The sequence below is a fragment of the Cavia porcellus genome, unplaced genomic scaffold (assembly GCF_034190915.1).
Source record: "Cavia porcellus strain 051 isolate PalLab524CR breed Dunkin Hartley unplaced genomic scaffold, mCavPor4.1 scaffold_13, whole genome shotgun sequence".
NCBI lineage: Eukaryota > Metazoa > Chordata > Mammalia > Rodentia > Caviidae > Cavia > Cavia porcellus.
In genome coordinates, this window is record NW_026947496.1 from 12,143,293 (window position 1) to 12,287,471 (window position 144,179).

General features: G+C 44.2%; 1 protein-coding gene and 1 long non-coding RNA gene across 4 annotated transcripts; one reads left to right on the plus strand and one right to left on the minus strand.

Moving 5' to 3' along the window:
• Positions 1-33,033: 33,033 nt before the first annotated feature.
• Positions 33,034-46,606, minus strand: LOC134478488 (uncharacterized). The gene is made up of 3 exons (XR_010051122.1): positions 42,826-46,606; positions 41,888-41,978; positions 33,034-33,823 (listed from the first exon to the last, which is right to left on the minus strand). It is a non-coding gene; the product is annotated as an uncharacterized LOC134478488 (long non-coding RNA).
• On the plus strand, positions 46,596-101,362 carry Ly86 (lymphocyte antigen 86). Of its 3 annotated transcripts, XM_003468826.5 has the most exons (5): positions 46,601-46,801; positions 70,640-70,726; positions 71,363-71,491; positions 97,869-97,921; positions 100,978-101,362. In XM_003468826.5, the coding sequence occupies exons 1-5, from the start codon at positions 46,666-46,668 to the stop codon at positions 101,059-101,061; spliced, it is 489 nt and encodes a 162-aa protein (XP_003468874.2). In that variant the 5' UTR covers positions 46,601-46,665; the 3' UTR covers positions 101,062-101,362. The 3 variants fall into 3 exon arrangements, with proteins under 3 accessions (XP_063115897.1, XP_013006791.1, XP_003468874.2); XM_063259827.1 differs by lacking the exons at positions 97,869-97,921; positions 100,978-101,362 and adding an exon at positions 73,101-73,444 and having other exon boundaries at positions 46,596-46,801; XM_013151337.3 differs by lacking the exons at positions 97,869-97,921; positions 100,978-101,362 and adding an exon at positions 72,624-72,895 and having other exon boundaries at positions 46,599-46,801.
• Positions 101,363-144,179: the final 42,817 nt, after the last annotated feature.

The window sequence follows — 144,179 nt, forward strand, 5'->3', positions numbered from 1 at the left end:
TAAGGAGGTAGAACAATTTGAAACTCGCTCAACTGGACTCTCTGAAATGGTAACAGCAGGAGTAACAAAGCAGAAAAATCAGGCTCTAGCATAAAATAAGGTCAGAAATAATCTTTCAGATTACTACAGAGATGATGACCATAGTGAAAGACGGTTAATGACTCTAGAATAGATACAGATTTAAAAATAGGAATTAGGAAATAGGAAAATGATGGAAACCATGAATTCCTAACATCGGAGAGAAATGGAATTCATGAAACAGATTCAAACAGATATACAGGAGATTAAAAATTCTACGGAAAGCACATGTAGCAGAATTAACCAATGTGAGGTCAAAATATCAGATATAGAAGAAAGGATTCTGTATAGTGATTAAGAAAAGAAAGAATTCTTGCAAAATAGCAGGGGGTTATGAAAAATCGATCCAACAGCTGCTGTATGGTGCAAAGAAGAATAACATAAGGTCAAGTAGAGTCAATAAAGAAATAGGAGATCACACAAACAACATAAAAAACCTGTTCTCAGAACTCACGGTGAAAAACTTCCCAAGCATACAAAAAGAATCTTAATTCAGATAAATGAGGCATATAGAAATTCAACTAACTATAATTTTTAAAAAATCTACATCAGGGCATATAATAGCCAGGATTCCAGAAGTTCAATATAAGAACAGAATATTAAAAGCTGTTAAAGAAAAAGAAACACATCACCTAAAAAGGAAAGTTCATCAGAATCACAGCAGATTTGTCAACACAAGCCCTCAAGTCAAGGAGAGTTTGGAGTGAGGCATTTCCAGTCCTAAAAGAAAGCAACCTCCAACTCAGATTAATGTGTCCTGCAAAACTATCTTTTAAAATTGATGGAGAAATAAGATACTTCTGTGACAAAGAACACTTGAAGATACAGAAGACAGGATTTAGGTTAGTGATTGTTGTAGTCAGGGGTTGTACACAGAGAACAATTAGGAGTAGGACATGGAGTTTATAATATTATTTTATAATGGTCACCGGGAGTCAATACAGGAAAATGCAGGAAATCTATCCACAACACCAAAGACATAGATTATTTAGTCAAGAGCCTAAATCCCACAGCAACGTCTCACATGAGTCCAGGTAAAAACCCAGAGCTCAGGACAACGCCTCCCACGAGTCCACCTGGAAATCCAGAGCCCACAAGAAGGACTCACGCCAGTCTCTTTTACTATCTGTGCCAGGAAGACCCAAGTCTATGCCAGCAGGATGAAGGAGCTGTATTAGTGGGATGAGAGTTCTACGCTGGAGCCGAGAAGTCACACTCACAACAAAGACCAGGGCTATCCTGAAAGGCACCACAGCCATCCTCGGTGACACAGAGGCCCTGAGCTCCTCTGACAACAAGCATAGTTGGGTACATGCCAGGAAGCAGCATGACGAGTTCATCCTGGAGACCAAGCAGCTCATGTCTTCCCCTCCGGAGCCAGGAACTAACAGCTCAAACAGCAACTCATGGGAGAACCCACAACGCCTCAATGTATAGCTTCTTCTCCAGTCTGTATTTATGCTGGCAACTTTCCTCAGGTGGAGCATCTTCGCCCAATGCCATGCTGATGTAATCCAGCTGGCATTAAGTTGACCACCAGTTCTTAATCCATAACAGTGATCATTAAAAGATTTCTTTAAACTAGTAAGGGACAATGAAGAATCAATCCAACAGCTACTAGATGATGCTAAGAATAAAATAAAATTGATCAGAGTCAATAAAGAAGTAGGAGATAGAGCAAACAACATTTAAAACAAAAACCTCTTCACGGAAGGAATGGCAAAAACCTTCCCAAACAGGGAAAAAGAGTTTGACATAAAACTAAATGAGGCATTACATACATATATATATATATATATATATATATATATATATATGCTATAAAGAAGGATAAACTTAAGACTTTCTAGCTAAATGAATGCAGGTTGATACTATACTCTTCTTCCCCACCCCCCTGCTGGGGATTGAACTCATGACCACGCACTTACCAAGCGGGCACTTCTGCTGCTGAGCTAAATCCCTGGCCAAACCATGCTCTTATGTGAAATAAACAGACACCCGTGTTTAAATTCCACATTATTTCTCTGATGTGAGAAACTGAAACTGTCAATAAGGGCCAAAATGTGTACCAGATATTGGGAAATGATAAGAAAATGTTCAAATGGGAAGGGGAACAGGGAGGGAAGAGGGGAAAAGAAGGAAGGGACAAGAAAAAAAGGAGAATAGAAAGAAAAAATGGAAACAAAGCTTTTGTAAATGAGGAGGGGAAAGGGGGTTGAAGGGAGGGGGAAGAATAGGGGGAAAGGAGCGGCAAGTACAGGTACAAACGCCCTAGGATTGTTACCATTATGCATATCTAAAATGTACCAATAAAATAAATAAAGATAGTGTTCAGAAATAAGCAAAAACATTTGCAGATGAGAATATGTGTGCCACGGTGGTCCATGGATGTGTTTGTGTGCCAGAGAGATACAAAGATTTTTTATGGTCTCCTCACAAAGATGAGGAGCATGTCACTGTAAGTTGTTTTGAGACGAAGGGAATATTGGCTCAGGGTCCAACCACAGGACGGGAATTTGATTCTTTATTGCAGGCAGCGTACACATCAGGCCAGTGTCCTTGTACATCAGCTGCCTCTCCTTGAGACTCACGCAGTAAGCTGCTCTTTGGGAATCCTTGGCAAAAGTTACGGGCATACGGGCATGAGAGCCCTTCAGACAGTGTTGGCAATAGATGTCATTGTAGTTACGTGTTTATAGCGCCCTCCTTCATAGCCACCAGGCTTTTATTGTTAGGATTTGACACAAGTGAAGCCATTTTTATTCTAACAACTTGCACAAGTATTATGCAAAGAGCTGGTAGGGTTCTTGGAACTGCTCCAAACGATACCAGTTTAATTTACAGAGAGCTGGGGGAGTCATTCTGACCTTTTCATTCCTTTGACAAGACCAGCACTAAGATTTGTGAACAGGCTGGTGCCCTGCCAAAAACATAAGCAGCTTCCTCAAGGAGCCTACCATTCTTCCAGGCAGACTCTGATTGTGACAGTCAGTGGTCAGTGCGGACCAAGTCATGGTCCCCCACATGCTGGTTCATGTCTGCACCAAATAAATCCAGATACAGAAGTGGTGCTTTCCTTCATTTCAGTATAATCTGGTCCCAAAGCCACTTTTGATCACCTTTCTGCTGTGGGTTGTTCACTGGTTTCACCAACACAAATAAAACTTCTGACAACTTTCCTCTGCTTCTCCTCTCTCTCCGCTTGATCCCTAAATCTTATTTCCAGTACAATATTTAGCTCTTTTGCTTATTTTTTCCTGCTAACATCATGTAACTTGTTATGTTACTTTCTAAAAAAGCTGGTAACAAGTACACTAATGCTCCTATCAGGAAGGTTTTTTCAGGCCAGTTCCATTGGAAACATGGAATCTTAGAAGTCATTTGGTCCAATGCCTTTTTATTAATAGCTGAAAAATAACTATCATGGAGAGAGATGAAATGACTACTCCAGCGTCTGTGACATTAGCAGTGGCAGAGCTCCTATGAAAATCCATTCTCTCTACTGCATGGTGTTTCTGTTACTCAATGCAAATGTCTGGACAAGTACTAACCAAAAGACAAAGCATTCATTTTGTTCACTTTTTATTATATTCTAGGAGAGTAACACTATTGAACAGCCAGTCCTAAGAACTTTTTGTTATGAAATATTTTTCAGTACAGAAATTTTCCAGCCTGAGTTAATGCTTTGCTTGACAGATAATGCCCCCTCCTATACTTTCTTTTCGTCTTTTTGAGACAGGGTCTCACTATACAGTTCAGGCTTGCCTTGAGCTCATTCAGTAGCCCAGACTGATCTCAAATGCAACAATTCTTCTGCCTCAGCCTCACCAGTGATGGAATTACAGGCAGGCATCACCACACCCAGCTAAGATAAACCCTCTGTATCATGGTTCCTCATGACCTTCCCTCACTTGTGACTATAAAGAACATCTATTAGTAATTCTCTAAATTTGCATATCTATATTCTTGACCTCAGTTTTACCACTGTGCATCTAAATGCTTTCTTGACTAAGTCTACTAGTTGAATAATAGGTAAAGCAGAATCCTTCAATTCTTATTAGCCTTTCCTTAAATAATTTCTTCCTTGAGTTTCCCATTTCAGTAAAGAGCATCAGAGTTGCCCTCTCATCACCTTTGCCTCGTTCAGCTGTACCTGTGCTCATCTGATCAGCTCCATTCCGAGATGCACCCAGAACCCTGGCCCTTCTTTCTCTTCCATAGTGACCTTGCTCCAAGCTCCATGATCTTATAGCCGGAATGCTCTAAAGTCTTCTTCCTAGCTCACCTCCTTTCTTCCCCATAAAGTTTACTATCTGCAAAGTGGTCAAAGTAATTTTTAAATACAAAATTCCATAACATTCTTTTATGTAAAACCCCCCAAGTCTAAAACTCTCAGGTATGACCCCCAACTTCCTATCCTGAGTCCATGGGAGTCTGCCAGCCTGGTCCTCCTTCTCTGTAATTACATACACATCCTCATGCTATTTGTGTTTTATTCTGTGTCTTCTTTAGGAAATTCTTCCTGTTACTAGACCATCAGGACATTCTTTGAATTTCTAAATGTCCATAATACATCTGAAATTGATTTTAGTTCATAGTGTGAAAAAGGAATCCAACTTTGTTTTGTTCCAGGTAATAGTCAGTTATCTCCCCAACACTGATGAATAGTCCATGCTTCTCTTTCTAGGAAAATTATAACTCCACGAATGAGATCTATTTCTGTTTCTCAATTGTATTCCATTGGTCTATTTTTCTGTGCATTTGAACGAATGCTGCATTATAATTATTAGTTATATCAAATTAGAATATATCGGAATTCATTTCCGATAAAGCAGACCTGTTACCTCTCCTTTCTTTCTACTGAAATGTATTGGTCATTTTTGGATCTTTGCTTTTTTATAATTTCCTCCATAATTTTTGTTTGACTTATTACTGAGTTGTGTTTTTATTTCTGTTGCAAACAGAATCATTTTAATATATTTTTGAAATGTTCATGGTCGTCTTTTTAACATTAATTCTATATCTACCTACTTTATTAAATATTTATAAATGCCCTATAATTTATGGTTTTATTTGTTTTTTTGTACAAACCTATATTATCTACAAATAATAATTTAATTTCTTTTCAGTTATTCTCTCTTCTTTTCCCTCAGTTTCTCCTCTCTTCTTCCTGAGCAACCTAGCAAATGTTGAATGTCCAGAACAATGTTGAAGTAATTATAGCATGCAACACTGGCTAGAATACAATTTTAAAGGGGGAGCTTCTAATGTTTCTCCACTACATATGTTAATTTTTGAAAGTTTTTGATACATATACTTTGCCTATCTAATCATTTGTAGTTTCCTAGCAATGCTAACTATGAATAGGTATTTAACATTCTCAAATGTTTTATCTGCATTACATTAGTAATGCTTTTCTCATCCAGTCTGATAAGGGACAAATTACAAAACCTAGTCTTTATCACTGAGCCAATTTTTATATCCCAGTACAACCTAAGTTAGTCACATTCTTCATCTATTACTGGACTGGCTTGAACTCACCAATGTTTGAACCAAGGCACTGCACTAAAGTCTGTAAGTGAACTCCTCCTTTGTCAAGAGGAGGAATACTGTAATTATCTCTTCCTGTAAAGACTGATGCAATCCATCCACAAAATCACCCAGTTCTGGTGTTCCTTATGGGAATATAAGAAGCTTCTAATTTTACCTTTTGATAATGGCTATGGGACTGTATTTTTCTTAATCTAGTATTGGCTTATTAGACCTTCCTAGAACTCTACATTTTCTAATCATTGGCATATAATTTTTTGTAGAATTGTTTTCAACTTTATATATAAAGATATCCTTTTATTAATTTTAAATTTTTTACTTGTAACACTTCTCACCTTAGTAGAGTAAGTTCACTGGAGATGTGTTTACATTCTAATGTTTTTCAAAGAAGCAACTTTTGACATTGTAAATTTTTGTTCTGGTATATTTTTGTTCATCATTTCATTCATTTCTCCTCTCTCCCTTATTTTTATTTTTTTTTTCATTCTTGCCATTTCCTTGGGCTTATTCTGTCATTCCACTATTGTTGTTTTGTTGTTTTCTTCCTGATAGAAGTTGGCTCTTTCATTCAGTAATTCTCAACCTTTCTTTCTTTCCCCATACAGTCATTTAGATTTTCCTCAAATTGACTTCTTTGCATCATCCTCAGACTTTGGTACTTAATATTTCCATAATAACTCCACAGTATGTTTTTGATATCATTTGCTGAAACTTTCCTAGACTTGCTGGATAAAGGACCACTTGTGTACAGTCCCAGTGCTTCACAGACTCTTAAGAACAGGATGCATTCCCCAGTTATTACAGTTTTGCGATACAGGGCCCAAAATACCTTCTTTCGGTCAATTTGTTCCCAATTTTCAAATATTCTCTACATTTTTAGTATATTGCTGCTGAAGTGAACACATTCTCTATCTTTTTTTTATGTCTCTTTAAATCAATCTAACATGAGAGATACAATTTAATGTAGAATTTATCTATTTCTCCTTAGCCCTTTGTGGATTTTTGCTTTTTGTATTTTGTATTTATTTTACTAAGTACATATAAATTTATAATTTCTATGCACTATCAATTATGTGGTACAGTAAGTCTTTTAAAATCACATTAATTAGCCAGACTTGAGCCTTTCCCCATGAATCAGTGCCATTCACAGACTACAGGCAGAGAGAACAAGGCCACACCAGCACGCAAGCCTCCTCCAGGAACCAGCACCATGTGCGGGCCACTGCTGAACTGGGGACAGCCAGACCTCAGGCCCTTCTGGTGCATGGGCTGGCAAACAAGAAATACCAATCCCCACCCCCTACCCCATAAGCGACAGGCTGATCTGGAGAAGCACAGGCTGTGATGATACCTATGGAGGAGAAATGCAATTGGATGCCTGTGGTGTTTGGTGTTTCGCTAGCATTGCAGTTCTAGGGCCAGTGGTCTGATCAGAGGTTCAGAGGATAGCGGTACCCAGCGTGACATGTAGGGGGGATCTCCTTCTGAGGGTTATAGACATTGTTGGTTCCCTATTGTCTTGTTTTGAAGTCGTATATCATTTTCACTGTTTTGTTGGGTTGAATTTTATTCTCTTTGGTTTTGTTTGATTATGTTAAATCCGATGGCAGAAACAGCTGTTTCAAAGATAGCAAGAAATATTATGGTGGCAATTCTGGATTTACTATTGGTTTAAAGTCCTTTAATGCATGCATGTTTTACTTTTCTTGTTTCTATTTTATCCCATTTTGTTTGATTCGTACTATGTCTAAAGGTATCTGCAGCTACTTTTTCTTTTTGAGACAGGGTCTCTATGCAGTCAGGCTGGACTCGGGCTCACTTTTATAGGCCAGGCTGGTCTTGAACTTGCAAACAGTTCTCCTGCCTCAGCCTCCCAAGTACTGGGATTATAGGCGTGAGCCACCACACCCGGCTCTGGCAGCAATTTTGAAGACAACAAAAGGCATTATGGTAACTATTGTTAATTTCATGTTTTGAAGTCCTGTATCACTTACACTGGTCTGTTTTGATTGGTTTTATTCTGTTTTATTATCCTTGGTTTTAGCCTCTTTAAAATAAAAACAAAAAATAAAAGGTAAAATAAAATAAAATCACATGGTTACCCTCTGTATCTTTAACAAATTATTTCATCTCATTTGATATAAACGTAGGGTTTGTTTGGGGGTTGATTTGTTTTGTTTTCTTGATTTATCTTTTTACTTTTAACCTTCCTATGTCTTCATTCATAAGTTGTTATTTCAAATAACCGAACTTTTTGAATCCAGTCTGATTAAGCTCTACTTTTCAGTTGACGAGTCCTTTTGTATTTATTGTGATCTGAAATGATTGAATTTATTCCAACCATTTAAAAAATATTACCTTGTACTTTCTTATATTTTCCAGTGGTGCACATTATCCATCCTTCTTTTCTTCCTGACATGCCTTTGGATTCAGCTTTGTATTTAATTTTGCAGTCAAATTCCCCCCTCTGTAATTTGAATATTATGAGCTCTTGTTCTTCTGTTAGGATTTGCTCTTAAAATTGTACCACACAAATTGTCTTGTTTTCTTTTGATAGTTCAAGCTGGCTGTAGCGATCCTCCTGCCCTAGCCTTCCAGTTGCTGGGGTTACAGGTGTGTACACCACTATACCCAGCAGTACCATGCAAATTTTAATGTCAAAAGTGAAACAAATCTTTACCCTCCTCCTGACAAATACAAAGCTCTTTGATGTTAATCACCTGCCTTCCAGCCCACTTACTTTGGTTATCTTTTATCTTGGGTTCATCTGTTGTTTTTTTTTTAAACACAAGTGAGACAGTTGCTCATTAGACTGCTGATTATTTGCATTCTTCTGGGATCTGTTTCCTTCTCTCTAAGGTAAATCCTTCAGAATTTCATTTAGCACGAGTCTCTTAAAGGTCTGAAAATGGCATTGTTTTGCCCATTTCTTGAGGCTAGAAGCCCAGGTAACTACTTATTTGTACCATTTCTAAGTTTCTTCTATGTTTTTCTCTCTCCTAACTTCTACTATGGCTGGCAAAAATTCTGACAGTCATCATTCTTAACTTCTTTTGTAAAAGTTCTATGTTTTCTTTATGACTTCTTTTAAGATCACCACTTTGTCTATTATACTGCAGTGATCAATAAAATACTATAATAGCATATGTTTTATTTATCCTGTCTGTTTCTATTTTAGCTGTGAAAAAATAGCTTTTATATCTCTAGAAAATTTTCAATGCTGTTTCTTCAAATATTCCTCCCTGGCCCATCTTCTGCATCCTCTCATTCAGTTCTGATTGGACACATTAGACCTGTTCATTTCATCTCCTGTGTCTACACTTCCTGTGCTCGTCTCTGTGCTGTGTGTGGGTAATGTCTCCAGACTTCCCTTTATTTCATGAATTCTCTTTCAATTTGTACATAATGTGCTGTGAAAAATGGCCATTAAGCTTTAATTTCCACTGTCAGATAGACAGATTTACCTCCAGAAGCTCTATTTGCTTATTTTCAAACCTGTCTGGTCACTGTCAGTAAGTTTCCTGGTTCTCACTCATTTTGATGGTTCCTTTTTTATTTCTTTAAAAATTTCCTATTTTGGATCCTGTGTCTAAGAAACGTAGTATCTAAAGTCATTGACGGTCTAAATCTATTTACTTCTGCTGATCCTCCAGTTATGGCTTGCCATTTTGAATGCTTTCAGTTTTTATTTAGACTTTATATGCAGTTGAATTTAAAGTACAGGATTCAGAGGGGCTTACAGAGCCGTCTTCCCTCCAGGGTGATGAATGTTTGTTTCTGCAAGGTGCCTGGAGGCCCTTCAGCAAACACATGTAGTGACACCTCAGCTCACTCCCAGGTCCTACTGTCACTTCAGGTTGCAAACACAATCACAGTTCAGAAACTAAAATACCCAGTTCCTGGCAACAGTCAACGCGTTCTGATATAATATCCAGTCTCTCTTCTAGCCACCTGCAAAGGGAAACCCAGGTTTTGTTTCCTTCTCTGTTTCCCTCTTCCTCAAAGCGTTTTCTTCCCATCACAGCTTTGCAGCTGTGGTCTTTGCTCCTCCAGGATGAGGACACGGGAGAGGAGATGAGGAACAATGTTGCACAGCAGCAGGGCAGGGCAGCTCACAGTAGTCCTTGCTTTCTAGCATGGACACTTTCAGGGGTACTTCAGAGATCCTCCTGTTGGATTTTTAAACCAAAGCTCATGAGACATGAGTGCCGTGTTTTTCTTTAACATAAAGATGACTTCTATTTTTAAAAAGAGTAGCTTCAATTTAATAGCCAAATTGAAAGGATGGTACAGATATCGTTTTGGGAGGGGGTACCAGGAATTGAACTCACAATCTTGCAGACATAACTTTTAGCTCAAGAAGTGGGTGGGCTCCACAAGCACAGATCACTCCTCCATATCAACCTCCCCACCAGGGTGGTGCCTTTGTTACAACTGGGGACCTACACTGAGACACCACTGTCACCCAGAGTCCATAGCTTATATTAGACTTTACTCCGTGCTATGAATTCTGCAGGTTGTGACAAGCTTATAATGACATTTGTCCACTACTGTAGTGTCAAACAGCAGCATTTGACTGCCCTAAAAATTCTCTGTGTCTTGCCAAATTATGTTTCTTTTTCCTCTAACCCCTGGCAAGCTCTGATCTCTTTATGGTCTCCAGGGTTTCATCTTTTCTAGAGAGTCGTCTACCTGGAATCAGGCAGTATGCCTGAAGAACCCCTTGCAGAGAGACTTCTTTCACTCAGTAATGTGCATTTCAGTTTCCTCCATGCCTTTTTGTGGCTTGAGAGTTGATTTTTTAGCACTGGATAATATTCCATTTTTTGAATGCATCATAGTTTATTCTGCATTCACATCCTGAAAGCCATCTTCGTTTGCTTCTAAGTTTTGGCAATTAAGGATAAAAGTGTTATTAATATCCACATGCCTGTGGGTGTGTATGTGTGTGTGTGTGTGTGTGTGTGTGTGTGTGTGTGTGTGTGTGTGCATGTGTATGTGTGCATGTGCAAGATCTGACCTTCTGGTATCCACCAAAGTGTTAGACTGCTGGTTCATGTGGTAAGACTATGCGTAGTTTTGTGCAAAACTGTCTTACAAAGCATTCTTTCCAACTGAACTTTTACCCACCTGAGCTAGCTTTGATCTCAGGCAGGTTCCCTTGTAGGCTGTCAGACTTAGAAGGCTCAGGCCATGTCTGCTTCCCATATGGACCACATCTGGCCCTAAAGGAGCATCATACTACCCTCCTGGGACCGCTCCTTCCTTGACAGAGCAGTGACTGCCTTTGTTGTATTTGCCAGCCTCCAACCCTCAGATCACTTGCTTGGAAACTGTGTTTTGTGTACAGAGCTCTGTGTAGCACTGGAACATGCTGGCTTCCTCCAAAACAGCTGTACGCACTTGTAGGGTACTGAATGGCAGCCCAAGTGCCCCCGGCAAGAATCAAGGCAGATACATAACGAAGTGTACCCACTATCCTGGAGCCAGTGTGGCCCGTGGTGTGAAGCTGGCTCTCCCACATTTCCCCTTATTCCTGTGGCTTGGTCTTCAGGGCTTCAACTGACAGTGAGATGTTTACTGCTCCTCCTGGGCAGCCTGGACTGCAAGTTACATCTACCCAGAATTATGAGCATGCCAAGCTCTTGGCTGAGCTTTTAAGCCTCTTAGCAGCTGCTTTTGTTTGGTTTCTTGGCATCTCACTCTACATGCACAGCTTAGCGATCAGGAAATGGTTTGCAGAGAAATTGCACGCAGACTCAATTTCCTTGGGTTCCCTTTTCTCTGTGTTCATGGTCCATCAAGCCCTGGCAACCTTGTATCCTGAGCTCCAATTTTTTTGACTGTGGCAAGCAAAGAGCTGTCGCTTGCTGTTTGGATTCCACACCCCATGACAGTACATGAGTCAGCAAACGATCCTGGGGGACAGGAGAGCCGTAAAGGACTCACTTCAGTGCATTTCTCTCCTTCCCTGAATCTTGGCCCTTCCAATCCAGCAACCTTGATTTCTCTTAGATGTTCTCAGGCTACCGTTTCATACTTTATTTCACTAGGTCTTCAGGATTCTCTGGCACAGGATTATTCTGATACAAACTCCTCCTTCACAGCCAGAAATGGACATCCTCCTCCATTTTCCCCCAAGAATTATTCCAGGTGGCACATTTTCTTATTTAGTGAAAGTATCTTTCTGCTGCCTTTAAATGTGAAAGCAAAATTGATGTAGAACAAAAATTCTTGGTTCACGAATACCTTTTCTTAAAAATTCTGGAGATGTGCCAAATTATTTTCTCACTACAGAAGAAAACACTAATGTGGGCCTTGGAACAGGTAGAAAATTCATTTAATGACTGTTCTCAGGGAGAATGCGAACAGCTGCCGAGCAACATCTGCATAGGAATTCTGAGAAGGTGGCACACCAAAGGGGCTTCAGGCCCTGGAACCCTGGTCCACCAAGGGAATCAGGATGTGGGAAAGTTGGGGGGGGGGAATACAGGAGGAGCACGTTTGGGGTGCAACTGAGTCCTTACCTCTCACTGATTTTTTCAGGCCCAGTGCTGGCATGGCAGGTGAACGGTGAGGGGGAGAAAGCGTTCTCAAAGTCTTCTATCGGTTTAACTGTTTTCAATCCCAATACTCGGGTATAGTCTCAAGGAAATGAAACAGGCACAGGGAGAAGAAAAAGTAAGGAAACACACCAAAAGTATTACAAGGATTTTAGAATATTTCTTTATTTTCCAGTTTTACAAAGGTGCATACTGCCTTTTATAATGAAAAGTCTTATCTCAGTGTGCAATATTTAACATAACACTATAGATGCCTGTATATATTGTAAACATACAGCAATGTAGAAAAATTCTACATGGCAATGCACAGGTGACCGCTGCCTGGAGGACAGCCAGACCCTGGCCTTTCCCCTGAGTCAGCGCCATCGGTGGACTACAGGGGAGGTGAACAAGAACTCTACAAGAAGCAAGCCCCTCTGTGAACCAGTGCCATGTGCCTGCTGCCACCAGAGCAGGGAAAGCTAGACCCCAGCCCCTTCACACACACACACACACACACACACACACACACACACACACACGCGCGCACCCGTAAGCAACTGGCTGATCCTGAGAAACACAGGCTGCTGTCACGCTACTGAGGTGAGGTGCAATGTGATGCTTGCGTTGTTTCACTGGCTTTTCAGGTCTAGGGCCCATGGTCTGACCATCTACTCAGAGGATGCACAGTGTGGCATCTATGGGGTCTCTTTCTGAAGGTGGTAGCCATTGTTAAGTCCCTATTATCTTGTTTTGACGTACTGTAGCATCTTCATTCTTTTGCTGGGTTGGGTTTTGTTCTGTTTGATTTTGTTATAGCCGATGGCATGGGCAGCTATTTCAAAGGTAACAAGGTATATCATGGTAGCCACTTCGGATTTACCATTGTCTTGTTTTGAAGTTCTTTATTGAGTTCATTGTTTTGTCTTTATTGGTTCTATTCTGTTCTGTTTTGCTTGGTTTTTATTATATCTGAAGGTATCTGCAGCTATTTTGTACACAACAAGAGGAATTATATGCTAACCATTGTTGATTTCATATTGTTTTGAAGTGCTGTGTCGCTTACATTGGTTTGTTTTGATTGGCTTTGTTCTGTTTTATTTTGCTTCTTTTTATTTGCTTTCAAAGAAGAAGAGGACGAGGAAGAAGAAGAAAATTCTATATTGCAAAAGACAGGGCCGATTTAAGAAAACGTCAGTCTCTGACACGTAGCAGGTCCACACTCTTCTGACATGTGCGACCCTTGGAGCCCAGAGCTCGCCCCTCCCCCAGTTCAAAGTTCCCAGCCCTCTCTGGGTTTGTTCCTGGCTCCCACCCACCCCACCCCCCATGCACAGCCCACTGCTGGTTCCACCGCCAGCCGGCTCCTTGCTAGGATTCAACACCTCCTCTGGTTTCCGAGTCCTAGGTCCCCGCCCCTTCAGCCCCTATGGGGAGGAACAATTACTCTCCTGGACTATTTCTCCAGGCCCAGGTCAGGCAGGCTCTCCGCAAACGCAATTAAACTGGACAGGCGCCTTTCCTCACTTGGCCTTTCTCCCCTCGCCCCATTCCTGGTGATCAAATAGGAGGCCAAAAGACGCCCAAACAGTGTCCTGGGGGGGAGAAACGCAAGTCCCCTCCCCGTCCCTAATTAGCGTGGCGGGGGGAGAGGCCGCCCCTGCACAGCCTGGTCCTTGATGGCTCAGCCTCCCCCGAAACTGCCTTCAGCTCCACAGCCCAGGGAACCAGATGAAAAATTCATCGGCCTCCTCCTGTGCGCTGCCCAGCTGAGCGCAGAGAGGCGACCTCGGAGGCAAAGCGAGCGCACGCGGGGGCGGAGCTGCGGCCGGGTCCTGGGCGCATTGGGTCAGGCCCACTGAGCCTAGAATGGGACCCCAGGAGGCCCAAGGTGCGGGGCCCCAAGATGCAAAGGCCAGGGCTCAGGTCTTGGGTGCTCGCCCCTGGGAGCTGGGGGCTGCTCAGCTGCTGTGACTCCCAGGCATCGCCCCCAGCCTCCACCGGCCCAGGGGCGCACGCACCACCCCACAAGTGCAGGGTTTGGCCTGGCTCTCATCCTCATCTGCCACCCCTCAGCATAATCTTTGGGCACACACTCTGGGTTCTCAGAGTCCTCCGGAGTCTAGCTGGCCTGCATCAGCGGACTGGGCCTCCCACCTAGAACCCGTCTCCGCGCCACCACCTCTCAGCCACCTTGCAAACCAAGCGCAAAGGCCCTCCCTCCCGCGGCGGGGGTGGCCGCAGCCAGCAGGTGCCGCAGCCCCGGAGCTGGGGTGGCGAGGGAGGGTGGCAGGGCCAAAGTTGGGGAAATGCAAGCGAATCGCAGGTTTCTGGAGGCCTCTCCAGCCCCAGCCATCTGGGCGGTGCGCAGACAGACGCTGCGTAGGCCCCGGAGCCGCCACCTCCGCGCGCCGCATCCAGCCGCTTGCTGCGGCCGCGGGGAGCTCCGCGTCGGGGCTGCGGGGGGGGGACGGCTGGCCGGGCGCGCGCACCCAGTTTCTCCGCGTTTTGAAGTCGTTTTCTTGAAATCAAACTTTAAATAACCACCGTGACTTGCCCACGGGCCACGCAGTACGGTGAGATGCTATTTTCTGGCCTCATTTGGGATGTGCAGCATTTTTCTGCTGTTTTGCTTTTGAATCTGAAGTGGTGATTAGGGAAGTTTTGAGATTCAGGTCAGGCTTTCCCGGGACCTCCAGACGGGAATGGGCTCGAGCCTGGCCCAACAGTGCCATCTGGTGGTGGCTTCCCTCCAGAGCGCGCTAGTGCGGGGAGACAGCCGAATGATGTAATGGTCGACATTTTTTCCTTGCAGACAGGGTTCTACAGCAGGCCAGGCGTTGGGTATTTTATACCTCAGGGGTTTTGGTAGGTGAGTTGCCAGGCAAGGGGTTCCTTCGTGGGACCAGTGGTTTACATCGTAAAAGAAATTTCCCTCTTTGCAATCTTCTAAAGTTACTGTTTGTGAAGTCACAGGACGTGTTGCAAATCACTCCAACATTTGTTTCCCCAGCCTGAGAGGGCTGGTTAGCTGACTGCCCCCAGGCCGCCAACCTGAGGCTTGAAGGCCTACCGCCAGGCTTTGACTGCCAAATGTCTTTGCATTTCTTTGTTCTTCTGCATCCCTGTGAGCTGTTGTGTGCCCTTGGGACTGAAGAACAGATCACATGAGAAACTTTAGGGACACTGATTCTCAAGACAGGCGCTCTCCTTTCCCCAGACTTCTTCATGTTGCTTCCTGTGCAGAGCTGCAGCTGGCCTCCTGGGCACCTTCTGCCCCCTTAGCTGTCTCTCTTCTCTGCCCCTTTCCCTACCCCTGACCTGTACCCTGCAGCAGGAGTCCCTTTGGTGTGGCAGCCCACCCCGGCTAGGGTTAACTGGACAAGGTCGTCAGACTCCACTGATGGGGCAGGCTGCTTGTTTCGGCTCTTGGCTTTCAGGTGAGCAGTGCTTTGAGCATTTGTTGATTCCTGCATTGCAGATATTCCAAATGCTTCCTTCTCATCTTTAGCTCTTGTCCTTACAGTACCTTGCAATTTGAGGAACGAATTCTCCTGTTTTGCAGAGGTGAGGTTCATCTCACTTGAACTTCTTCAGTGTTGCCTCCTAAAATGTTAATTTCATTTCTTATCTCTTCATTTTCTCTTTCTTGGAGGGAAGTCCTTTGTCTTTTCCAAACCAAATGCATTTTACCACTAACATAAAATACTGAGACCTCATAGCTTACAGCCGAGGTGTCCCCCAGAAGTCTTACCAGTGGCAGTGGGGCTTGTCAGAAGATCACTGGGGCATTACTTGGAAGGCTGTGTCCTCATCCTGGGCTCCTCAAACTCTCTCGGCTTCCCGGACACCACAGAGTGAGGAGCTGTCTTCCACTATGCACTTTTACAGGCTGTTTCCACTGTGGGTCCAGCTGACCATGGACTAAACCCACTGAAACTATGGGCCAAAATAAACCTCCCCATGTCTAGTGTAGGATATTTTATTTAAGCAATAGGAATGAGTATCTCATACAGAAAATTGGGGTAGGGTTGGGGTCATTGCTGAGCTTGTACCTTTCCATGTGGCTCAGAAACCTTTGGAAATGGTTTGCAAGAGATTAGAAAGGTCTGGAGACATGGGCTGGAGAAGTTCTAGAATGTTGTGAGCAGTATTTCATGCGTGATACTGGTCAGAGCTCAGAAGAACAGAATGCTGACATAAATATTCAAGAGGTTTCAGTTATAAAAACTTACTGGCAGTTGGACTAGAGGCCATCCGTGTCACAGTCTGACAGATAATTTGTCTACATTTTGCCCATACCTTGACCCTTTGTGGGAGTCTGAGGTTAACAGCAGTGGGCTAATTAATCTGGTAGAGGAAACCTCAAGCCAGCCCATTATTTAGGCTCTGGCATGGTTACTGCTGGTTGCTCTTAGCAAGATCTACAGTGAAAATGAGGAGTCAGTTGCTGCTGAGTGATTTGAAAAGTTTGCAGTTTCCCCAGAAAGGAAGCACCTGCACAGTCATGACAAAGAACAGCATGGTTGCTGAAAAGATTAACATTAAAAAGAAGTCAAGTATTTTATACACGGACATGAAAAAGGTGGCTTGACAGCATTTTAGAAGTCAGCAAGACTCCATCTATTGCTGTATCAAGGATACAAAATAGAATATCTTTCATTTGAGAAGAGAGTCCCTGGGATACCAGCGAATTCAGGCCTATAAAGGAAGTGTATCCCTGAATTTAGCTATCCATGTATTCCAGGTCACTCCAGCCATGACCCAAGATGGCTCAAACCAGCAGCAAACCTTGGCATCACTCATGTGGTGTTTGTTTTTCAGACACGCACAATGCAAGAGTTATGGAGTCAGATGTGAGGGTGATCTGGCTGTGACATCTGTCACCCCATTGATCACCAAGGTTGATTCAGCTGATCTGGCTGGCTAGGTGAGTGTTTCCTTCCTCCTGCAATGCTCCACATGTGTCCCACCCAAAGCTGTGTGCTCAAAGAAGATGACCACCCCTGATAGGGGACCATTCTTCTGTCGAGGGTGTACAAGTAGCTGCACTGCCCTGCTAGAACCTCTAAACAAGCTCTCCAGTTATGAGGTCATAGCGGTTTCTGCCCAGATTTCTGAACAAGGCCTGGGAGATGAGGCAAAAATGTGTCACAAAGCCACAGTTCCTGCCAGGAGCCCATGAGAAGAGAGCACATGAGGCTGTGAGGATGAAGCCAGAGGTACAGTTAGAGACCCCAGGAAGACAGTGAAGCCAAGAATATGGACCGTCTGCTAACAGAAGCCACAGGTCATAAGTGAAGGCTCTGCAAGAGAGGAGCGGGGCTTCTCCCAGGCCTTCTGCAACTCAGGTTTCAGCACAACTTGCCTGCTGGGCGTGGTCTTGCTTTGATCTGATTTCTGTCTGTTCCCTTATTCTTCCCTTTTGGATTCTTCCCTGTCTGTCTGAGTGTTAACTTTCCTTATTTTTATAGAGTCTCCCAGCTAAGAGTTTGCCTTGAGTCTCAGAGGAGACTTTAAACTTGAAATTTTTAGCAAGTCTGGCAATGTTCAGACTTTGGCCACCCTTAGAGATGGACTAAATGCAGTTTCCATGAAGATACACAAATGAGCCTCTTGGTGGCGAGGGTAGAACGTTAGGGTTTAGACCTAAAATGTCCTTCCAAACTTTCACATTTGGAAGTGCGGCCTGGTTGAAACGCTGGGTGACTGAGGGCCTGGCTGCGAAGAATGCAGTCTTGTTCCAGCTGCTGTGACCCTCCACTGTGCCGGCCACTGGCGGTGAGCAGCTTCTTTGCCATCTGTGAGCTAAGACCTTTCTTTCAGTTAAAAACTGAAACTAAACGTTTCGATAGGAAAGTTTTATCTCAGCAGCAGGAAAGTAACTAACACGAGTCCTCACAAAACAGGGGAAATTTGCAAAAGAGAAAATGCAAAAGCAAGAGAAAACCTCAAGAACATACCACTATATTCTCAAAAGCACCGGGGGAAAAATATTTCCTACATTAAAAATAAGCAAAATAGTATTGGGCTGGAGATTTAGCTCAGTGGCATAAGTGCCTGCCTTGTAAGCGTGCAGTCGTGAATTTAATCCTTGGTACCAAAAAGAAAAGAAAAGTAATATTCAGGTGATGGGAAAAGCCTGGGCACTTTTTAAAAATGATAGCAACAAGAAAAGATTCAAAGAAAACAATTAGAATAAAAATTTAGAGGAGCATCCTGGAAAGGCAAAACGATCATTTTAAAGAAAGGAAGAACTGCAAGATCCACCTAAGAGCTAAAATCAACAACATAATTTGAGGAGCTTAGTGCAAAACGGCAATCTGGGGTCATTTGTTTCATCTTTAAGCATCCCAGGGGTTGAATGAAAAGCACTGAACCAAATGACAGGTGGATGGCCCCAGCTTCTTCTTGGTCTCTCATTCATTAGGAGGTCAGGAATTTCAGCAGCCCATACCAAGAGGAATCCTCCTTATCAGAGTTTAAAACCACCAGGTCACCACCTTGTAGACTATCTATTTTAAGGTTATCTAATTTGTTACTGACCCAGAGACCAACGTAATCTCTTCTGTGCTTGATTTCTTGCTTTTTGATTATCAGGTTTCAGAACAGCAGGCGGGGCTTGCAGTGTCTCTCAGTTTTCACAGACAGAAACATTCTAGGTCTTGGTATGAGTTAGATTGGCATTACCAAGTTGTTATATGAACTGAAATTGCGAAAGGGCAAAGGTGGCGTTTCCAGGAGTCCCAGTCTGCAGGAAGCTACCACCGCCCACTATAGGAGCTAGCAAGCATGGGAGCCACTCCTGCCCTGACTGCAGTTCCATGCCACAGCCCCAAGAGTTTGCAGTCATGTGCAGGCCATTCCAGGCAGGAACTGTAGCTGCTCTTTGTCAGAATGGGAACTGCTGGCCCAGCTGCGGAGGAACCTTCATGAATGGGACTAGTATCCCTATAACACAGACCCCAAGAGCTCCTGCCAGCTCCTGCCAAGAGCCTCACTAGAAGTCAGGTGCTCTGGCAGTCTTCTAGTCTCCGGAACTTGGAGAAAGAAGTTCCTGTTGCTCCAAGCACCTGGTTCGTGGTAATTTGCCATAGCAGCTCAAACAGACTAAGACACCCACATAACGATCACACTAGAGCAAGTCGGCTCAGCAGCCTAGTGCGGCAGAGTGGCAGGAACCTATTATGTTCCTCAGGATCAAGGCTTAAATGCTTCAGATTATGACTTTATGATGTTAGATTAACAAAACAATTTCCATAAATACACAGGCTAAAATTATATTATGAATAAAAAATGGGAGCAGAAGTAGGGTGGGTGACAATTGCCAGCCACTCAGAACCACAGCATGGAGGCTGCAGGCCACTGAGAAGTCTTTCACCAGCCACCAGTTGTACATAAAAAGGGGAGAAATACCGCAGGGAGCTCAGGTCTGGGCAGACTCAGAATACTACCAGAGCCTTTGCCCAAACCCCAGGAGACTGTGAAGTGCTGGGTGCACACTGCAGACACTTGAGGACACGTCCCAGCTAAAGGGGAAAGGGTACATCGGGAGCCATCCAAGCTTCTGGTCAACTAAAGGCACCCATACATTCTGCGCCACTGTGGGGGCACAAAAAGACATTTACAAATAACCAATAAGTGACTCACTGCCCCACACAGAATCTACTGCACAGACTGCTCCCCACTCTGATTTTAGACGCCCCGCCTCCCTTGCGTGTTCCAACCTGTCCTACGCACCATCCAGACTGTCGTGTCTTTGCCAATAGAGCCTCTGTTTTGTTCTGGGTGGCAATGTGCACAGCTAGCTAGTCCTTCTAGCTAGTGGCAGAGGGAGTGGCAGCTACGGAACAGATTCTGGGAGAATGCAGAGATCTCCGGGCGATGCTGCAAGGGAGGCTTTCTACAAGGAGCAGCCTCCAGAGGTGCATGTCTTTGTCCTTTGTCCTTTGTCCTCTGACCCCTCTGCCAAGATAGAGTGACTGACCATCTGGTGAATAGAATACAAGGCTTAACACCTTTAGGACCAAAACTATGTACCCAGAAATCATGTGCAGAAAGACAGGAGGAGAGCAGTCTCATTAGGGCATCATGAAGCCACTTAGCTATCTGGATTACCTGCTTCAAGATGCCAGGTTTTAAGAGAAAAATAGGTTAATCCCCCATGCTGGGCTTCTGTCCCTGTCGGCCAGTGCAGCTCCTCACTGGACTACTGCCTCTAAACCTTCATAGAAGCAGTTTTCCATCCTGGCAGCTCTACCCCTTCTCGGCTTAATAATCCCTTTCTATTCCACTACTGAGCGTGCCTCCTCCCTGCCTGGCCATGCCCTCGTCCCACTCTGCTGTGTTTCTACCCTCATGCATCTCTAGTCAACTTTGCTTCTGTGCATGATGCGTATTCCCAGCTACCTTGTAAGAGTTTGGCGGCAGAAACCACAGCTGACATTTCCATTTTAGATTTCCACAGAATCCTTCCACTTGGTAAGATGTGGTACCCACTGGGTACTCCCCTTTGAAAATGTCCTTCTAGAACATTTGAGCACTAAAGTTCATGAACTATTGGATCTCACCTTCCAACACGGAGTACACTAATTGTGATTCATCCAACATAATAACACCAAACTCTAGCCCCCACACATAGCACCAGATGAGCCAGCTACTCCCAGAGCTGTTGGAAGATACCACCTCTGGGGGCTTCCTTTATGGGAGCACTTCTCACCCTTCTTCAGGAGACTGCAAGTGACTCACGGGCTCCCTTCTATCCACCACCTCTCTGACTTCCTGTGGCCAAAACAGCATCTTGGGATGACAGTCCTCAAACGCACCAAAATAAATTGAGGCTGGTGAAGCCTCCCCAGCAGTATTTAGATGATTTTCTGGAACAGTTTTCTGGACGAGAATCCTTTACTTGCGCTTTTGACCAAGGTAGGTACCTCACTGCACCCCGCCTCCCACTCCCAGATGTTTTGAGGTGTGGGTGTTTCCACTGCTGGTAAACTCTGCTCTAGTCCAACCAATGCGGCACTTAAGAGCTTCCATTCATGCCCTCAGATGTTGCTCTCCGAGGCTGCTCACCGTAGCTCAGCTTGGTGCATGCCGACTTCCTGTCCAGCTGCACAGTCCACAGACTGAGTTTCCAACTGCAGCCCGACTAGAGGAAATTATTTCAATACCCCAGGCTCTGTATGCCCAGCGAGACAGCTGTTCCATAAGCACTCAAAACTCAGGTGCTGTGAACACATTCTGACAGTGAGAGTCTCCCTTTGGTGGACCCCATTAGCCCACCGCACTACACCAAAACTCATGCTGGACCTGTATGGGAAAGATTTCTAAGTCGTTCCCTGCCTAATTTTCCCAATAGGTTGCTCATATTCCAAGAGCCTTGCTAGAGGCTGCAGACCAGAGAGACGGCCTCTAGGGGGCTCTCTGCCAACAGCTGTAGGAGCCCGAGCCGAAGCCCGAGGGGTGGGGGTGGGGGTGGGGCCTTAGGGGTGGGGGGGCTCAGTCCCCGGAATTTTCTACTCTGTTCCACGCAACCAACTTGGTATTCTCTCCTACAAAGATCTAGAAAACAAAAATAATTGTTCTTTCATTTTCTTTGGGAAAGGAAAAGAATTTAACATCAGCCAGCAACATCCCAAAGGCCTGGGGCTGAGCAGCTGCAAAGCCCTCGCTGGCAACCCTTCCCAAGAAAGCCACCAGGACGGCTTTCTGGTCTCCCAAAGGCCGGGTGCAGGCGCTCTGCCATGGAAGTAGCAGATGTCCTGACAGAGCTATCCAAACAACAGTCCAGTGGGCCAGGGGCTCTTCTAGAATTAAAAATTTTACTGAAATTATCATAGGCTCCCATGCAATTATAAGTGATTATGTTACTAATAAATAATATCTTTACTATTAATTATTCAGAGATTCCAAGGGTACTTTACCTAGTTTCCCCCATGCAATAATTTCCAAAACTACAGCACATCATAACTAATATGCAATCACGCTTCCTGCTTACACTTGTCCATTCTCACCCGTACCTGTGTGTGAGCACACATGGTGTGTAGTACTGAGATTGTGTTTAAATTCATGCATCCATCACCAGAGTCAAGGCGCTGAACATTTCAAACACCACAGAGTCCTCCCTCATGCTCTTCTGTAAGCACACGCACCTCCCTCCCAAAGCCCCACCCGCCTCTGGTAACTCCTATTCTGCCCTCCACTTCTAAAATTTTGTTCTTTTTCATTTGTTTATTTTTTTGAGACAGAGTCTCTCTATGCACTTCAGGCTGGCCTTGGGCTTACTTTGTAGCCCAGGCTGTGCTCGAACTTGCAAGGAACCTCCTGCCTCAGCCTCCTGAGTGCTAGAATTACAGGAGTGCGCCATCACACCTGGCTTAAAATTTGTTTTTTTAAAAAAAATCTTGTATATGTAGAATGGTGCAGGGCATTGCTTTTTTTTTTAACTTGGCATACTTTGGGGAGTTACTGGAAGCTCTGATTGGGTCACCAGTTCCCTTCTTTAGGTAGCTGAGTACTAATCCACCATCTTTGTACAGGTCGGTAGGGTGAGCCATTCTCCAGTTGAGGTACCACTGGGTCAGTTGGAGACTCCACTATTAAACAAAAGCGCTATGCACACTCCTGTAGTATTTCAGCCCCGGTGATATTGAGCATCTACATGTGCGACTTTCCAACCACAGATTCTCCTGAGTGCAATGGTTCTTCATGTCTTATGCCCAGTTTTTAACAGGATTACATTTTGACTACTGAGTGTTGAAAGTTCTTCATGTAGCACGCTAACTCTTCTTCAGACACGAGGCTTGCAAATATTTTCTCCCAAGAGTGGGAGCTTCTCTTTTCATCTTCACGTGAGCTTCACAGCACAGAAGTTTTAATCCGGGAGAGGCCTGAAATACCAACTTTTCTTTGTGTAGTTTGTGTTTATGGTAACAATTGCAACAAAAAAATTATTTGCCTAGTTCTAAATCCCAAAGTTTTTATTAAACCTTCTTTCAAAACATGTTAGAGGTATATGGTTGCCTTGAAGTCCACCATCAGTTTGCACCTAACTTTTGCCTAAAACTTGCTGCATAGATCAAAGGTTTTTGTTTCTGCTTTTGCTTTGATGTCTGGTCTCTCCTGCATGATTGCAGGGCTGTCTGCCCTCACTGTCTTGCTATTGTGCTTTTGCAGAAGACACTGGGCAGATTTTCAGATCTGTGCAGATTCTTCATTCTGTTCCATTAATCTACATGCTCTGCACCCCATCGCGATATAGAAGCGCTCCGTTTCAGTAAATAACATCTATGTGTGTCCCAGCAATACCGCCGCCTTAATTACACAGCGGTATAAATAGACTGTCAGACAGACTGGTTCTCTTCATTCTTCTCTGTCGAGACTGCGTGGTCTATTGTAGGGCCTGCACCTTACTATGCAAATTTTAGAATAAACATGTTTATTTCTACCAAAAAATTACTTTGTTGATTTCAGTAAGAATTTCATTAAGATGATAGATCCATCTGGGTAGAAAGAACATGTCTGGCTGCCTCCAAATTTTTTTTATCTTTGTTTGCAAAAGCTTAAAATATGTCTTGATGTAAATTTGTTTGAGGTTTTCTCCTCTTCCTGGACTGCTTATTTTGTGTCTGTTGCTAAATTTAGAAAGCGTTCAGTCATTATTTCTTGAAATTCTTTCTGCTCTACTTTATTTTCTTCTTCTTATGCTGAATAATAATAATGTTGATTCTTTTCTTCTTGTCCTTCAGATTCTTGAGACTTTGTTCCCTCCAGTTCCCCGCTTCTCTCCTCTGGGAGGGAAGATCACCTCCCTGTCTCCTGATTATCGATAGGGCTCCTCCTGGCTGGCGGGGCACCTGCTGTGGCGAGCAGGGGGACTCCCATCCTATCTCAGGAAGACACAGGCTGTCTCCTGGTGCTGGGCTGAGGCGGGACAGTGTGGCATCTGTGTGGCCTTTCTGTGTTGGGTGGGAACCTAAAACACTCTCGCCTATGTGTTTCCTCCTGTCCTGGGATTTCATACAAATCCACCTTCTTCCTTGCAGCGAAATCATGGAGCTGTCTCATGTTGATTCCTTGCTGGGTTTCACCGAGAAGAAGAAGGGGGAAATGGGTCTATGTCACACTGCCTGGATAAGACGTGTCCGAGGTATTCTTTGGGAACATGATGACCTTGGAGAGAAGACAGGCAGACCTCCTAGAGACAGGAAAGCTTGGGCCTCTCATGGGTGGGGACCCAGCCAGTCCTCGTTCCCTCCTCAGAACCCCACCAAGGGCTTGGGTGGGGCCACCAGAGACTATGCTGAGGGCCTGTGGCGGCCATAAAGATTCACTTCATATGTGGTACAGTGCCCACCCTCAAAAGAAACATAAATGGGCAGAGACAGGAATAGAAGCAGCTCAATAGCCACAAAGTCCAGAGACTACAGCTTACTGGGATGGATTTGTGGGAAACTGTGGAGAAAGTTTTACTTGAATAAGGAAGAAAAGCACTGTATACAGTCACTATTTACAGACAGGAGACTGAGACTCAAGACCAGTTACACCCCGAGCAACAGAGCTGGGCTTTGGAGCCAGGTCTTCCTGCTCCCAGACACCCACACTTTGCCAGCTGCATCTCTTCTGCCCATGAATGGCCCCAACTCCTGTTTTTGAGGTCGGGGTGGGCATACTTTCTGGAAGAGGAGCTAAATTGGCCTTGGTTCGCACTACCAGGACTCACCTTTTTGTTCAGATTAGTGTTGCATTGAATTATCTGGGCAAAAAAAGAAAAACAAGGCAAGGTGTTGGCTGAAGACTCCAGGTACAAGAAAAGCCTAAACATACCTGAAGAGGCTGGGGGTGAGGAGACCTCCTGAGCCCCCCAACCCGCCCATCGCAGCCTCCCTTGTGGGGGTCACTAGAGGCAGGAGCTCCTCCTTCCTACCCCCCAGCCAGCCCACATCTCCCTCAGTGCAAGCAAGCAAATGTAAGCGATGAAGGCTTCTTGGGTACTGGGTGGAGGAGATCTCCAGGAAGACCTGAAGAGATTAGTGTGGGAGAAGGAGAAGTCTGAGTCTACCCTTGTCATTCAAAACAAGTAAAGCCTGGAACCCACAGAGACAAATTCTCCTCTGATCTTATTTCCACTGAGCCCAAATTGAGACATTTATTAAAACTGAATTTAATTCTTTTTAAACCTCTTCATCCCAGAGGGGAAAATCATGTGTAGCTGATATACCCTCTAATAATGGCTATTATTAAAATGGGAAAGTCCCTGCAACTTGGAACCCACAGGCCTGAACTGTGGCTACTCTTTGGCTTTGCAGTCTTTAGTTTAGAAACAAATTCTGCAGCAGGGCTGAGAGGTGATATTGTAGCATAAAACCCAAGGCCCCTGGGCAGCTTCTCTGGTACATGTTCGCATATGATGTCCTGAGGGTGTCAACTTTTGGGGAAAATGTTACATTTTAAAAACCAACTCTCCCAGGTTTGGCTATAAATCTTTTATGGAAATTAAAGAGAAAAATACATTTCTTTTTCATTGGTCTCATTTGTCTAATAAATGCCTTAGGGACTCACAGCTCAATCAATGCTTCCAATCTCCTGAAATTAAATTATCTTCTTTTCATGAGTGAGATAAAAATGATTTAAGTAGGTGGAATAATTTGGCTCTTAGTGTTATCAAGTGAGTGGCATTATCATCAATGTTGTTCTCTGCCTGGGTTATTTATTTCAAGAATAACCTCTCTCTCTGCAAAAGAGAGAAAGAGATTATTTCTCTGAAGAGTGTGGCTCCAAAATAGTTGTAGGCAGTAAAGAGAAGGCTTCTCATTTATCCTTTGGACTAAAAGTAAGGCCAGGACCTTCATCAAATCAAAGTGGATTTGGTCTCCCCAAATTAAGGCATTTATAAATTTAGCTCACTCTTACATGATGTAAGATAAACACACATATTAAAAATGGCAGGAGAAACAGTAAAGTTTCTCTATCCTTTGCTAAAAATATTTTCTGTTGGTAATTCATTTATGTGTTTATTGTATTCATATTTACTTAACCAGTACACACTAGACTCATGACCCTGCTCTGTGGATACAAAGGTGAGTAACACAGAAGCCTGGAACTCATCAGTTTATAGATGGAGAAGTACACATATAAGCAGTGTTGATACAATACAATAAATGCTATAGTTAAGATACTGTTATGGTTTATGTCTAGACATCCCCCCAAAGCCTCATACAGTCATAGGCTTTTTTTGAAGGTAGCTAAATCTAGGTTGTGTGATTGACTAGTGGTCCAATCCTGGGATTAAGGGTGGGTGACTGCTAGATCAGTCCACTGATTGGATTGGCATTGCTGTATTCCAGGAGACTAGATACAATATAATGACAGAAAGAAGTTTGTCTGTTTTTTGTTGCTTTTGCTGCCTTCCATCACCATGAACTGTTCTCCTCTCCCAAGCTACCCTGCCTCAGAGCCAGCCCATGATGGACTAAAACCTCTACAAACTGTGAGCCAAATAAGCCTTTCCTCTTTAAACTTTGGGCATTCAATATTTTATCTCAGCAACAAGAGAAAAGTAACTAAGACAGACATGTAACTGTGCCATAACTGAGAAAAAGTCTGAGACAGAGGTCAATCTGGAGGACTTATATAAGCAACATTGTCAATAGATGGATACATTCAGTGACTACCTTGTCCAATCTGATGATTACTTGCTGCACGTGGCCACTGAGCACCAGAACTTTTTCATCCTAATTCTTTCTAATTATCTTTCATAGCCATGTATAGCAAATGGCTACTATATTAGATTGCATAATATTTTTTTTTTTGGTACCAAGAATTGAACTCATGACCTCGCACTTGTCAGGCAGGTGCTTATGCCACTGAGCTAAATCCCCAGCCCTAGACTGCATAATTCTAAAGCAATTGTTTCCAACATTTTAGTATGCATCAAAACCATAAGATCATCTCAGTTTTGATTTAGTAGGTCTGGGGCAGGGCCCGAGAGTTTACATCCTAACAAGTTTCAGGTGATTTTGATATTGCTGGTTTACAGATCTCACTCTGAAAAGCACTGTGCTCAGTTCTCCAGTTCTTCTTGGTCAGAGGAGGGCTAACATAGGCCTTTCGCCAAAGGCAGACTAACTGTGGCCAGGGAAGTCAGTTGAGGGCCCTCATTTCCTGGCCCTCTTATAAGACTCATGGTACAGTGAGGGCATTGTGAAACGGTGCTAGAGAGAGACTGGACTGAGCATCCATTCTGCTGGATAAGTAGTCGGTGCATTAGTGTCTGGTTCCAGAAACACCGCTGCCATCCATGCTGTTGACCCATTGTCACTGATAAGAAGGTTGCGGTCCAAAGGTGGCTGCCTTATAATTTCTCCATGGCACCAAATCTCAGAAGTATGTGATACATGGAGAGAAACAAGGTTTGAAATAGAATCTGTGGAAAATGTTTCCCATCAGCGGACATTTATCACTGCTTATCACTGATCTTTAGGCACTTAATCAAAGTTCTCTACTAGAAATAGACTTGGTGACTCAGCTAATACAGTGATACAACTTCTTCCTTCTCCCCTTCCTCCTCCTCTTCAGTTTACTCAGCAGTAAAGATTCAGTCCTCGAAACAAAATGAAGGCCAAACTCTCAGGGCATCGAACCGCTGATACCAACAGCAGTAACCTAAAACTCTTGAAGGAGCCATTCAGTAAGTGCCTTGGTGTAAAATGGTTTGCCACAGTTACTAACCCAGTGACTATTTTGGAGATGAATCAGTGTATGGAAAATGTGGGAAAGTTCTCATAGTTTTTGACTGAAAGAAACTCAACAGAGGTCCGCTTCCAGATGGCAAAATAGCAAATATTTACCAACAATTAACTGGAAAACAAAAATGTGTGCTCAGTAAACTACAAGTTATAATAATAAATTTAATCAATAATGCTAGAGGAAAGAACTTGTTCATTATCTTCCTAGTCTCTATGTAGGAAAATATTACAAAAATTTTATGTAAAAAGAGGGAAGCAAGAAAAAAATCTAAGAGAAACAAGTATTTAAAGGAAAAAAAATCCAGGCAGCTAACTAATTAAAATATATTTATGTGTATTTTGTAATGGTACTTATATTTGTCAGTGTTCCAAATACAATTATTTTCAAGCTAACGATATGTTTTTCATCATTTTAAAAATTCACTTTACATATGCACGGGCCAGACATTGTGATGTATGCCTGTAATCACAGAGCTCGAGTCTGAGTCAGGAAGATCGCCACTTGTCTGAGGCCACTCTAGCTACATAGTGATTTCAAGGCCAGCCTGGACTAGATAAAGACCCTGACTTGTAAAACCAAAATAAATAAATATATATACATATATATGTACATGTATAATATGATCACTGTATTTTTCATTAAAGAGGTTCTATAAACATCCAAGGCCAAAACCCAGTACACCCTTACCCTTTTCCTAGTAATTGTGAAACAAAGTGAAATAAAGTTTCTGTAAGGAAATGGACTTCACAAATGCTCTGTTCATTACAGGAAAGTTCATGCTGGGGTGATAAGGGGCAATCATCTGAGACAGAGCTATGAATAGCAGGGGAGATGCCTGGGATGGGTGTGGGAGAGGTTTCTTCTTAGTAACACAGGTCACTGCTCCTGTGAGGTACCTGCTAGATTCTGAAAGCCTAAAGTTGTATGTAGCAGTCCCTCGAAGAACACCAGCCCAGGTAACACCAGGACCCTTATTACATAACCCTTATAACCAGGCCTGGTAGTGCACAGCTGGAATCACAGCACTTTGGGAGACTGAGGCAGGAGGACTGAGGCCAGAGTTCAAGGCCAGACAGGGCAACTTAGCCACTTAGTAAGACCCCAACTCAACAAAATTAATAAAAGGGCTGGGGATATATCTCAGCGCAAAGACCTTGGTTACCATGGGGAGAGGGCTGGTCAGAGGTGCTCAGAACACCTTGTCCCTGTGTCCTGGAGAACACTTGGGAAGAGGGACTCCAGGCAGACAGCCTCTCCAGGTGCTACCCCACTTGCTCAGGGGCAAGGTGACAGGAGCCAGGCTGGGGGCAAGGGGTGGCAGAGAGAATGCCAGGGAGGGATGGAGCTGAGAAACAATGCCAAAGGAAGGTGTAGTGGATTAAAAACAGGTGGTCAACTTAACACCAGCTGAACTGAATCAGTGTGGTGCTGAGCATGGCTGGCCCTCCTGAGGACAGTTACCAGCATAAAAACGAGACCCAGAGAGGAAGCAATACCATTGTGGGTTCTCCTAAAGTGTTATTGTTACTTGGAGCCATTGATTCTCCTGGAGAAGCTTGTCATGCTGGCTTCCTGATATGTACTTGGCTGTTCTAATCATCATCATCAGAGGAGCTCAAGATCTCATCGTTACTGAGGATGGCTGTGGTACTTTCGGGGAAGCCCTGGTCCTTATTTTGAACATTGCTTCCTGGCTCCAGTGCAGAACCCTCAGCCTGCTGGCACAGATCCTTCACCCCACTGGCTTCCACTGCTGACCTTTGAGCCTTCCCAGTGCCAATCCATGAAACAGACTTGCATGAGTGAATGTCATAGGCTCCAGGCCTCCAGCTGAACTCATAGTGGGTATTTTCATGGGCTCTAGGTCTTCAGGTGGACTCATGCAGGATTTTGCCATGAATCCAGGTCTTCAGTGTGTAGACAGATTTCCTGCACTTCTTGTATTTGACTCTGAGTAAGTAGCATAAAATACTCCTCTAAATTATGTGTCCTGTATGTAATTGCTTTCCTTGCAGTCCCTGACTACAACAGAAGTATTTTGGTGTGTGTGACTGTGCATGTGTGTACACATGTGTGTGTCAACGTCCATTGAATTGCTAGCATGCAGCAGATACTTTATGGACTACTTCACACAAGTTTCAAACAACCTGGGAAGACAGAGGTTGCTGTCTTTATGGCACCTGCAAGGACAGGAGGATTTCTGTGGTGAAGATACTCAGGCACCAGGATTCAGGCAAGGCACCCCGCGAGCGTGTTCATATCAGGTGTGTACATTTTCCACACATACACAGAATGAGAGAGAGAGAGAGAGAGAGACAGCCCTGAGAAGAGATCTAGGTCTGTAGCACAGACACGATGGTTGAGCAGGAATACAGTGGGTTCCCCCGAGCACTGACTGGGGATGCATCAGGAAAGCACCTAACTGTTGCTCTCTTGCCATCACCTCAGACACTCAGTGACTCAGTACCCCCACAACACAATCACGTTCTCCAGTGGACACCAGATGCAGGTCCTCTGATTCAGTGTAACCTGGTGCTACCTACCTGACCATAGCCTCAGGTCTTACAAGTCAAACGCTCACTCCTCAAGACCACCCCCATAGCAGATCCAGCCACACTCCCCACAGTGAATGTAGCCTTTGCCCCTGATTCACTGGCTATAAATCGGGGTTCCCACAACCACCTCCTTGGATTCACTTAAATTGCTAGAGCAGTTCAGGGAGCTCAGGAAAATGCATTTACCCCTTTGTTATGACAGATATGGAGAAGGACATGAATGAATGAACAGATAGCAGAGGCACCTGGGGCAAAGTATGGGGAAAGAGGCCTGGAGCTCCCCTGCCTTGTAGGGAACCTCTGTGTCCAGCTATCCAGAAGCCCCCTCAACACTGTCTGGGGATTCTTGTGGAAGCTTTATTATGTAGGCCTAACCGATAGGTTATTGGCCATGATGACTAACTTAGCCTTCAGTTCTTCCTCCTTTTTAAAGGCAGGACTAGAAGTTCCAACCCTCTGATCTTGCTGATTCTTGGTCTTTCCAGTGAAATGATCCTAAACTATCATGCGGAGATAGAGACAAGCACAGCTTTTAAGCTTTCAGCATAGAGGTTGAGTGAAGGCACAGAGAAGTCCACCGGAGAGCTGATTGGAAAAGTAGAAGGGAAAAACAAGATATTTTGTGAAACTACCTAAAGCTGCCAGCCTTTAGTCATTTCACCAGCATGGGAAAGACACTCACCACCCTGGGGATTCCAAGGCATTTTGGAGCTGTGTAAAAGGGAACAGGGACAAGGCCTAAATATATATTTTACAACATCACAGGGAGAAGAGGAATGGCCTGTTTTAAGAGGAAAGCTTTTGGAGATAACAATTTCTGTCTGAACAGCTGGAGTACAGCTTCTTTCTCCTTGTCCTCCCAGGTGGACAAGTATTTTTGAGCCCCGGGACTTTGATAGAATCATTCTCCAGCTGGCCTTGACATTTTAAAATCCATTCCCAGCCTGAATTAAGCAGTCTTCAATTCTTAGATATGAAGGCTATTGCAAAAAGATTGCAGGAAGCAGCTTGTTTCAGCTTTTCTTGTGTGTCGCAACTGACTTTCTAGGCCAAAATACTAGACATGAACAGGCTTTCCCTGTCTCCTGAACTTCCACAAAGAATCCAGCTCTACCCCCGGCCACATGGCATCATGGTCAACATCCGATGTGAGCCGATAAAGTGCGATTCCTTCATAAGCGTGTCCTCCACTCTCTCCAACTGTCTGGCATGGTCTCTGGAGACAAGTCAAACACTGGAGTACTCGGGGGGGAGCTACTTTTGTTCAGTAAGGGAGGAAGTGTGGATAGATTTCAACATTTTACATTTGAACAAAGACATGTCGATTTGTTTAAATATTTTCCGACACATCAGTGTCAGCATCTTATGTTATAATCTGTCAAAGACAACTCACTATAAAATAGTCTTTTTTCAAAACTCATAAAGGCTTATTACTTAACATTTTCCTTCTCCCATAAAGAGAAAAAAAAACCAAGATGTTTAAAGGAAATGAAAACGGTGCTGTTGCAACAGGAAGCTGACTTTGAGGATCCTGAGAATGTTATTAACAGTCTGAGGAAATTACATTAAAAATGAAAGTCTCACTGTCTGGGTACTATTGTTGAATTTTCAAGTTGTCCAAGTGCTATGTGAGCATTGTAAAAAGATTTAAATATTATCTAGTGATACTTCTAGAGTACCCATTTCTTCAGAATATATCTCAGATTGTTGTGAAAATTACACAAAAACTTGTCAGCATAAAACACAGTGCGGCTTTCAGAGATACTGTAAAGAAGTTAGACTGTGCTGTCTGTCATCACCCTTGCCTCTCCATCACCACTTAGAGCAATGTAACATTCATAATGCCTGTAACAGAATGAAAAAATTACTAGACACCTTTAAAAGGCAGAAAAACTAACCTATAATATTCACAGAAACATTGAGAGGTGACTCATGTACTTAGTTGACAAAGGCTTTAAAACTGCTGTCAAGAAGATGAACAGATGCGTAATCTCAGCAGAAAAATAGAAATTATAAAAAGTAGCTATGTGGAAACTGGGTAACTGGAAAACATAATTTGAAATAAAAATATTACGTTTGAATTCCAAACAGAAACGTTAGAAAATAATGATCAGAGGCTTACTGATCTGTGTAATATCATCAACATAACATACAAATAAATCGAATCCTATAGAGGAAATAAATAGCAGAGCAGAATTTTTTTTGTTTTTGTTTTTGGCTTTGAGATAGAGTCTTGCTATGTAATCCAGGCTGGCCTTGAACTCATTATGTAGCCCAGGTTGGCCTCAAACTTTTGGTGAGCCTCCACTCCATCTTCCAAGTGCTGGGATCACAGAGGTGCACCATTACACCCAGCCAGAAAAATATTTAAAGAAGTAAGGATCTAAATCTTTTCAAATGTTAAATAATTCAACTCATTGCTCCAATAAGCTCAGAACCACAATAAGGCACATCAGAATTAAACTTATGAAAACCAATGATAAAAAGGAAATATTACAAGTAGTCAAAAATAAAAGAAACTGCCAGGCAACAACTATCATTAACTGTTTATCATTCAAAATATCATATCAAAATAATCATTAACTGCTTATCAGATTCAAGGTCGACCAAAATATAATGAGGCAAGATCTTTAAGGCACTGGACAAGGAACTCTTACCTAAATTCTACATACAATTAAAATATTTCCAACCAAAAAACAACTGTTTCAAAAAGTGAGGAAAAAAATGAAATAAAGATATTTTCATATAAGCAAAAGCTGAGGGAATTCACTACCACCAGATCTGCACTTCAAGAAGTACCAAAGGAAGTTCTTCAATTTAAAATTAAATCATAACAGAAGGGAAATATGCCCCTAATCAATGAAATGCACTGAAAATCATACATATTTGGATACAAACAAAAGAACATTTTCTCTAATTTTCAAATTTATTGACAAGACAACCAACTATTTAGAGAAATAGTTCACCATGCACCGTAAATATCTGTGTAAATCTTTGTGGTGTGTACCACATTACAAAGCTTGCCTGCCTTCTGGTCAGAAGTGGTTGTGTAGCTACTTACAGTAGTAACTAGCAAGTCAGTGTCCGTGTAACTACAGGGAAGCTTCCCTCTTACAGTGACTAGAAGATTGGATGCTCAGCTTTATTTTTTCAATGCTAATGCGATGTCCTCAATCTCAGGGTCCTTGGCTGTATCACAAAATTTCTGCATGAATAGCACCTGAGCTCATACTGGATCCAAGAGCAAGGGGAGTCAAGGTAAGCCTGCTGGTCGTCACGTTGCTCTTCGTACGATGAGTAACACAGCCCTTTGTCTCATACCTGGGGTCTCATGCCTTTTGCCAGCACCTGTGAAACAAATTAATTCATGAGCTTGAGAGTAGACTATGTCTCTAAATCTTCAGTTATGGACAGTTGGTTAAGCAAAGCAACAGCACGAATAGTAACAGCGATGCATTCTTCACTTTTATAGACTTGTAGAAGTTCATATGTACCGCAGAATACAGAATGGGAACTCTGCAATGGAAACGTATTGCTTCAAGGTTTTCTTGGACACACACTCTGACTCCTAGAGCAGCACAGCCCAATAGGAATACAAAACGGAACACAAACTATTGGGGTCTGTGCCTAGATCCTCCACCCCTTAAAAGGGTGCATGGTGACAGCTCAAATGAATGAGACACACAGCATGATCTTCAGGGCTGCAGAGGACTGACAATCCTAGGCAGAGCTCGTAACCCTGCTAGCCGGCCGACTGACGCTGGGCAGCCTGTATTTAATCAGAAAAAGCAAGGAGTTGAGTGGACAATGGAGGAAACCTGAGCAGGATCTTGGGAGGGGCGCAAGGACCCCTCAGAGAAACAGATGATGCTAATTAAGGAAAACTACCCAGAAAGTCTTCAGGTGGGCTCAGCTATCCTGCACCGGAGGTGTCTCCTCTCCAGTTCAATCATGCCCCACGCCATGCCACAGCCTGTATGTGTATTCAGCTTCACCAGCTCCAACAAAAGGATTTGGATGTCACTTTTAGTTGGGAGTCTTGGCTATGACATTCCGAGACCTTAAGATAAACTACTCAGTACTCTAAAGTTCCATTTCTATATCTGCGTCAGATGTGTTATATAATACCTACCTCAAATCTGTGTAAAAATTGTAAGTTTTCTTTATCATTGTTTAATAAACTAGTTCTAAGGGCAATGAATGATGGTCCAGACACCAGTGAAGGTCCCAAGGATTAAAGGGTAAATGATAAAATCATTTGCTTCAACAAAGAAGCCGGACACATAATATCTGACTGCCTCCCTAAGTGACTATTGAGAGGCTGAAGTTAAAAAGAAAAATAAGGAGATGTGAGACATAACTAGGGTTTAAAAAAATCAGTGAGCACTAAGTATTTATATTATAGTACGTAATCTCTTTTCCTTGGCAAAATACAGCAAGCAAGCATCCTGGAAAAAAACTATGAGTCTGACCTAGGCATTCTGTCCAAAATTTAGTAGATTTTATTCTACCCCTGAGTAGGGAGCAAATTAGAAGACCAGTGTTTTACTTGTCTACCAAGCTTAAATTTCCTGAAGCTTGTTCAGTACTGTTAGGAACTACTATCTTTTTGTTATGTTTCCTTCACTAGCATCAGTTTTTAAATATACTACACATGTCACATATGGACCCCAGCCCCAAATTTAAGAGCAAGCATTGCTCCCTGATGAGGGGCAGCAAGGTTTTAGCACCACATGTGTAACAAACACTCGTCGTGTGTGATCAGTCTTGCCATCCTTCTAAAGCTGCAACTTCCTGAATGAAGCATCACGTGACAGACAAGGGTCTAGGACCTACCAAGGTCACACAGTGAGCAGTGCTGGGACCAGAACACAGAGTGATCTGTTTCACTCCAACCTCTTTTGCAACCTGTCCCTTATAGACTCCTCTCCTCTCCTGGATGCGCAGAGAAAGCAACTGTGGAGCCATATGACTTCCTATTTGTTCAAAGTACAAGAAATCGGTCACATATCTCCTGTTGTTCTCATCAAACACCCTCAGGTCCCCAGGAAGCTGTGTACTCTAAGCGGTAGCTGTAACAGCAGCAGCCATGGTCCAGACTTGACAAGAATAGTCGATTCTAAATACTCTGTAATGCTGTCATTCTCTTAAATGGTTTTACATTGTTTTGATATACTTAATGCTACAGTATACGAAGTTGTACTCAAGGACTTCAAGGAAAGAGTCAATATGGTAACTACTTTTGGGTCGGAATTATCTGGTGGTGAAACACTATTCTGCTTAAATGGTTATGTTTTGATCTGCGATGTTTCGCTGTTATGCCCTCTTTTTTCTCAATCTCCACTCCATTATTTACTTTTTTATTTTTATCCGTTTAATTAAAGGGAAAAAATAGCAGGATATAATATAGTAACCCACTTTGACTTTCTATTATCTCGATTTGAAGCCCTGTATTACTCTCACCATCTTGTTTTTGACTGATGTTCCCCTATTCTGTTTTGCTGGATAGTATCAGGTTCGAAAGTTTAGGCATCAGCTGTGAAGATAATGAGATTCATTATAACACCCATTCTCGTTGACTTTTATCTACTTTTGAAGACCTACAATGTCTCCAATGGTTTGGTTTTGTCGGTTTTGTTCTTTACTGTTTTGTTCAATTGTATTATAACTAATGATATAGGCAATTCTATTAGAGATAGCGGGAGGCATTATGGTAACCATTGTTGATCACCTTGTATTATGTTTTTATATTATCTATTATGTCCACCCTTTTGACTTGACCGATTCTGTTCTGTTATGTCTCATTTGGTTTTACTCTCTTCCAAAAAAGCAATAAGAACCGTGGGAGCAATGAAACCCAAAACGTGTAATAGTCATTGTACAAAAGAGAGGAAAAGAAAGTGCTCTGAACTATATAACTGCATGTATATTTAAGTGTAAAAGATAGAAAATGATATCACAGAGTTTTATTGGATCATTGAACAGAACTGTTTGCAGTATCATTGTTGGAATGTCCACTCTACAAGCTTTAATTTTGTGACTTGAACAATTATTTCTAAGATGGCAATATGTAATCCATTAACTAATGATTTCCTACTGTTCATTTTTTTCTTCTGTAATTCTGTATAACTTGTACCCTTTCACTGTTTTTTTTTTCTTTTCTCCTTAAATAAAAAATTAAAAAAAAAAAAGCGACCTACCCTGAGGATTCACCTCTTCCACAAGACTTCTCAGTTAATTGCCTACAAATATCGAGAAGTTACCCCAGAAAACACAACCTCTTATGTCAAGAATTCCTTGTGTTTTTATTTATATAAGCACCATATGGTTTATTAATAGATTGCACCATCCGCAGAGTAAATTTAAGTCCCGAACAAATCTCACAGCAGGATTTTCTCCTGCACTAAATTCCAGAAGTCTATCCAAGGACAAAGAGCATGGTGCAAAACGGAGATGACAGTAATGTTTGTTAAATGGAATTTTATGGCCTAAATTCAGCAGTCTCTTACTTTCTAGTTCTTTCATTCAAATTTGATATTATAATAGAACATCAGACATTCACCATGAATAAGAATTTTCAAAGGAAGAAATAGAAATGACCAGTAATAAAAATACAAAAAACTTTTGGTTGTGATAGTACCAAAATACAAATAAATAGAAGACAAACCAGTGTCTGTCTACTAAGTTGACCAAAAAAGTTTAAATAATGATGCCCAGCTGCTGCCATGATTGTTAAATTCTTCAATACACCTGAAAAGCCAGATGATTACAGATACAAAAAGCCTTAAGTGTCTGCAATTATTTTCACCAAGAACTTCACTTTTAGGGATTTACTCCAAGGAAGTTAATCATGGCAAAAAAAAAAAAAAGCTACCATAAGAAAATTCATTATAATATTATCTTCTGTTATTTTTCTATTAATGACTGATTAAAGTATAAATTGATAAAATAAATCACAATTAATTCATACATTGTAGTATTATATAGTCAGTCATTAAAAGTTATCCAATAGAATTCTCATCGTAACAGTGTGTCAGAGTATGCACAATGTGTGCAGTATGATTATGTGTGTATTGAAATGATGTTCCACAAATGTGAGATTATTGAGATTAGAGGTGATCATTTTTCCTTTTTCTTCAGTTTTCCTGCCCCAAGGAGGAGAGTTAATCTGCGTATCCCAAAGGTTGTATTTGCTTTAAATGTATTGCTTAAGAACGAAAAGCAAAGAGGGAAAGGAAGCTATGCTCTGGCTCTGCACTTTTTTAATTTCTTGGGTGGGGAGGGAAAGTCCTTGCTCAGCCTTGCTGGTGACAGCCCCACTGAGTTCAGAAGTCCAACAGCCCAAAAGACAAGCTTGCTGGACTATATCATCTTCTGCCTTCAGCCATCAGTCTAAAATGTTTTATTGATACAGACAGATTCTGGGCATTGAGAATACAAAACTGAGGATGAAAAAGAGGAAGAAGGAAGGATGAAAGAGAGAGAAAAGGTTAAAAAAAAAAAAAACAACAACAACAACAACAAAAAAAAACCAAGATACCCTGGTATGTTATGTACAAGTCTATCTTAGTTTTCCACTGCTGCAACTGAATTCCTGAGACTGGGTGATCTATAAGGAAGTTTATTTCTTACAGTTCCAGAGACTAAGAGGCAGGGACCTGCTGAGAGAATTTCTTGCATCAAACCATGGCACAAGGCATCACATGGCAACACAGAGCAGAGCAGCTTTTACAGCAAAGCTATTCCCTGACAAGATCATTTGCCCATAAACATAATAACCCACTCACAAGAGGCATATTACCCAATCACCTTTAAAGGGTCCGATCTCCGAGTACAACTCACACATTTCTTTGGGGACCGAGTTTCCGAGGCTTGAATTCTGTGGACAGACATTCAAACTGCAGCACTGAGCTTAACTGAGGGACTCCGAGCCACGTGGTGGGAAGACAGGGTGCTCAGGGCTGTGCAGATCCATCTGAGATCAGTCACCCAGCCCAGGAGAGCAGCTCATCCCGAAGCAGCCACTGAGCCAAACCATCAAAGCATGTGCGTTAAGGAGAGGAAAGGGTTGCAACCACTGCAGAATGTGTGCCCAAGACACTCCCCAAGGCCTGGGGAGTGGTGGGCCAGCGAAGCTGAATGCTGAGAGCCAGGGCCGCTGGAGAGAGACACCAGATCCAGAAAGGGCTTGGGAGGCTCGTTTAGGGGACACCACTGAGAGCCTCTGGCGAGGTCTCCTCTAAGATTCACATTCCAAGCATGTAACTCTGGGTTCAGACTGAGGATGGATTTGAGAGCTGGCCATGGTCCGTCCTCGAGACCTGTTAGTGTGGAGTGGGGACAATGGAGAGAGACACACCAGCACAGAGTAAGGGATCTTCCCTCCGTGCAAAGGGCTTTGTGAGGACACATTATTGTTCCATGGCTTCATCTTTCACACTCTAATGAAGGTTCTCTGATCCCACACTAGAAACCCAAGACAAAACAGACCAGATTTCGGGCAAGAAGTGACAATTGAGGGCCTTAGACTTAGTTAAATCCCAGGTAAGCAAAAGCCACAGCCTCAGAAAGTAGCATTTGGCAGGAAAATGCAAAGCACTTTTCTCCACCTTAGCAAAGTGCTGGCGCTCCCAGAAGGCAGCTACACAGGGAAAGCTCAGTTTCCGAATGTTAAGCGGCTTGGCATGAGATCTAACTTCTAGTTTGAACAGTGTCCTGGGAGACAAGAAAGGTGTCATTCACGAGACCCCTTAAAGACCCATTCTGCCACCAGCTACCTCATGCAGCCTGTCTTCTGCAACTCAGACTCCTGTCTTGCATCACCACTTTACCTTCTAACAAGTCATACATGTCCACGCATTTAGTCATTCACCGTGGAAGCCATGGCCAATGACCAGTGTCTACAATCCAGATGGCAGAGAAGCTTTGGGTCTCCATGCAGTGCCTATTATCTTTCCTCTGAAAATAAAAATATTAATATAAACCATTACCGTTTCTTCTTTACCTTTTTATAGGTAAAGAAGCATGCACTCAAGGAGACCATGCCTTGCCAATACCACAGAGTGGAACCAAGATTCAGTACACAACTCTCTGATTCCAAAGTCTAATTCTTTTGCAGTGTTCCAGTCTGGCCTCTCCACATGGCACAAAGAGAAGCCTGGACTACGCCTGCTCCTTGAAGCCTCAGAGGCCAAGTCTCACCCCTTTCCAAGAAGCGGGTGAATGGTTTGCTTTGGCATCAGTAAAAGTACGCTAAGCAAGCCAATGTGCAAGGTTGGGCCCTGAAGTCCATCTGACCTTCAGTGACCCTACCGCATATATGATCTTGGACAAATTATTAACTATTCCTCAGTGTTCTCAGCTGGAGGAGGTCTTAGAATCTTTTTACTGAAATTCTGGGCACAGATGTGTCTTAGAAATCAGCATGTCTGATATAGAATGCAAAACCCACTAATCAACTGCATGAATATTTTTGTAATGAAAAAATTAAGATTCATGTAAGGGGGATAAAAGAAAACTATAGTATCATTTGTTTAGAAGGCAATTTTTTCTCAGCAAAAGAATACCTTTACAGAAAAAAGAAAAGAAAAACACTTTCAAGGCTTTGAAATTTCTGGTTTGCAGAGAGGATACAGTGGGGAGGGGACTGCAGCTTGTGGGACTATTCCACTTTGGAAGGCTGTTTTGGGGCTTAAAGGAGTGAGAAAATGTGCGTGCATGCACCTGTGCATGTATGCCCAGGTGCGTACGAATACACACATTTAAAAGAATGTCTGGTACATAATTGGGGTCAATGCAATCTGGTTATTTTTTTATTCCAAAGAGGAAAAAATGCAAGCAACTTCAAAGATTATTATTTATATGTCAAAATTGCTGCAGGGCAAGTTTAGTACTCTGGGCACCAGAAAACTCTCCATAAGCTCATTTCACAAAAATTCTTTGTGGATCCAGCAGTCACTACTAGAAGAAAGAAGTCCAAATAAAAAACAACCCCAGAAGCTGGGGAGGGTATGCTAGTGGTAGAGAGCATGCTTAGAATGTTCAAGCCTTGAGTTCAAATCCCTAGCGGAAGAAAGAAAGAGGAAAGAGATCGAGGGAGGGAGCCCCCAGGGATCTGGCTCAGCTTTGCATAGTCCTTTATTCCAGCTGCCACCTGCCCATCCAGCAAAACACACTCTTCAATAATTTGGCTTAAATGTGACAAGGGCAAAGCCCATGGTGGCAGCTAGAGATTCTTTAGCCAACCAGAGGTAAAGGTGCATTCCCCAGCCACAGCTATGGTTCCGCCGACAAAAGCAGATTAGTGCTGCTGCTTCACAATACGTGAAATCATTCTCCCATTCTTTGGTACATTTCTGGTTTTCTCCATGATGTTTTCCTTAAGTTTTCTGAAATCACTTCCGTCTTGTCAGGATGAAAGAATACTGAAAGCATTTTCAATTGGCGCAGCAGCATTTTAGCTGCAAGTTGTTAATCTGTCCCATGCTGTAGAGAATTTTTATAGAATGAGCATCAGTCCTTTCAGACCAGACGTCCCTCCCCGAATCTCAGAGCAATTTTTTCCACTTCAATCAGAGACTGCTGCAATTTATTGCCCTTTAAATCATTGGAAAATTGATCAGACTGATCTATACTACCCACCTCTTCCCTGGCCCAGCAAATGTGTTCCACTAGCAAAAATCATTTTTGTTTATAATTTGTCATATAATTTATAGATCCATTTAGAAACCAAATACTTTGCATATTATGTGTCTGTAATAATTAAACATTAATAATGATAACAAATAGAACAACAGAGGAGGAGAGTGGTTTTTCAGATAAGTCTTATGCAGCTTATTCATCAAACCAAACAGTTATTCGAAAGCCCTCATGAACTACTAGTCTGGGGAATTTTTTAAAGTTTATAACACATATGCAACAGCCAGTTGAGTATATTTCAGAACATTCACCCCATTTTTTTATATAGAACCCAAGCACTTTTTCAACAAGCAAAGTCTATTTTCTTTTATTAAACAATTTAATTGAACAAATTTGTTTATTGCCTGTGGCTTCCCACTAGAATGTAAATGCTATGAAAATAAGATCTTTGTTTTGCTGTACCCTCGGTACTCGGAACCATAGCTGGCATGATGGAGATGCTTAATAAATATTTGTTGAATAAATTATTGACTCAATCTGAGGCAAGCTGACAAATTTAGAAAGCAGGTGGCTGTTCTTTGTATAATTCCACCAGGTCCACGCATGTACTGTGTAGTATCCAGATCTCAAGGAACTACGTGGGCATCTTGCCTTTTCCTTGGGTGAGTGACAGATTGTAAGACTCTCCTGAAAAGCTCAGTAAGATGGCACAAATCCTGAGATACCTGTATAGCTCACACAATAGAGGATGTGAAAGTATTTGCAAAAACTCACCCACTGGGGGATGATAAATGGTGTTACACAGGAAGTGGTATGGCTTCCTGACTCCTCACAATGGGGGAGCAGTTTTCAGGTTGCACTGAACCTGGAAAACAAAAGCAAAGTGAGATCCAGCCTTCTCCTTCCACCGTAATGTGCAGAGATTCAGCGATAGGCCCGGGGAAAGGAGCAAAGCAGATGCACCAGGCAAAGAGAGACTTTTGTCTAACACACAGGCATACATTACTTAACTCTGGGATACACTGTGAGAAATCTGTTGTTGGCAATTTAGTCACTGTATTGAACATCACAGGGCACATTCACACAAACTTAAGTGGTGCTGAAGGTTTGCTCCAGCAAGTACGTCTTCCCCAGTATCTCTGATCTAGAGTTTTCAAAACTTCAGCTGCTTTCACATCTAAGCTCATATACTCACAATGCACTGAATAAAATTGTTGAATCATTTAAACCGCCAAAGCTAGTGGTAATTTCAAAACTGCAGTTGGGCCCAGCCTTTCATTTCAACATCAAAAACAACGTTTTGCTTTGGCCGTGATTGTCATAGTATTGAGAGGGATACACTTCTCGGTCAGGTCTTCAATTCACGTCTTTAGAAGTTTCCCCATATCAGTAGAGATCCTTCTCAAATCTGTGTTAATCTAGTTGGCCTCCAATGATAACAGACCCTTCAATGGCATCTGTCACTTTGCTTTCCTTCAAGACAGTCCCCAGGGTGGCACAGGCTGTGCCAGACTGAAGAGCAATGACCATCACTGACCCTCCACTGTAGCCTTCAATCACTTCTAATTTGGTTTCGGGTCAGTGATTTAAAGTGGCTTCTTTCTGGCACATTAGCAATGGATTTCACATGGTTAGGGAACATGAGGAGCTAAACAACATGAGGTGAAAGTGAACACAAATGAGAAAAAACCCCAGCAAGATATGCAACGAACCCAAAGTGTATCAGGCTGCATCAGGCATCTTCATCCACGAGGTCCATGGTTGACCAAAACACTGGGATGCGACACATGACTGTGATAAGTATCTGAGAGCAACTAGACAAGAGGAGCCACAGTTAAACACAAATAACGATGAAGTTACATTTGCTGGCAGACAAAAAGCATGCTAGGTCATCAGCACTGAGTGCTAAAGAACAGTGTGGCTATCAGTCTCCTGCCAGCGGGTGTAATGGAGAGACCTAAACCTCCTTCCACCTTTTGGAAAAATACGATGCCAATGAAAGGCCAAATGGCTTTCCAAGGCCTTATTCCAATGCCTTCACTTCTGCTGCACGTGCCACTGGTGCAAATACAGTCTCCCTTTACACACGCATGTGCACACACACATACAGCATAGAACAGTAGAAGGTTACAGAGTGACCAGGGCACACTGAGCATTTATGGTCAGCATTTCAGAATCTGTCTTTAAAGTCCCTGTGGCTCATGCCACCTGTGGCCAGCAGCCTCACCCCAACCAACAGCAGCCTTTCCCTGACTCACCTCACCCATCTCCTCTCCTCCATTCCTTCCTCCTTCCATGTCTCCCTCTCTGGAGCATCTTATTTTCTCAGATGGAGCAGCTTGCCCCTAATTTCCTTTTGTCATTAGACCCCTGCCTGCGGAGTCTCTCCCTCCATTCTTCACATTTCCTTAAGCACAGAGTGATAGCCAGTCTTGATAACATTTTCACCCTGTGTATTAGCTTTCCAGTTGCTGGCCACTATACCTGCATCTCCAATTTGGACGAGAAAAGGTTTAATTTAGCTCACACTTTGGAGAGATTCAGTCCATGGTCAGCTGCTCCAAGGCAGGAACATCCTGGTGGAAGGTTATGTTGAATCAAAGCTGCTTAACTCATGACCGTCAGGGAGCAGAGCCGGGGAGCAGCACCAGAGATGTGCAGGAGAGGGACCACACAGAGTACCCATGGCTGTGTCTCCGGAACCTACCGGACACACCCTGGAGCATGCTCTGCTAATGTGCCAAGTGTCTCTTAACCCAGAAAGTAAGCATGCAAGCATTAATGTTCACACCCCACAGGAACAGAAAGGCCTCACACCCCTCTAACATCTATGAAAAGAGAGAATCATGAGACACAGAGAAAGCAGTCAGAAAAAAAGCAGAAGAGAAAAACAGCGGACACTGAAGACACAAGCTTTTAGCCACAACTTGCTAAAGGACTGAAGGTCAACATCAGGTCCTGACAATATATCTGACTTCCATTTACATATGCATACTCATATTTAAAATAACAACCATAAGCTGATTCTAATTTTATTCTGTACAGAACGAGAAATTCCCAAAGGATGTTTTGCTGTCTTTACAGAGCTTCGGGTTAAAACTTTATGTTGCAGCTTTCTGTTGCCGTGACAAGATAATTGAGATGAACAACTTACAGAAGGAACAGTTCTTTTTGGCTTATGGTTTCAGGAGATTCAGTCCATGGTCACCCGGTCCTGTAGCTTTGGAGCTTGTGTTAAGACAGCACATGCGAGAGGAAACCTGCTCACCCCATGGCAGCTGGGAAGCAAAAGAGAAAGAGAAGGAACCAGGCCTCCAAGCACCCGTTTCTATCACACATCACTAATGACCCAGACTCTTCCCATCAGGTCTTACCACTCAGTAGACTAAAGGCTGGAGACCAAGACTTTAACACATGGGCCTGCTGGGGACATTGAAGATTCATATTATAACAGAACTGAAGACATCATTGTGGACTGATTTCTAAAACAGATGGGCCATCGCTAGTGATTTGAGTCAAGTCCTGATTCTCAGTATGCAGAACAAACAAGGAAACATCCTTAGAAAAAGCTGCTGATTCCTTTTTCCTATAGGGGTTGCTATGTGTCACATAAAATGCCATCTGTCACACAAAAAAATAACATTTGATCAAGAATCCTTTTTAACAAGCAAATAATCTTGGTGGGATATTATTCAGCTCCAAAAAAGAAGGAAAGTCTCTCATTTGCAGCCACATGGATGGAACTGGAGAACATCATGCTCAGTGAAATAAGTCAGACACAGAAAAACAAATGCCATGTGTTCTCACCTACGTGCGGAAGTTAAAACACTGACCTTATAGAAGTTGAAAGGTGCCTTGGAAGTAGGGGAGAAGGAAAAGTGCGCATGGTTAATAGATACAGAGGTCCAGTTACACATAAGCAATAGCTCACAATGTTCCCCAGGGAACATTAGTTAGGGGTGGTATCATTTAACTGTAAAGTTCAAACACAGCTATACAGGAGGATTTTGAAATTTTGCAGCACAAAGTAAGGTTGGAGGTGAGGGATGTACCAATAGCCCTTATCGATTATACTACATCATATACATGGATCAAGAAGTCATGCTGCACTGTGTGACATTCACATATATATTAGTGATACCGAAATCCTGTCACTAAAGCAGAGGTCCTCAAACTGTGGCCTCCTGCAGCATGAGCTCGCTCCATCTCCGGGGAACAGTTCAGAAACACAGTTCCCTGGGTGCCCTGACCTACTAATCAGAGACTCTAGGCTGGGAAAAGCCACCCACGTGCTCTAGGTCCCTGCTGGCAACTGACTCGATCATTTCCCCAGACCACACTGGGAGAACCGCTGCTCAAGCCAGCATCCCAGCATCGCTGAACTTATCTGAAGACTGGGCCTTTAAGAAGAGTCAATCCAGGTCGTCCCTCCTCCCAAACTTCTGCTCCCTGGTATTACCCAAGAAATACAAAGTATTCAATGCACTTGTTAATTCAATTAATTAATCCAATTAATTCAATGTGTTTGTTTCCTTTCATTGGTAATTAAATTCCATCTACCACTGGGAAAAAAATCTTGAAGGTGACTTTAGTTCCTGTTTAGCCGTTAACCAGAATAGCTGATTGACCTAGCAAGCTAGGGCAGGTGTGGCCGGCCAGGATCAGTGGTGTTCCCCACTGCTGCTGGACTCTGCTGGTCTCACCTGTCTCTGGTTCTCTGAAAGGAAGGTGGAGCTGGGGAGGGGTGGGGCAGCAGGAGTGAGTAACGGTGCTGTCCCCAAGCAGAGCAGCAGAGGTCCGTGGGAGACAGAGAAAAGCATCTTGGCTTCCAAAAGACAGTGGGAGGTGACATTCATGATCTCACCAAAGACCAAGCAATCAAGCCAGCTATAAAAGGGAGTCCCTGCCTTCCTACCCCATCACCCCCTTCCGCCAAGCCAAACCCAGAAACAGACCAGGGCTTCCTTCTCAGGACTGCTCCCACCCTGTCTCCAGGGAGAGCATCTGCGTTCCCCAGCCAGCCTTGTTCTGCTGAAATCCCAACGTCAGCAGTGGCGCCAAAGCCCGGGGACCGTCAAATGCGAGTAGGCTAGAAACCACATCCCAGGTCCCACATGTCTTTCTGCGGCCCTCAAAATGCCAAATGCTGCCCACTGGCACCAGCTGGGTTCCTGGCTCACAGCACATAGCAGGAGCTTTCAGGGAGCTGAGGCTGCAGATGCAAAACACACGGTGGCCTAGGAGCCGGGGCTCCAGGAGGCTGCTGTGCAGAGCCTGGGGCCTTCACTGACTCCATCCCAAGAAAGCAGAAAGTCAACATGCACCAGCCCCAGACCAGCCTCACCCTGAGACTCCAACTGCCAAGGGTCTGGGCCCTGTATTCAAATGCACCTACCATGGCCCTTGGCTTCTCACAGTGGGTGCCCAGGAGCCCATGAATGGAGAAGTGAAACTGGACATGCACCCAGGAGGAAAGAGGGGAAAGAGGAAGAGTCCGTGGGCCTTACTACTGTTTCCGTTGTTTCTCCTTCGGTCACACGCAGACCCTCACTATGACCGGGTTTGTGGCCGCCCTCCTCCTCTGGACCCTGGTTTCTCCTGGCAGCAGTGACTGGGGCGGAGGCTCGGCGTGGCCCACACACACAGCCTGCAGGAAGGAGGGCTTGGAAGTGCTGTACCAGAGCTGCGGTAAGGGCTTCCCAGGGAATCTGGGCTTCTGGGGAAATGAAGGCCGGCGGACTGGGTTGTGGAGGAGCACTTTGTCAACCTGCAGTGAGTCTGTGAGGACCACTAGGGACCCTGGGGAGGAAGAGCTGGGAGGGGTCAGGGAACCTCATGAGAGAGCAATGAAAAGAGCAGGAAAGAAACATCAGGGCTCCAAACAGAGCCACTCCCAACCCCTCTCACAATGCCCAGGAAAGAAACAAGATGCCCCAAGTCTTCCAAGTGATGAAAATCACAAAAAGATGCCTTTAATAGATCTTTCCCCTAAACTTTACACCAGAGATAGATCTCCAGGATGTTAAGTTTATAAGTTGGGATAAAATGTCACTGTTGTCCAAAGATTCCCATCCTTCCCTGCCACTTCGAGCTCCTAACCAGCATTGTGTCCTGTCACGTTGGCAGGCACTTGGGGGAAGGTATCGATGCAGGGGTTTCTGCAGCACCAGACATGCCAGACGTGAGGGCTGTGGTTTGAATGTGTCACCCGAAAAGCATGTGTTGGAGGTATAACCCCAATGGGACTGATCTGTGAGACAGGACACCACGAAGGGTGATCACGATAAGAGGACTCTGACCTCAGGGGTGGATTGGTGTCATCACACAGGAACCTAGGGCTGGCTCATGAAAGGCATGGCACTATGAAATCTGACAGTTTGGAAGGCAAATGCTGGGGGATGGAGGAAGTGGGGATAAAATGCCATTTAAGCGTTCAGCTGGGGCGCAACAAAGATGGGACCCTGGGGCATGCAGCTGGCCCCAATGATTGCCAGCCAAAAGCTGGCCCAGGGGATCTGGGTGGTCCATCTGGATGCCAGGGCCATTTGCATAAGTTGTTCTAGTCCTTTAAAAAGAAGGAGTCTTGAAGTGCATGAAACATTAAAACAAGTGAAAGAATGAATGGCTGGATGGTGGACGTGCCCATTTTGTCACTCTTGCTTGTCCCATGGGGCAGGATGCAGCATGCTGCCGTCCCATTGGTGTTAGGTGTGAGATGATGACAAGACTTGAGATGCCCAGCTGGTCAGTTCTTGTCTTTCCAATTCATCCTTGTGTAAAAATTGCTTACGACTAGTCTGTCACCCAGACTCAACTTCAGACTCCAGCTAACCCTGGCCTGCTCTTTCAAACCCACTGGCAGCAGAGCCTAAAGCCTGGGGATGTCGGGAAAGATCAAAGACAAATTCCCCATCCGTCAGGGGCTGGTGCTTCCTTCTAGAGGTGGAGTCACTCCACAGAGCCACTAAACCTCAGAGACCAGCCCTGTCCCAGGCACCCGTAATAAGGAGTCCAAGAAACATAGTGTCTTCCAGGAGCACTGTGAAGTGAGCCAATGAAACCACAGAGAAAGTCTGTCACAGAGGCGGGCACATGTATCGGGGATATAGTGGTTCATGAGAGTGAGGTTGGTGTTCAGTCCATCAGTGAAGAAATCATTAAATTAATGCCTAAAGAAGTAAAAACGGGCATGAAACATCCCATACTCAAGCAGCATTTTCTAGAATGTGCCAGGCACCATGCCACATGCTTGGTATGCACTGTTTTTGTCTTACAGATGTGTAAATTGAGGGTAGGAGGGCCTATATTCTTTGAGAAATTCTCTATAACTATTATTGTTATCATTATGCTTTCCTTTTATGGTGCTTTGATAAGCACTGAATGGCAGAAATCTTAATTATATTTTTCTGGTGAAAGCCTCAAATATAGTTCTAAATGACTACACTTTGGACGCCCTTTCAGTCTGATACTAACAGGCAATCTTACCAGGTAAGTGGTGCATAGTATTGGTCTAAGGCAGGTCTCCTCAAACTCTAGGCTCAATCCACAGGCCAAGTCCTATTTGATGCCTGTTTTTTGCAAGGTCTGCGAGCTAAAAATGGTTTCCACATTTCTTCCTGATTAAAGAATTCAATTAAGAACAATATCTGCATTTATTTTTCAGCTTTCCATCATTAAAAAAATCTCTGAGATGACTGGTTTATGAAAAGAAAAGGTTTATTTGGCTTATAGGGTTAGAGGTTTATGTCCATGATTAGTTGATCCTATTGCTTTTGAGCTGTGGCAAAGCTTCCCAGCACAGCAGGGAAGTGTGGCCAGGAAGTGGAAAAGAGAGCAAAGCCTCAAATCCCCCTTCAGGGGCACCCCCAGTGACCTAACTTCCTCCCCGTAAACCCCCAGCTCTTAACGTTTCCACCACCTCTCAAAAGCACCAAGCTAGAGACCAACACATGGCTCTTTGGGGAACATTCAAGATTCAAACTGTAACACTGTTATATATAGGAATTATATGAAACTCAAATTCACATGTCCATGTCACATTTACTGGAACACAGCTCTGTTTATTCTGTAATGTATTATCTATGGCTATTCTTGGCTATAACGGTACGGTTAAGTAGAATGACCTTGATTCGAGCCTAAGTGTTAACCATCTGGACCTTTATAAAAGTAGGTGGTCAGTGGTAGGAAGGAATCTCTCAAGCTGTTTATCATAGTCTCAGATTCTGCATCTTCCAGATAATTCAACCCACAGAGAGTCTCCATAGATGAGCAAACGACTCCAAACCACCATGATTATGGGAATGTGGATTCCTTTTAAAAATGAACATTTCATAATAATCTCTTCCATTTACGTGCCATTTAAAAATTTATAAAGCCTTTCCACTGGTAAATCTTCATTTAACTCTTATAAATAGGCCAGTAAGGTAGGTAGGATATTTATCTCCATTTTCTATATGTAGAAACTAGAGTGTATATTTAAACAAAGTAATTCCCTGAGCCATGATATAAAACTACATGTTCTGACTCCATGCCCAGTGATTTTAAAGCCCTTTCTTGGAATTCTAATAGGGAGCAGTCCATGCTATTGGATCCCAGAAACACAGAATTGGAACTGGGAAAGCAAAGCTCAAAAGCAAGTGTTTAGTTAAGGCAGAAACCCCAAGAAGTCTGTGGACCAGCAAGAGAGGAAGAGGAGGAAGAAGGAGAGAGGAGAAAGAGGATGGAGCTAAAGTGATGCAGATCAAAGAGAGACAGTGTATCAGTCAGGGTTTACTGGGGAAACAGGTGTAACACAGGACACACAAATGTGTAAGAAAATCCAGGACTGACTTAAGATGGTCAGCCACAGAATTGGATGAGGAAGTACAGAGAGGGCGTCTGCACGCTAGAGGCTGAAGGGCATCCATCAGTCCCTGCAGTGGCCAGAAGGAAAGATCACAGCGTCTACATTTTCCAAACATGTGCACCAAGTTACCTTTCGCTGCAAGGTGGTGTCTGGAAGGGACACAACCCAAAAGAAAGAAGTAGACTAGGGACCATTCGCTTATCAGTGACAACAGCATTTTTACAAAGTTCTGTGCAGTTGGGGTGCTTATTTCCTAAAGGAGCTACCAAGGTTTGAGCCTGACAGACCCCTCCCAGGGACTTATTACGGTGAAGGCTTGGTTGCTGATGAGTTGGTAGGAAAAGAGTAGGTCCTGAGTGACCTAACTTCCTCACTGGGTTAACCTAGCAGTGGGAGCCTAATACGATATCAGGAAGTGATGGGGAGAGGACGTAGGATGATGACATGACAGTGGGTCAGAGGACTCTATCTGATCTCCTGTCCTCTCTCTCTCTCTCTCTCTCTCTCTCTCTCTCTCTCTCTCTCTCTCTCCCCCTCCTTCTTCCTTTTCCTCTTCCTCTTCCTCTTCCTTCTCTTCCCAGTGCCATGAGACAGAATACTTTGCTCCCCTGTGCCCCTTTGCCGTGATGCTCATCCCACCTCGATGGCAGCAGCTGGCCATGGTTGGAAAGCTCTGGAGCCATACACCAAAATAAGTCTATCCTCTCTTCATTTTCCCATGTATTTTCTCACAGCACTGAAAAGGTGACTTACACAGAAGCCCATTCCCCATGTGTGACCAATATCCTCTGCAGAGCAGGCAGTGAGTGGAGAGGGAAGGCAGACCTGCCTTGGGTGATCTCGTGGGACCTGGTTGGCCTCTGAGAGTTTCCGGGGTGGTTACCATGACACCTGGTCACCATGCTCCAAACTCGTAACCAGCACCTGCTCTCCTGTCCTTGAAGGCAGCCAGCCTTGTCTACATTTGCTTAAAAAAAGTTTCGCATGTTGTCAAAGTTTGCTACTAGGCAGGCAGTTTTTCTGACCTCCAAAAATCCCTTTAATTACAAAGTCTAAATCAAGTCATGTGCCCTTGACTAATCCATCAAGGTAGTCAACAGGATGATTAATGAGAATTTTAGAATGCAAAACAGTGCTGGCAATAGCTCCAAAATAGAGGGTAAGCTAAAGATGACCCGGCCACAAAGCAGCACCAACAAGGTACACTGAAAAAATGATCCACAGAAAAGTGTTTCAAACTGGCCCTGGGAGTTTAAAATACCTAAAGAGTAGAAAAAAAACCTATCATCCTCAGAGCTTCATAATTCTGAAGTACATGGAACGTAAAACAAACACAAAAGAAACAACATTAAAAATCATAGGCTAAATAGTCATTAAACAATACTTTTAAACCGCTCACACAGAAAGCATTTTTTCTGTTTATTTACACAGATAAACAGAGTAAATTACAACTAAGGAAAAATGGACACACCCCCAGAGAGACAGAGATGCAATTCCAGAGTGATAGCTTTGGGCATGCAGGACTGAACCGGAGCAGGGCAGGCTTTTTGGCTCAAATCTAAAGACAGGAAGTTGATGAAGAAATACAAGTGTGTCAACACTGAGATGCAGACTTTTTTTTTAAGAACTAGTGGAACGTGAACTAATTGTGGGAGGGAAGTGATTCCTGTAGGTGTGTGTTTGGGGGGTCCAGCCCCTGGCACCCCCCACTATTTATTGGGGGTAACTATTTTTTAGCTGAACCTCCGAATCCTAACCACTAAATCCTCCTAACCACTAACACAAGACGCCAAGTAGCTTGGTGAACAGGGACCTAAAGAGAGGGAAGAAAGCCAAGTCTGTGGGTCTGAAGAAGCCTTTTCTGTAGGCAGGAAGTGGCTCCCACAGTGCTGGCCACTGCCCTTTCCACGGCTCTCACAAAATCCCCACAGGCAACCAGCAGCCAGCATGGTCCATGTCTTGGGAGCAGAATCTTTTGAGCAGTAGACAGAGGAGGGCTGCCCTCCGATCCAGCAGCTGGTTTTCTCCTTTGCTGTCGTTGTTGTTGCTGTTGTAAAAATGATAGCACATTCCGAAAGCAGCTGTCTGGTGAGTCCTGGGCACAGCCTCAGACCCAGGCCTGCAGACAGAGGAGGTGTGAGAGGACGAACAGAGGACGTGGAAAGCAGGGTGAAAGAGTCCATTCCAAGCTCCAGCTTGCACGGCTGGATGACCTGGCAGAGCCCAGCAGGGACCAGGCTTCTGGCGATGACGGAGCTGCCAGGAACAGAAGACATCCATAGTGATAAATCAGTTGAAAACACAGAACAAAGAATGTTCCCTCTGACACCTAGCAAAAGGTGGGGAATTGTGTTGAAAGGAAGGGTGGCCTGCTAAGGAACTGTATGCCACATAACTTGCTGTTCATTTCCAAGATTCCTGATCCAGAACTTTATCCTGGTGTACTGGAGAAGCCAAGTAGGCAGGCGAAGTAGTATGTTGAGGTCCAACAGCAAATAATTATTTGATGAGTAATTCACAGACAGTGCACGGTGTGCCAGCCCCAGGGTGGAACCCAAGGAGGCACCATGGTGTGTCCTTCCTTGGAATTCTGAGCCAAGTTGTCATGAAGCAGCTGTACACCTTGGAACAGGGCGGAGCGGCAACCACACCAACTGCTAGGAGGACAAAGAAATGGACCTGGGCCCAGGAGTCCCTGGGCTTCCCCAGCACGGTTTACATCTTAAGATTTACACAGGCTGCCTATTTAGCAAGACTATCCTTATTTGAAGCCTGACATCTATCTCCCCTTCTGACCAGATGGAAACTGCACCAGACAACAGTGAGAAAGCCAGACGCAGTATCAGGATTCCCTTTGCCTGTTAACCCTTAGAATCCCTGACCAGATGGGTCTTTTCTAGTCAGTGGGTTTCTCTGTATGTTTGGCTAGTGTTTGAAACAGTTAAACACTATACCCAACTAGTATACACAAACTTTATTATCATTTTGCATACATGCACATGTTAACCTCAAATTTATTAACAGAATTATCTTAAACATTAAATCAAAATATTGATACCATAGGTTTAAATTTATTTCTGCACTATCTTTGTATATAGTCTCACCTACGACTCTTATACTTTCCTGAAGTTACACTGATATTTATTTCAGCATTTTCCTAGGAGTCTAGTACATTCCAGACCAACAATAAAGATTATCACCTCAGATCAGCAGAAGATACAGATATTGACTTACAAGCCAATTGATTCTGGGCTCAGTGATCAGCACGCTTAGTTTTCTTTACCTGGTACTTACTACACATGTAAGCCCCTCTCTTTTAAGTCCTTTCTTTCCAGAAAGCCCCCTCCACTTTTGTGCTTTTTTCCCCAAAAAAATAAGGTGGTCTCTAAGTTATGCTGAGTTAATGTCTTGTAACTCATCATCCTGCCATTGTTATGCCTTGACCCCCTCTGCAGGCCACCTTTAAAACTTAGAACTGCTGGGTTTGTCTCAACCTATAATCAGAAGGGCCCTGATGAGTTTGGTCCACATAGTTAAGGTTCAGCTTTACAACAGTTAGCTAACTTGCCATCTTTCTACTTGTGTATTTTGTGCAGTTGCTCAACTGATCTGACTGGGGTCCATCTTTCTACCTGAATTTTTAAATAGGACCAGTTGAGCTGATGGTGCTTCTGTTCTATTTTTCCCAGGACTCTCTGGCTCATTCACAACACGTTGTCCTTACTCCTACTTGCTTACAAGATAGAGTAAACCACAAGATTCTCTCTGTTCCAGCCATATGGATAAAAACACTCTGAATTTCCAAATGACTAAGAATGTGGCTTGGTACACATCTGGTACTTAGGGTGTAACCCAATCTCCTTCTTATCTTTGTTACCTCCCAGACATGACATGCCTGCTAAGTAATTCTAAGAGACAAAGTCACAAGAGTACAGGTCCTCCAGAGCTCAAAACTGCAGATGCTGTGTTTCTTCTTGCTCCCAGAGACTTCCTGGGATTGTTAATTCTGTTCACCCAACCAGCAAAAGAGGATGCTGGAGTGCCTCCTCCTGACCTGCCCTCTCTCTGTAACAGGGGAACATCGCAGGTCACACTGGACTTCCTGTTTGAAATGCTAAGGCTCGGATAGACATACAAGACTTGGGTCTGCTGAGTTCCAGTTCTCAGGGCTGTGAAGGGGAGGGCACCATGCCCCCGCCTGGCAGTGTGCCCACGAGACCTCTTGAGTGTCAGTTTGATGTTCCGCGGGGCAGCACCACAGGCCTTGACAGTGCGCTGTGTGGACGCAGATTAAAGGGAGCTGTCATGTGATGACCTTGGCATTCTGCAGGGGAAGTCAGCAATCTGCCAGGCCCCGACCACAGGCAGACTAAGGGTCTCCCACAGAACTGGGACGTATTCAGGCCAGGCAGAGCTTGAGATTTTGGATCTAAGCACTCTCTTGATGAGAAGAGGAACCTCCAAGCCAGGAAAGCAATGTGTTCTAAATATGGTCACAAAACAAGCCTGTGGCAGAACCCAGTAGGACCCTCCCAGGCAAAAACTGCTTCTTCTTCAAGCATGAAAACCCAAGAGGACTTACCCAATTTTAGGCCAAAATATCACAGAAACCAAGACCAGAGCCTCCTCTTCATAGCACATCTCCACCGTGCCAAGGGGCGGCTCTCCAAGCAGCCCTTCTCCGGAGGTGATCTGCCCACTTCTCCTATTGCCCAAGGCCCTATAAAATAAGAACTTTTACCTAAACAAAAAAATCCTTGGAACTTGGTTCTAATAAAAAGATCAACAGTTCCATAAACCTGCTATTATTGCAGACTTAACAATGGAAACAACATACAGGATTCCCCTTTATCTGTCAGGAACATGAATTTACCTGTTGGGGATATGAACCCCAGTAGACGTCTAAAGCCGCAAAGAGTACTGAACCCTGAATACTCTGTGTTTTTCCTATTACATTCAATGATAAAATTTAATTTATACAGAGGCATAGTAAGAGTTTAGCAAACATAAAATAGAATAAGTACAGCAATAGGCTATATTAAAATGTCAACATCACTACAATTGCACTTTGCAGCCATTATGAAGTAGAATAAAGACTACTTGGTAAACAGCACTGAGATACTACAAAACTCAGTGTAATAAGTGAGAAGGTTACTAGATGATTAAAGGGAAGGTAGCATATAGAGTGTGGATTCAGTGCACAAAGGACTGATTCACATTGCAGTAGGGACAGAATGGAATGGCCTGAGATTCTTATCATGCAACACAGAGCCATATGCAGTTTAAAACTTATTCATTGTTTCTTTCTGGAATTTTTTATTTAATATTTTCAGGCCATGTTAGTAACTGAAACCTTAGTAGAATTACAAATAAGGGAGTATGGGTGTATTTTCATAGGGTGTTGAAAGGAAGCCCTTCGGCAAGGGCAGTAAAGACTCAAACAGCCCAAGTGACTTGGATCCCGAGAGCTCAAAAGCTTGCTGCCAACAGCTTGATCTTCTGGGCTTTTCTCCAAATATAGAAAAGCTTGCTAACAGACAGCCAATTCCAGTCAGATAAAGGCCAGCATCTTCCCGCCCCCTGCCCTGGGATCAGCTGCCTGGGTCCTGGATCCCTGGATGCAGGGGAATGAATGAGTAAAAGACAGAAGGCCACAGCTGTTGCCCTGCAAACCACTTCCTCTACATTGTACGCATGCCAGAGAAAGGAGAACAAGGATGAAAAACACAAAAGTCATCAACTTCATATTGGTGAGAACTCAGCACTGGGGAGCCTGAGGCAGGAGCATCAAAATCCTCAGCCAGCCACAGCAACTTAGAGACATAACAAGACCCTTTCTCAAAAATTAAAAAAGGGCTGGGATGTAGCCCAATGTGAAGAAGGGAAGGAAGGAAGGAAGGAAGGAAAGAAGGAAGGAAGGAAGGAAGAGAGGGAAGGAGGGAGGGAGGGAGGGAGGGAGGGAGGAAGGAAGGAAGGAAGAAAGGGAGAGAAGGAGAGGCAGGCATGCAAACAGGCATTTTGGAATTTCAGTCTTCCCCTGGGCTGGCACTGAGTGATCAAGAAGGGATACAAGCCGTCAAGAAGGGATACAAGCCGTACGTGCAGTGTTGGTGTATTAAGCTGTGGTGTTGATAGGCGAGGGGTATTAAATGCATTTCACTACCAGGCTACAGCTGGTAATTCACAATGAACAGTGTAGGGACTGCGGCACTGGGCCACCTCTACAGGGAACCTGCCCTCTGTCCAGCTCCATCTGATTGTCACAAGGATCGTGAGACCTGAGGCCTGATGTCCTAATTTTCCAAAAGACAACCAGAGCTCCTGAGCTAGAGGTGTTGCCTCCTGATTTGTAAGCATGGCAGCTAGCCAAAGTGTCTTTAAACACTGAACAACAAAATATATTTGACAGCTACAAACGACTCTCAGCCTGTGCTATAGAGAGGAGCATCCAGTAGGGTGCTGCATGCCCTCTACGCTGCTCCTGCCCCATCACACTCCCACCTTGATGCAGAGCGTCTCCAAGAACGTTGCACAGATCCATTTGCTGTCACCATCCTTAATACCAAAGTGGTCTTACTGCACAAGCCTCCAAGAAGGTTAAACATCGTCCTGATGCATCCAATTGTTCAATTTGTAACATTCTCATGTCTGCTGAACACCCTCTCAGTGCCTGGAATTGCTAGTGATATTCGGTGCCAGTTTTGATCCAAATATGTTTAAATGCCTTGTAAGACCTACAAACATGACTAAAATGTGTATTTCTAAAAGAAAGCAAAGAAGCAAAAATCTAGTATAAATTACTCGGGAGATGAAACCACATCAGACTTAAGGTAATATACAGAATCTATGACCAATAGAAATTACAGGAATTGGTTTGAATAGTGTTTAAACTATTGGGTGCTGGCACAGAGCACTGAGTGAAAATTTGTTTGAGAAATGATCCTAGAAAGCACCAGAAAGAGAAGGAAGAAAAAGAAGCCTGTCCAGGTAACCACTGTGGGCAACTGAGGCACAATCCTTCCAGGGACCCAAGGCTCGGCCCTTTGGGACATGTCTCAAGGATGTCACCTGCGAGGGCTGGTCTCTCAAAGCCATCTGTTCCTATGAAGACCTCTCCCTTGAGGCACTGGCTCTCTGCATTTCTGGGTCAACTGTGTTAACTGGACAAGCTTACTCCTACATCCTCAGAAAGCCCTCAAGCAGAGTTTGCAGAAAAAAATCTTTGGTGAGAATGAATTCCTTGTGTCTTAGTCCATTCAGGCTGCTATCACCAAAGACCTTAGACCGAGTAATTAATAACACGATTTTATTGCTCACAGTTTTAGTGCTTTAGACCAAAATCAAGATCTCAGCACACTCCATGCCTCATGAGTTCTGCTTCTCAGATGGTGGCTTCTAACCGTGTCCTCACTTAGAGGAAGGGCAAACCAGCTCCTTCAGATCTTAGCGTTTTCCCTCTGGGGCAGGAATGTGGGTGGGGTTTAGCTGGTGGAGGGTCTCTCGCACAGGTGGCCAAGATGGGGTGCAGCTTTCTGCACAATTGGCTGGGGTGAACTGGTTCTAAACAAGTGAGCACCGGCTCTGGGCTGGCTGCCAATCCCTTCCCAAGCTCCCCCTGCAGCCAGCAGCAGCATTCACATCTCCCGTGCAGTTGGCCAGAGAGTTCATGTCTTCGCCAGATGGGTCTCTCCACAGAGCTAAGCTGCTCCCAAGGCAGTGTGCTTTCCCCAGGGCAAGGGCTCTGAGAAAGAGTAGGAGAGGGCAAGAAGGACAGAGATAGAGTCTTCCTACAGCCCTTCTCAGAAGCATCACCCCAACACTGTCACCATGTTGTACTGCTAGGAAGTCGCTAAGCCACTCGGGAAGGGTTAGTACTGGGTGGAAAACAGGAGAAGGAGGGATTTTAGGGGCCACATTGGAGGCTGCCTGACACAAGGGAATGACAGAGCCCAAAGCCACAGGACCCTGTCTTTGTGTGTTTAGGGGAAGTGTGAAGACAATGTTGAGTTCTGCAAGGTGGGAAAGTTCTAGAGATCTGGTGCATAGCAGCGTGAATGTACCTCGTGGTACCAAACTCCACACTTACAAGTGGTTATGTGGCAAATTTTATGTTGTGTGTATTTTTTACAATATAAATAGAATAAATCAACCCATACATACATACCAAGGGGAAAATGGCTTTAATTTTATTTTATTTTAATTTAATTTTTTTTTTTTTTTTTTTTTTTTTTTTGTGCCAGGGATGGAACTCACAACCTCACACTTGCCAGGCAGGCACTTAGACTACTGAGCTAAATCCTCTTCTCAAATTGGCTTTAAAAATAAATACAAACCTTAAAAGAAATGAAATCTGAATGTTAAAGTTTTGAGGGTGACTACTACAAGATCAGACTGCAAAACTAGAAATATGTAACTTCCAAGCTAATTTTTAAAAATTAAAGCATTTCAATAAATCCAAAGGAATGCTGATAAGAAGAACGTAAGATGAGAACTAATTATAAAGATATTAGAGGTCATAATAAATAACAACTCACATTTTTACAATCAGCTCGCTGCTCTATAAAGAAATACATCAGAAATATAGATCTACAGTAAAATATATTTAGTCTTTTTGAGACAGGGTTTCACTATGCAGTTCAGGCTGGCCTTGAAGTCACTGTGTAGCCCAGGCTGGCCTCGGACTCACAGGGATCATCCTGCCTTCTGAGTGCTGGGATTACAGGCATGTACTACCTCACCTGCCTCATGAACATTATATTTAATGGTAAAATATAGGATTTTTTTGTCTAAAGTCAAGAATGTAGCTCATCTCCACCACTTTTATTCAAATTGTACTGATGGCACCCACCAGAACTGTAACACGAAAAAAATAGTTAAGATTTGAAAGAGGGAAAGCAAAAATGTTAAAACATGCATTCAATATGACTGCCACACAGAAAACCTAACTGACAATTTCTAGAATTAATGAGAGTTTAATTAACAATTAATTTGGGTTCTAGTTTATTGTACTAATCCAGAAATAGCTAGTATGCATCCCTTTAATTCATTTGTCTTCATGGCTGAGAATAACATAGACCACAATTGCATCCCTTCTTCTCTTGATGAATATTTAGGTTGCTTCTAAACTGTTTTCATCATGAACTGCATGAACTGTTTGCTTCACGAACTGCATGAACATCTGTTATTTATGGCCCGCCCATGTGTCAGAACCCACCCCCCAGACTCTTCTTTCTCCACTTCTCTGAAGCTCAGGCCTGGGAAAAGATATTCAGAAGAATTTCTCTACCATCGTCAGATTTGCCTAGTAATACTGCCACATATGCTAACAGTTTTTAAATGTTATGTTCTGAAAACACATGGACAGATGGCAAGAAACGATCACAGCAGCGGTGCTAAGCAGGACGCAGTGGAGTCACCCTCTTTTCGACTCTGCTATGAGACGAGGAACTCCTGCGAGGTGACCACCCTGGGGGCTGGTGCTGGCTGGGACTGACAACAGCACAGGTCTCATGTATTCATCCGGGGTCTTGCTTCCCATCTTTTTTCATGGCAACTTTCCATCTTTCAATATAATTCTGGTTATGTTTTTAGAAAACCAGTTTTTAGTCCTCTAATGTGTATTCAGGAGAGAGGGAAACAAGTCTTTCCCCGGTTAGGAATTTATTTGGCTGTCAAAAAAACAATGCCAAGCCTAAGGTGCTTGTTTCTTTTCTCTTCCGGCATTATCTTGCAAAGATAACCTATGCTGTTCATGCCCACGGAATCCTACTGCGGGCTGTCCTGTGTTACACCAATGGAGATGTGCAGACAAGCCGTGAGGAGTTTCCCTTGGAAACCCTCTCTCCTTCTCTCTCCCAGCAGGCAGAGCTCTGTCGCTGGGCCGGGGCAGCCAGCAGACTGATTCTAGCTCCTTCTCACTGGCGAAGACGCACAAGAAGGCCCGGTGAACTGGCTTTGGGAATGAAGGTCTCAGTTTCCTTGATTTCAGTCCCACTGGCACCCGCCTTGGCTGTTCTGGGATTCCATGCCTAAGAGCTACTGGGTTTCTTCCTTCCTGTGGAAGTCCAGGTCTGTCCCTTCCCTGTAATCCTAAGAGTCACATCCAGAAGCCGCGTGTCCTCTGCTAACACAGGAGAGGAGGCCCGTCATGAGCCATCTGTGTCAGCAGGATGGCTTCCTGGGAAAACTGAAAATTGACTTTTTCCTCCTGTGGGTCAGTCAAGAGTCTGAAGGTGGAGTGAACAATTCAGTACCACAGTAAGGAACAACAGCAACCAAAAAGACAAAAGAAAACCCCACTTTAAGTTGATCTCATACTAGGAAGCATTTGGGAAACAATTCTCAAGAATTAATGCTTGTTCTTCAGGCCTCAGTGTGTGGGCAGGATCACCTCCAATGTGTTGCATGCAGCATTGGGAAAGAAAGAAGTGGCCAAGCCGCTCCCTGCCCTCCGCAGCACTAAGAATTAGCTGTGGCTGCTTTGTTCCCTGTGGTACTGATCATTTCATAGCTGTCTTGCCAGACCCTGAGGGCTGAGTCACTGTAGAAGTGGTTGACCACATCTTGAACTTTCAGGACCTCTGATTAGGGAGCCAGATTTTCCAGCCAAAATGTGTGAAGGGGACCTGCTTCCTGGCCCCTGGTACATCCGGTGCAGTCACTGCGGAAAACAGCTGGGCAGTTTATTACAGAATTAATAATCCCGCAGTCCCATGCCTGGGCATTCATTCCAGAGAAACCTCTACATGAATGGTCACAACAGACTCACTGGCACTAGACGAATGTCCCTGCCTTTCCAGAATCCTTCTGGAGATGCTCTGAGGACCTTTAAGTTCTGTGTGTGGCCAAACAAATGGCACCCACAAGCCATTGCTCTGCACCCAAGCACGGAGCTCCTGTGAGTCCTGCAGATAAGCCGGGACTCCTGAGGATGCCCCTGCCACAGTGGCCTCGGTCCCGCCAGCCCCATGCCTTCTTTTCATATCTGCCAAGGCTGTGCTGTTCTTCTGCATTCTCCTTCGCACCAGACGTGTCTCCTCCAAACCTTCCTGTGCCTAGGAGGGTGTTTGGTAGAGAGCTATTACACAAGCAATGAAACAGAAAAAAGTTCTCTCAGGGTTGTTGTGGGAATTCTGTCTGAGCAGAGCCTTGCTATCTTTAAAGACTTCTTGAGGAGCCACTTGAGCAGCCCTTGAGGCCTAACAAGTCTCATTCTATCTCCCCAGCACTAAGGCAAGGGGAAAAGGGCTTCTCTGGAGACAGAAAACAAAAAGAAAGGGGCAGCAGCCAGACATAGACAGTCAAGTGGTTGAGGGCCGTGGTGTACTCTCTGAGGCTCCCTAAATCACTGTGAGTTCTGTTAAAGGTCGGTACATGTTTTGTAAAGAGATTTATTAGGAAAACTGCAAGACGGTTCAGCTCTGATCCTGGAGGGATCCACCTACTAGAGCATATACTCAGGAAACTAGCAAAGCTCTGTAGGGTTCCTAACAGTGGTTTTCAAATGAAGTGAGGCAATAAAATCATCTGGGCCATGTCTAAAAATCTTGATACTGAGGTAGCACCCGGATACACTAACTCAGAGTGTCAGGTTTGAGATGAGGCATTGGTAATTTTCTCCCCAGGGGATCCCACATGTCCTGTGTTTGAGAATTGCTCGCAAAGACCATCCCTAACCACAGAGTGTGGTCTCATTTACAGCAATCTCCTCTTGGCTCAGGGAATATGTTCAAGACTGCCAGTGGATGCCTAGAACCCTGGAGAGTGCTGGACCTCATACATACTGTATTTGCATTTCTTGCCATAGATCTCAGCAGTCTCAGCCTATTCGTTTTCTGATTGAGCTGAGAACTTGTGTCTTTTAACTTAATGGAAGCACTTTACAGTTTCCTTTTGATGTGTTTGAATTCATAGTATTACTACTTTCATGCTTTGAGGTCATTACTAAGGCAAATAAAGGCTGCTAGAAGACAAACCTTCTGATAGCTGACCCGATGACAAAGACCTGCTAAGTGACCAGGGAATAAGTGTGTACAGGGGGGGGCACATTGGGCAGAAGATGATTCCTGTCCCAACAGGGATGGATCAAGGCTTTATCACAGCATTCAGAATGGCACGCAGTTTAAAATTTACATATTTTTTACTTTTGGAACTTCTATTCATTATTTTTAGGCTGCAGCTAATTAAAACTTCAGGTAAGGAGGGGCTACTGTCTTAGGACACAAAAATTGTATCCTCTTACGCCAATGGAAGTCACACAGGTTATTCTAGAGGCTTGGATTCAGAGGCAAAGGAACCTGCAAGTACCTATCCTTTTCTGTTCTTAAGAAGGCTGTTTTAATGAATTCCTTTGCTTTTGCAGTTGGAAGCAAACAAGTGAGAAATCCAGCCTGTTCAGTTTAGCAACCCAAACATACCTTCACACTCAAAAGCACATTCACCAGTTACCAGGCAGCCTGCAGGCACTGGGGTTCCTAATCTCTCATGTCACAGACAGCAGTTATTCCGTCCGTCATGGTGGTGTTAATTCTATTTTTACTACCTTTCATATCAAGAATCAGGTTTCTACACATCTCAGATGAAAAACAAGAAACTGGTTCATACACACAAGTCTGAATGTATGAATCAAGTCCCAATACAAGACTGGCACAAGAGAGTTGACAGGGAAGAGAACAACTATTATTTAAAGTGATGGCCGATTGCAGGGCGTTGATGTGTTACTCTATAGTAACAAGATTTGACAAGCAGGAAAAAAAAGTGAGATCAGGAAATAATAGAAAAACAGAGTTAGAATACATTCACCACATCACATGTTATTTCGTTTTCCATGATGGCAGCGGGGAAGAAGGAAGCAGGTAGGAGGACCACAGAGAACTCCAGAACAGAGCCACATGAAAGCTAACTCTGTGTTGTGGTGCTAATGGATTTCCAGCAAGGGCTTTCCATCAAAGCCTTAAGCATCATCCTCTTTCAGTGATCTTCGGTAACCCTTGAGCATTATCCTAAGTTCATGCAAGAAATTTAAAACACCCTAGCCAAAACACAGCCACACAAGAAGACAAACTATAAGATCACTGCACAAATAGATCTGGATCATAAACAGAGTAGAAGCTTGCAGAGTTGATAACCAGCCCGTCTAAAGGAAGATGTTGAAATCAAAGTCTGTTTGTTATTTGATTTTATTTCAAAATACATTCTCAAAAAAACAGAGGAATATCTGCTGGTATGTGATCTCAGACAACGAGCTGTTAAACCAACTCAGAAAGTCTCTCCCAGGTACCAGAGTAAATATTCCTATTACTTTCAAGACAAACTAGTGCACTAATACCTTCTCAGAAAGCATTTCTAAGTATGCAAATCAGACAAATATCACCAGCCTTATAACCTCGTTCCAAGCCATTGTTGACACCCACCAAAGTCACGGCTGGAAACAAAAGCCCTTTCTGATGTCTTCAATTAACCTGTTCTTCTCTCCTTTTTATCAACTTACCTAACTAGTTGATAACATTGGCACAACCACCTGATTAGGCTGGAGTTGTATTAAAATATAGTTCTTAACTTCTCACAGCTCACATCCTAGTACAATAGAACAACATGGCAAGAATTCCCTCTCTGCAAGCTGATTTTTAAAAGCATAATAAAGGCACACTCAGCATGCTGTGGGAGTCCAGAGGAAAGGAAGGTAGGGGCACCCAGACAGCATCCTGGAGAGAATGTGGATGAAGCAGTGTGTAAAATACAGAAGAGAGGAGAGAAGCGATCGCAGTTTTACTATGTGAGACGCCACCTCTCACTGGATACTTACAGGAAGTTAGCAAAACAAACACATCTTCTTGATACTGACATTGTCCTGGGTCAACTTGTTTCCTTCTAACAGTGCATGCAGGAAGCAATACCAACTCTTAAAGTAAAGTAGGTTACAGGAAACAAGCCATGAAGGTTAAAGGACTTTAGAAGTGTCAGCCTTGGACATGAACAGGGTAAGGCAGGAGGGTGGGAGGTGGGAGAGCTGTTAGCTCCCTTCACTGTGATTCTGATATAAAATTGCACCCTACTGGGAGAAAGCAGGCCAACTTCCAAGTGTTTAAAACCCAATAAGCAACAGACATGGAGGAATAAGTATATACCTGCGCATACACACACACACACACACACACACACACACACACACACACACCTATGAAATTAGTGAAATCTGAATAAGTTCTGTGGAATGTAACAGTGTCAACATTCAGGTTTTGCCATTATCCTATATAGACCATGGAGCAAAAGCATATGATACCATTCTATATCTTTTTGCAACTTCTTATGATAATTTAATTATCTCAAAAACAAGGTGAAAAGAAAAACCTTCAGCAGAACTATAGTTTTGACAAATAGAACTGACGACATGAAAGTCACTTCCTGTGTGCCTCAGACCAGTCAACCAGTAATACAGAGCCTGCAGGACACAGAACAACATCCAGACTCCAGGACTTAGTGACACAGATTTCAAGCTGCCTAAGATCACACCAAGTAAACCCCAGCAAGATGCCCTTGTGTCCCACAATCCTCTGCTGAGGTATTGTATTTCTAGAGACTGTGATGCTAACAAAAAAGCCCACTGCTGGCTCAAAAGTATCAAGGCAAGACAGTCATCCTGTGGACTACTGCCCAAGTCCAACCAACCCAAGGGAAGTCAGGCCATCAGTAGGATTAAGTAATGCCTGATAGATTAGTAAAGCATTCTCTGGGTATATCTAGGTGGGTTGTGAAGACCTGTCCTTGGATCCTATACCTGGTCCCTGGCCCCTTCCTCCCATGCTGTCCCCCTACTCCGCTTCCTGGCTGCCATGAACCAAGCCCTTTGAAGCCTACCAACCATGGATTGAGTGTCCTGAAACTGTGAGTTAAATTAAACCTTTGTTCCTTTGGATTGCACGAGTCAGATATTGGATAGCCACAGGGAAAAGCTGAGTAATAGAGGACATATGTCCTGAAAACAGCTCTGGAGATGGGATTTATTAAATGTCTGTTCTAAGCCCAGCTTGTTTTTCCAAAAATGCAAACAAACAAACAAGAACCAGTTAGGAGCAAGTTAATTGTTGCACCCTTCTGCCTGCATGTGCTACTGGCCGCTTTTCTGGGGCCCTTTCCTCACGTCTAGCAGGACTGATACTCTACTGCCTTCCAGAACCTTCTGGGCGATGGGGGCTGCTGAGCAGTTTGGGGCATGCTGAGCTCATTCACTGCAGTCTCTCCTCCCTCAGCCTGGAGCTAGAGATGTTGACAGAACAGACAGAAAGGGGGTATCACATAGAGGCCAAGGAAGAAATGTGCAAAATGAACAGATCTTCTGTTTCAGTGAAGCTTTTGCTTCCCTCAGCCCTGTGCTCCTCAATAATGAACCATGGTGTTTAAAGGACATTTTAGCTCCACCTTCAGAGTCCAGAGTACCAATTCTCCATTAGCTTTTAATATCATTATTTTAGAAACTCCAAAATCTGGGCCGGGGATTTAGCTCAGCAACACAAGTCCTGCTTGGCAAACGCAAGGTCATGAGTTCAATCCCCAGTACAAAAAAAAAATCTCCAAAATCAGATGATCTGATGTGTGTGCATTAAAAGCTGCTTGAGGCAAGGGTCCAGGGGAAACTCTCTCAGCCTAATTGGTTCTTATACTGCGCAAGGTAACACAGGCTCTCCAGGTAACCCCCTATCTCTTATTTTGATATGTGGTCCTAGGGAATTTGCAGCAGAGGTAAAGCCTGGTAATTGAGAAAATAATTATTTTTTAGCTATGGCTCCCTACCAGGGGTGATTTCATCCCCCTTAGGACTCTGGCAATGTGTGGAAACATTGTGAGTTGTCACAGTTGGTGTGTGTATATGGAGGGGTGAGTGGTATCTAGGGCTATTGCTAAACTGTCGTGTGATGTACAGACAGAAAAGATTATCTGAAACAAAATGTCAACTGTGATGAGACTAAAAGACCTTGCGTTAAGAGTCTCAATGAATTTACTTCAAATAACTGTTGTTTTTCATTTAGCAAATATGTAATGATTTGGGACTTGGCATAATCTTAACATGTGATGTCTCTGGTGCTAGGAAGCCTGCTCTGCAGTCTTTGGAAGCTGAATGACAAAGCTAGACAAACAAATGTAATATAATTCAGAGCACAGGAAGTGTCTGGGTGGAAACAGAAATAAATATGGGAAGGGTGTGTGTTTAAGGGGCTGAGTTTGGGGGCCGGAGGGCACTGATGCCACCCTCTCCAAGAAATCTGCAAGCCATGTTTACAGTCAGAGGCATCATTCTTCACATAGACGTTAAACAACTGCTACCTAGGGAAGCCCACCAAATCCCTGAGTACTTTTTAAACAATCTGTCCCTCTGTTTCTATATGTGTTTCCTAGAAGCAAACTACTGCATCCTTTATGGCTTTGTTCCTTATGCATATGTCTTTCATGACAACAATATTTTCCTAATGCCACAGAAATGCTTTATTTCCTCTTCCTATTCTTGAATTATTCTGCCTATCTATTCTTTTAAAACGCTGACAAAGTCTGGCATGGTTTCTGGGATGTCAGGGCAAGAGGATAGCAAGCTCAAACCCAGCTACAGCTACTTAGTGACTCAGGAAGACCCGACCTCAAAATTTTAGAATAAAAAAAAGGACCAGGGGTATAGATCAGTGCAAAGGCCCTGTATTCAATTCCCACTGATGAAAAATACATATATATATATATATATATATATATATATATATATATATATATAAATAGAGGGAATGGAATTCCATAACCACTAACTAGGAAAAATATACTTAACTTTTTTCTTTTTTTGCCTCAGATGGCAACTTAATCAACAATTTTGAGAGTTCATCTTCCTAAACATCCATTATTGTCCTCTGTTTTTGCAAGACTGAGTGCCAAGACTGAGTGCACGAGGAAGAGTTGTCTCCAAATCCTGCCCCAATCCCCAATCTTTTTTCTAGGCTGGAAGAGGCCCTGGGACTGCAAAAAGATGCTATGCAAAGAGTCAAATGAGCACAAGAAAAAAGGACATTTTCCCCCAGAAAATTAATGACCCAACCAAAAGGGTTTTGATAAGATAAAGGGACACTCATTGTTATATTTGCAAGACTGGAATTACTCAGGGATCATTTCCATGGCAAATATCATAGGCTGTGATGTGCCTTCTGGTTAGTAGCAGGATAAAATTGATACAACTGCCTGCAAAACTATTGGTGACAAAGGGGACCTCATAGCTAAGTATGAAATGGAACTACCCAATGTCATAATCCTGCACAGAGATTATTCTGAGAAATCTTAGAAATTCAGTAATTGACATGCATCCTGGAGACGCTACCTTTTGAGTATCCCTGCACAATTTGAAGCAGCCATATATCTGATTGTTTGCACCTTGCTTTTAAGTCTGGGTTTGGATATTGACTCTCATACTGCCTAGAACTGGGATCTAGAGAAGTTAACACAACCTTTCTGAGTCTATGTTTCTGCATCAGTAAAATATCTTTGAAGATTACTCTTTATTCTGCCAGTCTGGATCCCACCTGGAAAACAAAGAGCATATCAGTTATTTTAACAGAAAGAACTTAATACAGGAAATTGATTAATCAGTTGTCAGAGAACCAAAAGAGAAAGTGAGAAAGCAGCTACCACTCCAAGGTTTGGGAAAGCAAAGAGAGCAAAGTTTGGGGTTACTAGAAGCTGAGTCCTGGTAAAGAGGACCTTGTGGGGCTGAGATAGACCATGGAGGACAGGGTGACCCCTCAGTGATCTATGCACACCCTGCTGACTCTGGGTTTTGGGAGCAATTGCCGTCTCCAGGGTGACGGCCATCATCAGCACTGTTCTCGCCATGTACACAAAACCAGTCTGTGCTCTGGCTTTGTAGCCTCCGTCTCTCTCTGGCACCCTGGCATCTGCAGATGGCAGTGAAGAAATACGATTGCAAAGAGTTCAGCTTCACAAAGCAGAGTACAGAAGGCTGGACGTGGAGCTTAGAAAGGGAAAACATAATAGATGGCTCATGCATCCATTACTTACGGAGTGTGTACTGAGTGTCTGACTGTGCTGTGTGTTGGGGAGTCTGGAGGATTAAGAAAAAGAACCTTACAAAGCACATCAGTACTAATAGAAGAAAGACTTTCACTCAACACTCTTCAAAGGAGAACTCTTACACACTGTGCTGGGAGTGACAATTAGTGTCGCCATTATGGATAACAGTATGGAGCTTCCTGAAAAGGCTAACAGGAGACCCATACTATATAACCAGCCATCCAAAATATATATATTATATATATATATAAAAAGAAATTAAATGAGCATATGCAAAGATACTTCAGCAACAGGAATATGCCAGGGCATTATGTAGGTGAAATAAGCCAAGCACAAAAACACAAATACTGTGTATTCTCACTAATACATGGAAGCTAAGAAAGTTGACCTCATAAAAGTAGAGAATATAACAGTGGTTGCCAGAGGCTAGGAAAGAGAAGGGGGACAGGAAAGAAAAGTGTCTATTTACAGAAAAATACAGTGAGAAAGATTAACTTCAAGTGTTCTGAGCACAGCAGAGTATGGTTAACAATAATGATGATAAATTTCAAAACAGGTAGAAGAGAGGATTTTGAATATTTTCAGTAAAAAAAGTGATTAACGTTTGAGCTGACATACATGTCAGTGACCCTCAGTTGATCACTGCACATTGTACACATGCTGAAATATCATACTGTACCCCATGAATATGTGCAACTATGTGTCAACTGAAAAAAATCAGAGTGGAAAAAAATTAACTCTCTTGTTTTAGGTCTTATGGGAAACATAAAGAAAAGGGAAATGAAAAGCAAAACAAACCAAAAGAAAAAGCAGAACCCCGCTGCTGCCTGTAAGGAGTTCCATGTTTAGTCTAAGTACTGTGGGAAAGTCACGTAGCAGAGTACAAAGCAACATACATCTGTGCACTTAAAAAGCATTTCAGACATAACTGCTTTAAGAATCCAGAGAAGCAAAAGGCTACTTCCAGAACTATCAGAGACACCATCACAAAAGGTGGAAGTGAGCAACACCGGGGCATTTAACAACAGCCACAAGGACTCAGAGCGTTTGAAACAGAGGAAAGAACACAGACAGATCAAGCCTGGTGAGAATCTTCTGGGCTCTCACAGAGGGAGGGATGGATTTGTGATATGGAGTGTGGAAGGGAAACAGGACATTTCTAGACTTTCCTGCAAGACACAGATGAGCCACTGGAGCCTCTGAATGAGGAGAAGTTATATTTAAGGTGTATTATCTCTACAGTCCCTAGCACAGCTGACACGACACACTGAACACGGAGGAACACTTGGAAAAATTATTATATCGAATGGGATGAGGTGGGACAGGATGTGATGGGATGAAACAGAATTATGCTGGCAGGTCTCAACTTGGAAAATCTTCCTAGGACTCCCTCTGCTTTAATGATAATCATAAATAGTTTATGAAATGTCTTTGAAATGAATGAGAAATTTTACAGCCAAAAGTTCAGGAGCTAAAAGATTTCAAGTAATGCTAACATAAATATTAAATGATGAAATCTGAACGACAAAAGTATTAGCAATTGACAGTGTAATATGACCATCGAGATGCAGTGCCCACTTGATGGATTGAGACACTGTTGTTAAAATAAATACGACATTGACCAGCTGACAGTGACAAACTGTAAAAGTGAACATGACATTGATTTTGGAGAAACTGGGAGAAGCTGCTAAAAATATTACTGACTTAAAACATTTTTAAAAGCAGGACGTACTGGTACACACCTGTAATACTAGCACTCAGTAAGGCTGGACAGGAAGATCGCAAAGTCAAGCCCAGCTGGGTACTTAGAGACTTGGGGAGACCATGTCTCAAAAATAAAAGTTAAAAAACAGTGCTGGAGATGTAGCTCAGTGTGAAACCTCTGGGCTCCAATCCCCAGTCCCACTGAGAAAAAAGGCAAAAGTATTGAGTGATGCATTTTTATTAGTTGATGGAGACCACTATGAAGCAGTTCTGAGCAGGATTTAAAATTAACCAATGGGCCTTCTATGTTCACTTGTGAGTCTGACCAAGGCCTAGACCCTGCCATCAGAAGATGGGCAGTGGATTCATTCTAAGTTAACCTCTATGCATCACTTGTCCTGGCTGAGGCCTACAGTGGCCTGTGACGCCCTGATGCCTCAAAAGACCTGACAAGGCCACAGCTAGGGACGCTTGGCTCCAACCTCAGTTAATTAAAGAGAGACTGCAGGTGCAGCCTCCACTCCTGCAGTGAGGAGTGGAGTCTTGTCCTAGAGACAAGACTGTTCTTCTAATTTACTACTTGAAGAAGTCTTTGAAATGATCCCCAAAGTCCTGCTCAGTTCCCCCGTTTACCTCAGTATCCTCTCATTTTGTTGAAAACCAAATAAATACAGGCATCCAGAGAACTTCCTTGTCTCTGCCCCCAGGGAATCTAAATTCTGCTAATTTTTCACCCTCCCAAAGCCCTAAACTCATACTGCTTGTCTCCTTTATTTAAGCCTAAACTATCTAGTCACTTGGGAGGTTGATCAGTCCTCAATAACTAATACAAAACCTATTAATATAATTGTGAATTTTGAATATGAATTATCAGGGTATGCAGTGCACTTACAGTGAATTTGTTGTTCTCCTCTTGACAGATCCACTACAGGATTTTGGCTTTTCTGTTGACCAGTGTGCCAAACATTTGAAACCGAATCTCAACGTTAGATTTGGCATCATTCTGAGTAAGTAGAAATTATTACCATGAAATGAAACACAGCACAAGCTCTTCCTAGGCCACGCGTTCAGAGGACGCGTGGTACCTATCACATAAGCCAGCTGGGGGACTGCACTACTATGACCCCCACATCCACCCTCTGGTACTAAGTCTACTGCCATCTTCAGTTCTCCGTGAGTAATACCTAGGTAGAGTCAAACTCACCCTTAGAGCTATGCTTCTGTACTAAAAAGATCCCAGACATTCATTTGGACGATCTAAGCACTGAAATAAGTACACTCAGCAAAAGGCAATGCAAGTATTTTAAGACTTAGAATCGATACGCATATAGGAAAGAACCTTTGCTGAGTCATCTAGGCCACAAGTTTACTACTGACTACTAGGAGCACGATTTGGCATTTGCATTATTTTCACTCAAAATAGCTAATGTAAGTTCTTAAAACTTGACTTGGCAGCTGTCACCATACTGCCTTTTAGCATGGGTAAGAGACTGTTTCACCAAGAAAAGAGGAACACCGTTCCCTCTGCAGAGCAGGGATGGAAAGAAAAGGCACTTTGTCTTGGTGGTAGAAGACCTGAACGCTCACCATGGAATGTGCTACGTGGTGAGATGCAATAACAAAGTTGTTCTCTTTCCTTTCAGGGGAGGACATCAGAGAGCTGTACCTTGACATAGCTCTCATCAGTAAAGGTGACTTTGTTTTGAATTATTCCTACCCCATCTGTGAGGCGGAGCTACCCAAGTTTTCTTTCTGTGGAAGGAAGAAAGGAGGTAAGCCACCTGCCAAGTTGTAAAGACAAATGGTGTTGGAGGTCAGGACCCCCAGGTGGGAGCCCTCAGGCTGGAGACACTCCCCCCACCGCCCACTCTACCCTTCACCTTTGGGTGGACAGGCTGCATCTCACTTTGCAGCATCTGTTTTAGAAAAATAACAAAAAGCCCCCCGAGGGCCGACCTCACAGGGCTGTTGCAAATGTCAACAAGAACTCATGCACACTGGTGTGATGATTTCCAAACAGAAAGTTGTTACTCAGTAGTGGCACCTTATAGATGGGCGTGGGCAGCAGAAAGAGATAATAGCCTCCCAAACCCCATGGAAAGTCAAAATTATTTCCAGCCTTCTGTCTCAATAATTTCTTTAGGGGCAGGTTCTCCTCAGTGTAGCTATGGAATCTGAAAAGGAGAAAAACATGAAGCTTACTAAATTCTAAACATCACTGCCTTCCCCATTCAGGCTGCTGACGGGGTGAGGTAGGCAGAGAAGCAGGAAGCCCATTACTCAGCTTTCTTTGTTCTAGTCTGCTAGCCTGCTGCTCTTGCACAGTGCACACCGTACGCACCCCTCCTCTCCTCCGTGTCCACACCTACCAGGTGAAACGAGACCCCAAGATGCCTCTGCTTAAACTTGGATCTGCCCTGCAGCTGCCTTCCCTAGCAGTTCAGTAGCTCTTTTCTGGTTGTTCTCTCTGTCTGATGGCCAAGGTGGGGGAGCAGAGTGCAACCTGGCATCCAGACACACCCCCTTATTACTTATCTCCCCACTTGAGGAAGCTAGGAATTTAAATAGTAGAGATCCTTCAAAGTTACCCAGTTATTCTTTCTGAACAGAAGGTCTAGAAGAGGCTGGAGTCCTCTTCTAGAGGGATCCTAAGGGATACAAATGAAAGAAGTTTGCTTTGCAAAGAAAGAAAATGGGATTATAAGGGAAGGCTGGTGGGATGGAAGCTTGATGAGCTCAGGTGTGGTAAGCAAATGGTGCCCTTGATGTCCTCTTTGTATGTGGCACTTAGTTGTCTTATACAATCTGCCATGTTGTATGGAACCCTTTGCCCTTCTTGGCATCCACACTACACTATGAACTCCTCGACAGGGGACAGCACCACTTTCATCTCTTTATTCCTAGTATCCATTGCTGGCCATGCGGGACAGGCTCCAGGACCACTCTGAAAATATCCAAGGCCACACGCACTCAAGTCCCTTCTCAACTGAGTCGTATTTGCGTGGAACCTGCACACATACACATCCTCCCGTACACTTCAATCTCTAGATAACGTTTAATATTCAATGCACTGTGAGTGCTGTGCTGATCATCCTTATGCTGTGTGGTTTAGAGCATAAGGAAAAGGGTCCCTACATGTTCAACAGAGATGTTATTTTTCCAACGGTTTTTTCCATCTGCAGTTGATTGAATCTGAAAGCCACAGATCAACATCCGACTGTGTTTCAAATGTGTCTGATATGTGGGAACACTAAATACAGACAAACAGAGAGAGTCAAATAACATTATTTACAAGAATTTATACCAGCTGCTGCTCTAAGAAGCCACTGACCTCCCACCCCCAACAAATGAGATGGTCTGATCAATACCCGATCTCTATAGATGCAGGTGCCGAGGCACCGTGTGAGGGAATCGTAGCAAGCCACAGAGTGTGCGAGGGACCAAGGCCTGAACCCACGCAGCCTGGCTTCAGGGTCACAATCCCAGCTTCCGAGGAATGGAGGAACAGAAGTGCAGACAGCCAAATATATGAATATATTAGTTGAGAGTTTCTTTAAAATGATTACTCAAGTTTATTTTTCCTTTTTTGCACAGGGGTCTATATTTCAAATTACAGTGTTTTTTCTTCAAATTACAATGTTTGTAGTTAACTTACTATAGAATGATATGTCTTCCTCTCCCAACTTAATAAAAATATATTTTGTTTAACTGAGAACATTCAGGTATTGTGGTTAATCAAGGTCATTTACCCTCAGCGTGGTGAACTTATTCCTGGTTAGTCTGCGTTAACCCTGCCTAACTGCCGTCATCTAGGACAACCCCAAATTCTCAGCTACAGTTAGCTCCTAGCCAGTCCTTTCCTCCTTTCTTCCTTCCCTCCTCCCTTCCTTTGTCCTCCCCTCCCCTCCCCTTCCCTTCCTTCCCCTTCCTTTCCCTTCCTTTCCCTTCCCTTTCCTGCCTGCCTGTCTTCCTTCCTTCCTTCTTTCCTTCCTTCCTTCCGCAATAACTAAGTCCCTAGTCTGTGTCAAGTTCTTCAGGGAGCCTGAGATGAACTAAGAATGGTTTCTGCCACCAAGCGCTTAGTAGCTGTCTAGAGAGATTCGCCAGGCAGCTGTTCCAAGTTGCCGTGTATGGCGTGCGCTTGAAAGGAAAACAAGAGAATGGCCAAGTGAGCGTCAGCCGCAGGGTCCCACCTGGAGCCACGCGACCAGCCAGGGGACTGAAAAGAGGATTCCCTTCCTGCTTACTTTTAGGTTGTCTGAAGCCTTTTATGCAGTTTCAGCCTTGTGTGCGTGTGTGTGTGTGTGTGTGTGTGTGTGTGTGTGTGTGTCCCTTTAAACTTAGAATTCCTCCAAGGCAGTAATTCTTGTTCATATGTTTCACAGCAAAAAGAGCTGACACAGAGTAAAAACAAAATAAATACTTGTTATTGAATTGCATGTGGACATGTAAGGGACTGGATAAAAGTACACAAGTCCACTATAAAGGGACTATCAAATGATTCTTATAGAGCAAAGACCAAAAGCTCAGCGAACAGTCAACTGTCTAGAGCACCCAATCTTAAGAAATCTTACAGTGTATTACTCTGCGCCTAGCTTTAATAGAATTAATAAAACAGGAGTGACATTTTTCCTCAAACAGTTTGGGTGTCCAGTTGGGTGACAGCTTGGCAGGGTGGGGTTTACTCCCAGGGACGCTGGGCAGCCCTTTAGCCATCGCTTTGCTTTATTGCTGTGGGGATGGTGACTGTGTAGACAGACTGAGACACTAATGTTTGGGAACTGCCAGCAAGTTTCCTGCAGGATAAAGCAATCAGAGACGTGATATACAAAGGCCTGAACAAACAATTATGTAAATCACATCAGCCAGAGACACTAACATCTGAATTCAGAGGCCTTTGGAGTTATTAAATTTTTTTAACCCACCCACAAACCCACTACAGAAAAGACTGTAATCTGAAGAAGTGATTAACACTGAGCCCAGAAGGGCGGAAAGTAACACCAGGGAGAACTGAAGTCAATCAAAGCCGAGCCCAAGCTGCTGTTGATGTGCCAAGCACCAAACAGCCCCGCAGCAGCCTGCGGGTGGTGAGGACGGGTGTCCACAGTGGGTGGCACATTCTGGCGTCAGCTGTCACTGAGTGGTGTGGTGCCACATCCATCCCCTTACCGAGCAGTCCTCTGAAAGCTGCAACAGACTAGTTATTCTCCCAATCAGACGAGACAACAAAACAGGTCAGCCTTACCCAGATTATACGCTTACAGCATTGTCTCCTTGTCCATTTACACAGATTTGAGTAAAAACAGGATCCATACAAGTGCTGAAATAATACTTGAGGGAAATACGTTGAGTGTGTTAACTGTCTCTGTGACAAAATACCTGAGATAATGAATTTAGCTATTCCCCTTCTAGGTATGCTCCTGAAAGAGTTAAAGGCTTCATATTATAGGGTTCCATGCATGTCCTTATTTGTAACAGCACAATTCATATTAGCTTAATCCTAGAAGCTGCCTGTGTATCCATCAACGGATGAACAGATAACGAAAATGTGGTATTACAGACAGAGAGTACTACACTACCACAAAAAAGGATAAACTTGAGTCATTTGTAGAAAAATGAATGCACTTTGGGACCACAATCTTCAGTGAAATAAATAGGATGCACAAGCTCAAATATTGCACAGTTTTGATATAGGGGAATGAAACACCCAAGCTACTATGTCCGAGAGTTTGTGTTTTCTAAAATTGAAGAATGAATTTTAGGAACAACAGAGGTGAAGAGTAGAATATATTTATTGAGAAAGGAAGCTTCTGTCTGAAGAGTGACAGAAGGGGTCCCGAACACGTTGCCAAGAACTCTCTTTTTCAGGGACTTTTATAGAGTAAAACCACGGGTTGACATAGGGGAAGACTAGGAACTCACAAGGCAGGTGGGCATAAGGTGGTACATAGCTATAGTTAGCCATAAGATCAATAGTTTAGGTAAAATTGATTACATTAGGAACACATGGGGAAGCGAGAAAGCGGGCATCCTTACAGAGCAGGGACTGTTTCCTAGGGGGATGGGAACTATTTAGGGTATCAATTCCAGGATATGGGTGCATTTGTATGGTCTTTTGTCTTGAGGCCTGGCCCACAGCAGCAGGCATCCTCTTCCTGGCTGCTGCCCTGTGTTTGCACTGGCTCCACTGAGGACCTAACCCTATCTCACTGCCTGTAATATTTCTAACTAGCTCAGCTGCCTGCAGCAGTTTCTGTTACCTGAGACTCCCAAAGCATGAAGAGCAAAATAAAGTGCAGATCATAGAAAGTCGAGAGAAAGAGAGAGAGAGAGAGAGAGAGAGAGAGAGAGAGAGAGAGAACCTTCTCAAAGGGAAAGGGCTCAAGAGGTGGGGGGAGGAGGAAAGAGGGGAACGGGTACGAAAAGGAGTGAAGACGCATCACATACATGCGTCAGCTGCTCACAAGGAATGGAAACATTACATACTGCAAAAATTGATTAATAAAAATGCATAATTTTTTTAAAAGGAGAAAAGGCTGATTTGGGCTCAATTTCAGAGGTCCACGGTTGCTTGGCTCTGTTGGTTTGGGAAAAAGTCAAGCAATGCTATCGGCCTGGAGCAAAAAGAGACAGGAAAAGGCAGGGGTCCCCACATCCCCTTCCCCACACCTCCCAGTGACCTGATTGGCTCCCACGAGGCCCCACCTCTTAAAGGTTCCCTCACTTCCCCAAGGCTCGGCTGAAAAGATAAGAAGTATGAAATATAAGTGACCTTTATTTTAAGAATGCAGGGAGAGAGCCCCCAACCCCCTGGGGTCTGGCATCTCCCCCCTCCACGATCTCTCTCCATCAGACACACGGGGGGGGGGGGGGCATACATGTAGCTTAGGTTGGGGGTGGTGCCTGAGGGGCTTTAGGGATGCACAGGTAGCCCATTGGTATTCATTTCGCGCCAGAGCAAATTCCTAGGGGTGGGGAAGACAGAGCTCCTTGGTTCCACCTGAGGCTTTACTGGCTACAGTGTCCTGTCTGGGCCATAATCCTTTCATTCCCGTTTTATGATTATTATTAGGAAAAGGGGCAGAGATTTCTTTTTTTTACTGCATCCCTTACTGCTGGAAGGGAGCGCTGTACTGGGGTCTAGAGGAGTCAACGGGATGACGGTTGATCCCCATGTAGAAGCTGGTACCAGGTGTTTTAGCCACGACAACTTTATCACTGGTGAATGCACGTATGTTAGACTGGAAAAACAAAGGGACAAGATGTTATGAGGAGGCATGGCACTGTCATATTTAAGGACCCAGGTGAGGTAGAAGGAAAGGTGCCTTTGATTTGGATATGTCATTTTATCAGGACCATGTTGAGATAGAATCATTTCCACAGTAAGGTAGAATTCTGAAAAATAAATGGGTTAGGAGGAGTAAAGTTATGAGAGGTGATTACTCCCCCATCTGAAAGGGTAAAAGTTAAGAGGGGAAGGCTTGTCTCTGGTATGCATGACGTTGGAGTCTTCAGGAAATACTGTTGAGAGTCCTGCTGTACAAAAGGATAAGAAATTAGAAACCAAATTGGATAACAAAACATGATAGCCTTAGAGTTGTGGCTGTGAGGCCTTGGTGAGGTGGAAATGAGTGGGCAAAAGGATGGTTAGATCTAGGGCTGGAAGGGCACCACTTAGCCTGAGTGATGTGAAACCAGGATGGCAGTCTAGCAACTTTGATCACTGTTGAGGTTGCCAAGAATATCAGGTATGGGTCACTCTAACCTGGTTGTAGTCCTTGGAATGGCTTTCTGTAACAGGACTTCAATAAGTATATCAGCAGTTTTCCTGGTTGTGGGAAAGGCTTTTATGTATCGTGAAAAAGTATAAACAAAGTGAGAAGACAAAATTTGTCAGTCAGTCTTGACTAGGGTTGTCTGAGAAATTGATGAATAGGAAAGGAAGGGGATGGTATATATCACTGAGGAGAAGTTTACTAGCGATAACAGGTATAAGCTGTTGAGGCCTCAGTGTCTGGGTCAGTCTGTATAAACACAAGGGAATAAAAAGCATTTTTAAGATTTAGGACTATAGAGTGAGTGGTGGAGGGAAGATTTGGCACCACTGGGTGGGTTGAGAAGAAGCAGTCTGGAACCTGCACAAAATAGGCCCTGTTTGTAAATGGCATAGGTTGACCCTCAATATCCCCCAGAGACTGAGGACTGAATATAGCAGCCTGAAAACTCAGGAAGAACTCTGTACATATGGCCTCTATGTCCACAAGTGTAGAGAATGTCTTACCTGAAACTTTTATAGTGGGATTTGGGACCCTGAGACGGACACCTTAAAGTGGGCTGTTGTTGGCCTTGAGCCCCGTCAGTCTTCAGCACAAGTTTAAGCAGATCTGTCAGTGATTGGTCTGGCAGTGTTGGCATTTCCTGTGAGGGCTAGAAGTTAGGGTGGCTTACCCACTCTCTGGTGGCTAGGATAGTCCAGTAGCCCTGGGATAAGATCCCAAAGGAATGCCAGGATGGGGCACTCTCTTGCCCAATGTCCTTCTGCTGCATTTGAGGCATGGTCCAGGGGGGGCCCAGGCAGCTCCACCTTGTGTCGGTTTACCTGTCTCAGACCTCCAGGTGTCACAAGTGTTATCTCTGTTGTTGAAAATATGAAAAACCATATTAAGGTCTCTACGAGGTTTGAAGGTCAAGTTTTGCCTTTTTGTTTGGGATCTGGACTACAGTAGAAGGTATCTGTAGAATTAAGTGTGCAGGAGTCAAATATAATCAGCAGGGTATTTATGACTTTAGTAATAGCTTCTCATAAGAAGGACAAGAACTTTAGGAACTGACATGTCATTTATGTAATATATAAGTATCTCTTTATGTTGCTAAAATGTCTAATGCTGTCTGATTTTTGGAGGATGGCCTGTTTAATTAATTTTTACCTTTTTATTTACAAGAGAGATCTTGTAAATCAGCTACAGTGTCATTTAATATCAGTTGAATATAGTTAATTATGGCTTGGTGGAAGGCTGAGCCAGGACAGGCAGACAGGCTGGGAAAGGTTTAAGTCTGGCTTGTGCCGCAGTGTTGGTTTTGTTGTTTTGCATGTATCATATAACCCTTGTCTTGGAAAAGAGCTAGTGATTCCCAGCAAAAGGAATTTATAATTATCTCTCAATTTTAGTTGTTAAACAGTTAGGAGATTGGTAACAGTACAGTATAATATGTACAGTATAATATAGGCAGTAAGCTTAACATAAAACAAGAAATTTGTGAAACATCTCTAAGCATATATCTGGATCTGAAAGAAAAGATTTGTTATGGCTGGAATACAAGAAAAAGACAGCAGAAACAATCTGAACTTTATATCTGAAAACACGAATACAGCACCAGATTAGCAACTACGAATTGTCTTAGTTATATGAACTTTAGTTGAGGTATCTCATATAAGGCTATGGAGATTAATAAAGGCTTTAATTGATAAACAAGGCTGGTAAAATTACCAGGTGGCCACTTCCCTGTTTATCAGTCAAAGTCTTGTCTATTGCCAGCTTATCTAACCTAAATAAACTTTGATTAAATGGTTTGAGAATGTAAAAAGAAAAAAAAAAGGCTGGTGGTGGACCAGGCAATAGCATCTTTGAGCCAAGCCACTGAGCTGTTGTTTACCTTGTTTGTGCTCAGAGTGGGGCTTGAGTTTGAAGGATTGGGTGCTGGGACTGTTTGGGAGATGCGCAGTGCCTAAGGTGGGACAGAACTTGGATGGTGGGCAGAGTGGGCCTAGGATGGGGGCAGCGCACACAGAGTGGGCAGGGTGAGCGTCAGGGTTTGCATCATGCAGGGTGGGGTCAGAACTGCCCCGGAAACGCGTGCAGGGCGGGGGGGGGGAGGGGTAATAAGCAGAGTGGGCCAGGCGGCGGGCATGCCTGGGCACACAGAGGGTAGAACTGGGACACGGTGTGAAGCTGGGACCCTGCACACCGGAACCCTGCACCGAGCTGGGGCACTGTGTGAAGCTGGGACTGCTTGCGGGGTGCGCAGAGTAGGGTGTGGCATTAGAGAAGGACCCTGCGCAGAGCTGGACGCAGCATGAGAGCCGAGACACCGCACAGAGTTGGGGCATGGCATGAGAGCTTAAAGCAGCCCATGCATATCTCTCAACACTGTTTGGGCACACCTCCCCTATCTTGGCAGGGAATGGGTCAGCGTGCATGGCAGGGAGAGGGGAAGCAGGGAGGAAAGGACATGCTGAGAAAGCTTTGAAAGGCTGTAAAGAACGACACTATTATCTCTTTAAGTGCCGGGAGGGGAAGGGATCCTGGAACAGCAGGAAAGGACGCATATTCCCAAAACAAAGGTTTAAAGATAGGCTTGCAAATGTCAGTGTGATAAGCTATAAATAAGTATGGTTTTGTTTTTTTTTTTTAATTTAAGAGTACTCAGATTGGAAATCAAGCATTGCAAAGGTGTGGTCTTTTGAGAAGTAGAAAATATATTTTTTATGGCTAAATCTCAGGTGAGAAATGGACCATGGTCCAAAGGTTGGGCCGTCACCCATGTCCTTTGAAATGGTAGATATGATCAGTTCCAAATGTCGTATTTCTCAGTCATCACCAAGAGATTCAGGAGTGGATTTCTCATGGGTTTTAGTAACGGCTCTGCCAGTGAGAGCTTAAAGCTCTGAATGATGTGAGAGTTTCTCAGTGTGGGCCCAGGTTGGCCCAGAAAAACTCTGCCTTGGGCTGTCTAAGGATGTGAGAGCGTCATGCAAATCCACAGAACGGGGAAGAAATCCCGAGTGGGGCCTAGCCCAGCTCTGAAGAATTCTCCGGAGTTTGCTCACCTGTGATAAATTGGGCCGATTTTGTTTGTGAGCAATTGGCGACAAGTTTACAGCTCCTGAGTGTAGAAGTGAGGAATTAATCCAGGATGCAGTCCGGTCTGTGAACAGCAGGGGACTCAGACTGGGAGGGTCCCAGGAGTCTCTCGTCTGCCGTTCCCAGTCAGGGAACCATATGATAGAATTGTGGCATGGCTGAAAATATATGAAGTATGAAATATAAATGACTTTTATTTTAAGAATGCAGGGAGAGACCCCCCAACCCCCTGGGGTCTGGCATCTCCCCCCGCCAGGGTCGGCAATCTCTCTGTCGGACACGTGGAGTGGGGGCATACATGTAGTTTAGGTTGGGGGTGGTGCCTGAGGGGGCATTAGGGATGCGCAGGTATCTCATTAGTATTCATTTCATGCCAGAGCAAATTCCTAGGGGTGGGGAAGATAGAGCTCCTTTGTTCCACCTGAGGCTTTACTGGCTACAGTGTCCCGTCTGGGCCATAATCCTTTCAAGTACCATCAGGGGAGACATGTCTTTGGGGAAACGCAAGATCCACACCTTAATACTCAGTGGAATAATAGACATCAATATATTACCAATCAACAATAACACACACAATTACTCCACCAGTAAAACTACCTGCATCTTTTAAATGTAGCCACTAGAAACATATTACATGTAAAACATTATATTCATTCTATTTCTAGTGATAGCACTGCATTTTAATCTTCCTTAAAAAGTCTCAAGACACCCAGTACATAGTACACTTCCCAAGCCAATTAAGTCAGAATCTTTGGGAGCCAAAACTAAGCAGGGTAAGTCCAATGTTTATAGCCAAGGTTAAAAAATACTGTGTTTCCCCCAGGAAACATTTCATAATAACAACTGGCTTTATCATAATGCATGATATGTTTCCAAGGATGTTGCTGTGTTAACTTATGTTTGTGTCAATCTTGTGAGGTAAACAAACTCTTGTCATTAGCTTCTGTGGTGTTGTGATTTATAGTAAGAAATACATACTTTGTCTCTACCTCTGGTTCCTGGCAGCTCCTAAAATCTTTGTGACTGATTTCCTGAGCAATGGGGAGGGCTAGAAGAATCTTGTGTTGTATTACTGGGTCACTGACCTGTTTCTGGGCAGCAAGCTACTAAATTCCTTGAAATTCCTAGGTGAGAGGAGCATTTTTCATTTAATAAGTGACTCTGGGGGGCTCCGAGATGGGGAATGGTCACCAGAAATACAAGCCATAGTTAGAAGCTTAGAACTCAGACTCACCCACTACCCACCTCCAGGAAGGGAAAAAGGCCTAGGGATTGAGATAGTCAGTCATGGCTTGTGACAGAAGCCTCCATAGTCATCCCTAAAGTATGGGTCCAGGCTGCTGAACATGTTGGGGTGCCTGGAGGGTGGTATACCAGAAACTCTTCTCCCTTCCATACACCCAGCCCTATGTGCTTGCATGGCCACTGATAAATGTTAGTGTTGCCTGAACCCTGTGAATGCATGTAGCAAATTCTGCAACCCAAGACATGGGAATCATGGGAATGCCTGTGTTGTAGCCAAGACAGACAGAAATGGGAAACCTGAGAACCTAGGAACGTAATACTGTGGTGTGAAAATGAAAGGGAAAGACGGTGTTGTGGGACTCAGCCTTTATCTTGTGGGATCTGTGTTAACTCCAATGAGTCTTTGAATTGAACTGAATTCTAAAACACCCAGCTGATGTTGAACAGTTGGTTGATGTAGAATGGAAATACTCCACTCTTCTGGTATCAGAGTATTGTTTCCTGAGAATATATAGGAGAAAATAGTCTGGTTTTCCTATACACAGAGAAACCTGAGTAGCTTGCCCCAGGTTACAAAGCCAGCAGGGTATGGGGCTGATTTTCTATCCAGTTCTACACCCTGTGGCCAGGTATCCTGTGTAAAAACAAACAAAATGCTCTTGGAAAAGAGAGAAACTTATTTCCACCCTTTACTAAGACTTGAAAAGGGATTTAAAGTCCATAATCAAATTACAAGAATCAAATGATAACTTCGGGGATAACCCACCATTCTCATTAGGTACATTCTCCAAGTATGGTCCTCAGACTAGCAACACCAGCACTATCTAAGAAGTGATGAGAAATACAAATTTCCATCCTCATCCATACTTACGAAATCAAACACTCTGAGATTAAACCTTAGCAATTGGTAATTTATAAACCCCTGAGATCAGGGGTCAGCAGACTTTTAGTAAAGAACAAAATGAAAATTATTTTAGGCACTGCAGACCATATGTTCCAGATGGTCCTGTGACCTTGCTGGTAAAAGTTGCTATAGGCAACATGAAAACAAATGGGCACTGTCCTCTAGTCTGACTTTAATTACAGGCACTGAAATTTAAATTTCATGAAATTTTTACATGCAGTGAGAGGATATTTTGCTTTTGACTTTTTCTACTCTTGTAGCTTGCCACAACTTGAAAACAAGCGTGGAGCAGAATTTGGCCTGCAGCTGTAGCTTACCAAACTCCTAGGTGGCCCTTTGCAGGAAATAGTTTGTATTGAGGCCATTTTCCCACCCTCCTCTGGTCCCAGCAGTTTATATTTTAATCCATGGAAATGTTACTGGAATCCTGGCAAATTACTTTCCATCTATCACCTCTAGTGCAACCCACGACAAGTATAAAGATGCTGAGACATGTTTACAGTTATGGGCAGTCAAGGGGTCCTGAGTCTGGTCCAGATGAGGGTTCACAAAACAAAGGCCTCAACCCAGAATTTACTAATTCGTAAAGAAGGCAGTGAGTTGAGGATGAGTGACAGTGAGAATGGCGGGAATTATGTTAGCAATGTGAGCTGAGCTAGCTAGGAGGCCAGAAAGCACCTCTGCAGACAGAAGGATATGCCAAAAGACCAATTTGCATAACACAATTAGGTAGCATATAATGCTTAGGAGGCAGTGCTTCAGCTCCAAAGTGTAAACTTTTTCTGCCCTGGGAAGTCATAGCCTCTTATCTCAAGAGACTCAAACCGAGTTCACAGTCCTGTAGCTGTTGGCTCTGCCACCCTGCTGGGCTCAACCATTTAAAGCAAGACACTAATGTGAGGAAACAGGGCTGTCATTTGGCTTCAAAGATTACACATCAGCACCTCAGTTAGTCCTATTTATATTGCTTACAGTAAATTGAAGGGAAAAGGAAGTGACATTGCCAGCTCTGTACATTTCAGTGCGTGGAGAGAAGGCCAGGTTTAGCTAAGGTGGAGGTACTTGCTGTCTATTCAAGGAGAATAATTCTGGGGGTCCTCTACAAGCTTGAGAGCCACTTCTGTAAAGAGAGGTCATAACTCAGAGCTCATGTCTAGAACTGCATAGGTACCCTCTGAGGCTCATCATGGTAAACGGCTGCTATAGTTCACCTTAGTTCAGATCATGGTTGCTAAGTGTTATGGTTTCTATCTAGATGTCCCCCAAGAGGCTCATGTGCTCGTAGGTGGAGCTTTGGGGGAAGGTGAACAGATTATGGGGTTTATAGCTGACTTACTATTGGGAGGTGAATCTGGTCAGAAGAGTTGAGCCACTGTGGGTGTGACCTGGAAGAGTTTGTTCTCTCCCCAGCTCCTCCCTTGGTCTCTAGACTTCCAGAACACCATGGTGTGAGCAGATGGACCTAGATGAGCCAAAATAAACCTCTCCTCCTCTACATCATGGGTGTCAGGATACCATGTTCTAGCAAAGAGGGGAGTGATTAATACTACAAGGAAAAGGCAACAGCTTCACTTTAACTGTGCTTTCTTAGGGCTAACAAATTAGACCTGGGGATTAACGAGAAGAGTGGTGAGTGTGGCTGCCAGCAGGGAGAACAAGCTCCTGCTAAAAAGGCCAGGGAACACAAATGGTTGCTTCCTTTCCTCCCACAGCTGCCTTTGACACTCTGGGGACAGAGCCTTTTTTGTGGCTCTTGATTACTTCAGCCAACCATGGCTCATGATTGGAGAAGTGAAGATTAAGAAAGGATATGGAAGGTAGGTGCTTTAGAAATCCTGGGGCTCCTCCCCTGAGAGACACAGAGACAGGAGATGGAGTAATCTGAATGAACTGCAGGACTGGCTTATACACTCAAGATGTTTTCCCCTTAAAACCAGCAGGAAGTAAGGATTCTGGCTCAGGGGGAACCGGGGAGACAGCCATCCCACTGCACCTCTTTCTCTGGATTTCCTGGCCGCTGACTGCCGAGCCTTTCCTGATTGCTTCAGTCCACCTAAGGTCAACCTCTGTTCTCGTTTTCCACTGGTGACCTCCTCCCAGCATGCGCGATGGAGAACATCCACTTCCTGTTGATGGTGCAATTAAATTGCCACCTGAAAGTAGCAGTCCCCCTGACACTCAAATAGAAACGGGGAGAAACTGCTCAAATGAAGGGGAGGCTCATGTTATTATGTAAGGCATGTAGAAATGAAAGTTTCAACTAGAAATAAATACAGAAATTTTAAAAGCCCAGATTTAAGGCCATAAAGTAAACAGAATGAACTCATAATTTGCCCTCTTGATATGAGACACATTAATTGGCAAACTTGATTCTAGCCAAATCTCAATGACTTCTGGCAGAGTAGGACAACCCAGACAATACCATGTGAGTTATTGGCCTCCAAAAATAATTTATTGTTTCATGGATTGACCTGTGAATATCAGTTGTACCAAATTGACATAGTTTGGATCTGTAACGTCTCCCAAAGTCTCCATATATTTAAAAGTTAAATTCTCAGGGGTAGCATTATTTGGAGGGGCAGAACCTTTGGAAGGTGATACTTATTGGAGAGACCTTACGTCATTAAAGCTATGACCTGAAGGGGATTATAAGACCTCTCTTTGTCTCTGTCTCTCTCTGTCTCTGTCTCTTTGTGTGCATCTCTCTGTCTCTCACTTTCTCTGCCTCTCACTTTCTCTGTCTCTCCTTTCTCTTCATCTCTGTTTCTCTGTCTCTGCCTGTCTATCTGTCTCTGTCTCTTTTCCTGGCTATGATTTGAGAGGTTCTGCTTTACTCCATACCCTTGCCATGATGTCTACCGGCCCAAAACAAGGGGTTAGTAGACTATGAACAGGACCCTCCAAAACCATCAGTAAAAATAAACATGTTTCTTTTCTTAAATTGATTGCCTCAAAAGCTTGAAGGAATACATAAAATAAACTACCTGTATATGTATGTGTGTATACACGGAGTACGCCTGGTAACAAGGTAAAGGATCTGTGGGCCCATGACTTCTTTGAGGCCTTTGCATCTGTAATTGACAAGGTGCCACAGTGAAACTCTGAGAGGACTCAGTGCTACCACATTCATGCTAAAGGACTTACGGGTGCCAGGGAGTGTAGAAGACAGCAGTGCCCACAAGAACTGCTGATTCATGGTACAGCTGTCCCTTGTAAAAGGAACAGATGCCACTTTTAAGACAAAAGCGTAGGAGGTAAAATCTATTCTAAAACATGGCAGATACAGACAGACAGACCTCACTCATGTGCTGTGGAAGGCACAGGAAAAAGATTAGATTTGGGCTAGACTTTAAATGCATTAATTTAAAAGCTTGTAACTAAAAAATGTAGTGATACCCTGCAAGCTGAAGAACTCTTTCATCTAGGAAATAATCACTCCCTGGTTTATCTTTTGTGTAAATCTAAATTTTCTTACTTAAAGTGTTTGTGCAAAGTGGGGGATACATTATAACTAGATGAATTTCAATATACAGCAGAGTGGATCCCCTGAGAGGTACATTTAAATTCTAGTATGATACTGCCCAAAAGCCAGATATTATCCCTAACTGCATCTAAGGGGTTTGACTATACTAGTGATTTTACATACACAAATAAGTCAAAGCTTTAACCACAGCGGGGACTCACGTGTGTTACCGTCCTCCCTTCCTTTCTGTTAGGGGAAGGTTCCCTCCCCCACCTCACTTTTGGTCTTGGTGCTTACTGGAACACGGGCACCAAAGGATGCTCTGAAGATCATTAATTGAAAAGTCTTAATCTCACTGTCTGTATCTACTTAAATTCCAGTCCTAACTGTTTTATCTCTATCTGAAATTCAGACTCTGTCAGCTGATTTCTAGCCCCCTTGCTATTTCTCTTTCCATGTGCCCCTTACCACGGGTTGAGGAAATGGAGGGAACTTGAGGTGAGCAATGGGAATGCAATCTGTTCAGTCGACTGTCTTGGTGGATTGGGTTGGGGGGATTCATAAATACTTTCTGAAAAATATCTTATGCCATGCACTATGATAGTTGAATACATGGCAAAAACCACCTTCCAGGCAGGTGCCACCTGGAAGAGCATTAATCTCTGCTGATGGCCTGACAAGCCCTATAAGGTATCTCCAGAGACATGAGGCCACAGCCACAACTCCACCTATAAAACACAACCAGTGATAGGGCACCACCACCACATGCCTCATCATCCAGCTGTTGAATTTTCACACACTAACAAATGCAAGCTCCAGCAATGTGACTACTGATTTCTGCTATAAGAGAACCACGTCACCTCTGTTCTACCTATCTGTCTGCTCATCTTCAGGTTCTGCAAGCTCCTTCCCTCAGCCCTTCTGCTCCAGTGGTGCCTTCATCCTCTGTCCACCTCTCCCCATCCCAGCTTCTTTTGATGTCCTTTAGCCCTGTGAATAACCCAGATGACAAATTCTCTTCCTACCTTTTCCCATGGATGAACCTACAGACCCATGGAGGAAGTGATGGGTCACTGCCATCTGGAATGTTGTATAGTTTCTGCCACCATCTTTCTTGCTGTCATTTAGTAGCTGTGGACAGTGTGCTACCAAAACCGTGTTACTCCGGAAGACTTTCTTGCTCGCTTCCATCACACTGCGGTGCTGCCAATGGAGAGCAGGTGCCTACCCAGCACAGGGGCTCTGAAAACAAAGCATACTTAAGCATCACCTGGAGGGAGTGTTCAACGGAAGACTGCTAGACCTTCCCCCAGCATTTCCAATGCAGTACAACTGGAGAGGAGCCTGAGAATTTTCTGATTTTCTTGATGATGATTATGATGATGATGATGGCCCAGGGATACACTCTGAGAACCACTAACTTCATGGATAAGCCCAACGTCTGCAGCCAGAACTAGAGAGCTGGATCTTTACTATGGCTTAACATTTCTGTGGCCTTGGGCAAATCAAATAACCTTTCTGAGCCTCCGTCTCCCTATCTGTACAATAAAGAGGACAATCCCATGCAGTCTCATGGGATTATCATAAGGATAAAATGGAATAATATAGATAAAGCCCTAAGTAGGGGATTTGGTCAGTCGGGTTAGCAATCACTGTGGCTATTTTCCCAGCCAATGGCAAATTTCTCAAGCAAGGACCCAGAGCCCTTTAAGTCATCATCAACCTCAGAGTGGAAGTCTGCATCTTAACAAGGTACCTAGAGAGGCAGGGGAGGCTTGGAAGTTGAACACTTCTTTCCTCCAGAGTAACAGGAATGACTTTGGTCCAAGGCTACGTATTCACTGTGGTCAGCAACGAGGAGTCTGCTTGGCTCTCTTGCACTTCTAGGGAGAGACACTCTTTTGCATTTCCCATGGAATTGGAAATCTGAAGCCACCACCTCCTTGCATTCCTCCCTTTCTTGTCCTCATGTTTTATTCCTTGTCTGCAGACTTCAAGCAACTATGATTTCCAGCTTGTGATAACTGGGCATCCATGGCTGTTGCAAATTCATAGAGAATCAGCAAAAGCAATGGTTTTCTTATTGAATTAGCAGACAAACTCACCCTCCAGAACTGCAAAACACAGACCACTCTAGAGTGAATCCTACCAAAGACCAAGCACAAAAGAACGCCTTCTTGCTAAACAAAATGAAAGAGAATACATTGACTGCAAAGGCGTCCTATTACTCTGGGTGTATTTTTTTCTATACTCAAATTCTAGTGCATTTATAAGTGATCCAATAACATATTGAAACAGTCCTTTGACATCAGTTGATTCTGCTAGTTTAGCATATCAGGAATAATGATAACCTAGGACCAGAAGCAATTTTAATTTTCTAAAATAATACATGCTTCTTTACAAGTCTTTAGGATGTTGTGAAATTTCATAAATTGAACTAGTGACTCACACACTTTCACATAATCATCATTAAGTTAATTAAGGAGGACAACCCACACTGCCCCGACACCACCCCAGTCTGACCCTAAGTTTGCTGGTTTTGCATTTTAGCAAACTAAACATCCCAAGAAATCTGCCATGCGTGGACCCTGGTCCCCGCCTGAGCAGTGCAGCCCTCTGAAATGCTTACTTAGCATTCCCAACCTCACTGCCCTTTCTTAGGTCTGCTCTGGGTTTCTGCAGATCAAGTCAATTTCTTCCCTTTTCTTTCCTTCCACTGCCATGTGTTGCTCATTTCCATGTCTGTGGATCTAATCAGCACATCAACTTAGAAGCTGTATTTTGAGCATTATATTAAATGTTTGTCCACAGAAATAGGTTAGTAAAGAGGAGAACCGAACAATTTCAATTCTCTTTCCTTTCCCACCAAGGAATCCCAGTTTTCAAATCTACTTAGAGTTCAATTTAATCACTGTAGGTTTATACACAATGGTCCACAACTCAAGGGCAGTAAAATTCTGCCTAAGAGAATGAAGAAAACATACAAAGAAACTGTCTTGGTTACTTTCTCTCCTTACTGAGACAAAATACTCAACACCCAAAATGTAGGAAAGAAAGATTTGTTTAGCTCACTGTTTATGGAGGTTTCAGTCCATGATCAGCTAGTTCCAAGGCAGGGTGGCATGGCACAGGGGCAACAATTCAAGGCAGCAGCCAGAAAAGCAGCCAGAGCAAAAAAGGGGAGAAGAAGCCTTTTCTCCTCCCCTTTACTATAAGTAGGCAACCCCATCGCCCCCCACTCCCTGCCCCCGGAAGGCATAGCACTCACCTGCCTGCCTCCTCTTGCACATTACAAAATTTGGCTCCTGGCTCCCTGCTGAGTCACTCAGTTAAATTTCTAAACTTCTCAAGTTGACACAATCTATCAATCCTAATACTGACTGTGACCCTTTTCCATCCAATAACCCTTTCCTTAAACTTGTTCCTCACCTGACCCTTTCCATACCCTCCTATGCACAACCTTTTTGTTCCTCTACCTCAGCATCTATCTTCTCCAAAAGTGTGAAGTTCAGAAAGTTCACAGGGGTGACCCAAAGCATGAACACTCTCCTGCCTGATCCTTGGTATAAAAGCCAGGGGACAGGCTTCTGGGCATTCCAATACCACTTCTATCCCAAGTGGTCTCATCTACAAAAACAATCCAAATGTGTTGGCAGCCAGTTCTCTTGGACCACAACTAGCTCATACATAGCTCTGGTACATATCAAGAGTCTTTTCTATCTGGATTTTTTATTGCTATAATAGAATATATGACACTGGGTGACTTATAAAGAAAACAGGTTCATGTTAGCTCAGAGTTCTCAAAGCTGAGAAGTTCCAGATCGAGCAATTGTACCTGGTGAAGGCCTCATGCTGCCTCATATGTGGTGGAAAGATAAAAGACAAGGTGTGCAGGTAAAAAGCAGAGGAGACAAAGGTTACCACCCTCCTTTACAGCAACCTGCTCTTGTGATAACTGACCAGTCCCTAGGGATCGAGAACTCACAAGATGGCATTAATCCTTCCATGAGGGAAGATCTCTCATGACCCAAACACCTCATTAGTGTCCCACAATCATCCCTCAATACCATGACACTAGGGACCATGCTCCAACATGAGTTTTGTTGGGGCCAAATCATGTTCAAACCACAGCAAGCACTTTTTGGCAGGAAATGTTCTTTGTTTGGGGTCCTTTCCAATGGAAGCAATGACTTGGAGGTGGGCAGTGTGTTGGGACACCAAGAAGAAGCACCAGTGAGAAGAAAGAGAGGGACCCGGTGCAGAAGGAGAACTGTGCTGCATTCAGGAGTAGATCATCAGGAGGGGGAGACAGGGCTCTCTCCTGGGGAACCCAGGGTTACCTCAGATCTGTTCTACTCAAGGTGAGGCTCTGCAGCCCAGGACTTCCTCCAGAAACTAACATCCCCACGCATCCATTTTCCCCATATCAGCTATGCAACAGAATTCTGTGCTAGGGTGGCAAGTTCCTGGCCTGGGATGGCATCAGGCCTATCCTGATTTCCATCAGGGCAAAAGGGTTTCCGTAGGCTGAGAGACAGTAACATACACCAGTGGGACTAGGCTGGTTCCAGACAACAAGGCTGGATTTCTGCTCCCCCTCCATCAGGGACCCTCTGTGCAGCCTGGGAGGCCCTGCAGCATCCATCTGAGATGATGCAGCCAGGTGTGCTGTGCTCTGCACTCAGAAGCTCTGCAGGATAACAGTAAAATGGTCCAAAATGTCCAAGACCCTGGGTTTGAACACCATTCTTGAAAAACAAATGACTTGGGAGCTGGAGAGACTACCAAATCAGAACACTAAATAACTTTAAAAATTACATTTGGATATGAGTTGAGCCTGGAGTTTCCACCCACATTGCCCACAATCCAAGGAACCCTTGATGCAGCCTTAAAGGCCCAAGGAGATCAGTTTGCAGCCACAAACACCTCAGGCCACCACACAAGCTCACTGCTATTTTAAATGAGTGCCCTAAGTTAGGCCTAAGTCTGAAAGCTTGGAAGGTCCAAGACTGAAGAAAGGCGAGGAGGTCAGGAAGAGCTCTGCTGGGCCTTTGCCATCCTCCAGACTGGAGCCTCTCAGACACACCTGGAGGCGGGAGAAGAGCAGCATTATATTTAGAGCTCACTAAAACGAAGCATGCATTTCCTCCTCCTCCAAAGGCAGTGTGGTCCGTAGACCTACACCATCCTCCCCACCTCCCTCTGGCTGCAGCTCCCTCCCCGTGCTCTGGGAAAGTGAGGGCTGTAGCTTTCTAGTTCCTTATGCAGCCAAGAGTGCAGGTATCCTTCTCGTCCAGAGATTTCCTCTCCTGTGACATCTACGTACATACCTGAAAGCACAGTGGTTGGATCAGGCTGTTGCTCATCATAATTGTACTAATTTACATTCCTACCAACAATGCACAGTTTTTCCTCTTTCTCAAATATAATTCACGGTAGCCAATATGGGGAAACAACATTGATACATAAACCGATGAAAGCAATGTGGAGTCTGTCTACCTCGGAATGTTCTTCAATCTTAAAAACAAAGCAAAATCTTGTCATGGGCAACAGCATGAATAAACCTGGAGACTCTTATGTTAACTGAAATATCAGACCAGAAAGACAAATCCTACAGAATGCCACCTACATGAGTGCTGTGGGTTATATCCAGATGTCTCCCCAGAACCCCGTGTGCTCAGAGGGGGGCTGTTTGGAAGTGAGTGGGTTATGGGCATGATTGTCATCGGAGGATTATAGTGAGTTTATGGCTACATGTGACTTGGGAGGTGAGGCCCAGTTGGAGGAGGTGGGTCACTGGGACTGTGGCCTGGAATGGTCTGTCCCCACTCCACCCGCCACCTCGATCCCCCTCTCTGCTTTCTGACTGCCGTGCCATAAGCAACCTTTCCCTTCCATGTCCCTCTGCCACGCCACCTTGCCTCAGAGCCAGCCAGCTGTGGACTGAAACCTCTACAAATTGTGAACCAAAATAAACCTTTCCTCCATAAGTTGTGGATGTCAGGTATTGTGTCTCAGGAATGAGAAAATGACTAAGGCATTGTGGACTGTACAAAATAAATCCAGTTCCTCAAGTCAGAGTGGAGGGTGGTGACCAGGAGTGAAGGAGCAGGTGGCGCCGTCAGCCAAAGTGTACAAACTCACAGTTATGAGGTGAAGTTCTGGAGACACACAGCACTGAGGCTCTAGTTAATAACACTGTATTGCTTTCTTGTAATTTGCTGACAGAGTAGCTAGGTGGGAGAACACGTTTGTTAGACATATTATATATACAATTTTTTGTTTGCCAACCAGCTGGGGGAGGGCGACTGCCTCCCTGTTTCCTTATCCCACTCTATCAGGCTCAGGAGGTAGGAAAAGAGCTCAGAGTACTAAGTCAAGAAATAAAGGAGAGTCCGGGATTTAGATCAGCAGGCACAATCGCCTGCCTGGCAAACACAAACAAACAAACAAACAAATAAATAAATAAAGGAATTATCTGTTCAAATAAAATATTTGTTCTGTATATACTAATTGACCTAATATCATAAATCGTTATTGTAAATATTTACATTGCCAAGGGCCCTACTGATGCTTAAATCTTGATGCTACCTTTATTATAAACTTGGAAGATTGGAAAAAATGCTCATGGGGCCCTAGTAAAGGCTGAGAAGTGAGAAAACCTGTCTGGTGGTGCTCATGCATTCACCAGCTCCTGCATGCCAGCATCTGTGCTGGGTACAGAGAATAAAGGAATAGAGAGAGAGAGAGAGAGAGAGAGAGAGAGAGAGAGAGAGAGAGAAGAGCAATACTCGAGGCTTCGTCTCAAGTCAGTCTCATCCAAAACTCTTTGAGGCCTTTTATTTCCACAACCTAAAAATCACTTTCCGAGGCTGAGGGTGAAGCTCAGCCACAGAGTGTGTGCCTGGCATGCACAAGGCCAATTCCCAACACTGCAACATTGTAAAGTAAAATAAAAATCAATTGACTTTCTTTTTAAAAAAAATAAATAAATAAAACCAATTTTCAGAAGTGCATGTGCATGTTCAGAACCAGGGAGGTGAATTTCTTTAATCCATTGCACATTAGAAACAAACAAAAAATATTCAGATGAAGGAAAGGAAGAACAAGGTGCAAATATACTGAGGATCTTTTTATAGTACTGGAGTGTGAGGATGCTAATTAAGGGACCTCAGAATCAGAGAGGAGCTGAGAAAAGAGGGAGCAAGGGTTTCATTTTAGGTGTTGCTTCATCAAGTTAAAAAAAAATAGTAGTGAGTTCCTTGAGTGACTTGTAGCTATTCTCAGGAACTTCATGGGCCCCGATATGCTCCAGGTGAAGCTGTGAAGTGCAGGGCACCAACCTGATGAAAACCTCTCACTTCAGTAAAGGTCCTGCTAATAAGGAAGTGCACAAATGAGCCATCTTGGGGCGTGGGGTTAGCATTGAAGGGCATTAGTTATCATTTCACTGGTGTCCTTCAAAGAGCCATAGTCATCCGCTTTTCAAACCAGAAGTCGAGAACTTAGCTTTTGTCCAAAATGCAGTCCAAACCCAGGTCTGAAACCCAGTCATGCGTTTCCCAGCTGCCATGTGCCTGCTCTTTCCACGTGAATAATGACCCAACTATAACAAGTGTTTCTGCCCTTCCCGAGGTCCCCATTCTGCTCAGTCTGGTTACATACAAGGTCTCTCATCCCCCCCATGCCCTGGCGAGGGACATTTCGTTAATGCATAGTAATTGCACAAATTAATGGGTTTCGCTATGACATTTCCACATACACAGCTGACCACATCCCTCTTCCACTTTCAGTTTATTCCCACAATTGGAAATAAACATTGCTATTTGTGTTTCTGCATTTGCCTTGCTTCATGTAACAGGATATGCTCCCGTTCTGTCCGTTTTCCTGCAAATGACAGAATTTTATTCTTCTTTCTGGCTGAAAGCATTCCATTCTATGCCATGTTTTCTTTATCCATCCATCAGTTGAAGGCGTCTAGGTTGGTCCCACCTGCTGGCTAGTGTGTGGGGGATTCTGCAGAGGCAGCGGCTGAGAAGCTGGATGCTTAAGCACCATTACATAGCTAGTGAATAGGGCAGGTGGGTCTTGAGCTCATCTGTCTGCTTCCTAGGTCAACTTGCTCATACCGTGCCACCAAAGAGGTATAAAGTGGGCATCGAATGTGCCCAAGAGAATCCAGCCAGACCAGACAGGGACAACCACACCCAGTTCTCATTCTGGACTATGCTGGAGCCATGCCATGCCCCAAGTCCTGATGGCCAGCAGGAGTGATCCTGATTGGTTCACACTCAGAGCACTCACATCTCTTGGTTGTGGACTACATGAATCCATTAATCTAACAAAGCGACGGGTACTTCTTGTAAGTATATGTATGAGTCACAGAATTGGTGAGAAAACTGAAGGCCAGGCGGAAGGGAGACTGCTCCTGTGTCCAGTAATTGAAATGAAATGATCTTTTGTCAGAAAAATAATGGTCAAGGGTCTTTTTGTCTCTGTTCTGATGGCCCTGGCTTGGGTCGGGGAATGTCCACTGGGGCAAAGATAATTTGGGGCACTCTGAATGGTGCCCTCAGATCATGCAGAACACTGGAACTACAAACAAATCCCAGCAAGGGGACCCTCTGCACTCTGCGATTAGATCCTGCACCCCCTGCCCAGCACAGTCTTCCTACAATGAACACTTTGTATTGTGTCTCCCCCAGCTGCACTGGAAGATCCTTAAAGAAAGGAGCTAAAACTTTGATATTTCTGTTTCCAATATCACACTGTGCAAAGTAGCACTTTCCAATACAGCTCTAGCTTATCCTGAACCTAAAAGTCTCCATGTGCCACGCAATGACATTTCAGTCTGTGACAGACCATGTACACAATGGCAGTCCCATGAGATTAGATTGCCTAGTGGCATCATAGCTATCTTAGTACAGCCTAGGATGTTTGCACAACAATGAAACCGTGAAAGGATACACTTCTCAGAACTGACTCTGTCATTAAGAGACGCATGGCTGTAGATATCTCCTTTTAAAAATGAACAGACCCAGACATCTAGTACAATGAGGGGAAATGTCTGCCATCCACCACGGATGCTAGGTACCAGAATTTGACCAACAGAAAGAAAGATAGGTATACTCAGGACACAGGCATTTAATAAAAGCCAAAATTTATTCTAAGAACAGGTCTCCTATTAGAAATCCAGATCTCAGATTACACCACAGAGGCATTTTTAGAGGAACTATCCCCATGTCCCTAATACCCTGCAGAGGTGCCCCCGACCCAAAGCCCTTCTGAATGGAGAGTTTGATTTGTTTCCCACGCTTTTAACCCTTCCGCCTCACTCCGTCTCCTGTATTTCAGTGTATTTCTTTCAGTAAAATCATTCCACTCACCTAAGTGTTGTGCTCTGGATTCCACACTGAGCAAAGCAACAAACCCCTCTTTACCCCACACCTCCTGCAGCTATTCATTTTCCCGCTTCGTCTACAAGAACACTCTCTTTCTCACTTCCGTATCACTCTTTAACATGCTCCCTTTGGGCATCTACTCTCACCTCACCAATTTTTTGTTAAGGTTGACAAATGATTTCTGCATTGCCAAGTCCACTGCACACTTCCACACACATGGTACCAAACTTGCAGAAGGGCAGTGGACACAGCTGATGAAGCCCACATGTTTGAGAAACACTGTGGTCCTGCAGTCCCTAGTGGCCTCCACCTCACCAGCTGTCCTCCAGTCTGCAGAGATGATTCCTCCACCACACCTCAGAGTGTGGGGAGCTTCAGGGCTGCTTCTAAACTCATCCACTGAAGAGTATGGCACTCCATGATCCAGTCACCTACCAAACATGTGAGACTTTGGGGGGCACTGTAGAGATAAATCGTAACTGTGTAATGATTCTGTTTCCCTACAGGGGCTTCATCCTGTCCCATGACTTTATCATAATCTACATATTAATGACAATTGCTATGGCAAGTAGAAACAGCAAAACGAGCCAAGCTTGGTGGTGCATACCTATAATTGCAGCACTAGGGAGGTGAAGGCAGGAGGATCATTGTGAGTTTGAGACCAGCCTGGGCTACAAAGTGAGCTCAAGGCCAGCCTGAACTGCATAGCGAGACCCTGTCTCAAAAAGACAAAAAATAAAAAAATAAAAAAAAAAGAGAGAGAGAAACAACGATCAGAATTTGAAGACAGATTTTTTTTTTTTATGTTGATGGACACTGATTGAGATCATTCCCAAAATATCAGGTCCTGATCTCTGTTGGTGTATGGCTTATATGGGATAAGCAAGCAGAAAGTACAGAAAAAGAATGGTGTGGCATTTGGGGATCAGTTCTTACCATATGCCTCACAGTGACCAGCCATTTCTAGGAGACAAAAACAACAGGAACTGTGACAGGAACTGTTACCCTGGCAATTAAGAAACTGAAGTAAACTGGCTTGTTAGGCCGTTTTCTGATACACTCCATCCCTACTTTTTTCCCAAAACTTCAAATTTTTATCACCATCTGCTTTCAAAGGCCCATTATTAAACATCTCTCAGAAACAGTGCTCTTTGGTTAATACACACATGCACGCGCACACACACGAACTCGTTCCTCCCCAACTTCCCAATAAATATCACCTCCATCTAACCCAACATTCAAGTTAAACCTCTCCTTGGCCCCCATCTTCCATCTTCAACTCACGGGGTAAATCCATTTCCCAGTACAGCTGTGTTAGTCAATTTCCCATTACTGACCACAGTACCTGATACCTGATACCCACAACTTACAGGAGGATCATACTTTAGCCATAGTCCGTGGTCAGCTGGCTCCAAGGCATGGACAACATAGTGGAAGAACATGGCAGAGGAAAGCTGCTCAACCAGTGGCATCCAGGAAGTAGAGAGGTGGTGGAGGAGGTAGAGAGAAACACACACCCTTCTAGGTCCCACCCCCAATGGCCCTCTAACCAAGCCATACCCAGTAGTAGCTCATGAGCTACTGCACTCACCCACTGATGAGTATAGCACCACCATGGTCCAGTCACCTTCCAAACACATGAGACTTGGGGGGGCACATTTTAGATCTAGCTCATAATAACTGCCATAATCTCCAGTGTTTCTCCACCTCCCTGTCCACCCTCACCAAACATCACTCCCCTAGCCCACTGAACAGCATCCTTTTCCATTTTTCCCTGCCTTTCTTCATACTGCCTGATGTTTCTACAAAACACAAATTAGATATCTTCCCTTGACTTCTCAACAACTTTCCCACTGAACTCCCCACCATAGTCTCAGGTTCTGAAATGTCTGCCTGAGCTCAGTATTTCCCTGCTTTTTTGCATAATCCTTCTTTTTCTTTGTTGTAGTTAGGGGTCGTGCAGAGAACAATTAGAATCAGGACATGGAGTTTATAATATTATTTTTTTAATGGTCACCGGGAGTTAACTCAAGAAAATGCAGGAAATCTATCCGCAACACCAAAGACATAGAATATTTAGTCAAGGGCCTAAATCCCACAACAGTGTCCCACATGACAGAGCCCATGGCAATGCCTCCCACAAGTCCAAATGGAGGTCCAGAGCACACAAGAAGGACTCACCTCAGTCTCTTTTACGGATCTGTACTGGGAAGGCCCAAAGGTCAGTGGTTCAGGTGGCTGAATAATGATATCCACACTTTCTGTGTTTTTCAGAGCAGATGAACTATTATGGGCCAATCAATAATCCCGGATTTGAAGTTTACGAGGTAAAGTTTCTGTTTTCTGTTCCTGACTCCTTGTATTATATAGTTCAATTCTTGAAGAAGGGGATAAACAAAAAGAGAGGTGTGAGGAAGAGAAAACTGACACCGTTGCCTAAATACTCTTGGCTCTTATGCCAGAGTACGTGTATCTCATAATCCATTCCTTCTAAGGAATCCTTTCCTTCTACTCTACATCTTCTCTTGGACTCATAAGACAATAATGAAAAACTCTTTCATTTTTCAACAATCTCATACATGCACGTAGAGTTAAAAGAAAAACAGACGATGATGATGGTGATGAAATGCAATGAGATATATATCTGAGCCGACCAAACTCAATGAGTTCTCTAGCCTGCACACTGCTTTGGCAAAGTCTTCCCATTACTTCTAACGCTATAGCTACTCGATGTTTGACCTGCAGAAGTGCAGAATCCTGGAGGTGAATGGTGCCTAAGGCGGTTCTGATCTAGGGTGGCACCTGTGCCACAGCGGGCACACATAGCCTTCTGTGTCAACACGTGAGCCAAGTCATCTCCGCAGTCGAACACCAGAAAACAGTTGTTTTTTTCCTAAACTAAAACCTCAGTGTCCAGGTTTAATTGCAGTGTGGAAACTTTCAACAAATAAGTGGGCCTGGAGCTGCAGCATGGACACTCTATCTCTGAAAGGTTTGCCATCTGTGCTGCAGCCAATCCTCGCACCCAAGGCACTGTCCGGAGCACAGCCTGGCTCTGTCGGGTGCACCTTCTGGCGCTGGGGCATCAGCTCCCTTTGAGCTTCTGTCGGTAGCTAGAAAGTTGTGCTTTGCTAGCAAGAACAGCTTCTCATGCAACTCCTATCCAGCAGCCTGATTTATTCCTTCCCTCTGACTTTGGTCAGATTAAATTCCTTTCCTCCTTCAGGTGACAGGCAGTTCAAAGATATGCCAGGCATTTCATGTGCCCACTCTGCTCTGCTGGCTGTGCCACACACACCCCTGCCCCAGCCTTTTCCTGTCCAGATCAGTGAGCTCACAGATGCACAACCACCTGTGCATGGCAGGCAGCAAGGCGCAGAGAGTTTCCAACCATTCCTCACCAGGCGTGGCTGGCATGGCGTCTTCTGAGCAATTACCTGCCGACTACAAATGTAACGGAGCCCTCCTAAAGTGCCACTGCCAGGCATGAATCTGAAAGGTGGCGGCACTTTTCCTGATAGAGCATTTTGGGTCTGTGCTGCTGGATTTTGCTCCTCCAGGGATCTTCTCCATCCCAGCAAATGCCACTCCGTCACTCCCAATTGCACAGGCCAGGAGCTCTGCAGTTGACTTTACTCTATCTTTGCCCTTCCACCATGCATGTGGGTATCTTCAGCAAATCGCACAGACTCCTCTTTCAAAAATCTATCCAGGACCCAAGCCCTTCTCTCTGATTCCTTCAAGTCTTCCATCTCCAACCTGGATGCTAATCACCGCCTCCCCAAACTCTCAGCTGCATCCCCTCTCCCCACAGCTTCTTTCCAGTGTGCCCACCACAGACATCCTATTACCAGACCAGACCCTGCTCCAGGAAACTCAGGCTCCAGTCCCCTTCAGGCTGGAAATGGCAGCCCCAACAGGTGTCATGAAACCCTAAGAACTAAGCCTCCTATGGACTCCCGAGCTGCCTTCCGCTCCCTCCTCCTCTCCCTGCAGCCCAGCAGCCTCCTGATTGACATCAGGCTGGTGGCAGTGCAGTGCCCACCTATACCTCCTTCAGCTTTGTCTAAATGTCATCTTCCCAGCAGGGCCCCCTTGACCATTTTACTTAAAATTACAACCAGCACTGGTCCCGGCCATGCTGCCACCATACGCGCTTATCATGAGGATTTTGTGTCTCTCCGGACAGGACCACGGTCCCACAGGCTTGGTGTTGGATGGTGTTGCTCTACTCAACTCCAGTGGCACTCAGTAAACACAGCAGATGCCCAGTATCCATGGGGGTTTGCTCCAGGCCTCTCAAATACCCAAATCCGCTGGTGCTCATGGCACTTAGATAAAATGGTGCGGTTTGGAATCTACGCATCCTCCTGTGTACTTTATTTTTTATTAGTACATATTTTTTATTAGTAAGTAGTACAGAGTGTTTATACTTCTTGTGAGACGTTGGCACACTTTGATTCCTTTTTCATCTCCTTCCTACTCACCTCTCCATTTCTTAGCCCCCTTCCCATTTGAAAAACATCTATCTCCCTACTTCCTACTATCTCCATTTTATTTTGCTCTTTATTTATATTTTGGGTTTCTCATATAAGAGAAATCATGTGGTATTTAAGCTTGTGTGTCTGATTGATTTCACTTCACATTAGGGTCTCGAGATGCATTCATTCTCCTGCAAATGACTCAAGTTTATCTTTCTTTATGGCAGAATTGTACTTCATTGGGTGTAAATATCATGTTTCCTTTATCCACTCATCTTTGGAAAGCATATAGGCTGCTTCTGAGATTCATTTATCATGAGCTCTGTAGCTAAAATACGTGTATGCATGCATCACCATAATACAGTATCTTTAATGCTTTGAGGAAGATATCTGGGGGTGGGGATAGTCGAGTCAAAGGTAACTTATAGTTTTAGGTTTTTGAGGGCTCTCCATACTGATTTCCATAGCGGTGGTACTAGTTTACATCCCCCTGATGATCTAGAAGGTTCCTTTTCCCCCGCAGCTTCTCCAGTATTTGTTGTTATTTGATTTCTCGGTGGTGGTAAGATGGAGTTCTTTCTAGCGTACGATGGATTCTCAGTGTTGTTCTAATTTGCACTTCTCTAATGCAGTACCTCCTGTATGCTTTAAATGACACACAGTACCTTAAGTGACACACAGTGCAGGTTCGATACCAATCCCTGTTATACCACACTGATTAAGGAAAGGCAGCATGAAAGCGACTCTACCTACCAGACAGGTGCATTCCAGAGATTTTTTGATCCACAGTTGGCTGAATCTGTGGATGTGGAACCCTTAGGTATGCAGGGCTGACTATATTTGTCAAGTGGTCAACTGCCCTGTGGGTCTCACGCCTAATGCTTTACCTGTGTCCTCTGTAGGGAAAATACCAGGTTCTGGTGGAACTGTACAATGAAAAACGTGCCACCGTGGCTTGTGCCAACGCTACGATCATTTGCTCCTGACCTGGGTCTGCAGGCCGAAGTACAGCAAGCTCAGCGCCATGGCAGCGCCACTGTCCACAGATCCAACCCACTGTGGAAGGGAGCCAGTGATGACGGAGAGGCGCTCCTCACAGCAGCCCCACCAGGCGCAGCTGCGGCTTCCAACCCCAGGCCAGGGCCGCCCTGACTGCGGCTTATCCCTCCTCGGGAGCCTCAGTAGAGTCCTCCCTGTCCCAGGGAGTCACCTCATCGGGTTTCCTCTTTCTCAACTCCTCCAGAGCGTTTTCTCTTGGGCACCCAGAATAAAGACTGTGACCCACAACTGGTACCACGGCTTTTTCAAAGAGTCCCAGTGTAACGTTGTGATTAAAAGTCATTTCCTCCCGACGTGTCAGCCTCGGGCACCGCATAAGCGGGCCTGGAAACCCTGGAGGACGATGCTCCTCTGGACTCCAGGCTGGGAAGACGCAGCCTTGGACCAGGAGGCCAAGACATCGTCATCTCACTGCCAAGACCCCCACCCCACCTCATCCTCTGTGTTATTCAGTTTTATGACACTATATGAAAAAAAATTTTTTTAAAAAAACAGCTGAAATGATCAATTTATGAAGAGAAAAGGTTTGTTTGGGAAGCTCGGTCCTTGGTCAGTCCCGTTGCTGCAGGCTGGGGCGAGGCAGCTCATCATGGGGGGGATGTGTGGTGGGCAAAGTCAGAAGCAGGGACTAGAAAAGGGGCCAGGGTCCCTCAGGCCCCCACGGACCTCCCACTCGGCCCCACCTCTTACGGGTTTTATCGCTCCCCAAGAGTGTCTCCCTGGGAAGCCACCCTCCACATGGGCCTCTGGAGGACATTCAGTGTCCAAACCACAGCATCCCCAAGGCAGGACTCTACCTGGCCTCGGCTCACAACAGCACACACTCCTATATTCAGTCAGTCAGTCAAAAAATTGTGACTGAACAATGAAACACCTAGAATTGTGCTCCTAGGATACTACAGGGCACAAAACAGATACTGCCCCTGCCTTTGCAGGGCTGCAAGGCCCTGAACCACTAAGAAGCCCCACGTCTACAGTGGACACATTCATTCCCATGTAGAAACACCATCTTCAATGCCTCTATCAGCGAGCAAGCTGCCCATCATCCTGTTGTCACAGCCCTCCTCACAGAAGCTCTGTCTCTTTGTCCCTGGAGGTGGCATGGTGGGCTCTGTGCCCTCCCCTACCTGTGCCTTGGCCTCAGTCCTCTTTCCAGTGTCTCTGGCCCAAGATCTGACCTTCTCGCACCTGCAGAGGGGCTGTGGGTATGGTGGGTGGATTGACTTTATCGTCTGCTCTTTTCTGTGTCCAGAAAGATGCCATTACATTAATGACCATGAGAGGAGAAACATTCCAAAATATTAGTTGCTGGTAAGTCCTGCATGGACACAGTTAGACCTCCTGCAATGGCCGGGTACAAACCCTGCCAAGTCAGAACCAGTGTCCGAGCTTCGCTGGGTCACAGACAGACAAGATGACAACAGCGTCCCCTCCTAGGCCCACAGTGCTTGGGAGAAAAGGTTCCTCGGGAGCTCATAGGGTAACAGCGCTACGTACACGGGCAACAAGCATTCGACCCTTCCCGCTGCCTCCAGCTCGAGGCCCGTGTCCTGCTCCTTAGTGTCCGTCTGTCCTTCCCGACACACACTCGGCACTTGACTGTTCACTTCCCCCTTGCCCTTCTCACGAAATTGAGCTTGAGAGTCAGACGCTATAAATTCAGGTAAAATCAGAATTTCCATACATGACTCTGGCCTTCGGCACGGCTACAAGAATACAGCAGTACTCAGGAGTTTCATTCACTAAGGACATGGTGTGAGGGAAAAGGAAAAATACTTCCTCTGTCCCCAGAGATAGCTTTTCTTAAAGTCCTGTCATGGGCTTTTATCTTCACCATGATTCTCACTCCTGCAAACGGAGAATATTTTTCAGCGTGTAGGAGTCTCCTGTTAAAACACAATCAGCCCCGGCAGGGAAAATGGCCAGTCATTAACGGTATTTAACACCCCTGCAGAACACAGACACTAAAACCCAGCTGGGATCTGGCGGTGCAGGAGGCCGGGCCTGCAGGGGGGTCAGACCCTGTGAGCCACCTCTGGGGGAGTGGCGGTGTAGGGATGGAGAAGGCCTGTTAAGCTATCGAAGAACCCAGATTTATTTCTCTTCTAACAAACAGAAGTCGCTACTGCTTTAAAAATCACCATTAGAAACTGCAAAAATGTATACACAGCAGACTTTCAGGAAGGAAAGCCAGAAAGACCGGCATGGTGGAGAATTATACTACACCCGAGGAATAAAGAATGCTTGGGAAAATCAGATAGCTTTAGTCACCTTGGTGCCTGCCGGGTCTGCTTCATGTTTTGAGGAACAGCTCAACCTCTCTGCATAGACCCTACCCCCTGTGCCTTTGAAAGGTGTTCCAGCACCCACCAGAAGCTGTTGGTAAAGGTCCAGGCAGAATGCTAAAGAGCCCTCTGGGACAGAGTGGTAGCATCCCTTACAGTGACAGAAGTGAATTCAGACTGGCCTGAATATATGGGGACGTGGGTGCCACCGGTACCCCTAGCCCTGAGGTGACTCGGGTATCAGCCAGGGTTCACGTGCATCTCACTGCCGTCCTGCAGCAGGGGCCTCCCTGAATACCACTGCACCTCAACGGCTGCCTGCAGGAGCAAATCGTGTCGGCATGGGAGCCCTCACACCCACATGTCCTGTCCGAGATACAGAGGAAAAGACACACTTGTTCTTATTACCATTCTTAGCCCCGGTTTATGGTATATAATACTTACATTCATTGAGGTTATTAGATTCCTAAACACGACATTTCTTAACTCTGTTTCCCTTCCTCCCCTCCCCCTCCCCCTCAGTCTCCTGGACCCCTTCCTTTGCAGGAGATTTATCCCTTCGTCTTCTTCTATCTGTCCTTTATCATTCTCTTTGTTTGTGCCTTGTCTTACTCAAAGGAGAGGTGCTGCATGGTATTTAAGCTTGTGTGACTGCTTTATTTCATTCGACATTATATTTACAGATGTATCATTTCCTACAAACACCTCAAATCTATCCTTCTTTATATCTGAATGTATTTCTTTGTATGTAGACATCACATCTCCTTTATCCATTCATCTGTTGATGGGTTGGTACCAGCGGCTTAACAGGCATGCTTTATCTCAAAGCCCTGCCATTCATTTTGATTGGAATGGCTTGGTTCACATGACCACTGCTGACCAATCACTTTGGCCCTTCCCTAATTTGCTTTACCAAACTCACAGGTCCTACCCCTGCAGATGGATCAGAGTTGGCCGAAGTGGAATCACACACATCCCTAAGTGGAAACTGGGGGTTAGAAAAGGATAAACAGGCAAAAAGATGCTACAATCGGTCTGACCTTTGAAGTGTGATTTTCCCTCAGCTGCTCACTGGGTGATTAATTTATATTCTCCAAGCTTCAATTTTCTCACTTTTAAGTTCAACTCTTCTATCTCTCTTGTAGTGATGCTCTGAGAATTAATAGAGGTCACCTGTTTTGTTGGCTTTCTGTAACTATAACAACATACCTGAGCCAGCCAACTTAATAAAGGAAAATGTTTATTTTGTCTCCTTTGATTCAGAAGTCCCATCCTATGGTCATCAGTCTCTTTGCTTTGCTATGACAGAACATAGCGCAGGAGACTGCTCACCTCATGGTGACTGAGAAGCAAAAAGAGGGACAAGAAGAGACCAGAGCCCCACAATTCCCCTCAAGGGCTCCCATAACTTCTTCCCATGAGGCCTCTCCTCCTAAAGGATGCACCACTTCCCACAGTGCCTGACCGGAGACAAATCTTGTGCCAAGCAGCAGTAGAATTTGCCCCTCACCCACAAACCCGCATCTTCTCTTGGGTTCTGACCCAGTTCCTTGGCACTTTGATTCCTTCTAAGTGTAGTGCAGCTGATTTTATTAGTCCTAGGATGGAGGCGAGTTCCTTGAGTTGTAGGCTTGGACCAAGAACTCTGAAAAGCATTGAAGGTAAACATTTCCCCCTAAAACAGAAACATTTTAATCAGGACAAAAGGTCCCCTGCAAGAAAAGTGTGTGTATTTATTTAATGAAACTTGTTTCCTGCAAATAAAAACACGCTTACAAGATGTGAAGAACTCAGAGTAACATCTGCAAATTTAACGATTACATCTGCAATCAGAAAATAATAACCCAAAGCAGCTAGTGAGAGAACCAAAAAGCCACATCCTGATTCCAGCCCAGGATGATTCTTGTTAGGAACAGAGAGCGGATCGCCTCAGCAGTCAGATTTCAGACTGAATCTGCTGGCTGTTTCTCAGTCAGGAAAATGAGCACCGAGGCCGAATACCCCAATCACTTTAGCAGGATCCTATCAGAATGGAAACAATGTTTCACCTCAGTTTGTATTTCGCCTCACTGTTCCATTTCAAATGGAAGCCTGCAGTTGCTTTCAGGTACAGCTCTAACTTTCCTTCCCTCTAACCTGGCTTTCCTTTACCACGTGCTGTGGTGGGGACAAATGTCCCCCAAAGAGGCTTGTGTTAGAGGGTTGTCTCCCAAGTGCTACAAACGGGATGCAATAGAAACTGTAGAAGCTGGGAATTAACAGGTGAGACATGTGTCACTGAGGGCTGTGCCCTCCGCACTGACCGCGGGGCCCAGGCTCCTCCTTTCTCTGTTGTTTGCAGGACAAGAAGGGAAATGGTTTTGCTCCTCCTGACCTGCTCCCACTCTAATATGCTTCCCATCTTCTAGCCCATTCATGCTTCACTAGACCCTCCAAAACCATGAGCCAAACTACACCTTCTCTTTTAATAAGCTGATTATCTCAGGTGATTTATTAAAACACTTAAAAGCTGAATGACAGCAGATGTGGTGACCAAACGCACTACTCTGCTTCTGCCTCACTTTCGCCTTTCACAGGCTGCCGTGGTGCCAAATAAAACATAATCTCCACGAGCCACAGCTTTTACCAAAGACAGAACAACGGTCTCCGTAAGTTCGCTTCCTTCCTCCTATTTCTTCCTCTTCCCGCTTCACTTTTGGGAATTAAATGAAAGGAGTCTAGAGATGGGTTAATTCCCAAACCCTGCATGGTTACTCTGCATCAAGTCCAACCTGGCTGACCTCTGCAGCTCTGAGTAGGCACTCTCTCTGGTTTGGGTGGCAGATGTCATGGCAGAGTCACTTCCCAGAGAAAGGCACCTATCACTTGCCTTCTTCCCTGGCTACAATTGTTCAGGTCTGTCTAACGTTGTTTGGTTTTTGTTGTTTTTTTTTTTTTTTTCCTGTCACTGGATTTCATTGTTCAATGTGTATTTTGATGTCAGTATTCCAGAATCTTGGAATTAAGAAAAAGCCACCAGCATGAGAGCTCAGTTACACCGGCTCTTGGTCTCAGAGTTCAAAAAGGTCCCCAGAAAGACATCCTGCATGGACAGGGAAGAGTCCAAGAAAAAGATATTATTAAATTAAGCACAACTGGGCCGGGGATTTAGCTCAGTGGCATAAGTGCCTGCCTGGCAAATGCAAGGTCATGAGTTCAATCCCCAGTACCGCAAAAATAATAATAATAATATATATTAATTAATTATTTAAGCACAAATTTTGAACAAAATCAAGTCTGTTACTGGGTTCTGTGGTTCTGAGGACTCATTCTAAAGATCTTTTCTAGGGTCCTGTCCTGAACAAAGAAATAAAACAAAGCACAAAAGATAACGAAGTTTTACATTTATTAAAGATGGAGAAAAATACGCTCTTCAGAGCGAGTGTGGGCAAAAGGCACACTCTGCACTCACTCTGGGTGAGCGCAGACCCCTGTGAATGGCAAAGCACCAGGGCTGCGAGGAAAACAGCCGCCGCCTTTTGCACCCCTGCTCCTCAGGCTGACTCAGGTCTAGGCTTCCCCATCAAAACCTTGCCCCAGTTCCCCCAGAGAACTGAGGAGAGCACACTGACTGACTCCAGGTGCAGGGCGATGTAACTGCTCTGCGCGTGGGTCCTAAACCTGTTGACAGGCCAGGTGCACTTCCCAGGCGTTTTGCCACATCCTAATCTCCCACCTCATAACCCTAGCAAAAGGCACTGGACTACATATTTTCAGCATGGAAGTGGCGAAGTGGACATCCTGCTGTGGGCAGGCTCCTGGGCAGAGAAAGAATGAGACAGCCTGGTGCCCCAGCTCCCAGCACCTTGGATTTGTAACAACAGTGAGGAGAGAGACGCTAAGGTCAGAGCTGATTTCACAGGAGATTTGAAGAAATGCCCGGGCACCTGCAGCACTGGGAAGGGCACCAGTGCCAAGGTGACACAAGGCCCAGAACATGGGCACAGAGGGCTCATTCCATGAAACTGGGCATGGGGGACTCAGCACAGAGGGAAGGAAGGGCAAGCTGGGCAGGGTGTGGGCACCAAGCCCCTCCAGTATGCACAGGGCCAGCGAGGCTCTAACTTCCAGGAGCTTCAAGATCTTAGGACTCGAACTGACATGAGGCATCCAAAAATAACCAGGGTTGGAAGGAAAGAGAGCCTGAAGAGATGCTGCAACATGCCCATGAGTCTGCAGTGCTTAATTAAATTGTTATTGTTCAAGAGTCTTCACGTGAACTCACCTCTGGCACATCAGAAATCCAACTTTCCCTATCAAACAGGACTCCCTTCCTCTTTTGGAGCCATGTCAGAATGGGAATCCCATTTCCTTCCTGGAAAAACCACCCCAGCTCCTTCTCTTCTGCTCCCACCACCAAGATGCCCACTAGGATCTCTTTGTAGCACTCACACTGTCTCTAAAGCATTATTCTCCCTCTGCTCTCAGACAGGATACATTGGTCCCATTCCAGATAGTCATTCTTCCATCTCCTCCTGACTAAAACCTTAGGACCTACGGTCTGAGCATATTTGGGGCTAAAACTCCCCTGAACTTATAGCCTGTCCATTTATCTCACCACCTAAGTAAATTTGTAAGGAAGTCTAGGGAAGAAGAGACTCCAACCCCAGGGTAATTTACAAAGATTCAGACATTTAAGAATATGGCAAGAATGAAATTAGAGAACATTATCTTATCAACACAAATATATTATAACTAACATTATTGTGTTCCTGATTTTCTAAATTCCACAAACAAAAACAGTTGCTATATATGTGTATATATATATAGCCTTGACTTTAGATACATAAGCCAAAAGCCATATAAGGTTTAGCTGAACAAGTAGGCTAGGAGGTAGTGATTAGCTAATGGAATGGAAGAAGCATTAGAGACGCTATACAGTAGGCTCTTGCAGAATAACAGGAAGTCCTGGGCACCCTTCCAACATGTACCATGGCCTTTGTTTCAGTGAAATGGTGCTTTTCACTCAACCAGACTCAAAGATTGGGCTCAAAACTCTCACCAAGGTAGATGGTGAATTTCTGTGTTGTTATGGTTTGTGTTTGGATGACCCCTGAAGCCTCATGCAGTCATGGAGGGGGCTGAATCTAGTGGCTGTGATTGGTTTGTTGTCTAGTGCTAGCACTGGTGATGTGAGTGAGGGCTGTACCCATGCAGGGTCAGGGAGCTGGCATACATGTGATGGAGAGAAAGAGCTGTGCTTCCCCACTCTTTGTGCCCTTTGGCTCTTGTCATTTGTGGTTGCCATGAATGGCTGCCCCTCAGCCACACCACCCTGCCTTGGAGCCAGCTGATTACAGACTGAAACCTCCAGAAACTGTAAGCTAAATAAACCTTGCCTTGCTTCACTTTGGGCATCAGATATTTTGTCTTAACAATGACAGAAAAGTAACCAAGACATGTATTAGAGCAGAAGTTGGTGGTATATAATTTGGCAAGCATGAAATTTGAGCAAATAAAATAGATAAACCACAATACACAGCTTAAGTAAATGGAGTTCAGCCTCCACTCTCCCACTAGCCAGGGGTTCCAAGGAAGTTCTCAACCTATAAAATCTCACCTCGCAGCCCAGGTAAAGCTTTGAAATCTCCTGACACATGGCACATGTTGAAGAAAGATAAGTGAGCAAAGTTAATTTCTGCCTTAAGAAAATAGGTCTCCCTGTAGGTTGATGTCCCTGATCTCATCATCACCCTTACCCTGTCCCACCCCTAACTTTCTACCAACCACCAGCCCCCAGATTTAATAACCACTGTCCTTGTAGGTTTGAAGAAGCCATCTGCTTCCTTTCAGCCTCCCACCTCTAGGTCCTGTTGCTCATATGGGATCCCAGATAAAGGCTATTCTGGAGGCAAAACTGTTAAGTGAAGCGTATCAGCTTCCCCCCTAAACTTGTGAACTCCTCCTGTCATTTTTCATATTGGACAGACTTGGGAAGTCTTGTTCCATAATTGTTTAAATGTCTTTATCTCCCCTAGTCGATAACATCTTTGGAATATCACTTCTTCCAGGAAACCTCCCTTCTCTAATGTTCTTGACCACAGCAGGCCATGCGCCACTTCCTACTGCCGGCTTACCTGTGTGCTCTACAGGACACAAGGAACCCCAGAGCCAGCAGGGCACATTGCAACCCATAATGTGTACCTGTGGTCTGGCCAACATTCTCTGGCAGGTGATCTTACCTAACCTACACAGTGATCCATGATGCAGGTAGTTTAATTCCCACTTGTAATATTAGGAGACCACAGCTATGAGATATTACAGGTGGTGATCAGGAAGCTGTGTTTGGTACTCATGTGTAGCAGCCTCCAAAACAAACTGTCAGTGCCCCATGGTGGGGACGCAAGGACTTGGATACAGGTGCACCTAGAGGTACATGATTTCTGTTTCCTTAGCTGTTAAATAAGGGGAGTGACAGAAGCTTGCCTGCTTGTAGTTTGGGATGGGATCAAGCAACATGATTACTCTCCACTGTGTAGCACACGACTGCTTAACAGTCAGCTCATACCATCGTGGTATCACTCTAACTAGATCTTCCCGAGGAGAAACCCCAGAGTCAACGCCGGAATTTGGTGGAGACTAGACAGGAGTCTGCACTTGCTCTCTGTAGAGGGTGAGGCTTCCAAAGCCACCCTCCTCGTAGGCATGAAGGAGCCATCTGCTTCCTCCAGCCTCCCACCTCCAGGCGCTGCTGCTCGGATGGGATAATCTGGACCCAACAGCAGTGCCCAGGAGCTGCAGCCAGGACTCTCCTCTGCTGGAGTCTACACTGAACAGCTCACTGCATCTGTCCCCTCCTCACACAGTTCCCACCATCACTACTTCATAAAGGCAAGTGACAAGGAGGCTACGTTAATGTGACCACAAATCACAGAAATGCCAGAGGAAGCCTTTCAGGCAGAAATATCCTAAGCAGAAGAGTAATTAGAATTGAGCTCATGAAATCCCCAAGAGACTGAAACCCATGCTGTCTTTGGAAACATCTCAGTAACTCCCAGTCTTAGAGTCCAAGAGCTCACATCTAACCTGTGTGTTTCTCCTGTTCTTAATTCCTTTCTCCTTTCCCTTCCCCATTCTCCTTTCTTTCCCACTTTCTTTCTTTTTGGCTTCTGGCCTTCAAAACTTAGAAACATGGTTGTCAAGTAAACTAGTGTAACCACTGTAGAAATCACTGTGGAGAGTCTTCAAAAAAACTAAAACTAGAAATTCCATTTGACCCAGCTAGTTCCTGTCTAGGTATCTTACCAAAAACTTAAAGACATCATATTACAGTGATCCACGCATTCCTATGTTTATAGTAGTACAACTCATAACTAAATTTGGAAGCAGTCTGTATGCTCATCAATAGATAATGAAATGTGGTATTTACATACAATGGAGCACTACTGGGCTGTAAGGAAGGTTAAACTTGAGTCAGGAAAATGAATGCACCTTGAGACCACAGTGTTAAGGGAAATTAAATCAGACACACACTCTTACAAATTGTGTGGATTCTCTTATATGAGTTTTCTCTGTATGTCCAAAATATAAACAGCAAATTAAAAGGCAGATAATAGAAAGTAGAAAGATAGATCTTTTTCAAATGGGAAGGGGAAGAGACCCCAAAATAGAGGTAGGGAGTGGAAGGGAATGAAAACAGAATTGAGATGTGTTATGCACATGGACAAATCCACGCAAGGGATGTAACTATTATGTACTGCAAAGATGCACTAATAAAGAATAAAAAACTGAAATAAATGTTTTTGTAAACTTGGGAACATGGTTGCTATTGAACAACAAGGAGCGGTTGAGTCTCAGCTCCACCACATCCTGGATACTTAATTCTTCTCTGCCTCAATATGTTGATCTGTAAAACAGACCAACAATGCCTACCTCACAGAGTGTTATGTGGTATATGTACCACATTAGGGCTTGGAAGAAATAATAAATACTATTCTCTCTTCTTTTCTTTTTTACCTTGAAGTTATTTTAATCACATATCTTAAAACCAGCATAAGATACTCATGTAAAATATTAGATCAATTTTTAATATAAGCAAGAAGAAACTATGGGCTCTAAATTCACTGATACAACTCATGTCTTAAGAACCAAAAAATAGGGGGCTGGGGATTTAGCTCAGCGGCATAAGCACCTGCCTTGCAGGCAGGCGGTTGTGAGTTCGATCCCTGGCACCGATAAAAATGAAAAAGACAAAAATAAATAAATAAATATATAAATAAAGAACCAAAAAATAAATTTAAAAAAATAAAAAGTTCTGGACAGAGATATTGGTGAAAGCTACTCAGCACTATCAATGTGTTAATAATGCAAGAGAGAACTTTAAAATGGTTAAGAGGGTAAATTTTATTATCTACATATTTTATCAGCATGTAAAATATTTAAAATTAAAATATTTAAATTTAATTTATTGAAAAAGTTTATTCCTTAGTGGGCAAGAAAAGAAAAAAAGATTCATGAATGTTTCACACCCATGAGGGTTTTTTTTTAATATAATGTTTACTACTATGTAAGTTTATTCCAATTTCTTTGATCCTAAAATGTTGGCAGACATTGACACTGTAATAAAAATGTGTTAAAAGGCATTCTTTAAACTTTCTCAAAATGTTTTGTTCTTTGTAAGGGCACCAGTCCCTTTAACAGGCTAGGGACAGATGCAAGCCTCTTGATGAAACAGGAAAGCATCTTTTATCAGAGAATACAGAGTGAAGGTCCTGGCTCCTTTGTTATTCAATAAAATACTAAAATGGTGTGATGCTGTGCCTCCTCTCAGGAAGGAAGGGAGAGCCCTGGCTGCTGGGGGAGAGTGTCCCCCTGATGGGCTTTGGGATCTGCTCCGGGGATTGGAGGAAGACACTGTGGATGTCTCTGAGTGTGTCATGGAGCCACTGCCTGGGCTCTGGGTCTGGTCCCTCCTCACGCCTCCTCTTTTGATGCTATCCACCTGCTCTGCTTCCTGGCCATCTTGAACTAAGCAGTTTTGTTCCACCACGCCCTTCCACCGTGGCGTTTCTGCCTTGGAGCCAGTCAACCAAGACTCAGTTTATTGAACAATGAGCCAAGTTAACTCTCTCCTCCTTTAAGATGTGGGTGTTGAGTATTGTCAGGAAAGCTGACCAATACAGAGATCTTAGAGCTAGCAAATAAATTGGTTCAAACAAACACCGCCAGGAGGACTGAAAATGAAGTAATGTAACACTTCAGTGAGAATCCACAACCTTGGGTACCTTGCCCCTGATGTGACTTATTACATTTATTCTGTCTTTTTTTAAGGCACTATAACAAGTATTTTCTCATAAATTAGATAAAAGTCACCAGTAATCTATGAAGATATACTGTCCCCATTTAAAATATTTTATTTTTAAATAAGGTAGAAAGAGGTTTTATTTCATATTTACCATGATTAAAACCAGTACCTGGTAGGAGTCCTTGAATCCCATATGCTCCTAATAGCACCATGTTTTTGATAAAGCATGGGACTGATGTGTGCACGTGAGGTGTCCATCTCCCTCTCCATTCTACAGCTTTTGTCATCATGCCTGAAGGTAGGACTTCACTTACTGCCCATGTGTATTTGGAAGATAGCATGGTACCAAAGCCTAGGTTGGTCCACCCATTATCCCCTCTGTGCTGCACAGCACAATCCATTCACTAGGGATTCCTTGCTAAGTATCCAATAAGCTTTGTGCGTGAAGCCTTGGGAGCGAGTTTCGGGGCCAGTGTGAGCAAGATCAGTGTGAGCAAAAGCCATGTCTGCTCCCAGGACCTCCTGATTTGATAGGAAGTAACAAAGAACAAAATGTGAACACAGGACACTGCATGTCTTAGTCTGTTTTCTATTGGTATAACAGAATACCGGAGTCTTGGAAATTGACAAAGAAAACATTTTTTTAGCCTCTGCTTCCAGAAGTTGAAGAGCATTGTGCCAGCATCTGCTCAGCGTTTTGTGGAGGACTCATGGTTGAAGGGCAGAGGACACATTCAGAAGAAAGTAAAAGGCCAAACCCCATGATGGAGAGCCCATCCCCATGAAAAAGGCATTAATCCACCATGAGAGTGTAACCTCATGACCCCAAATGCATCTTAAAATCCCACCACCTCTCAACACCATGACCTTAGAGACCAAGTCTCAGTATGAATTTGGGTCAGAACAAGTTGTATTTATGTCATAGCATTATGGTATGCAATTGTGTTATATTGTTATCCCACCACTGCTGCAATAAAGTACCTCAAACTTACTGGCTTCCACAGCGCAAATGTATCTTCTCTCAGTTCTAGAGCTCAGAAATCTGGAGTGGGTCTTACTGGATGGAATCATGGTGGAGGCAGGACTGTGCTGCTTCTGGGACTTTGGAGGGAAGAGCATTTCCTTGCCTTTTCCAACTTCAGAAGGCCACCACTTTCCTTCATGCATGGTCCCTTCCTCTGTCTTCAAAACACTGTATCTCTCCTTGTCTATCTTCCATATAACTTCTTTGAGAAGTTAAGATCTTTAAGATCTTAAGATCTTTAACTTGGTCACACCTGCAGTCTCTTTGCTGGGGAAGGTGACTATTTCCAGGGATGCAGACATAGGTATCTTGTGGGGTCATTACAGGGGTACTCTGGTTCACAAACACTTTTATTTGCAAACAAGTTGGTTTATAAACAAAAGCACTGGGCAAAAAAAAGTTTTTTATTTGCAAACTCTATATCTGGTGAGAAACATGACCATAGCCATCTGTTTTGGCCATAGCCATAGCACAAACACGAACAAGATCATCTTCCCCCGATTTGTGGAACAAATTGCTTGTGATCTGAGAAACTACTGTATTTTGTTCTTTGCCAAGCCAGTTTGGCTGACACAAGCCAAGGAGGGGCTAGCCTCAACTAAAGCCATTCCTAGTTTAATTTTTTAAAAAATGAAATAAATGCCTTGTTAAAGTAATCCAGCCCAGCACTACCAAGTAATAGCAAATCCTAAATAATCTTCAATTCTGTATCAACAGTAATAGAAAAGTAATGGATTTGTGTTAGCTGGCAAAGTAGGTATAAAAGTCTTTGGGCATAAAATAGCAATTTCTCAAAAAAATTAAACATAGAATTAACATAGGAGCTAGCAATCCCCTTCCAGGTATATTCACAGAAAAAGTGAAATTAGGGACATGAATGGGTATTTATACACCATGTTCACAACAGCACTGTTCTCAACAGCCAAAAGCAGGAAGCATCCATGAAGCCTTAAATAGATATGATGGGACCTATGCGTACAATGGACTGTCATTCAGTCTCTAAAGGAGTGGAAACTCTGGCACATGGTATAACATAGTGAACCTAAAGACACTATGCTCAGTGAAACAGACCAGTCACACAAAAAAGTGCTGCATGAAGTCTCTTACAAGGTGCCTATGGCAGTCAAACTCACAGAATTAAAACGGAAAATGATGGTTCCCAGGGGCTGGGGGAGGTGGAAAGGGTTACTTAAGGGTACAGAGCTGTAGATTCACAGGATGAGGGGGTTGCGGAGCTGGATGGTGCTGCTAGCTGACTACAGCAGAAGACTGAGGTGGCCTTAGATGTAGGTAAGATGCTAAGTTTCACCTTGTGTATATTTTACCACAATTTCATTTTTGTGCATTTTTTCTTATTTCAATCATGGATTAAGAAAGAAAAACAGAAATACTGAAACACTTTGATGAGGTAAAGAGTCTTTTAGTGAATTCTTTTAGTGAATTTTAGGAACTCTCCTGTTTCTAAAATCCACATTGATCAAAACGGTCAGACAAGACAAAGGTCATGAAAAAGGCCAGCTTGTCCTCAACGTGCTGTGCTCTGCCATGGAATCCAAGCAAGGATTCTCCCTCTTTGCTCTGTCACTTTCCACCTGCGGTGGCTCTGCAGGAGCTCGGCAGTGCACCCTGTATCTTTTGCAGTAGTCGATCCACCCCCTCACCTCACATGGTCTGCAAAGTGACATGCCTGCCATCTGCTCTTAGTCAGGGACCCAAACTTAAGGTTTACTTCCTAAATCCAGATGACTTACCTGCAGTTTCTTGCGTAACATGCATATCCCTAGAAAATTAAATTGCCCTGAAACATTTTTAGTCAGGGCCTCTATCCTGCCCCCTTATTGAAAACAAGGTTCACAATCTAGTGGGGAGGCTCACATCCCTACAAGGAAGCAGACACAGCCTGACAGAGCAGGGTACCAACCAAGAGCTCCCCAGGCTCTCTGAGGCCTCCTGATGGACAGGTACATGGTGGTCTAAGGCCAATGCCATCCAGACAGTTGCACAGATGCATACAGGGTCTAAGAGTAAAGACCAGATTCTGAGACTGGAAACTATCATACTCTAAAGCCAATTTACACGTCTGTGGATAAACCATAGAGATTAGAATAGCTCAACACAACACATATATGATAGATAGGTAGATAGATAGATAGATAGATACATAGATAGATAGATGCAAAAACTCAACAATAGGAGTAACGATGACAATAATCATGTTGTTATTAATAATTAACCTGGGACATAGTTAAATCCAATCAAGAAAATACGTTGAGGTCTTCATTTTCTGTTGCTATAACATAATATGAGAGACAGAGTGCTTATAAAGAAAAAAGCTTACTTAGCTCACTGTTGTGAATGCCCAAGAACATGCCACCAACTTTTTCCCAGCCCTAGTGAGGGCCTCATGGCCAATGGCCTCACAGTAACTGGAGCGAGAGGAGAGACAGAAGCCAGAAAATGATGTGAGTCCGGCTGGTTCTGTAAAAACCCTGTCTCAGGAACTAACGGGGATGCACCTAGGCTCCACCTCCTACATGCCTAACTCTCAAGCCCGTACCCCAACTACGCAGCTGGGCTTAGGATTTAACTCAAAATGACACACCTAAAATCAACATTTTTATGAACCTCATACAGACCTAGTAGTCTTTCTTTGTGGAACTGGAAAAAGAGGAGCCATGCTAAAAATTTGTGTCTCTGAGAAAAGAGCCCAAGAAGAATTCCTACCTGCTCAGCAAGTGGAAGCAAGTCTCCTTCTAATTCCATGGTCATCGAGTCTGGTTCCAGCTGTGACTTGGTTTGTCACACAGCCTCTCCTGCGAGCGTGTGGGATGGAGTTGAGCTCAATCATTCTTATATAAAATGGGAGAAGAGGTCAAGGCTTTGAGCGACCTCTCTGCTAAGGACCAGGTACCTGTCTTTGAGTGTGTGTTTGTACTTATCTGGATCTCAGATTCTTGGACTAAATTAGATCAAACTTCTCCTTGAGAATTCCATAAATAATTTTGAACACGTCTCTCCACCAGCAGTTATATTTTTCACGGTGACTAAATGAACTCTGCATTCTCCTTTTATCAATTGTCCTCTCCCGAGTTTGATTTAGGTAGGCCACTTCCTCTGATTCTGTTTACTCTGGTGAAAATGATAAAATTTTAATTTCTGACTGTATCAGCCGGAAAGCAAAGCCCCACCTCCTGGAGAGGCCCCCAAGAGTTAGTCCTTCTGCCTTCAAGTTCCTCAAATGCATAAGCTTCATCCTTTTTCATCTGCAAAATAAAAATGAGGTCAAACTTCAGTTTGCGAAGAATGATTGTTAGGCAGAAAACTTTATGAATTATACATTTGAGTAAATAAGTTATGCTACTCATTTATTTTACAAAGTGTTGCTGGGTTGCAAATTGACATTCCCAGGCAGACAGGAAGACAAAATGAAGTCCCTTTAGTTCAGGTCTGTCTATAACTGGTCCGCTTTTCTTCCTGAGCTCCCACATATCAGGTGGCAGAGGAAGGATAATTAGTGCTTGACCGATCTTCAGTCTTAAATGTAGAAACTTCAGCACTCACCTTTGGAGGAACTGTATCTCAGTTTCCTTTTTTCCAGCTCCATCCTTCAAGATGGCACCTGGTGTATGGGAGAGGCGACATCTCATGACTTCATGGTGGTAAAAAAGAGACGTAGGAATCCAAGGACTAACTATCCCCAGGCCTTTGCTTATCTTACCAAACATGGACCATGGTAGAGCAGACTCAGTCTTGAGTGCTCCATCTGTCAGTCTGCCGCTGTTGTCAGCCTCACCAACTGTGGCCATTCTGTCCCAGCTTTCTCTTAGCTCTCACTCATGAGACCCCAGTCAGAGATTTTGTCCAGTGGCGAGACTCCTCACCTTACCACAGGGAGCCCCGTGGAAGACTCACACCTTGCCATTCGGTATTTATGCCGTGTCAAGAGTAATCTGAAGACTCAGTCTCAGTCCAACCGTAGCACAGCACCCCGTGCCGTCGCTATGTGCTAGGTCCCTGCAGAGACCTTGCTCCAGTGATCCAAACAGTGAGCAGAGGCCGCATGTGTCACCCTCTGTCCTGTACACGCCAGTGTTGTGCTGGCAGTGTCACAGCAGGCTCTAGGGATTTCATATGTCTGCCAATAACAACGGTGTTAATATTCTCACCATGTCCAATTCAGGAAGTCTCTGTTTAGCAATCCATTTGCAAAATATATGAAGTTTCAACAATCAACTCTCGAAAGCTGGTAAAGACAGTTCCCATATACTACTACCTGACATTATCAATCCTCTTCAGCATCAAAGACAGAAAATCGGCTACTTCTCCTGTCTCTTCCTCTCTAATTTTTTTTCATTGTCTCCTAGGGTGATAAGGAATGCATTTTCTCTTTTTTACCCACAACAGCAAGCTGTACAGCCAATACAGCTCTTAGGTATGAACTCTAAGAGCTGACACCAGCCAACCAACCCCCAGCTAAATAGGAGCTAACGTATTTTTAAATGTTTCACTAAATCTTTTTTTCAGGCTGCACAACCAATTTTCAGTATCAGAAGCTAAGTATGCTCTGTACTCATACAGGATCACGGCATTTATCTGACTTCAACCTCACTGATGTTCCCTTCTGTCATTTCCACATGCCCATTCTGTTAGTTGCTAAATTTTGGTTTACTGTGTTTGTCACTTTAAAATTTGATTATTTTTTCTGTTTAGCACAGTATCTTCTATTTCATCACCAAGACTTCGTATCTTTCCATTCATTTCAAGAGGTTTTCTCTTACTACTTGGAACGTTTTTGCAATCCCTACTTTAAAATCTTGGTCAGATAATTCCAATGCCTGGGACACCCTTGCTTTAGCATTTCCCTAGCAAGCTGAACTTCCCCTGGTTCTCTTTGTGCTGATTTTGAATGAGTTCTTGTACACTGTGGATGTGTTAAGACTCTAGGTCTTATTTAAACCTTACAGGAATGTTGATATTCTCACTTAGGTGGACAAAGCACTCTGTTTAGCAGACTCTGTTGGTGTCAGTTTGCAGGCTCTACCTTGCCTGTTGATGTGACTTCAGTGTTGGTCCTACTTCCAAAGCCTTTGAGGGGCTATTCAAATAGGTTCCCTCCATCTGTCCACCAGCAGGGAGTCTGGGCAGTGGACTGTGGTCTTTCCCATAGGTCAGCTCTCATATAGTCTGTGTGGTTTTGGATCTGTGCCTGGGCGACTCAGCCGTGAGCCTGGCAGTTCACAGACTGCTGCCTGAGACTGTTCTCCCGAGTTCTCCCTTCTCCCTTCTCCTGATTACTTTCTGACTCCCTGGGGCTTCCCTTTTGGTCTCCAGCCAGAAAGTTGGGGCTGTATTTATCTTATGGTGCCACATATTTGCTGCATCTGAGCCCACATCTAGGGTCAAGCAAAGGAGGAATAGTTACAGAGGAACGAAGGTTCAGCCCACCTCTTGGGATCACAGTTCCTCCCACTGAGGAAAAAGTCTGCCCTCCCTCAGAGTCTGCGGCCAGTATCTGCGGAATTGAACTTGAGCCCTAACAATGCCCCATGGAAGTAGATTCCTCCCCTATGTCTCTGTCCCCTTTGCCCAGGTCCTCGGTAACTTTGTGTCAACAGTGTGTCCCACTCTGGATCCTAGGACCACCTTGGATCTGGGCAGGAGGCACCTGTATGTCTCTAAACATCACTACCTGAGTCAGTCTCTCTTCAGACTTAAGTTACTGCACGCCACGCCCTGTCACGACCATCCCGTGATCAACACGATCTGTGGGAATGCAGCAGATACAGGCCCTGGGGAAGCAGGCTTCCTTCCCTGAACCCCTGTGTCCTTTGTGTGCCCCTGCATGAACTGCCAGATCATGATAAACCGGACCACAACTTCCTGGCTCACTTTACCACCCCACCCCATCCATCTGCCTAAATCACTACTTGTCTGCAAGAAACCCAGTATGCAAACCATACAGGTCAGCTTGAATGTTTTAGTAGCTACACTGAAAAAAATAAAAGAACTAAAGGTAATTTTAATAATAGCATAGTGTAACACAGTAGAGTAATCATGGTTGACAATTAAATATGTATTTCCAAACAACTAGCGGAAAGGATTTTGAGAGTTTGTAACATAAAGCAATGAGAGAGAAATGCCTGACGTCATGAATATGCCAGTTTCCCTGATGTGATCATCACACCTTGTATACCTGTACTGAAACATGGCACTGCACGCCAGGCATGGAGGCGCACGCCTGTAATCCCGGCTCTCGGGAAGGAGGCAGGAGGATCACTGTGAGTTCGAGACCAACCTGGGCTACAAAGTGAGTTCAAGGCCAGTCTGAACTGCATAGTGAGACCCTGTCTCAAAAAGACCAAAACAATAAAAGAAAAAAGGAGGTCAATAAATCCTACCTGGAAAAGAAACCCAACATTTTACATGCGAAGTCTGAAGCTTAAAGGTGTAAATCTTGCTAATAGGGTAAATCACGAAAAAAACAAAAGTTTAATTACCTAGAACTATTCCGAGGATAGTCTCTGTTACATATGGGGAAGATGACAGGGGGTCCCCAATTCCTACTGGTAGGAGGGTTTGTCAAATGAAGGGGACCAAGGGTGAAACCAGCCTAATTTCAAATGTCTATTGAAACCTGTTGAAAACTCACTTTCTCTGAACAAATCTGTTTTGAAGCATTCTAAGCTTGAAGGCATAAGAAGCATCACCCTTGACCTGCTTGTCACTCATTCAATCTAGACTGTTCTTTGGTCTTGGCACAGGGGTATATTCTGGAAGGATATGGTTCTCTTCCATGATGATTTTCAATGCTTGAATCTACCCATCCAAACTTTTGGACAGGACTGGGCTGTAGCCTGTGATAGAAGCTCGCCCAGCATATGTGAAACCCAGGGTTCGAGTCCTACCACAACCAAACAAAACAACAGCAGTCCAGAAATGACAACCAAACCCCACCAACAACAAAGCAAATTTTGGCTGTGTTATGTCTAACATTTTTAGCCAGTGATATCTGTTTTCAATGTGTCAACTTACAGTTAGCAAATTCTGTAAGTTTACTAATTGTGCTCTAAGTTAGGAGGCCAGGTAGTGTGTGATCACTGCCTGAGTTTGGAGGCTACCTTTAGTCTTGCCTCTACCACTTAACTGCTTGTGTCACCATGGTAATCAGGGAGAATGTTTCCTGTTTTAGTTGGGATCAATGACAATCCCTAGTTTATGGAATTGCTGGGAGGATTAATTTTGATAATGCATATCAAGTCTTAGGGACTTAGAGGGCTGGGAGTGTTATAAATCCACAATAAGCACTGGCTATTATTATTAACACCTAGTCTCTGGTCATTTGTTAACCAATGTGGTATTCAGTGGCCTGAACATTAGAAATGAGGCTAGTCTCAATTGAGATGGGATATAAACATAAAATACAGACTTGATCTTGCAGTGAGCCTTCTGCCTCAGCCTCCCAAGTGCTGGAATTACAGGTGTATGCTACCACACCCAGCAGATTTATTGACTTCTGCAAGTTAAACATTTATTTCTCTCTCTCCTATGAACCTAGACAGTCCATGGTGGCACTATTAATCACCAGAGCTTGGATTTCTTTTATTTTGGGGTTCCACCACTTTCCACAAATGGGTTTTGTTTCACAGTTCAAAATGGCTGCTACAGATCCAGGCATCTCTTCATAATCCAAACAGAGGAGAAAAACCAAGGAAATGTGTCATGGTTTGTGTCTGAAACATCCCCCAAAAGTTCATGCATTAAAGGATTAGTCCCCATGGCAGCGATAATCAGAACTGGACTGGATCACGAAGGCTGTAACTTCATTCATGGATTAATCCAGGGATAGATTCACAATTTAATGAGATATTGGAAGGTGATAGAAACTTGGGAGGGAGGACCTAGCTGGAGCAAGCAGGTCCTTGGGCCCAGCCTTTGAACATACAGCAACTCTCTCTCTCTCTCTCTCTCTCTCTCTCTCTCTCTCTCTCTCTCTATCCCTCTCTTTCTCTCTCTCTCTCTCTCTCTCTCTCTCTCTCTCTCTCTCTGTGTGTGTGTGTGTGTGTGTGTGTGTGTTCCTGATGGTTCCTTGGCTTCACCTAGTGCTTCTGCTGTGATGCTCTGCCTCACCACAGGCCCAACGCAAGGACCCATGTGACCACAGACTGACCCCTCTGAAGCTGTAATCCACACTGTGACGTTTCACCACTGCATGTCCCCTGCAGCCTCACACTCTCAGAGTCAGGCCTTTCAAAAGGTGACTGAATGGGATGGGGGTGCATTAGAGCTAACTGTGCTCTTAGGAGGCAGGGCCTGGTTGGAAGAGGGGTCCCTGGGGATGTGGCCTGGAAGTATCCACTATTCCTCATTCACTCTCTGCTTCCTGGCCCCCACAAAGTGGGCAGCTTTCCTCCACCCAGGCCCCTCTGCCATGCCATCCTGCCTTGGAGCTGGCCAACTAGGGACTAAAACTGTGGGCCTCTTGTCCTCTACACTGTGAGTATACTGAGTCCCAGAGATGAGAAAGTGTCTTTCTCCATCAGTTACACTGCACAGGTATTTTGTCACAGGAACAGAAAACTGACCAAGAAAAAGCAATAACCCTCTTCTTTTTTTTATTTTTAATTTATTTAAAGAGAAAAACAAAACTAAATGATTCAAAACAGTAAAAGGCTAGAAGTAATACAAAATTTCAAGAGAAAAAATATACAGTAAGAATTCACCAGTTAATAGATCACACACTGTCATCTCAGAAACAGTTGTCCAGGTTACAAAATGAAAGCATACAAAGTGGACATTAATACAGTGAGATTGCAGACAGTTCTGTTCAATGATCCAACAAAAACTCAGCAATATGGTTCTCTATCCTACACATTTAAATATACTTGCAGTTATATCCTTTAGATCACTTTCCTTCCTCTCTTTTTTACGTTAACAATCACACATTTTGGTTTCCATCACTCTCACAGTTCTTACAACTTTTTCTTTGAAGAGGAAAAGAAAAAAGACTTAAAAAAACAACAACAAAAAACAAAAAAAACAAGACAGACCAAAGAAAAACCCAATGTGACAAAGCAAAACAGTCAGTTAGAACAGGAGGATGGACATAGTATATAATGCAAAAAAAAAAAAAAGATTACTAGGTGATCAACAATGGTTACCATTATGCCTCTTGTTATCCTAAAAAGAGTTGCCTACATCAGCTGGTATAAAAGAATTGAACAAAACAGTACAGAAGACCAATAAAACCCACATTGGAGAGCTTACAGGACTTCCAAAGAAGATAAAAGTCAAACGATAATGGGCATCATAGAATATCTGGTTGCTTTCCAAATGGTTGCCTATACCCTCAAACTTGATACTATTAAGCAAAACAGAATATAATAAAATCAGTCAGAACAAGATGTGGAGAACAATACAGGGGTTCAAATCAGGTTAATAGGGAAACAAAAATTACTATAATATATCCCACTATTTTTAATTTAGTTTTCCCTTAGTTAAAAGATACTAAGAAATAAATTAATTTTTAAAAAGGGGGGAGATTGAGATTAAAAAAGAACATATCAATAGAACAACACGAGTCAGAATCAAAAAATTTAAGCATCATTGTGTTTCACCACCAGATAGCCTGACATTAATAGTAGTTACCATAGTGACTCTTTCCTTGAAATATTTGAGTCTAACTTCATATTCTATAGCATCAAACTTATCAAGACAGTGTGAAACCGTTCAAGAGAATGAAAGTATTGCAGGGTATTTAGAACCAGCTAACAGAAACCAAACATCAGTTTCTATATTATCTCTTTGCCTATAAAAAATTTGCTTATACTATTGCATACAGTAAAATATAATAAGATACAACATGTTAGAACCAATGGAAACAGATGAACAACAACTTGATGGGGCTTCAAAACAGGATGATATTAAATCAGCACTAGCTATTACACTGTCTTATTTTCTTCAAAATAGTTATTTGTAGTATCACAGACAATAAAATAAAACAACCCAGATTAAAACCATTCCAATTAATGAGTGAAAACATTGTATGGCTTCAAACAGTGTGACTGGGAATCATGATTACTATGTACTTTTATGTATTCTTATCGTTTCTTACACTACGGAAACTATTCGGTATTTATACATGTGAGTTTGATTTATTTCACTTATGAGTATGGTCTCAAGCTGCATCCATTTATTTATAAATGTCTCAATGTGATCTTTTTTATAGCTGAATAATACTCCATTGTATAGAAATACCACGACTTTTTTATCCATCCCTCAGTTGATGGACACTTAGGTTGTTTCCAAGATCTGGCTATTACAAATTGTGCTGCTACAAACATGGGTGCACATATATCACTGTGGTATGATGTTTTCAGTTCTTCTGGGAATATGCCTAGAAGTGGAATAGCTGGGTCAAATGGTCCTTCCAGTCCCAGCTTTCTGAGAAATCTCCAGACTGACCTCCACAATGGTTGCACCAGTCTACACTCCCACCAACAGTGCAGGAGAGTTCCTTTTTCCCCACAGCCTCTCCAGCATTTATTGTTGATGGTTTTCTTGATCTTGGCCATTCTTTCAGGAGTGAGATGAAATCTCAGTTTGGTTTTAATTTGCATTTCTCTAATGACCAATGATGATGAATATTTTTTCATATATTCATTTGCCGTTTGTATTTCTTCATCTGAAAATTATTTATTCATCTCAGATGCCCATTTTTGGATGGGGTCTTTGAATTTTGGGGGTCTGATTTTTTTTAATTCTTTATATGTTTTAGACAGAAGTCCTTTGTCTGAGGGGCAGTTCACTAGGATTTTTTTCCCAGTTTGTGGGTTTTCTTTTCACTATGTTAGAGATTTCTTTCGATGTGCAGAAACTTTTTAATAAGATGTGATCCCAGTTACTGACTCTGGGAAGTATTTCCTGTGCGGTTTGAGTCTTGTTCATGAATTCTCTACCTACCCCTAGGTCTGCAAGGTTTTTACCCAATTTGTCTTCCAATAGATATAGTGTTTCTGTTTTAATATTTAGATCTTTGATCCATTTAGATTTTATTTTAGTATATGGTGACAGACATGGGTCTAGTTTTAGTTTTCGGTATATGGACAGCCAGTTTTTCCAACACCATTTATTAAATAGACTGTCATTTTTCCAGTGAACATGTTTGGCCCCTTTATCAAAGATAAGGTGGTTGAGTGTGTTTGTAGTTGTGGTTGTATCTTCTAATCTATTCCACTGATTTTTGGCTCTGTTTTGATTCCAGTACCATGTTGATTTAACTACAGTTGCTTTGTAATATAACTTCAAGTCAGGGATTGTGATGCCTCCTGCCTTGCCTTTGCTGCTTAGAACTGTCTTTGCTATTCTGGGTCTCTTCTCACTCCAAATGAATTTTAGGAGTGATTTCTCGAGATCTATGAGGTATGTTGATGGTATTTTTATCGTGACCCTCTTCTTTTAAAAACCCTTCCCAGGGACTGGGGATTTAGCTCAGTGGCATAAGCGCCTGCCTGGCAAGCGCAAGGTTGTGAGTTTGATCCCCAGTACCAAAAATAAAAAGTAATAAAACTTGTGCCTAGAGCAGCACATGTACCACATTGCCCAGAAAGCCACCTCAGACAATGGAGGGCCCCCAGTGTTCCCGGTTATTGGTTAGAGGTCACACATGGTCACTTGTCTCATGGGACTATCCAACATAGCACATGTGGTGGATTGGTAACTGGTAGTCAACTTAAATACTAGCTGAACTGAATCTACATGGTGCTGAGCATGGATGGCCCGCCTGAGGACTGCTGCCAACATACAAAAGAGGCCTGGAGAGGAAGCAATACTGCTATGGGTTCTCCTAAGTGGTTCTGTTATTTGGAGCTGTTGGTTCTCCTGGAGAAGCTTGTCATGCTGGCTTCCCAGATAAGAACTCGGCTGTTATCATCAGAGGAGCCTGGGACCTTGTTGCTGAGAGTGGCTGTGCTTCAATTTAGGGGAGTTTTGTTCCTTACTTTGAGCATCGCTTCCTGGTTCCAGAGTGGAAGACGTGTGCTGTTCAGTCTCCAGGAGAAGCTTGTCACGCTAGTTTCCTGATATGTAATTGGCTATTCCATCATCAGAGGATCTTGGGACTTCACTGTCACTGAGGATGGCTGTCGTACTTTTCAGGGGAGCCATGGTCCTTATTTAGAACATCACTTCTTGGCTCTACTGCAGAATCTTCAACCTACTGGCACAGATCCTTTACCCCAGTGGCATTGACTTTCTTCCACTGCTGACCTTTGGGCTTCCCAGTGCAGATCCATGAAGTAGACTTGCATGAGCCATTGTTGTGGACTCTAGGTTTACAACTAAACTCTTGCAAGTTATTGCCATGGGATCCAGACCCTCGGCTGGATTTTCCAGGTCCTTAATGTTGTGGACAGACTTCCTTTGTATCTCATTCCTTGGGTGATCACTGTGAATACTATAGATTGTGTGTCCTGTATGTAATTGTTCTCTTTGCAACCCCTGCCTACAACAGTACCTGCTCCATAGAAACAAGCTTCTACAAGAGAGCCACCAAGCCTCCAAGGAGGATAGGAAATATGACTTGTGCTCTGGGCTCTGTGGAGATTCTGAGATTCTGACCCTCAGGTCTCTGACTGCAGGAATATAATTATCCAAGAGCCCCACTGATGCTCTGAAATCCATCATGGTGGCACATGCCTGCAGTACCATCTGAGACAGAGGATGTGAGCCCAGGAATGGAGGAGCCATCATGCACTAGGCTGATGTGGTGTCCACACTAAGTCTGTTGTCAGTACGGGGACTTTCCTGGCAGTGGAGGGCCACCAGGCTGCATGTGCTGACCAGTGGTAGGGTCACACTGTGACTAGCCACTGTGTGCTAGCTGGGTGGCAGCACAAGGCTCCATATCTTAATAGAAAAAACAACATACACACACGTGCCGCAAGGTCACATTTCCCACGGGCTGCTCCCAACTCTTGACCGAGCTCACCAAGGTTACTAAACCAAGCTTATCTCTGAGAATCATAAAACTTCTCTGACAGGCACGGTTGGCAAGACAGCGCCAGCAAGATGACTGGCTCTTGGGAGGCACATCACTTCACTTCTGCCACATTCCGCCCATCTGAGGCCCACCACTAACAGGCATGGCTGTAAGGAAGTGGAGATCACCTTGGGTCATCCTCGAAATTTTCCTGTCACCGGGATCCCGGGCACCTGGCCAAACTTCCCTTAGAACTGCTCTGTAGTCCAAAAGGCCTCCATGTCTGCCTTCTTCCTGCCCTCCCATCCTCTTCTCTCCCTTCTTTTCTCCTTCCTTCCTCCCTCCCTTTCTGTGCCTGCAGTTTGATCTGCACTGTGGTCAGGTCGCCTTCCTCTCGTAATAAGCTTCCCACGTGCTCAAACCCATGGTAGCCATCAAGGGCTCAGACTAACAGTAGTCCTGTGGTCCCCAAGAATCTGAAGGAAGAAGAGGAGAAACCGTTGTGATAATATTTCTCAGAAATCCTATCAAAATCATCCTCTTATGGACCTCAGCACTTTTAGTATTAAAGATACAATAAACCTCCCCCACCAAAAAAAAAAAAAATTTAAATAACTGAAAAGGACTATTTTATGTCTACCAAGGTAAGTGAATTTTATGCATGCCATAATAATCCTTTACCTAACACAGAATTCACATGTCTACCTTTTTTTTTTTAACAGTCTCACTATGGCCTTGAACTCACTATAGTCTCAAGCTGGCCTTGAACTCACTATATAGCCCACAATGGCCTTGAACTTACGGCGATCCTCCTGCCCCAGCCTCTCCAATGCTGGGATTACAGGTATGCGCCACCACATCCCACTAGAAATCACATTTGGGGTGGGAGTGAGGGCTTAGGTGCAAAGCTAACAGGAAATAATGATGAAGAGAGGTCCAAACCTTACATTGCTTTCACTGCCTAATTTAAAGATACATCTTAGAATCTACAATTTAATACTGCAATTTTCACTTTTTAATTCCTTCTGCACTGAAATTTTACAAAGAAATTGACAGGTTTTGCACACATTTGCAAAAATAGTCCTGGAAACTCAGACTTAACAAAAGGGTTACTTTGGAGAAAGCCAACACTCAGGAATATAATAAGCTGAGTTGACCATTCCACTCCTTAATGCCCCAGAGAAAAAACCCCGCTGTGGATTTAACGCTCATTCTCGTGTCTGCTTCCTCATCATGGTTAATATGAAATGCAGCAATAAATGCTCTAAAATAAGAATCCCGGTTTTCCCCTTCTGCATCAAGAACTTAACTACTTTTCCTTTATAGTTTGCCTATGCGGTGTAGTTCAAAGCTTTAGCCAGCAGATGGCAGTAACAACCAGGAACAAAACCCTAATGCTCAGTCTTGTCAACATACACACTGTCCAACTCTTACTTCCTAGATCTAATCTGACGCTTAAGAAAATAATTTCCTTCTTAAAAAAACCCCAGGTCCAAACAGAAACTAACCTCATCCTGCAGACAAAGAATGTTTGTGCCTTACCACTTGTCAAATTCTCCCAGCTGTCACCAGGACTTCAATAAATTGTCTCCTGCAGCGAAAAGCAGCTGGGCATACCATACTCCTATCAGAGCCCCCTCAGGCAATGGACAAGGGGCAATGGCAGATGGGCAAAGCAAGAGTACATCTCAGCCAAGATACTGGACGACGCCAGCTCCAGGAGGGCCGAGCTGGGCAAAGATTCTGTCCGAAATAACGAGCCAGGGTTGCACTGCTCAGGCTGGGCTCCAATTCAGGATCCTCCTGCCTCAGCCTCCCACAGTGCTGGGATTATTACATGGGCGCACCACCACATCCAGTTTATGATAATGTGTCCTGTTGAGGGACAGTGATGTTACCAACTCTCGAGGCACCCAAACCAAACACTTCCTTCCAGCAGCATATGGCTAGCTTTGTCAAGCAAATGCTTGTCCAACTTGGAATCAGCGTGAGGTCAGTTTTTCTAGAATTTCTGGGACTGCACAGCGCGTAAAGTCTCTCGACGAGGTCGTGGTCTCAGTCTCCTTCCTCACGATGCAGGGAAGTGGTCTGATGTCCGCTGCAGCCGCAGGGAGAGAAACGCGGCAGGCAGCGCCGGAGCTGTAGCGTCCAGAGCGCGCGGATTCGGGAGCTGGAAAAACGAGGAAAGCTCTGGAATCTCCAGGGACAGCAGGCCCCGTGTTGCAGGGCACTGTGACAAGGCAGTGAGAGGTTCCCCGAGGGGCCCTCCTTCCGTGCCGACCTATTGAGCAGCAGAGCTCACAGGCAGACCCGCAAGAGGGACAAGGGCAGAAGTCATAGCAATCGCAGTGGCAGGTGCTAAGCGACCCTATGGCTCACATCAGGCAGCAGGAGTGCGCACGCATGCGCAGATCCACGCACGCACACACGCACATGCACGCATGCGCACATGCATGCACGCGCACGCACATGCGCCAGGACACACGGAGCATACTTCCTCCATCCACAAATCCCTCACACTAGGTGCCCCCTCCAGCTTTGCATGGTTTCCTTTGCTGCGGCCAAGACGTTTTAGAGGCCCCCATCCGCACGGAAAGGGCTCATAAGGGGCCCCGCTCTCCGCGCCACCGCACTCTGAAACTGGGCAAAGCCCTTCCTCTGCGGCCCAGGCCACGGTTTCCCTGGCCAGGCCCCTACTTCCAAGGTGGCACAGGAAAAGCCATCCACGGATTCTGATCAATACTCCTAGAAACTAGTGGTGTCTAGGGCATCAGAAGCTGTGAGACCAAGCAGAGGCAGAGCCCATGCCTGACCTGCAGTGAGGGAAGGTGGGAACTCTGGCAAAGCCACACAAGGAGAAGCTGTTCCCGCCCCGGCTCAATTCCAATTTCACACCCATTGATCCTGAGAAAAAGCTCACACCACCCCAGGTGTCAGCGCAAGCGGACCAGGTGTGCCACCCGCCCAGCCCTGCCAGCCCTGCCCTGCGATGACCTTGTTCTGCTCTGTAGTCTTTTGGGAACGTGTTTCAGAAACCAAGTCACTTTCGCCGACATCCACCCAGACCTGTTCCAAATGACCTCGCAGGCTGCAGGGTGGGCACAAAAGGGCCCGACCATGTGTGTGGAAGCTGCCGAAGTTCCAAAGCATCTTGCAGCAGGACAGAGGTCAGCTGCCACCCAAACCAACTTCCTGTACCCCACTATGCAGGCCCCGCCTGGCCTTGCACCCCTCTGACCTGGTGTGGAATGGGTTTTGCCGTTAGGAGGGTGAGGCTAGGGCCTCAAAAGTCCGTGCAACCCCACTGGTCCCTGTGCAGACTACAGAGCCTGGAACAATTGAGGAAAATGAGCCACGTTCAGTGGAGCTTGGGAATTGATGAAAAGGACCGGGGAAGAGAGCAGACAGAAGATACTTGTAAGGCCAGTCTGAAGATAGACAGCTGGAGAAGCCCTTTAGGAGTTTCAGACTTATGCTGAGGCTAGTGGGGGGTGGCATTTAAAGTGTTGTTTTGTTTTGTTTTTTTAAGTTGAGCAAGTACTTTGTAGGTTTTTAAAAATAGCCAGGGATGGTAGCACCCACCTGTCATCCCAGCACTGGGGACTGAGACAAGAGGGTCACTGAGAGGTCAGGCCCAGCCAAGGCTACATAGTGGGTTCAAGGCCAGCCTGGAATACTTAGACGCCATCTGAAAAACAAAAATAGACTAAAAATAAACTGCAGGAGCTACCTGCCCCAAAAGTCTGAGGCCTTTCTCCCCTCAACAAATCTGACAGCCAACAGCAGTAGCAAACTATGACTCCTGATGTGGGGCTGCAGGCTACCGAGAAGAGAGAAGTGAAAGGGAACCTAGGTTCTCCAAGGGCCAGCGTGGACCGGGACCTGAAGCTCTTGGCTTCTGCTTTGGAAATTGGGAGTTACAGAGAATAGGAGAGGTGTAGTTTGTCAATAGACACCAGGTGCCAGATCAGGAAGCTCTTCTTAGGTGAGGACTTGGTTTAATGCAGTTGCTCCTAAATTAGGAGACTGCATTATGCTTTCTTGGACTGCAGGTCCCGGCACATCCAGGCTCTGCTCTCCATCCACACCCCACAGCCACATGGGAATCTCATATGGGGGGCATTTGTTATCTGCGGAAGTAATAAAATCCAAAGTCCACTGCCCTTGGGGGCCAGGAGATACTGATTTTCTCTTTATGCCCAGATATGTGCTGCCAGAGGCTGAAAGCCTTGGGAAGGGATTCCAGGCTGAAAGATTTTTATGGTACAATAATGTTTTTCTAAAACCAAACATAGTATGAATAAATACACCTGTGGCACGGATGATAAAGTTAAAAATGCACTGTGTGTCCAAATACTGTATATTCATCGTTAAAAGTCATGGGACAGATCCAGACAGCTAAGGGAAGCACAGGTCCCTAATAGTAAATCAGTCAACATGGAAGCAAACAGACAGGGCTTTTGAACTAAAGTGTGTTTATTAATGCCAATCACAGTAGTTCACCCTGTGATACTTGAGAGGCTGAGGCAGGAGGATTACAAATTAGCCATAGGCAAAAACTCCTGTCTCGAAATTTTGAAAAATGATAATAGTAATAAAGGAACCAAGGAAATTGCTTCACACCCCCCCCCCTGGAGTCTATTCCCAGTACCACAGGAAAAGCAAAAACAAAAAAAGCCAAGTCAGCTAGGCACTGATAATTTTCTCTTAGATTGCATATTTTATAAAGCAAGCATTAGAATTTTACTCATTTTTTTATTTTTATTTGCTGGCCTTCACTCTAGATCAATGGCAAAGATTAACAAAAAATTGTCAACCAAAAAATGTATCCAGAAACAGCATTACAGGAAAGGAGCTTCTCTTCACAGGCAAGAGTTTCTTAGCTAACTTGGAAAAATACTGGCAGGCTTCCACAAGATTTCAAAAATAGTTTAATGGTAAGATGGTTTGCATATTTTTCCACAAATACATTAGAAACAGATTGATGACCATGGAGACTTCAGACATGAAGAGTACCATACCATACTGTAGGGACTCCCAAGCTGTATCATTGTAAGACATGCTGTTAGCTGTGGACACATACATGTCACAAGGTGTTGTAGTCAGGGGTTTCATGGGAAAGAGTTTAATACGGGACACACAATTTGTAGGATTATTTTATAATAGTCACCCAAAGAGTTAAAAGCAGGAGTGAAGATCTGTCCATACACTAGAGACCCAAAGAATCCATCTAAGGGCCTGAATCCCACGGCAATGTCCTGCGTAAGTCCAGCTGAAGACCTAGAGCCATGGCAGTGTCCTCTGCAAATCCAACTGTAGGCCTAGGGCCCACAGCAATGTCTCATGCATCGTTTATCAATGATCTGCACTGGGAAGGCCAAAGGTCAGTGGTGGAAGCTAGAAAGTCTGCACCAGGAGGATGAAAGATCTGTGCCAGCAGGCTGACAGACCTGTGCTGGAGCCAGGAAGCAATGCTCAAAAAAGGACAGACCTCCCCGAAAAGAACCACAACAACAGTGAGACCTCAAGTTCCTCTGATGATGAGAACAGCTGAGTTCATATCACAAGAACCAGCATGACAGCTTCTCCAGGAGTCAATAACGTATCTACCATCTTGCCCTCTAGTTCTCTTTCTATGCTGTTGGCAGCCATCCTCAGGTGGGTTTTTTGCATCCAGCACTATGCTGATTCAGCTCAATTGGGTGTTACAAGTTGACTACTGATTGTCAATCCACCACACAAGGTTTCCGTATCTTTTAGAGTTTTTCTTTTGAACATATTCAAAGAGCTTGTTTGGACCTCTCTCTCACCATAGAATGTCTAATTGTTATTCACTCTTCAGCATGTGCAAAAAGGAAAATAGAGACAGAAAAATAGGTGAAGGAGTCCCAGACTTCACATTCAGCATCTGACTCCATGGACCTGCTCATTGGCTCAGGACCTTTTTATCCAGGTCTTTCCGAGCTCTGTTGTCCTAGCAGCCTTCAAGAGATTTGGGGGAAGTTTTGGGGAGACGATACTTCTCTTAAAAGTATTCCACCCACAGCTGCCTTCAGGATTGTCATCCAAATCTCTGACACTCATTCCCTGATGTTCCCAGAAAGTTCCTGACAGATTATAGGGAATGAGACCTCAAAGCCGTAAAAACCTGCAAAAGCATCCCTCAGAGAATCAATAAAAGACTCAAATTCACTGTGTTCCACGTCTTCAGGTATTTAAAGTTATCCAAGAATAACTTGTAGCAAAAGGAGGAAAATCCGACATCTATAATTTAAAAAATAGGAAAAATACATCTAAAACAATGGCAAGCTCAGGATTTGGGATTGTTGCGGAAGAGGACTGTGAGTGTGGCGGTGCGACTGGGCTGGGAGGAGGCAGTGTCCAGTTAAGCAGCCCTGGAGGCCCAGTGCCGTGGAGACAGCACAGGTTCGGACCCAGATGCTGCTGGATCCAGAGAGTGGTTTTCTTGTTCAACTTGCCTGGTGCTGCTCAGGTTACCCCAGGCCTCTAGGCACCAACTTGTCCATCAGAAAGAGGATGACCATGTTACACATCTCAAAAGAATTGCCAACAGATCCTGGTCACCTGTGTAAGTGTCATTAACAAATGCCAAGTGTATCACCATCCCCACACTCCATAGGAGCCCAAGCATCAATCCCAAGGCTCAAAGCCAACCAGAACCAATCCAAGGGAAAAAGAAACTTAAGTGGAAATGTACTCTTGTCTGTATTTCACTGGAACACATAGGTGGTTCAGATTCTCTTGAGAACCCTGTTTTTTCACAATAGATTGATACTCAGTTGGGAGATTTTTAGTTTGTTTGCTTGCTTGCTTTATTTTGTTTTTTGCTTTTGCATCTGACTACAAACTGGTCTTTTGAAGAACCAGACATGAGCCTGACTGTAGAGTGGTAAGTTCAGTCCTGCCCCATGTGCTTGTAGATAGAGTCGAAGGCTCTTCTATTGCAGGGAACAAATTCCGTCATGGAAAGACAGAGCAATGATGAAGCACAATCCCAAACCGCTGTTCTGAGGCCCCTGTCCCCTCCCTTTCATAGATCCGCCTGCTGCAGCCTTCCCCTGCACCCTCAGAACTGCCCCAGCACCAGGCATGCAGAGGCAAACCTCTGCCTTCCAGGAACCTGGCAAACCACCTTCCCTGGGGCGGTTCCCACAAAAGGTGGGGCCCTGCCACAGCAGGCAGGGAGCCCAAAGTATAATCCTGAACTCTGCAGGACTTTCTGTCAGGACTCTAGCAGATCAGCTCATCATTTGACCTTGGCTTTCCTTGACGGGTCATGGCAACCTCCTATACAGGTGAGAGACCAGGATGAAGGGCTGGGAAAGGTAGCCGTTTTGTAGATGGCAATGTTGATGGGTGGAACAGGGAAGGATGACTAAGTACCACTGGGGGAAATTGTGGGTAAATTTCCTGCCTTACCCTTTAGTAAATCGAATTCCTGGCAGTCTGGTTTCCACCATTACGCAAGGCCTTTAGAAGAGTAGTGGAAAATTGTCTCTCCACCTTCCACCCCCGTATCTTGGTAATGCAAGTTATTTCCCCTCTGCTGGGGCAGTGGTACCCCTTTTCCTTGAGACCTACACACCTTCTTTACTTTTTCTGCAATACACCATCCCATCTCTTTCCTTTTCAGTTGCCCCAGCCAGAGACCCAAGACTCACTAAGACACCCCACTTGTCTTAGTCTGGGTTTACCCAACAGCAGAGCAGGTGGTTTATTTGGAAAGAAAGGATAGGGAGCAAGAGGGAGAGAAGAAGGAAAACACGGTGTGTAAATATATGATCAAGTCGATTACCAAGCCATGTTTAAAGCTCACCCAGGAATCCCAGAGCAACCTACAAGGTATACCTGAGAATCGTCTACCCGATGGACGTGGTTGGAGCCTTTATCCCTTGGCTGCTGACACGTGGCATCCATGTCCAGGTGCATGCATAGGAGTGTCACTTGGGGTCTTGCAGGTTTTCCTCCTAGGGTTTAGGACAACTGCAGTAGGAAGCTAGAGGAAGCTCATGTGGAGGTGAGGCACTCTCAGAGCAAGGTGAGCTGGGGTCAATGCTGAGATGAGCTAAGCTCCAGGAAACAAGATAGGAGCTAGGATGTGAATCTGGAGTATGGTCAAAAGGCTCAGACACCCACCCGTGATGCTCCTGGGAGGGGGCAAAAACTCTGGGAGGTAGAGCCCAGTGGAAGGAAGTGAGGCCACTGGGGTGTGTGTGAAGGAGATACGGGAACTCAGCCCCTTCCTGTTTCTCTCTTGGCCTCCTATTGAATGGGATGACCACCTCCCTCTACCCCTCCCACCAGGATGTGCTGCTTCGTCATGGACTCAAAAGCAATGTGGTCAAGTGACCATGGACTGAAACCTCTGGGACCATGAGGAAAAAAAAAACAAAAAACCTGTATTATACAAGTTGTTTATCTCAGGTATTTTGAGACAGTGACAGAAGGATGACTAACACACTAGGTCATGTGGACCCTAAAGATCCTAACTGGTGGCTATGGATGTGTCCACCAAGGAGCGCCATGAATAAGGACTACAGGGAAGAAAGACTGTGCCCCTGTGCTGGAAGTACTATTTTGCAAGCAACAAGTACAAAGGAGCCTTTGTTATATGTGTGTTTGAAAGCCAAGAGTTCCAGCTATTGTGGTTCAATCTCAGGAAACATATTTAGAAACCCAGGAAACCCCAAACAAAATCTTATTTTTGTAACTATATTTATCTATATTTTACAAAAAGTTTGGAGCTATTCCCTACTCGCTACTTAGCAGTCACTTCAACATTTTGTATTAGTATTATCCACAGAATAATCTCAGCCATTTAAGAGAGATGATGTATGAAAAAAGAGGCAGAGTCAGGTAAATTTAACACATAAAGCGCCTTACTTCTCCTTTAACTTTTTTCTTTTCTTTTTTATTTCTTTCTCTTTTTTCTTCTACCAGACATTAAACACCGAACTACATACTCAACCCTTGCTGTTGCTGTTGCTGTTGCTGTGTTACTGTGTTTTGTTTTGTGGAGTTTTTAGACAGTCTCACAGGTTTTAAGTTGCTCGGGCTGGGCTCAAGTTTGTGATCTTCCCTCCTGAGCCACCCAGGGTACCGAGATGACAGGCACGTACCACTACGCCTGGATTTTCTTCAACATTTCTAAAAACAGAATCCATCTTAAAATTGTTTCATGCGTTCTTACTGCCTGCTACAGGATGAATTGTGTCCACCCTCAAAATTTATGTGTCGAGGTCATAATCCTCAGCTCATCAGAATGTGACTGCATTTGGAGTCCAAGTCCTTACAGAGGTGGCTAAATCAAACCAGGTCATGAAGGTGACTTGAATGCAGTCTTACTGGGGATTTCCTAACTAGAGGAAATTCAGTCAAAGATACTACAGACACTCATACACGGAGGAAAAGCCACATTGGGACCACACCAACAACGTGGCCACAGGCAAGCTGGGAGAGAGACGCTGCAGGAGAAACCAGACCTACCCACACCTGGATCTTAGACCTCTGCTCTCCAGAGCTATGAGACAGTAAGTGTCTGTGATTTCAAACTCTACAATCTGTAGTGTTTGCGATGGCAGCCCTAGCCAATGAAGAGACTTCCTGCAAAACTACTATTAACCTTGTGACACTAAGGTCTGCACAAGTGTCCCCAAAGGCCGAAGTATCGTAACAGAAAATGTGACTCCCAGCCAGTATACTTCAGTTTGTTAGCTGCCCAAGTTAATGGTTCCTGCTTCAGTTCTGGTTGCTCCTGTCTCTTAGAAACAGCTGGTCACTGTGATACACATTGTGTAAACCAATCCCCAATCACCAAACCATTCTGCTTCTGTGCTTCCTGCTTGTTTGTGTCATCTAAGCTCTAGACCACCAGAGATCAGGGTCTGAAATTCTGGAATGATCCCAATCAGTGCCCGTTGACATAAAATAAATTCGCCTCTAAATCTCGGATGTCATCTTGGTATTTTTGCTTGTTCTTGCAGTATGAGAGACTTAGTCACTGGGTCATGGTGCTATCATGGTGGTGCAGCTTTTAAGAGATAGGGCCTGGAGCAGATGGGTTACTTGGGGGCGTTCCCTTGGCAGGATAATGGGATCCTAGTCACTTCCTCTCTCCTAAAGAAGCTTTGTCCACAGGTCCAAAAGCAAAGAAGCCAGGTAACCAGAGACTGAAACTTACCCAAACTGTGAATCATCATAAACCTTTTCTCTTTATAAGATGATTATTGCAGATATTTTGTCACATTACTGAGAAGCTAATTAATGCAGACACTTTTACAATGAGAGTAATTCACAATCCACAAAACATGGTCTGTCATGCATGCTTCATACCATGCGTTAACACAGTCAGTTCTCTTAGGAGGCCTCCAACTTCTTCAACTCGAATGCTTGTTCCTTGATCCAGGAAAGCCATCTATAGGAAGCATCATGTCAGCAAATATTCCTCATACATATATTTTTGAACAAGAAACTCAGAATGGAGGATGGGAATGGTATTTCTTATTGAAGTAAAGCCTATTCACACATGAACAACCTGAAATCAACATGAACTAAAATTCAAGGTCAAGAATAGTGAAAAACCTCAGTAATACTAAATGTCCTATTTATCAAACACACACCACACTATAAAGTATCCAGGGATGCTTACCTTGCATACTTTCCAAAAGCATGAATTTCCATTACCCTGTGGTAACTGAAGTTAAATAACATCTGCACCACCTCCCCCAAAAATACAATTCCAATTTCAGTTATCAAGCTAGGTTCTTGATGGGCAACTGCATAATTTGCAAATTCTGTTGCTAGATATTCATGCCACAAATCGTGTAAAAAGAAAAGTGCATTACAGTCATTGACCAATCACATCACTTCCTTCAAAGTTCCTTGGCGGGGGGTCACACTAGCTCCAAGACATGGATAACAGAGGACATAGCTGTACTACCTTCCTGACTCCCAGTGATAAAGCCACAAGATATTTTTTGCAAATAACTACTCAAAAGCAGGACTTTGTTAACAGAGATGAAGGTGTAGCAAAATACACAAAACAGTGAGAGGCTAGAAATGCAAGTTGGATCAGATGTAAATGAAGCTAGAGAAGAGATAACCAGCTATGAAACTGCTGACATTGCTGTCTTTTAAAAGGTTCTGAATGTACGGCCAGATTGACTTAAGGTAAAGATACTGGCTAAGAAAACACTTTATGTAACAGCAACCTTGAAGATATTTCAAGGCATTGAATGTAGAAAGGATAAAATGTTGGAAGTGTGCCCAGGTTTAGAAAAAAGATGACAACTCACCAAGCTGGAGAAAAGCAGCTTTGTCCATCCTGCACATTTTAGGAGAACACAGGCACCATTCAATTTACTCCCAATATTTTTTTTTACAAAGAAATAAAACTGAAACACAGCTATACAGAAGTATAAGTGCAGGTCTTCCAAGGCAAAGTGGGTGGACTAAGGCTCAAAATAACCTCTTTTGTAGACCAGTGGTGGCAAACCTATGGCATGTGTGCTACAGCAGGATGTTTGAGTCACTGAAAGCTCTACTACTATGCTTGTCATTTAAGACAAAAGATCATTTTTTCTAAACTAAAACCTCAGTATTCAGGTTTTGCTGCAGTGTTGGCACTTTGCAATAAATAAGTGGGATCAAGACTGTGATCCGCACATTTGGTCTCTAAAAGACTCACCATCTCAGCTATAAAGTACAATATCAAGAAAAGAGACCCTCAGCTCCAAACATGAAGAAATTACAAGAAGGGAACGCTAACTATGCCAATTATGTGGTACGCACGTGTTGAAACATGGCACTGTATCCCGCAAATATGACCATACATACATGTCAATCAAAAATACAGTAAAGTTATTCAAATAATATTAGAAGTTTTCACTAACAAGGATGACTTACCTGTTTGGAGAATTTAGCAGGGGAAAAACAGAGCACAGATGTTTCAGTTCATTTCTTTCTCTGCGTTGGATTTGCCTCTGGCAGGACAGATGCTCTCGGAAGACCTTGTTTTATGTTGGAGGATGTGTGAAAGGGCCCCAGTTACATTCTGGATTCCAAATCAACATTAGACATTCTAGATTCTAGATCAGCAGTACACGTTCCAGGCTCTGGATCGATGGGATTCATCCTGGATTCTAGATCAAACATCATACATTCTAAATTTGATGTTTACATTCTGCATTTCAACTCTGGAGGCCAAGATACACGACCAGAATCCAATTATCCATTATGGATTCTACATCTTAGAGTCTGTGTTCTATATAACTTTCTATATACTGTATAAAACCCTGTGTTCATGTTTTGCATTCTAGATTGGAGGCCAATCCTCTCTGCCTCCTCATGTGAGGACGGGGGGAGAGGAAGCACTTGGGTGGTGTTTCCATGTGACATTCCCGAGCGTTCCCTTAGACACACCACCTAAGAGTGGGATTGAGGAGGAGTTGGGAGTCCTAGCTACGTCTTCACAGGTAGGCTGGCCTATCTCATATATTAATGTCCAAAAAGTTGACCTTACATGAAAAAAGTTAATGAAACCGAACACCATTTCTCAGTGTCTCTAATGTTTTAAAGTACAGCGAGTCGATAAACACCAGTTTTGCTATTTTTTAATTCCTTATACATTTGTGATCCTTAGTAAAAGAGTTTTTAATGTTTTGACAAAAATTTTGAAAGTCACCTAATTTTTATTTTATTTTTCATATAGGTCTCACAGTTTTCCCCATTTGCTTTTAAAATTCTCTCACAGCCTCACCTTGCCTGGCCTTTGCTGCAGTTCATATAAAGCAAAGTCTGTGACAGTGATGAGTTAGCTGTGGCCTATGTGTGACACCCAGCAGAGCTGAGTCAGCGTGGTGCTGGCTGTGGAGGCCCACCTGAGGATTGTTGCCAACAGCATAAAAAGAGAACTAGAGGGAAGATGGTGTGCTGTTGGTTCTCCTGGAGAAGCTGTCATGCTGGTTTTCCTCATTGTCGCTGGCTGTTCTCATCATCAGAGGTGCTGGGGACCCAACTGTTGCTGAGGAAGGCTGCAGTTTGCCTTGGGGGAGTGCTGGCCCTTAACTTTGAGCATCCTTTCCTCGCTCTTGGAGAAGCCTGTCACCCTGGCTTTCCTGATGTGAACTCAGTTGTTGTCATCGGAGGAGCTCGGGACCTCACTGTCGCTGAGGATGGCTGTGGTTCTTTTCAGGGGCACTCTAGTCCTTACCTTGTGCATCACTTCCTGGCTCCAGTGCAGATCCCTCAGCCTGCTGGCACAGATCCTTCATCCCACTGGTGCAGACTTTCTAGCTTCCATGACTGATCTTTGGGCCTTTTCAGTGCATATTCTTGAAGCAGACTTGTGTGAGATACTGTAGTGAGCTCTAGGCCTCCAGGTGGACTCCAGGGAGTTATTGTCATAGCCCATAGATCTTTGACTGGTCTCATTCAGGACATTGCCATGGGATCCAGGTCCTCAGCTGGATTCTTTGGGTCTCTAGCGTGTGGACAGGTCTCCCGCACACTAGCATTTGACTTTTTGGGTAACTATAAAATAATCCTATGAATTATGTGTCCTGTATGAAATCCTTTCCCTTGTAAACCCTGACTGCAACAGTAACCCTACAATGGCATTCCACTCATAATTTCAAGGCTCTTTTCTATTCACTAAACACAGGCAGAAGGATTGAGAGGGCAGGACCAGCTGCACCTAGGAAACCCAGGAACCATCACCTGTGTGAGCTCAGTTTCTGCACATGCTCTGGGATCAGGGCTCCTGTGTCAAGGAAGAGCAGCACCCATCTTTCCTCTTCTCCTGTCTAGGGCCCCGGGATGCATAAAGAGGATGTGAGGCATAGCATTCTCCCCACAGAGCTGAGGACCACACGGAAGGAGTCTGCTCTTTGCACACCACTTCTGCTTCATGGTCACATAAGATGCAGGTATGCACATCCCTTTCCAGTGTGAACTTAAGGCAATGCTCTCCTTGTCCTTCCCTGCACACCGTTTTAGGGCAATGAGTTGTTACACAGGATATGCATTAGACCTTGGGAAACCCCGTAAGCATGAAGACTGGATGAGTCACCCTCATTACTGTCTATTCAGAAAACCACCACTGCTAATAAGACCCATGTTTGTTGGACTGCTGTGCCTAGAAACAACGCTCTGAGACTGGCTTTCCTTGACAGCCTCCTCTCTAACTGCACCACTAGAGACCATTGGCCTTGTTTAGGCAAAAGTGTGCACACACGTGTGTGTGAATTCAACTCTGGATACCTAGATGTGTGAATTCAACTCTGGATACCTAGAGATAGGAACATCAGTTTCCTAGGGCTGCCACACTAGAATCGCACAGCTGGGGTGGTTTAAACAACAGATTCTCTCCTCGTAGGTCTGGAGGCTGAGGTCCAGGATCAGCAGGGTCTCTCCAAGGCCTCCCTTGGCTTGCAGGTGACCTCCAGCTCCGCCCTGCCTGCACGTGGGTTGCCCTCTGTGGGTGTCCCTGTGTCCTGATCCTCTCTTCCTTTAAGGACACCAGTCAAAGTTGGGTTACAGGTCACCCTAAATATCCCAGTTTAGCTTAATTGTCTCTTAAATGACTCTAACTCCAAGTATAGTCATAATGTGAAGTAGGAGGAGGTGAGAGCTACAACATATGGACTTGGGGTGCGGGGAGATGCAATTCGGTATAAAATGCATATATCATATACACAAGTGTATAGGTACATGTATTTACAGATATAAGTCCATGTGCAGATACAGCCTACGAAAGACAGTGTCCTAATTTTTTAATAGTGATCCCATGAGGATCTTAGCTCCTCTTAGCGTCCCAACCCTAATCGCAGCTCTGCCCTGCCCAGGGCACCCTGACATCTGCCCCTTCCCACACCAGCCCCCTCTAGGCACCACTCCTGTTCTCTTCAGAGACATCTTCAGTCCAAATCTTTTTCCTGATGTCACACTCACACTGGAAGTGAGTGTGAGAGACTGGACATTCTCTCCCAGGAACTCCAGGCCACTTTCAGCTCTTTGTGTCTCAAAGTTTACCTTCATTCAGGCAATCACTTCCTGCTCCAGCCCTTCCTACCGCCCTCCAGGGCTCCACCCCTTCCAGACCTGCCCTCCTGGTCAGGTCACCTTTGCCTTCCTCCTGGACCCTTCTCTGAATCATCCCTCGTGGACTGCCTCCGGCCCTGCCGCAGCTCTGCCCTGCCCAGGGCACCCTGACATCTTCCCACACCCAGCCCCCTCTAGGCACCACTCCCGTTCTCTTCAGCTTCCATTCATCCTGCAGTTCCTGGTCACCTGACAACTCTGCGCTGGTGCACTGAAACCCAGCCAAGAGTGCCCTGGCCTGCCCTGCCTGAGTACGGCTTTGGAAAGCCTTTCCCAGGTCTCGGCATGCATCACCCAGGAGGGGAAGCTGCTGACCCAGCAAGGTTCATGCTGTCTCTCTTTCTTCCTCTATACTCATCTTCCTCTCCCTCCTTCCTTCCTTCCTCAAAAAAAAAAAAAAAAAAAAAAAAAAGACACATGAAAAGCTCTTACCTTTTTAAATACAGAAGCACCCTGCTATGAAATAACCAATAAAAACAGAGGACATGAAGATGTCCTACAAGGAATGATGGGAAAGGAAGCATAAGAAAAATACACCAATCCTAACTTCCAACCCGGTAAACCATCTTACAGCCTGGGCTGAGGAAGGCATTTGTGCCTGGCTCGGCGGGGCACACCTGTAACCCCAGCACTCTGGGAGGCTGGGGCAGGAGGCTCACACTCTGAGGCCAGCCCAACAACTTGGCGAGACCAAGTCTGTGTGTGTACTGACATAAAAAAGTACATAAAGTGAAAAAAGGGCCGGGCATCTCTAAGTAAAGGCGCTGGGTTCCATCTCCAGCACTGAAAACAAAAAAGAAAGGCATCTCATGTGAATTCTTCCTCTGAAAGAAAGATTGTGGGGCTCAGGCAAGATTTTACTGAGGCTGTTAGAGACCAACAGGCTTCTTTTTTCCAACGGGTGTTAGAAAAGAGACCAAAGGTATCCATGCCTGAAAATTATGAAAATTCCCCTTTCTTTGACACTAAAAAGTTGAAGAGATAAGAGTGGGCATGTGGGCAGCAATCAGGAGAAAGAAGAAAGGAAACGGTAGAGGGCACTTTTCCTGCTTTATTAAAAAAGTTTAAATAAAACTATCTGATGGTATCATTTGCAGACACTCTGTGTGAGTGTGTGTGAGTGTGTGTGTGTCTGTGTGTGTGTGAGCGCGAGAGAGTGCTGGTGAGCTATTACTACACTACACAGCCCCGAGCTTTCCTGGCCGTGGAAACACCTCCATCTTCCCAAAACTTCCAAAAGCACCGGTGTATGCACACGTGTGTACGTACGTGCACGTACGTTCCTGTGTGCCGATGCACATGTGTGAGCAAATGTCTCAGCAGACCTCCCCGCAGGCTGCCCTGAGGAGACGCAATTTCCTTCTTACAGAGAGCCACCCGAGGCAAGTCTGATCCGCTAGAAGAATAAAAGAGGAAGAAGCAGACAGGAAGGTTTTCCCGTGATTCCTCTTCTCTCTCCTCCTAAAATCAGAAGTGAGAGGCTGAGAGCCCTAAGATGGTGCTCCCGCCTGTTACTCACTGTGCCCTGTGGGGACACAGGAGGAGCACACACCTTTCCCTCCGCCCCACAGAGCAGAGGTCCCCACCCAGCCACCTCCCCTCTGTTTCCACACACAGCCAACTCCCTCTTCACGTCACCATGGTTACCAGAGCCTCCGCCCTCGACTTCCCTAAGCCAAAAACTGGCAAAGAGCCCAAGGAAATGATGTCTTCCAATGAGCCTAAGTTTTGCTGTGCACTGTTTGGACAATGGTGTCCTGACAGAATACCTGGAAGTTACGGAACATACTGGTTAAACATAGCCGCCAGTTAGTAAGCCCTGAAAATCCCAACAAGGAATTTTCCAGAGCCTAAAGCCCGTACTAGTACACGGGCTCTGCTCAAGCACAAGATTTCATTTCAGAAACAGCTTTCTGTACTGGACTGAGCATGTTTCAGAGGCATAAAATATTTCTATGACTGCGTGCTTCGGCCTGGAGGTGGGGGAGACACAGAAGTGCCACCCTTCCTGGAGCTCCCACAAAGGCGCTGTCTCATGCAATTGGCATGCTCTCTGCCACAGGAAGTGGCAGTCTACATTTCACCACTTCACAAGGAGTCCAGGCCCCTTGGAACAGGAGCCACCCTTACTCACCAGGAGCTTATCTGCATTTGATGAAATCTGCAGTGACTCTGTTTCCACATAAAGCCCCATTCCCAGGGACAGGCTGTGAGGGTCTCAACACATCATCTTTTGGGTGACACAATTCAACCTTCAGCAGCAGTCCTAACTCAAGACCTTTGGATGTTTGCTCTGATGTCCAGTTGCTGGGGGGAAGGAAAGACTCAGATAGATCAAAGATATTTGGACACAGAGT

What these genes read in the sequence shown, in the direction of transcription:
- Ly86 (XM_063259827.1), top strand. Translation starts at nt 46,666, where the DNA reads ATGACCGGGTTTGTGGCCGCCCTCCTCCTCTGGACCCTGGTTTCTCCT. An exon ending in AGTGCTGTACCAGAGCTGCG is followed by an intron (nt 46,802 to 70,639) that starts GTAAGGGCTTCC and finishes TCCTCTTGACAG; the next exon opens with ATCCACTACAGGATTTTGGC. An exon ending in TAGATTTGGCATCATTCTGA is followed by an intron (nt 70,727 to 71,362) that starts GTAAGTAGAAAT and finishes CTTTCCTTTCAG; the next exon opens with GGGAGGACATCAGAGAGCTG.